We start from the raw sequence: 144,179 nt of genomic DNA, 5'->3' as shown, positions 1-144,179 counted from the left end.
TTGTTAATTGCACCTTAAAAACGAGTATTGTTTTGTTGTCGCGGTTAACTAGGTGACGGAACTTTTGAAAAATTTTGCTATATTTCGACTATACTCGTCGAGCTGAGTCGGAAAATGCATATGGTTCAAAAGTTTATATATGTATATATATATATCGGATATAACGCGGCTTGTCACGACGATAGCGTCGCCAATTTACGTCGGATCTTTACCAAACTCAATATAATTATTCTACAGATAGATACCGAAGTCAAGTTCGTAGATGAGCTTAATCGGTCAAGTAATTTAGAAATGCCAGGATTTTGAAATTTTCAAAATCATAAAAATTTATATTTCTTCACTTTCTTGCTCGAATAACTCTTGAATGGAATAACTTATTGAAATTCTGTTAATTACATCTGAAAGCTCTTTAAATAAGCTTCAATTTGAGTACCATACTATATGTTTTAAATTTCTAAGTATGCTGGTACACAAAAAAAGACTTATGATCCTAAGGTGGAAATTGAACAATAAAGCTCATCTTAGAACATGACCTTCGTATTTATCTGTAGAATAAGTACGTTAAGTTTAAAAATGATCCATAATGAGTTAGAAACGATAATTTCGTATTCAATCCAAGTAATTTTTAGATTTTTACATTCATTTTCATGAAATCTACTTCCATTTCGGCTGCCGAATGGTCTTTTTTGATTATTGGATTTAATCCAAAATATTGGATTTAATTTTCTTTTCAATAGTTTGAAGATTTAAAATCAAACTTCTTTAGTTAACATCATCAGGCTACTTTTGATTTGCACCCAGGGTGACTTTACACGGAAAAAAAAAATTTTTTTTTGACTGGAGGGTAAATTTTCTTGGCTCAAGAAAATATTAAGGAAGATTGAAAATTTCTTGAATGAAGTCAAAGTTTCTTGAGTCATTAAAATTTCTTCTTCGCTTAAAATTTTCTTGGGGCAAGTAGTTTTTTTTTTTTTTGTCTAATTTTATCATTCAGACATCAGAATAAAAATCTTGTGAGTCCAGTACACTGAGAAAAAAAATTACTTTTGAGAAAAAAGAGCATTCTTGTTACAAGAATTTGAACTGCTGAAAATTTTCAACACTTCTTCTCTTTTTCCGCTGAAAAAATCAAATTTTTTTTTTAAATCAAGTTTTTTTCATTGAAAACAAAACAATTTAAAAAAAAGTCAACAAGTATTTAATTCAAGACTTAAATTTTTTTGACAAAAATTACTTTTTTTTTTTTTAATCTATTTAATAAATTTTACTAGAATTATGGATTAAATATACTAAAAATACTTGTTGAATTTTTTTCAAATTTCTTCTGGATAAAAAGAACTAAATTTTTGAAAAAAAAAATTTTTTCAAGAAAAACCGTGATTTTCTCAACTGAAAGGAAAATGTTGAAAATTTTTAACTATAAGTCATTTAGAATGAAAATAAATTTAACATATTTTTAATAGTAAATAAAAAAAAATCAAATTTGTGATAAGTTTCAAATACAGATCAACAACTTCAAATTTTTTGACTTGGGATAAACAAAATAAAATAAAATTCAAAAACCAAATAATAACATCTTACAGCTCGAATAAAAATAATAAACAGTTTTTTCTCACACCCTTAGCACTCGTAATAACATAAAACATTCAAACATCTTTTATTATATTAGCGATTTCAACGCTACCAATGAAAGAAGCCAAACAATTTTCATAAAATAAATTCATCTGACACCAATTGAAATACCTATTTATAATAAACAACTGTAAGTAGTTATTGAAATAAAATCCTACCAGCAATAATTTAAATACAAAGCAGATCTAAGAAGAAATATTTAAAAAACATTTCTAGCAAACGCTTACAAAGTCGTAAAAGTCACCCATATTTTTACTTTTATGTATTTAAAGCGTATTTATTTTTCCAATTTTCTCATGCAATTGGTCATGCTTCATGTGGTTAGGACAGTGTTTCACTTTATGAAGGCTATTGTGCATTGTCATCACATCATCGAAACTTCTATATAGAAGTGAATAAAATAATTTTTTTATACTTGTATACATTATGTGATGTTATTCAAAATTTAATTCAAAAATTGTGAGCCCTTTGCTTGGCTTCTATAAAAAATTTTCCTGCACCAGCAAGTGAATTAAAAGTAGATATAATGTAATTTATAAAGATGCATTATATTTACATATGGGTACCGGGATCAAAACTCAGTTTATATCAATACAACTTGTATTATATGTATTGAGTCACGGAACGGAGCACATTAATCATAATAATATCATTTCATACACGAGAAAGATACAAGGTAGAGGTATTGTATGGGTATAGACATGCTATGATATGATGTATTGTGTATTATAGGTATATAAAAGTCAAGCCGTGTCGCGGGTCGCGGGCAAGTCGATAGCGGCGTCTTTGATGCTCAACTCCTCCTCTACTCCTATCCTGCGCGACAGTACCTGCTCGTAATGTATGAAGTATCTTCTTCGTTTATATATACTCTGTCGAAGGTTATTTTTATAAATAATATATCGTATTGTGTAAATATATCAAATAATGGTAATTATATGTGTGCTTTAATTTTTGAACTTCAAATTTAAGGGAAAATATTTTTTATTCTTAATTATTTTCTTGAGCGAAAAAAATTTTTTTTTTACTTATTCCAAGAAAATTAATTTTCTTGCTTTAAAAAATACGTATTTTGATTCAAGAAAATTTATTTAAGTCAAGAAAATGTTGTTTTGAGAAAATTCAGTCTCTTGCTCCAAAAAATTTTCATTAATATTTTTATAGATTAACATAAGGGCGCATCTCAATGCCTACGCCCTTTTGGCTCTGCAGAGATATCATTTGGCTCTAAGACAAAAAAATTCTAAAGCCAAAAGAGTGTATCATTTTTTTTTTTAATCATAATTAATTATTATCCTTAAAAAAAAAAGAAAAGTTATAACACTGGTAAAAATAATGAATCTTCTACTCATTTTATTAAAAGATAATATGTATTTGATTAAAGAAAAAACTAAAATATCAATTTAGCTAGGCGGCGTCTCCATTATCATTATCTTTTGCTTCTGAAAGTAAAAAATAATAAATATATATTGCTTGTAAATCTGAACTTTGAAAAAATACTTTAATCTGATATGATTTTATAATTTGTACAATTAAACATAATTCATTACACTTTATCAGTGGAGACATGATTATTGGGTTAATAGAAATGAAAATATTGTAATTGAGTCAAATAGAATGTTACTGTTTTTTTTTTTTTTTTCAACTCCATATTATTTTTTAAATAAAATGTGTTGTAAAGTCATTAATTTTACCGGTGGTATAAATTTTTTTTTAAGGCTAATAATTAATTATGATTAAAAAAAAATTATACGCCCTTTTGGATTTAAAATTTTTTTGCCTTACACAGTAAAAAATTTTTGTGTTAAATATTTAACACAAAAAACTCTAATTTTTTCTAAGCCATTATCTCAAAAACGATTTATTGTGTCAAAAAAAATGTAACCCTTTTTCTTCCACAAAATTTTTACAGCCACTGCTAATTTTCTTCCAAAAAAAAAAGCCATATTTTTTAACTCCTCTAATTTTTTTTAGTCGGGAGCAATAAAAAGTGTAGTCTATAATAGGAAAGAATAGAATAGAGTCTAGAGTAAAAAATTTACAGTACTTTGGGCAACAGACTAGCAAGTAGCAGTAAACGCCAAAAGGTTCGAGTAAAAAATCTGGTTTTTAAAATCGGGGTCGGGGAAAGAATTGTAAACTGTATTTTGGTGAAAATCCAATACATGGTATAATAGAACGTTCCCGGCCACACAGAAGTAGAGGAGGGCTATATACAGAGGTCACCAAAAAGTCCTGCCGTTAAAAATAATATATTAACTTGTACATGTGTATCAGATTAGACAAGAGTGAAACAGGCGACTCTCAAGTATCTTATGAAGATGAGGATAAAGGACTCGATAGTGTAAAATACTTTTATTTAGTATTGGGCGTTTTAGAATTTTCTAAGGGCATCTGTTTTAGTGGTGATGCTTAACAGAGCATCCCTTCAGTTTATTTTATTACTTACACGTTTACACTTGTCAATAATAATAATAATAATGACCATAAATTTTAATCACTTTTTGATAAAAAATCAAAACTCGACCACCCGATTTTTTGTTTAATTTATTGCTTTCATATTTTAGTTAATTAAATAAAAAAAAAATTTTCTCATCATTTTTTGAAGCTTAAAAAAATTATGAAGCCCGAAAAAGTCATGGTTTTTATTAAAAACTTCATTTGGCATTTATTTTTTTTTTTTTATTTCAACTTCAACATTCTGAAATTTTACTATTACTTGGAATTTTGATCTAAAAGTATGCACTTAAATTTTTTAAAACAAGGCGAAATATTTTTTTTAGATTTCCGGGACAAATTTAAACGTCGTAAAATTTTCAAATATTTCTGATGAGACAGAAAACAGAAAGCATTTGTTTTGTTAAAAAAATTTTATTTTCTACTTGTTTCGCTACAGTTTCTCCCATATGTTTGTATTTATAAATGGTTAAAATTTCAAATAAAGCTAAGTCAAAACCGAGGTTAAAATCCAGATGCTCTTAATATAGTAACTATACAATAACAGCTTAGAGTTAATGTGTTCCTTTGTAAATAAACAAAATACAAAAGGTAGCAAAATAATTTTTTTCTTAATTCTGACGAACAAATAAATTATTGTCATACAAAATAAAAATTTTTGATGCCAATTTTGACGCACAGAAAAAAAACTTTTATTACTAATTTTTTCTAGAGCGAAAAAAAATTAATAATAATTAATAAATTTTTAGCTGGAAAAAAATGTTATCTACACGGAAAGAACAAGATGACATTGGATATCATCCCAGATTATACTCAATGATATCTGTGGCGAAAAAAAATTTCAGATAGTAGCTAAAAAAATTCCAGATTATACTGAGTGATATCTGGATTATACTCATTATAATCTAGATCATACTCATTGTAATCTGGATTATACTAGCTACTATCTAAAATTTTTTTTTTTAAAATTGAATTCAAAAATATTTTACACTTCAGAAAAATGGACTTTGTTTTTCCTTCAAAAACTTGAAAATTTTTTCGCTTTTTTCTTTGTAAAAAAATTTTCACGATTTGATAAAAAAATTTTTGTCTTACTTATTAAATTGTTTTTTACGTTTAATTCGTAAAACTTTGAATATTTTGATTGAAAAAAAATTATTGAATTGATCCATCATAAGTTTGTCGACAAAAAAATAATTTTTTTTTAAATTCAAGCCTTTAAATTGTACCTTGAAGGATTCTCATCAATTTCGCCTGAACTAACCGAGTGATAGTAAAATTAGCATATCACAAGCTGTAACTAAAAAAAAAAGAAAAATAGAAAATTATAAATGTAAATGGAAGTTTGAAATATTAAGGCCGAAATAATTCAAATTTTCTATTTACGCGTAACTGCCAAAGGATTCTAAAGGAGTAGAGTGAAGGACAAAAGGATTGTACAGGAAACTATAGCACTGCTATTGAATAGAAACCGTTATATATTTGTCGAGTTAACTGCAACATAACAGTAACAGCTAGTCCGGCTATAAATAGAGAACAACAAAGTTCGGAAGTTAAAGTAATTACATCCCTGGTTCTTAATTTGCTCGTCTGACCCTTTTGCGTCAATAAGCCAATAAATCTTCTAGTCCCATTTTGCATACAAATCTGTAATTTATGTCAATGCCTAAAATACTCGAAGATTCTAACGAATAATTTATCTGCTGCTTTGGTTTTACGACAGATTAATTTATAAGACCGAATATAATACGAACGGCTGGATTATTTTTTCAACACTTGATTAGATAAAAAGTGATAAGTAGCCCGTTATTTATTATAAATCGTTCCAAGTGTCTGCATTCATTAACTCTCAAGTTGAGTGCCAGAAAATCAAAAAAAGTAACGTCATGCAGTCTAGTGGATGTGATAGTCGATATTAATTATTTTTTACGTTTAATATTCGGTGTTAAATTTGAGATTTTTTACACGATTAATCATTGTATAACAGATACTTTTGATGGCCCTTATAGTCAAGTCAAAAATTTATAGAATAGATTTAATAGAGTTATATTATATTGTATTATAAATGTATTTGTAATATCAAAAGATAAAATGAAAAAGGTGAGGGATGAATAGGGTTTTCGATGATTAGGTTTCAAGTTAATTAACAAAGACCCTTTAGTTACGTGCTATCTTAGTAAAACTTTAACTTCTATCTAGAATAAGATAAACTATTTTTAACCGGTTTTTCTGAACAAAATTTAAACGAATCGATTTAATATAAAAATTAATTTTATTTGTTAGAAAATTTTTTTCTTCAATTTTTTTAAGCCAAGAAAATTTCTTCTTACTCCAAAATAACTTCGGTCTAGACCGGAAGCTTCCTTACAATTTTCTTGGTCCAAGAAATTTTTTTTTTCTGTTCTGTTAGAATTTAAATATTGATATCACAAAATTAAATTAGTTATTTTATATCTCGGTTTGTCATTTTATTTCATTTCGCAAATTTTTGATTTAATTTCTTACATTAAAATTTCTAGTCAGATATTTCATTAATAGACTTTTTTATTGAATGAAAATAAAAAAATAATTTTTACTAATTTAAAAATAAAAGATTTTTAAAATTAAAACTAATAAAAAATATTTTTTAATTTTTTTCTCACAGATCGAAAAGAAAATTTTTTTTTTTAAGTAAAATTTATTTTGGACTGAAAAAAAAAATAATTTGGCATATAAAACTTCTTTCAGTTAAATAAGAATTGATTTTAGAATTTTTAAAAAGACAATATTAATTTTTTCTTGACCAATTAAAAAAATAATTACACGCTTGTAATTTTTCCAAAAATATAAAATGTATTATTTCTGTAAATATTCTCACGCATCATCATTTACATCACACAAAAAGCCAATAAATTACTGTAATAATACCTAAAATAAATAAATAAACTATTTGCTCCATTCAGAATCTTATAAAAATATTTACCAACTAGCAATTCATTCAAATTAAAATTTAAAGTTTCCAGTTAACAAAAATGGATTTACATAATTCAATGCACGTGTATTTATTTTTCTAGGTTTAAAAATATGTAACTAGTCTACTTAGTTTACAGCTTACAGATTAATACAATAGGAATTCCTAGTTACAGTCTTCAAACTAACTTATCCCCTTCCATTCGTTTTATCACTCGCGTTAATACTCGAGCAAATTGCTTACGACGATGTAAGTAATATTACGTCACACTAAATGTCAAACACGGTCTTGATTTATAATTGTCCATTAGTTTTTTTGATTTAGAAAAAAATGTTCACTCCGTTTAAAGTCTTGAAGTCGACGATGCTTTAAAAAAAATTAAAGACCCGCCGAAAATAATTTCAAAGTTTAACTGAACGTTTAAAATTTTTATTTCTGCAGCGCATGCTTCATAAAAAAAAACATCATAACAGTAAAAAAATAAAAGGTAAAGATGGCACGAGCCTTGACAGTGTACTCGTTATTTTATTTCTTTATTGACCGGCAGGGGTAGCGGATCCATATAATAAGAAAGGGAAAAAACCTAGCAATAAAAATTAACAAAAAGGTTATTTAAAAAAAAAAAATTAAAGAATATTTTTAACTTTAAATTTTTTCTTCCTTTCTTTTTATAAAATTTTACCTTTCTTTTTTATTATTCAGGTAGCAAGGGTTTTTCAAATAATGCGTATTTTGTACTTTAAAAAATTTTATACTTGAAAAATTTTTAGAAGATAACTTTGGTTGTAAAATTAAAAAAATTTAGTCATATCCTTAAAATAATATTAAATAATTTTCTTGAATAAATTAAATTTTAAAAGTTCAATTTTCAAGGCCACAGTTATTATAAAAATATTTTAAAGGTAAAATTTGTAGGTCAAGTAAAATATTGAGTCTAAAAGCTTTTTGTGTATAAATACGACTTAGACTACTATATATACCTCGGGGCAGAGTACAGAAAAAAATATTTAAACGTAGTTGTGACAATAAAAACCGACAAGAGAACTCTAGCGACTGCCGCTACTGCGTTGCCGTTGAAATAATAATAAAAATAAACATAAAATAATAAAATGTATTGTTTGTTGGGGATTACGGAGCAGAGCATGAGAAAAGAGACCTGACTCGGTATTTAGTCTTTGTTCAGAACCTAAACACTATATACACCCAAAACTCTCGTTTTTATAAGCATAAGTACATATTTTCTAGTCACCTTAATTGTCCACTGCTCGGGATATTTTTTCTAGATCTTAAATCCGTCAGACGTTATAAATAAATACAAAAAATGCATTGGATTTTGAGAGAATGCACCGTAGACTTCAATTTTCAGTTTTTGACTTTTGAGGTTTGTAGGAAAAAAAATAAGTCAAATTTAGTTTTAGTTTAAGCTAATAATTTTTCCATTGATTTTAAAATTTGTGACAAATACTTTCGATCAATTAGTTTGAAATTAGTGTTAAAAATTTTTTTAATTTTTGATCAAATTTTTATGTTTAATACATTAATCATTTGATATTTGTCATCTATCGTTACACACACGATTGGTGTGTAAAATGATGACGTAAAATTTTTACGGTGTGAAATAACTCAAATCTGATAAATTTTTAACACATTTTTTATTATTATTAATTTTAATTGAATCTACAAATTATTTCTCCAAGATTTTTTCAAATTTCGTGGCTTTTGGTACTTGCAAAACTATAAAAAAAAATTAATTCTAGGACTTGGTCTTAGAATAACTTTTAAATAGTATCGACACCTTCAAGACAAAGGCTTATCAATTTTTCTACGACCTTGAGTTTAAGGAAAATTCTGAGGAAAATTCAAGTCGTTAAAATTGGTGTAATTTGACCAATAAAAATCTTGACATTGACGGCAATATTTATTGACTTTTTGGTAAAATTGTATTTTTAAAGTTATTCTGATTTAAGTATAGTGAAAACTTATTTTTTCAAAAGTGTTTTTTGTTTGTTGCACAATTTCTTAAATCTTAAATTCACAAAAATTATTCACACTTTTTTAGACAAGCACTGCAGCTAATAATTTAATTTTGTTAAAAAATAATCAAACTTTTATTTTTATTTAAAAAATTTGAATTTTTTAATTCAACAGTGAATTGCTTAGTTAGAAAAATTTTTTTTGATTATTTTTAATTCTTTAAAATTATAAAAAAAATCACTACTCATCTGACAGGCGTTAAAATAATGTAACTCACGCTTAAAGTTATAATGATAATGATCTACGAAATGGAACCATCAAATAATTTGGTCCGAACAGAAATGAGTGCTTGAAAGGTGATAAAAAGATCGGCAGTAACTCTCGAGTAGGAGTTACACCTGGACATCCAGCTGTGAGGTGTTGTTAACGCATAATGAGATTACCTTGCACCCTATAGATATATATATATATATATATATATATATATATATATATATATATATATATATATATATATGCTAACCAGCGGATGAGCCAAATGAAAACCCGAGAGGATAAAAAAGGATTTAACAAGGACTGAAATCATGTTCCAATTAGTAATGGCGTTATTTAATCAATTGATTGTATCGATAACATTAAATATATGCATGGCGGTAGATTCTACGCATGTTACTATGATCATGAACCACTGGGAGATTAATATTGATGTTTATGCATGTATGAGATGGTTCAGTGGCCTGGAATCGGACCCACACGCCATAAATTCCCTCCACGCAATATTAAGCAGTTAACAACCAGTTAAAGTTGCGAAGCGCGCTATCGAGGTGACGTCACGCCGCCATCTTCTCGTCTCTTCACTCCATGTTGTTTATCGCATCGCCTCGGCTATTAATAAGTCCATCGCTTGTTATCTACTCGTATATACAGCGTACATGCTAATTTAATTTAGTGGATGTTATAAAAAAAAATAGCTCATCTCGATAATGTCAATTCGACTACTTGAATTCTCCGCTAAAAAATCGCCAGATGTCTTACTCAAGTGCGTAATTTATTTGAGCTAATGATTGCCTTATTCGCATCTGCATTATAAGATCGTTTGAAAAAATTTAGATTATCGGCCAGCTTCTGTCGCTAGACCTTGAATCTCCAATCTTTAATTAAATGTTAACTTAAACACTTCGAGTTAGTGTGTCAATAAAAAAATTGATAACCGACGTAACGTTAGGTTTTATTCATAGAAGCATGTGTGTCAGTATCAGTGTCAGCTTATTAGTCGTAAATTTGTTTTTAAATGTTATTACACGTCATAGATCTCATATAAATGACGTTTCTTTTTAGGAATTTTTAATATTGATAGTTTGCTTTAGGATTTTAGTTGATTAACAATTTTTTAGGAATTAATTCGAAACTTAAAATTTTGAAGAATTATTTCACTTTTTTTGGGATGGTCATTTTGTTTTTGAACTTCAGATATCCAAATTTCGTGTGTAGAATATGAAAAATATGACGAAGAGCATTCTTAAATTTTTGGTAAGAAATTAAAATTCTTACATTAGATTTTTTTAATAAAATTTAAAAGATTCTAGAAAATATTACATTTTTTTTTTAATGATAAATAACTTTGTTCTTGACCTTCAAATGCGATTTCTGAGTAAATTTCCTGAAAAGAATTTATTTTCTATTAAAACCAAAAAAAAAAAAAAAAAAAAAAAAAAAACGAAAAATTACAGTATATGGTGCAACATGGCGCTTCGTGATGAAAACTGGATAAATTACAGTTTCAGATTGTAAGTATTACAGATTTTACAAGAATTATATTGTAGAATGTAATATTTACATTGAAAGCTCTGAAAATTAAATTAAAAAATTAAATTTAGAAAAATGTTATTTCAAACTGTAATTTTTCTAGTTTTGATTATGACGGGACTGATTTTAAATTTTATACTGTAATTATTCCTGATTTTTTTCCGTGTGGGGGAGGGGTTAATCTACTGGAAAAAAACTCCAGATTCACTCCGAGTGATGGAAGTGGAAATTCAGTTTTTACCGTATAAATCGTGGGAGTTTTTTAACATTATAATTACATTTTATTGATGCTTACTATTTTTCCAATTACATTTTTCAATGATAATCAGCTGATAAATCTTTATTTAATAATTCCTGGTCCATCGTTGGGCTTTAACTTATTTTAGATCTCTATATAAATTAATGTTAACAATATGTATATGTATTTATTTGATATTTGTGACTTCTTAGGGAAAAGTGGGAGTTAAGCACAATGTTTTCAACAGTGCCGTTAGTACTCATTGTCAGTGATTAGTAGTGAGTATTTTTATCTCAGTAGATAAAAATCCGTGAGTAGTGAGTAACAGTACTATTTTGTTCACTCAATAGTCAGTCTTCTCGTACCTCCTATAGCGTATAAACTATAGTCAGAGATAAAGTAGCGTCGCGACGCCTTGGGGGTAACAAAACCTCGGGAACAGAAGCCACGCCCCGGTAGACTTGGCGCCCAACCGGGAGCTCGAACCGGTCAAACAGGAGGAGCTCCAGTCGAGTGCACCTACACACCAGCAGTTTCACCTTCCTCAGGTCCTACCGAGTCCTACTACCTACTGCATAAGATCCGAGTTCCTCAGTAACGTTTTGAGCCTCTTGTTAAGAGGTGCTCATTTTTTTCTGTTTTTTTTTTCCAAGTACCCCGAAAGTTTTGTCTGATTTTACGTCAAGAAAGTGAAGTGACTGTAGAGCAATTTTTGGATTTTTGATAAAAAATTTGGATTTTTTTTTAAGTAATTTGAGCACGAAGAAAATGATGGAAACTGCTAAGATGGAGCCTTTGACGCCGCCACATACTCCGCCGTCAATAAATGTTAACCCGGGACTGGGTCGATGGATGGGCTCCAGAATGGGACCAATGCACCCAGGAGCGCATCTTCCCGGATTCCACGCGGCTTTTCTCGACCACTGGGTCCGCGGAGCTGCATTGATCGCCGCCCGGGGGTCCCCCTACGGGTTGCCAGCCCACCCTTCACACCCTGGGCAGATCAACACTGGGCAACCCTTGCCTGGATCCCCGGCCTCCTTCCTCGCGAGAAGACTCCCCGGTCAGCGCCCCAAAAAGCAGTTTATTTGTAAATTTTGCAATAGACAGTTTACCAAAAGTTACAATTTGTTGATTCACGAAAGGACACACACTGACGAGAGACCCTATTCTTGTGACATTTGTGGAAAGGCTTTTCGGAGACAGGATCATCTTAGGGATCACCGGTAAGCTCAGGAAGTTTTTATCGAGTTTATTGTTGAAGAAGAAAATTTTTTTGTGGAAAGTATTTTTTTTATTTTAATTGTTTATGAAAAAGAATTTTTTTTTCACTATTTAATATTTGATTGCAATTATGAAAATTCTTATTTAAAGAAATTTTATTTTTTTACGATAAAAAAATTATTTTAAGCAGGAAAAAAAATTTTGTTTAAAATTTTTAATACAAAAAAAATTTTGTTTTTTATTTTCGATTATTTATTAGAGGAAATTTATTGTTTCTGAAAAAAACAAGTGTTAATGAAAGAAAAAATATTTTAAGAAAGCAAATAAATTTTAGTTCAATTTTTGACTAAAAATTTTTTTTTTAATTTTTATTGTTTATAAAAAATCAATTTTTTACGGAAAAATAAATAATTTTTAACAATTTAATATCTAATATATTAATAATAATAATAATAATAATAATAAATTTTTTCAATACATCTTTTTTCATTAAACGATAAATATTAACTCAATTTTTGTTAAAATTTCCTTGAGGAGTTTAATTGTTTATCAACAATCAATTTTTTAAGGAAGAAAAATTTTTTACTAAAACAAAAACAATTAGGAACTTTAAAATTTGATTTTGAGAAGAATTGAGCTCAAATTTTAAAGCAGCAGAAATTTTAATGATATTTTTGTTTTATTTATTTCAAAGATTTAAATTGATTGCATCACACTTTTTAATTGTTTATGTACCTGAAAAATCAAGGACAAATCCAATTGTTGATTTTATTAGAAAAAGTCCATCTGTACAATTATAACAATTTTTTTTTTTAAATTACAAACATGTCAGTAAACTTTTTATAAAAATTTTGAAATTGTCGATTTATTTAAAAATTTTTTTCTGTTATATGCATCAAAAATGTTTTTTTTTAAAAACAATTTACGAATTGTTTACAAAAAAAAATTTTTTTTTAATTTCTAGCTTCAAAATTTCAACAATTTTTTTTTCTAACGATTACTCAATCAATAATAAAAAAAATTTACGATAGAATTGAAAAAAAAATTTCTAGTTAAAAAAATTCAGTTTTTTTTTTTTAAACAACTTTTCACTTATACAAAAAAAGAAAAATTTCCTTTAAAAAATATTTTTTTTTGTCCATACAACATCAGCAATTATTTTCTTCATCAATAAAATTCTAAATTTAAAAAACAAACTAATAAAAAATTTTTTTAAATTCTCCAGATACATCCACAGTAAAGAAAAGCCGTTCAAATGCACAGAATGCGGAAAAGGATTCTGCCAAAGCCGAACCCTGGCAGTCCACAAGATTCTGCACCTGGAGGAGTCACCTCATAAGTGTCCAGTCTGTTCGCGGACCTTCAACCAGCGAAGTAACCTGAAAACGCACTTACTAACGCACACAGAAGTGCCCCAAGATTTGAGAGTCGATATTCAAACGAGCCAATCGATCCTGCCAATAAGAACCGAGTCCATGCTGAAGAAGCCCCCCAAACTTGGATTTAGCATCGAGGATATTATGAGGCGCTAGATAGTAGACCATCCTCGACAAAAATAGTTAATCTCTTGCGTACTTTTGTTTTATATTTTCTATTGTTGATTTTTTTTCTATCCTCTCTGTAAATATGTACCGTCTTAACTGGAAAGTATTTAAACAGTAAAGCTGAGAGTCTGGACCACCCGGTAGGGCCACTTGCGCCTTGCTATGCTCAGTACGGTTGTACTTATCCAGGAAAACCTTTTAGTTGATACGTTACCACTTAACTTATTAAGGTAGAGGTGTAGTTTAAGGTGTAAATACGATTACGATAGCTGTTTATATCGATGTTTTTATGTTTAAGGTACCTTTCTCGCGTGGGAGGTGAGAGAGTGTCTATGTGTATAAAAGGTCTTATGTTAAAACGTCTTTCTTATCGGCTAATTGAGTATTTAAAGAGTACCTTTTACTCTGTTACCAACTTTTGTTAATTTTAAGAAAAATTTTTACCATTATTCAGGAATTTTTATTCTCTCAATTTTTATTCAATTAAAAAGAAAGTCGAAAGTTGAATTATTTAAATTGAATTAAAATTTCGAGATAAAAATGTTTTATTCAATTTTTTTTTTTTTTTTTTTTTTTGACTGAATAATTTTAGTTTTTTTTTTTAAATTGAATTTGACTCTGGTATGATTCAAAAAATTATTGCGAGTTAAAGAAAAATTGAAATTTTTTACTTGAAAAATTTGTTTTGATTTTTCATTCCGAAAATAAGTAAGAAAAAATTTATTTGAATTTTTTGCCGTGTTTAAAAAATTGAATATTTATAAAAAAAAATTTTTTATTGAAAATTATCGTTAATTTTCAATAAAATTGATGTCATTTTTTGAAAATCTTTCAAATTAAAAATTTGATGAGATAATTATTTTTAACATGAAAATATTTAAATTTGACCAGAAAAATTAATTAAATTCATTAATAAAAATTTTAAACGAAACTTAAAAAAATCTAGAAAATTTTCTATTAATTGAAATTGCAAACCAATAAAAAGAAATTTAAATACAAAATTTTTCCGATCAAAATAAATCTAATTGATAATTAAAAAAAAAATGTAGAGTGTACCTTATTACAAGACATAATACCAAAAAAGTATCTGCGTAGTATAAGTGCGTATATATATATATATATATATATATATATATATATATATATATATATATATATATATATATATATATCCACTCTAATAAATATATAAAATTATAAATTATCCTAGTCGTTTAAGCGATAAAAAACTTAACTTATATTATAAAAAAAAAATAAAAAACTTACTATCTAAAAAGTAAATTGAATATTTATTGTTCGTAAATTTTTTCTATCACCTAGTTTTAAGGGAACTATATAAGTCAATAAAATAAAATAATTTATGATCTTGAATTCGTAATACGGAGCATGTTTCTGCTGAAAGATGTAATAATTTACAACTGAACCATTTACGTCTTTATTTAAGCTCTTTATTACTTTGCAAGTACTAAAGGTACTTGAGTACTCACTGAAGAAACAGAAGCACTTCTTTTTTCTTTGTATTATTTTATTTTCCAGATCTTGGGTTCGAGGGAGTCCAAATATAGTACCATTATATACCTTTAAATATTCTCTAGCCTAGTTTAGTTTTTTTTTTCTATTTTATTGCAAGCGAAAAAAATTTTATGGCTAAAAACTAGTTATACAATTTTTTTTTGGGATTTTTTTTCAGTCGCTTCAATAATAATAAAAAATGAATTTATTTTTACGTAAGTAAAAAATTAAATAAATTTTTATAAATTGGGACAATTAAATAAACGTGGGAGTTAGGTCTGGAATGTCTGAGGCATTTACCAAAAAAGTTTTCACCCTTAGACTAGACACTGAGGCTGAGGCGGTTAACTATAGCCTAAGCGACGCGGGGAATTGAGATTGGAGATTTTTATTATTTTTTTGAGGGTCAGAGGATCCTGAGGAACATATGTGTACCCTCTTATTAGGGCGTGGGCCTTATCTAGAGGGTCACCGAGCGGCCGCGACCTCGAACCGGTCCCACAGACGGGGTCGAATTCCAGGAGTTAAGATACTTGACTGATGCAGTCGTCTATTTTTTTATTTTTTTTTTCTAAGGTCAGAGGAAAGTTTCGAAACCTGCGGCGCCAAACGTTAACGCCTGCCAATTTTTATTTTAATTGTTTTTATTTTTTTGTGATTTTTTACAGGCCTTAACGAGAATGTTTTATCTTGAATTAACAAGCTATAGCTTCCAATTTAATAAAAACATTGCAGATTTTTTCGCAGATTTGGCTTTTAAAATTGAAAATTTTATTAATTATTTTAAGAAAATAAATTTGAGAAAAATTTTACTGGAAATAAAATTATATAATTTATTTATTTATTTATTTACCAAAATATTTAGACCCTGAAGCCTTAGCTCCCTAAGGGTCTTACATATAAATGAATACATAGTAATAATAATAGTAATTAAACAGTCATTTGTCATATAAATCCAATAAATAAATAAAAATAAAAAATAATAATAATTTTTGAGCTGATTTTCAAAAGGGTATCTTTTTATTTTTGATTAATTGAGACAAAAAACTAGTTATCTTCAATTCTAAATATTTTTATCGAACTTTTTTAATTTTGCTATAAAGTGCTATCGGTTATGAAGCTACAATTTGATTTTCACTTAGAAATCTTTATAATTCTCAACTTAATTAATATTTAAAAATTTAAAAAACTGCTTTTTTTAGTAGATTTTATAAAAATCTATTGCATTTGTCCTCATGACGGAATTTTCGAAAAATTTTGCTACATTCTGGCTCTGCTTATTCATTCTATGGCTAATTACGAAGGTCGAGTTTAAATTTGAGCCCACTCGGTCTATTAGTTTAGAAATTACAGCATTTTAAAATCTGGAAAATCCAAAAATTGCTTTATTTTAGCCGCTTGTTTCTCAAATAACTTTTAAACGGATTGAGATATACGATTCTGGTTAATTGCATCTTAAAGCTGACGAAATAAACTTCAATTTACATAGCCGCACACATTTCTAGATTGATAAAAGATGTTTTCTATGAAATTTTACTTTCAAAGGTTATTTTGTATTTTCATTTTGAAAATTTTTTTCATTTCTCTGTGCGAGAATTTATATTGGAAAAATTTAAAAAGAAAAATGAATAAGAAAGTAACAAATTAAGTAAGTAAGCTAATCAACAATTCTTTGTAAATTAAATCTCGGTAGACAAATGAAGTAGCATTGAAATTGATCAATTTATGTAATTGTGGGATTTGCTGTCTTTGGTCATGGTTGGCCCTCTCGTTCTTGATGAAGGTAGAATTCATAACAGAAAATTTTGAAAGTGTCAAGGCTGAGTGAATTTATTATGACTAAAAATAACCTTTTTCTTTATTTTTAAAAATAAAAATCCTCTTTAAATATTAAAACTCAAAACGTTTAGTAACTTTGAAAATTTCATTAATTCGTTAAACTAAAACCCACCAAGACGACTAGAACAGAATCAATGACCGTAATTTTTTTGGCAGACATAAAAAAATAAAGCACACAGACACCCTGTTCCCATAATACCCGGCGGATTGTTAGCCTGTGGTTAGGGCGGTACGGATTTTTTGTGACCGGCAATTAGGTAAACGTCTTTTCGACCGGGATATTCACCCGGCACACTAGATATGTATACATTTACGACCTATTATTTAGCAAACTCTACTAAGTAAAGCCAAGTCTAGTCTAGTCTGGTGAACTATTCTTTCTCACCCCCTCCCTCTTCAAAAGAAATTCGCACAAGAAATAAGAAATGAGTAATTATAATTAGCAAATAATGAAATCGGTACTTCACGCATCTCGCTTATATCAACAGCAGTTCAGCAAACGGTTACCGATCGAGCCATTTGAATACATATGTTAATCCTCGGGGAGCTTACGCCCACGCGTACTGTCACCAGAATCCGCCAGGTGCTGCCATCCTCTGGACTGGAGAAAAACTGGAGGATGTCCTCTAGCCCCGCGCTAATGGTATATATTTGAAAAAAAAAAAAAAAAAAAAAAAAAAAAAAACCGTGGGAACATTGCTGCTAAATTATAACAGAGTAATCGCAGATAATCTTTCTCGCTCTCAGCTTTGTTTTTGCGGTTTATTTATTTTTACTTTTTTTTTTTTTTTTTTTTTTTTTTTTTTTTCGCCGGTCAAGATCTTGTGGGCAAGAAGATAAGCAGCAGGAAAATAAAATAAAGTGTGCGCCCGTGCGAAAGCTAAGCTAGTGAATAGTGTTATGTACGAGTAGGCGTGACGGGTGCGGTCATCTTTTGGCCTCTGGGCTAAACTCTAAACTACTTTGACTTACTTTTGTTGCCGTTTCGCAAGAAAAATTTTTCTTTTGACACAAAGATAAAATCGGGATTTTTGAAAAAAAAAATTTTTCTGTAGAAAATTCTAAAAATTATAGTCGTAATTATTTAAAAGTTTAAATTCTCACAATAATTATAATTAATGGCAATATTTATCGTAAGGAATAAAATGTAGACAACGGGTTTATATTTTATGGCAGTCACGCGGTCTTTTATCTATCGAGACATTAATTAATTATACTGCTAATTTTAATATTACAATGTACTAAGTAATCGTTTTCCTTGATCTTTCACGCTTTTATATTTATTAAGCATGGAGACTGATTAATGTTATTTTAATTACTCATTTCATTCAATTCCAGTAGCACGAAATTTTATGGAAGAGTGAAAACAGTTTGCATATAATTGAAACAGAAATTTGAAGATTCAAACAGATAAAATTAAGAACATAAAAAAAAAGAACAAGATTATACTAGATATCATCCTATAGATTATACTAGATATCATTATAGCTAGTATAATGCAGATTATAATGAGTATAATCTAGATTATGATGAGTATAATTCAGATTATAATGAGTATAATCCAGATTATAATGAGTATAATCTGGATTTTTTTTAGCTACTATCGGAAATTTTTTTTTCACCACAGATATCACTGATTATAATCTGGGATGATATCTAGTGTCATCTTGTACTTTCTATGTAATTGATCAAAAAGAGTTTTCTCGAAAAAAAATTGTTTTATCATTTAAAAAAATTATTTTGAAAATTTAGTAATTGAGGAAAATTAATATTAATTTTTTTTTAAATTACTAATCAAGCCGAAACGATGCGACCTAAGATGTATTGAATTATGTAGACTTGCAAAAAATCAATGTTTAATCTATCAAGAAGACACTACGATCTAGCAAAAGTTGATCCACAAAACCTAAGCACAATTAACCCTCCGTTGGCCATGGTACTTAAGCTAAAAATTCCAATAGGAACAATTCCCTGCAAATTCCTCCGGCGTACGAAATTACAAGCCTCTAAAATAGAAAACAATTAGAATGCAATTGGCCATCAATCACCATTCACCAGTGGAACGAAATAATTGAGTATAATAAAAAGTGGATAGTTTAATTGGCGTTTTGTCAGATTATTCGGTTGGGCAGTATGCAGGCATACCCGAGTCTCCAGAGAAAAGAGATAATATTTTCCTCTCGGTAAACCACCAGCAATCCAATGAGTGTCTGAGTGTGTGAGAATCCCTTTCGTGACCGCGGGTCCCCACCTCGGATGAAATCCCCTGAAGGCACGCGCTCAGCCGCGGGGGATCCCCTTGGTCGTTCTCGTCCCACACCAACCTTACCACACTCAACCCAACTCTTTTTTTCTCAATCTGGACATACCAGAAAGGGCCAACGCATAAGACGATATTTCATCTCCATCTCCGTTTCTTATTCCCTCTATCTCAATTTTGCTCCCCTGCAATCACCAGGTCCTAACTGGCAAGCTGACTGCTCGCCCACTTGCCCCCGAACACGCAACAAATCCTGTGATTCGCCGAAAAATCGGATTAACCAACCACCCGGGTGCTCTTTTCCAACAAACCAGGCCTAGGGCCAAGGGTAGCTTGTAAGACGCCTTTCAATCTTCCTTGAAGCCCTGAAACCCCGTCCAAGAAAGGGGTTAGTTGGGCGCGTGGGTCCATCCTTGTTCCCACGGTTTCCGAAGCACATATCGCACAACCCCACCCTTTTTAACGACCCCCTTTGCCCCTTCTTGATGGTCCGCTCACTAGAGATACCTCTCTTTCTTCTCTTCTCGAGTCTTAAATCCAAGTAACATATATATTCATCCATCCAATACGCCTCTACTCTCGTGGATGGTCCTCCTCTGTAACCTCTGAAGTTTCTCTGCTCCCCCTCCCCTTCCTTTTCATGCCCGTGGGCCCCCGCGTTGGCGGCTAAGACCTCTGACCCCCCATTACCCGGTACCGGACTGACTTGTCTGACGCGACTCCTACGGATACATAAATATACCACGTCCCGAGTCCAACACACACATATACACACACAAATGGTAATATAAGTGCATTTTAGGCATCAACTGCACATACCAGATGAGCTCGCTCAAATCAGTATTAAGAAATGATTATACTTCCCGGCGTTATACATTGAAGGCGTGCGAACTGAGGAAAGTAGTCCGTTTCCGAGGGCAATTGGATGGGCGGATTACCGAGGTGGTTCTGTTAATCCTGGATAACCTGGGCCCTTGGGCGATCATCCTAAAGTTCCTGATGCTTTTTGCTGAATAAGGGGTGGGAATACCTCCAGGGCTTGCCCAGCTTTCCGGCGGCTTCTTCGTCAGTCGGTGGCGCCCAACCCTCGGGAGTCACCTTGGGCTGGATCAAGAGGAACCCAGCACCCGCAACTGCCACTCATTTCCGAGAGTAAATCCAGCGAGGTCACTCCTGGGAGCACCCGCGGGCAACGCTACTTCTGAAGCTGCCAAGGTATTTTTAGCTTTGAACAAGTGCCAAGTATTTGAGAAAGTCACCCGAAGGGATGTGAAACTACAGTGGAGCGTTTTGGGCATTAAATACGCATTAGGTGTTTTCAAGGGCACCTTTAAGTTTAATTGACGTTTGCTTCGAATCTTTACAGCGAAAATTGGGTCAATTTTTACTTGTTCTAGGTATTTCATTGTTTTGAATGTTTTGATGGACTTTCAACAGTCCAATTTCAAATTCACAGCTGGAATTACATTTTATATAAGGTTCTGCATTAGTTTACCGCTGGACACAAATTTAACGTCAAAATTGAGGGTCAAACTGCAAAAAACAGAGAAAAATAAAAAAATCTTTGTCACAATAGAACATTGAGGGACTATTAATAAATAATCAAACAGTTATTACCATAAGTACAAAACGAAAGCCTTAGACAAGTGACTAGATAAATTTTAATAGTCATAGAAGAACATGGAAAGCTTCCAATCGAGTTGCATTATTAGAAAATATTTGTTCCTCAGAGCTGTTAGGTTAGTTTATGGGGAACCTCGATAATATGGACAGATAAATATTAGCCGGTAAACAGGTTAGCTGGTTACTGAATAGTCAACAATAAATATATTTATACATAATACGATATTATCTAACAATGAGAGAGATAGTATCGAATATCCGACGAAAATAATGATTGATCGAGCAATTAAATTCCGTTGTCATGGGCTCTCATGCCGGGCATGGTTACCTGAGGACCGGCATCGGTGTATGAGCACCACGGGGTGTCCCGGTCGCAACAATTGCCGGTAATGAGCCGCTTTTGACCTCTAGTCCAATATATGCATACCTTTTACACGCCCCCGTCTGTGATGAGTGAATTTGCATCTTCATGGACACCAGGTCCTTCTTATTCGTCTTCTTCTTCTGGGACTAACAGCAACTCGAACTAACTTCGAAACTCAAAACTCAAAAATATCCAACGAATTCCAATCTTCTCAATTGACCTCACGATTGTTCTAGTCCGAGGTTCAAGTCTGAAACAATCAAATACTTAACCATTTTTTTTATCTAAGAGCCGTCGATACGGAATTTTAAAAAATTTTTCAAACCATGAGCAACAGACGTAAATTTTGGCGTGGGTGTATAAAGTGTACAAAGAGACACGGCCGGAATAAGAACATGTTTAACCAAACGTTTTGCATTGCAGTAATGCATGGTCTTACATTGTCCCGGCGGGCGGCGCGGACTTTGTTACAAACGCAAGCGAAAACGTTTTGACTCGATTAATCTTTATTTATAAATATATATACCCCTCGCTGGGACTGCCGATATATCAAAGGACACTCCGACGATAAAAAAGTTACTTTAACTTCAACTTCTGCTGCAAATTTAAATAAAATTTCAAGTTAACGGGGCATAAAGTTACTGCAATAATAAAAATCCACGAATATCACGTAAATACGTCTGATAGGTAAAAATTTGGAAAAATCCAAAAATGTACGACTTATTATTCTCATTTAATTATGAAATAATAACAAATAAAAATGTGAAAAAATTAATTTCAAAAAATATATGTACTAGTACTATAATACACCGGCCAAATGCGGAAATGCCCAAAATAAGCTCCTGTTAAAAGCAGAACTCAAAATTCCAATTTTTGAAAAGTTCTTCATGGAAATTAAATTTTGGCACATTCTAATGTATAGATATGTCAACATATTCTCTAAAATAAAATACATGATACTCTTGAAGTTAGTCAAAGGTCGAAACTCTCAAAAAACGGGCCACAATTCATGAATAGTTAAAATTTGGGCGCGCGCTATTCAAATTTTTAGTGTTATTAATTTTACATAAATATACCAGTTTTTTTGTTTTGATTGTAATTAAACGATACCGAGTTACACAGGCAGAAAAAAAATTAAATTTTAATCACACGCATCATTCTGAAAAATTTTATGTTCTTGATTTGAGTTGAAAAATTCTTAAACTAATAAATTTATTCTTTTCTGAGCTTAAGAAAATTTTAATTGATTTAATAATTTTTCGTCTTGATTCGAGATAATAAAAATCTTCAAAATTATTTTCTTGGTTCAAAAAAATTTATCTTTTACATCAATTAATCTATAAGTGCTAATGGATGTCTATAAATCTATAATGGCGCCCAAAAAAATTATGTTATCAACCGTATTCTTAATAAAAATGATTAATTGTTACTTTTTTTGTTTATTTTATTATTCCAGTAGTTAAAATATTATTCTCATGAGTGTAGTAGTTTTTATAAATGCTGATTAATTTTTTCCATTGATAAATTTTTAATGTGTCAACTTAAAAGTTACCATTTGTAAATTTTGAGTTTCACGCTGTATTATACCAAAAAAAAAAAAAAAAAAAAAAGTAGAAAAACAATAAAGAATATTGAAATTATCAAACAATTAGACTACTTTGTCAAAAAGCTAGACTCTAAAACACACCAAAAAACAAAGAGCAAACTGAAAAGAGGCTTAGAAATATCTTGTTGAGTGAACTATTTAAACGAGCGATTCCCATGGTATGGCATCAAAACTATTTCTCACATCCTCAGCTCTACTCGGTCCTTTCTTTCCTACAGTTGTTTTATTTTTATATTAATCTCTCGAGCGGTGACCAGCCACCCTCAAAAGTCGCATCTAATAATTGACTTCGTTGAAAGTCTCGCTCCTTGACTAATCCTCCCTCAACTCTTATTATACCGTCTCTTACACACTTTTTATTTGTTCCCTTTTAATATCACTCTCGACCATTCACCATTCAAGTTAAAACCACGTGTTACGCCATTCATGTGCTCCTCTAACAGATTGTTTCTAAGAATTTTAACCACCAACACCAACAATAACAATATTATAAGCCAAATTACACGACACTTTGTTAAGGCGTTGCGGGATTTGCCGAGTCGCGCCACCATGCGACGGCGTCCTGGACTAAACTCTGCATTAAACTCGATCCCTAATCAAAGTAATTGACTGTTTAACTCCATTGACGTTGAAAACAACGAAAAAATTCGTGTTTAATCGTCAATTTGGTAAAATAACCAACTTTTCTCGTTATCGTTACCATCCAAGTCAATCATCCAGCGCGGCGCCACTAGCATTGCTAATTAAGCCCATACGCATTACATATTACGAGGGTCGTTACAGTGAAGCACTCTTTCCATCCGAGTACAGGTTTGCGTGAATTGACGTAAGCACGCGGTTACTCTTTGTAAAAGTTACTTTCCTTCTGCTCGGTATCCAGTATCCAGGAACGGAGGATCTCACTGTAGATCTTTCTTTCCACCTTGCAGATGTTTTGCCAGCATCTTTCATACAGACTTTACCGCTTAGCTGTTAAGGTATGTTTGCACGCATACTTAACCCCAACTCTAACTCACTCACATCGAGGATCTTCTTTGTTAGTCATACACTCATACTCATCTGCAACAGCTCAAGAGATTGGATAACACTCAAGACTTTAACGCTAGCAGTAGCTAGCTTTTAAACTTGTATTATTACATAATAACTTTAAGAGATTATAAATTATCATTAAGTTATTTAGAGGCTGCTTTCCCGAGCATCGATCCTCAATTCTATTGTATTGATTCGGTAACGGCTTCTTCAGAGTAGACGGGAATTCCTCAGTGCTTGGAAATTTATTATTCTGGGACGATCCTTATCCTTGGCCCTGTTGATTAAGCTATTTTTTGTTCATCTATCGTTTATTTCTATTTTATATTGGCTGTTATTGTTTAAACTATTTATTTTAGTCACTTTTTTTCGTCGTTGAGTCATATCACCGCTCACTGCTGGGAAGACCATCAATTTTTATGATATTTAAATTTTTATGGGCAATTTTGAAGGTCATATTGCACTGATAGAAGGATTTAGTGCGGAAATTTAGTAACTAAATTTTTAGTCATTTATTTGGGAAAAAAAAATATTTTTTACCCATCAATAATTTTTGTTACAGTTTAATAAATGATTTTTTTATTCTAAATAAATTATATTAAAATTAACTAAGTCTTTAAAATGTAATTGCATTATTATCATAAGCAATTACATTAAATGTAAAGTCATAATTTTTTTTAATAACTATAAATAATTTCGAGTGTGAAAAATAATTCTTTTAATTTTTTTTTATTGAAAATAATAGTTAAAAAAATTTTTTAAATTTGACGTCGAATGAAGGAAAAGAAATTGAAAGAGAAGGAAGAAAAAGCTGAACGTAGAAGGAAATTGAAAGAAGATTTAGAAGCAAATTTAGAAGCAAAAGAGAACCGGCCTGTTCAAAAAAAGAACAAGAAATTAACATAATATATTTTAAACGTTGTGTTTTATAAATTTATATAGATTATTAAATAATATTCAAATTATATTAATTTATATGTTATGTTGTCTTGCACAAGAGAGTACAATGTGTTCAAAAGATAATAAAATTACTTTCCTATATATTTTGAAAATTATTATTTAATTTGGTATCTTTTTTTGTAATTCTACAAAGTTTTAGTTTTTCGGAGATAAAATTATCATTTTTCATACAAGCAGTAAAGTTGAAATATCGTTTGTAAGCAGTGTTCATCTATTGGTATCAGTTGTCCATATACTGGAGATTTTGTTCATCTATTGGGGGTTTGGTCTTTTTTTTTAATTTTTCTTTTTTGTTCACTACTGCGAAATTTTATCAAGGTTTATTTATTTTTTTCTAGTTAATTAGATCATTTATTTTATTACAATTTATTTATATTTATAATATAAATCTGATTAAATAGAACTAAATCTTCGGAAATCGGTGTGAAAATATCGAATAAATTTTGAATCGTAATAATCTAAGCGAAATTATTTAGACTATGGCATTAAACTAAAAATTTAAGATGGTTTTATTTATTTCGAACTTGAAACTCGGAATCTCGAGTTTATGTCTTGGGTATCGTAAAGCGCGTGACCGTATAAGAATTAGAAGTTGGAACCCCAACTATACGGCGAACAAGTCCAACAAAACTTTACCATTTCTTTTATGCATCCATTATTGTTATTATTGTTGTTGTTAGTGTATATATAAATGGAGAATGAAAAGGGATGTGAAGATAACCCATTAAGTTAACTTTTAACGAAATGTAGATGAGTAATATGGGTTCCCATATAAAGCCCGTCAGACAAGGGTGTCGCGATTCCCTGCTGTGACTTGATAGCCTCATCTAGGTCTAGACTATACCCGGTTGTTGAATTAATATGTAATTAGTCCTCAGTGGTTGGTTGTTCACCAGTACAAAAAATTACCTCAATAATTTTCGGGTGAAATTGATTCTAGCTGTAATAAATTCTCGAACATTTCAATGGTATTATAATGATAACTTGTAATGAGCGATAGCTTCTTCAGTTTAATGATACCGTTTTGCGAGTTAGCGCAGCTTTGGCTTCAATCAAGAATTTTATTGGGCGATAAAAATAATTTGAGAAAAATTTTCATGGAAATATAAATAAAGAAATTTATCACAAAAAAAAAAATTATTTCAAGAAGCAAATTGATCGTAATTAAAATTCTTGTAGTATTTGCAATTTTTTTCATTTCAATGGAATAAATTTCATCAATAGTTCTGCAAAATCCGGTGGGTGGATTTTCCACCCATATAGTCCTAAGTTTTCACTTGCAAAGTGGTAGATCAAGTAATTAAGTGCAATTCAAAAATTATATGTGATAATTCAAACACTAAACTTGTTAATTTAATGCTAAAAAAATTTATAGCTATTGTTTTTAATTGCTTTAAGAAATATCAATAAAAAAAAATGAGAAATTTTCTAATAAAAAATTAATTTGTTTAAATTTTTGAACAATTTTATTTCTTAGCTAATGAAATAAAAAATTTTCTCGTTGAAAAAAAGTTCATTTGATTTTAGAAAAAAAAATTTTTGATAAAAATAAAATAAATATTTTTTTTAAAAGAAAATTATTGTGAGAAAAATTTTTATTTGCTCAGCTAAGAATTAAAATTTTTGAAAGTTTTCAAAAAATTAATTTTTTATTAATTAAAGTAAATATTTTTTAACTTACCTTGAATAATTTTACTATGACGAAAATTCTTTCTTGCCACTTAAGAAAGTGTGAGACTTTAAAATTATTTTTCATTAAATGACAGAAAATTTTGAATGTATCTATTACTCTAAAGGAAGTTTCTCGATCTGGTTGGCAAATGACTGAATTGGATCGATTGTTAATCGGCAGACAACACTATGCGGACAGGACGGGGATAAGTTATGGCCAGAGGAATAATTACACGCCGGTCCCTCTCGCGTTGTGGTCGAGTAGCATCTCAAAGCATCAGGCAAAAGACAATTTTACGCAGCGGGACGTCCGTGGAGTTATATATACTAACAGCGAATTATTATTTTTTTGGTCCGCTGGTATGGGATTTTAAAATATTAACAACGGGTTACGGTGGCTCGAGGCACTTTTTTAAAATTGACAGACACCGCATCCGTCAACTGCTTTAACGAAATATATTTCTATTGTCAGTTTTGCAATAAATTTTGTCTTATGTTTTGATAAATGCAGCCGAGATTTATCGAATTCTTTTGATGGGAATTAAATTGTCCATTTTTTTTTTTTTTTTAATCGGTCAAATAAAGCCTTGAACAAATTGTGTAAAATGAGAAAAATGACAAACGGGAAAAATTTTTTTTTTTCATATGACGCATAATAATAGACTAAATAAATATTCATACACTAAATATATTAAATTAATTAATAATAAAAAAATTTTAACCATACCTCCTCCTCCCCTATTTTAATTGCGGTTTAAATCTCGTCATACCCCTAAAATTAATCTATTTCCAAAAAATTTCAAATCTGTCTCAGAATTAACCGTGTTACCTCGTAAACAGGTAACAAAAGCCCAGTTGTCTGCTGTCAATACTTTCAAATTAAATTACCAGCTAAGCCTTAACTAGTTATCCCGATCCTGATTATACTTCAACCGAAAAAATTAATAGAGACGCAATGACTCGTACGTCCGCTGATTAAACAGTAATTAAACCCCAGCTACTTAAACAAAAAAACTGGCAGCTGGTCAAAAAAATAGCTTACTAGCTCTCCTAAATTGATGATGATGATCATCCTCAATTTCAACTCCTCTGGTAAATCGTATCTATTGTCCCAAAGTATTAAAGACAAGGCCGACATAAATTTGAGCATCACCGTTCGAATGACACTGAAGAGGGTGAAAAATAACAGACCATCAAGCATGCCTTGAATGTCGCTTATTAACTGGCTTTTATTCTAAAAATTTTCTTACATTAGTTGGTCTTTTCAACAAAAGTCTCTCTCTTCATCACGATTCCATCCTCGATCCCGATTCTGACAATGGAAGCTAAAAGAAAGAGAGATGGACCACGCCTTGGTTTGCTTCAATAGAGCTACAAGCTACAAAGTATCAACAATAGGCATAACGCATTTAATATTCTTCGTAGACAATAGACAATAGTAACAGAAGGTCCATTAGGAGCCTGAGCTCTGGTCATCGCTGGTGATGATGATGGTGATGACCAATTCATGCCACGGTAAGGTCACTTACAATTCAACATCCAGGTTTGGAGGCTGGAGTTATGATTCACTGGATTATTCATTTGTATTTAACCGGCAGCTACCTGGAAGAATTGGACCCGGGATCAGTGCCACCAATTTAGGGATTCTGGAGCCCAGGGCCCCTTCTTCAGTTTTTTTTTAGTTCTTTTATAACAACACATGATCTCGAGAAACTGCTTCCAGAACTTAACCGACAATTAATAATTTCTGGGCCAGACGGGCAGCGGTAGCTTACTCTGCTTTTGGTAGAGACTTTAAACCTTTTTCTTATAACTCGATCCCATAGCAGTCTACAGTCGACCGTAGAACACCCGCTGATCGGCGAACGATTTTTCAACGGGGGCGGAGTTGCTTTACCGCAGTCAGAATTACGTCAAAGAATCACATCAACGTTCTATTTCAACGAGCTATTGCAGGTAATTAGTGGTTTTTGAGTATGGACGCTGATTTTATAAAATATGGTATTTTTTTATATTTTAGGATGCCTTTGATGGATCAATTTATGGTTCATTCCGTTAGAAGATTTTGGTGAAGCCAAGACGAGTAGTTGGGTTATTATAATAATGTTTTTGGGACGGTCACTGATTCTAAAGATATTGGTGACATGTTGGGGATAATGTGGCATTTTTCAGTTAATGATACTTGTAAGGATGGTGAAAAAAGGACTTAAGGTGAATGGACTGATTTTATTAGCAGTACCTATTTTTTTTTTAATTTTACCAGAATTCAAATTTGCGCGCGCCTGAGTTTAGAGTTTACATATATTTTCATGCTTATGATATATTTGACCAATCACGTTACGAATAGTTTGCTTGCATGATATATTTTCATATATTATATATTAATAAAACCATAAGGGCGTATAAAAAAATTTTTTTTGCTCCAATCAATGTAAAAATGTTGGAAATATTACTATCTATGATAAAAAACGAAAAAAAAATTTTTTTTTTGTTATACGCTGTTATGGTTTTAAGAAAAAATTTTTTTAAATCATAAGGGCGTATCCTGTTTTTTCGGTTTATTATTTTTTTTTTTTAATTTTGATCGAGTCTCAAGTTTGTTAAGATTTTTCTTTATTTTTTGTTCGTCTTTGACTTAAATAAAAATTTTTTTACATAAATTAAACTGTGGAGTGATAATTTTTATTACCCTGGGGAATTGTTTTTCTTAATCTTGCCTATAATTGATAATAAACCGAAAAAAAATTTTTTTTTCGTTTTTTTTTCATAGATAGTAATGTTTCCAACATTTTTACATTGATTGGAGCAAAAAAAAATTTTTACACGCCCTTATAGTTCGCGATTTATTTATAAAGTCAATAAAAAAATACTTTTTCACGTAAATTAAAAATTTTCAAAATCATTTTAATAGAATTAGATTTTTTATTATTTAAAAACTAAAAAATTTATTAAAAAGCTTATTTTTTTAAATTAACCCTGTGAAATTTTTGAAAAACTGAGATCTTTATTATAAAAATTCTATTACAAACTATAACTCATAAACAGTGACAATAAATCACCAAAAATAAACCAAAAAAACTAGGATATAATACTCAAACCCAAATCAAAAGTAATAAGTCACAGGCTGTAAATTTAAAAACTAAAATAAGCGATTAGTAAAAAAATAATAAACAAACGGCTATGTAAATCAGCTTAAGCAGTAATTGGCAGCAAAAAAGCTAATTACCAAAACCCGATCTAACCTGCTCGATGGAATGAGCCCATCAACGCTCAGCATGACGTCGCGACACCCAATTCCCTAGGTAACCGCTAGATTACCCAAATAATCTACAAACAAAAAACATCCTCGATAACTGGTTTACTCACTCTCTGCAGCTTCAAGTCTCAAAATAGAAAATTTTTTATTACCACTTATCGTTTTTAAAGGATTTCACATTTCAAGGATTTTCTCCGGCGAGGTAACACTTTTTGGAAACAACAAAAACACAACCCTGAAACTTAACACGGAGAAAAAAAAGTATCACTAAACAGTATCGTGATTATCATAATTCACATGCATCCGGACATCTTACACACACTCGGCCGGACGTAAACCCGGAAATCAAAAACTTGCACTCTCAAAATTAGACCGAAATTTATAACTTCCTATTTTTGAAAATAAAATTTTTAATTTTTAAAGCGGGAAATATTTTAAAAAATGAAATTCGGACTTTTTTGTTCTGAAGTCTGTCAAAAATCCAATTTTCAAAATTTTTTTTTGATCGTCGCCCACTTGGTGTATTTAAGCATACAGATTAAAACCCCGCCGGGTTTTTTTTGATTCAAATAAGCCAATCAGCTAGAAAAAATTAAAAAAAGTTCAAAGTTCTATCTCTTCATCGGTCTTTACAAAAAAAAGCTCAAAAATCAGAGCGTAAAACCAGAAGACCCCTTTAAAAAATAAATTTCACTCCGTGGAATTTTTTTTATAAATAAAATCCTTTATCCCTTAATTTAAAGTAATTAAATTTATAAAAAAGTTTTTTCTGTGAATAAAAAATACACCAAGTATTGTCTTTATCAAAATCGGTTAAAATTAGATACCGTTACACTCCTACGTCTTCAATAAAAGACAATTCATAAAAAAAAAGTTCGAAATTCCTGGTACCAAAAAAAAACCCCGAGATTAATAAATTATTTTTTACAAAAAAGGAGGAAAAATATTTCCAATTACAGTTTTTTGTGAAGGGTTGCCTTAGGGCACGCGGCAGGGGGTCTACTTAATGGCGACCCGTGCCCACCGTTCCTCATCTCTTCTTCTTCTCTCCTTGTACCTTCTATTCATCTTTTTTACATAACTCTGACACCGACAATACCTACTCGACTCTTTATTTCTCAATTTTCTCATGCATCTAAAATAAAAGTCAAAGCTTTACCTTTGGCTCACCAGAATCGGGATACTTCCTCTTATCTTTGTCTCTGTCTGTTATAATTTTCCTCCCAACTTTTATTATCTCTGGTATTATATTTAGGAGCGCATCAAGTAAAAGCAGATGTCGGTTGGGTAAAAAAGGAGGAAAAAAATAAGCAGAGGCAAAGACGAATTCAGTGCTGATACTCGATCGATGGTTTCGATCTTGAGTCCAAACTGCGGGTGATCATGTTGCGTCCAAAGATCCTGCTGCTCTTTCATTTTATTAAACATTTTAGTCTGTGTATACTCCCAGTATGTATGTCTGCAGATTCTCAGTGACTTAAGACTTTAACTTCGTAGTCGTATAGTTTAGTATTATACGCTATATTGCATTATATTGTGAAGAGAGTTGAGAGTAGTTGAATAATCCATGATATGTTTTTACTCTTTGCCACACGCGGTGGACACTCTGACACTGCGACAGATCCGAGCGTCTGCTTTACGATCCGCTTATAAGTCGCTTTAAATTACGACGACATTGCTGAATTTTTATTTATCTGCTCACTTTTCAGTTCCGTGATCCATTATTTTATGAATTATAAATTTTATTTCGTAATCTCTTTATGGCCAACATTTATTTCAATAAGAATTATCGTCAAATTTTCTTTTATTTTGACGCACCGTTTTACCCCAATGGTTCAATTTTTTAAGGAAATTTTTTCACTGAAAAGAAATTTCAAACTTTTATGTTATCAATTCAAATCTTAATTCCGTTAAAATATTTTTTCTTTTCAATTGTTTACAACAATTTTAATCAGAGGCTCCAATTTACAATCGAAGTAAACATCTTTATAACAATTTCTATCATCATTTTCTTATGAAACAAATAAAGTAGGAAAATTTCTTGAACAATTGAAATTTCAATTGTTTTCAATTATTAAATCTTAATTATTTACATGACAAAAACAAAAATCTCAATTGTCTTGAATGATCGAGATTTCAATTGTTTTTAATCATGAAAATCTCAATTGTTCTTAGTCGTTTTTAAAACAATTCAATAAACAATAAATAATAATTTTAGACAATTGTAAAAAAATTTTTTTAAACAATTGAAATTAAAATTTTTCTTAATAATTAAAATTCTAATTGTGTGGCAAAAATTGAAATTTTAATTGTGTGATATTAATTGAAGTCTCAATTGTTTTAAATAAAAAAAATTCTAATTGTTTTACAACAAATGAAACTTCAATTTTGTGACAACAATTGATATTTAAATTTCTTTCAATTTTTTTTTTAATTGTATTTAATTTTCAATTTAATTTTAATTATTTTTAATGATAAAAATTTCAATTGTTTTAAATCATAAAAATCTCAATTGTTCTTATTTTTTTTTTAAACAATTCAATAAATATTAAATGAACGTAAAATTTCGATCATCATTTTGTTATGAAAAAAATTGAGTAAAAAATTTTTTTAACAATTGAAATTTCAATTTTTTTTAACAATTAAAATTTCAATTTTTTTTCAACAATTAAAATTCTAATTGTGTGACAAAAATTGAAATTTTAATTGTGTAATATTAATTGAAATCTCAATTGTTTTGAATAATAAAAATTCTAATTGTTTTACAACAATTGAAACTTCAATTTTATGACAAAAATTGCTTTAAATTTATTTTTAATTTTCAATTTAATTTTAATAATTTTTAATGATAAAAATTTCAATTATTTTTAATTATAAAAATTTCAATTATTTTTAATAATAAAAATTTCAATTGTTTTTAATTGTAAAAATTTCAATTATTTTTAATTATAATAATCTTAATTAGATAACAAAAATAAAAATCTCAATTGTTCTTATTTTTTTTTTTTTTAAGCAATTGATATCATAAATAATAACCAAAAAATTTCGATCATAAATTTTTGAAACAATCGGTCAAAAATCTCAGTATTTACCTTCCTGCAACGAACTGTTCTTTGTAATTCTTTATACGATCAAGTCATAATAATTTCCTGGAAAGAAAAAAAATGAAAAAATGATAGAGCTACCATTTTTCCAGGGATAAAAAACTTGGAGCCCATGTCTCGCCTGGAGTACGATATTTATCACAGATATGACCCTAACTGTCGTGACATTATATGCAAGGCTCAAAGAAATTTACAACACAGAAGTCCTTTTATTAACTGACCAAGTGACTATTGGATTTAATTCGTCGGGTGCATATCTCGACTCTCCTCTCTTAGCTCTTAGGGATGAGCTACAGCGAGGCTTCCCAGTCATAACGAGGTATATAAAAGCCCGAATAAACGTACATAAAAAATAATAATCGATAATAAAAATAAAAAATAAATATCTCATGGTACGCCGTGACACACGCAGCGGGCGTCCAGCACGAAGATCTTACGACCTGACTGGTAACTCCTGCACGACAGGGCGCGATCCTTTTATATATGTGATACACACACGTGTTCACATATGTGCCCAGTAACATCGACAATACATATACATGTTTACCTATTCACAATAATGATCAATTATCAAACTGTCATTCAATGGCTGTGACGGAATGCACAACGAATCGATTGTGCTTTTATTAATTTTTTATTCGCTTTTCTTATTCATTGTCCTTTGTCTTTTTATCCTTAGGAACTACTATAGATTCTTCTCAGCACAAAGGATCTAGAATAGATGATATTGATCCTAAATTAACATCCCTTAAACTAAATAATTATTTACTTGAATTAATTTTATAAAAATATGCATGTCTTCTCCATAAAAAATTAATTTATTTAATTATTTAAAAAAGAATTTAAAAAAAAAATTTAATTAATTAAAAAAAAATTTCGTTCTATTTATTAAAATTTAGTAATAGTTACTAAATCATTTATTAAAGCCCATTTATTTTCACCAAATAAATATTTAGTAGTCTTAACAAATGATTTATTGGTACTCAATAAATTGTTTATTAATATTAAAAAAATTAATTTTTTAATTAAATTTAGCGTAAAAAAATATTCATAATTTTTTTACACTCTCTTTCTTGGTTTAGGGATTCAGGACAATTTTTTTAAGCTGAATAATTTTATAATTTAAAGAATTCAATTTTTTTTCTCTTAAATTGTACAAAATGACGTTAAAATATCTAATAGAAAAATTAAAGAGCTTTAAAAAAAAAATATTTTTTACGAAATTTTAGGGGTACCCCATTTTGCTCACCTTACCCCGTTTTGCCCCCCCCCCCTTCTCCTAAATACTTTTAAGTAAACATAAATTTTTTTTCTCGCAAATAAATGACTAAAAATTTTTTTACTAAATCAGTTTAGTACTCCGTAAATTAAATTAATATTAATGATATAAAAATTACACTGTTGAAAACTGAACGCTGAACCTATTAAAAATTTTTTTGAATAGATTAATTACAATTTTCACATAAAAAAATAATTTTAGTGACTTACAGTGTAGATTTTTCAAGCTTTTATCGATAGAAAATATCACAACTCTTGAAAAAATCTATTTTTCAACTCAATTTATTTTTTAATCTTTTTAATTGCTTTATGGAAAAATGTAGAAGGAAAATTGCAGCTCAATTTTGTTCTATTTAATTGTAATTATTTTTTTTCGGCTGGCAAATAAATCTACTTTACTCTATAAATAAAAATAGTAGTGTAATTTTTATTAAAAATTCAATAAGCATTGTGAGTCATGTACTTCTAAATTTTTCAATCTTTCCGATAAAAAAAAAAAAGTGAAAGTAATAAACATAAAGCTGGTGTGTGTGTCTTCTCATAATTCACAATATAAAATTGTTTTATTATATATTTGGAGCGTCATTAAGCAGCCAAAATGCGAGTTAAGTCTGGTTAGGTCGCCGTACAGCCTGTTTTTAAGACCGGTCATTGTACGGGCATCAAAGTGCGGTCGGGAGGTAAAGCCCTAATCTTTTTTTTCCGTTTCCAAACGCATTTTTGCGGATTGCTGAGGAAGACGCTATTACGAGTGCAGGCATTTATCTTCCGTAACGCGCCGGTTATTATAATTATTAAATATTGGGCTTTTTCACGATAACCAGTAGTTAGTACGTTAAGAAATTTTTACTACTGTGAGAAAGTTTCAGAGACTTATGTATTTTTGGACGCAATGATCATCCTCGACTACTAAGTGCTTTTTTGTGGTGCTTCCGAGTGGTCATCATTTTTTAAAAATTAAACTAACTTCATTTTTTTCTTGTTACGATCCATGTTTACGAATTACGATCAACCCCCAAATTATCAGAAAAATTGTGCTTAAATATTTTCTATCTGTGCATTGAATTTTTGAAAAATACATAAAAAAATGAACCATTAAAAAAAAAATAATAATTATCACAATTTTAACAAATTTTAAAAAATTTCAAAAAAATTTATAAACTAAGAAAAAAATTGAATATCACAATTTTTGAAAAAATTATATAATCCAAGATTCTACTGAGTATAATTCAAATTATACGGGATATTTTTTCGGATTATATCCAGTGTAATCTTTTTTTTTTTTTTATGTAATTGCATTGTTTAAAATTATTTTAGATTATTTATAGTCAAAATTTTCTTATATCAACAAACTTTAAGATTATACCAAGAAAATTAAGAATTTCACCCAACGATGCCTCAAATCTCGAGCGGACCACTAACATAATCAAAGATAGTGGGGCAGTAACACACAAGGCCTCCTGCCGTGAAATCGTCGCCTAATCATTCTTTAAACTTGCATAAACAAGTCCCGACAAGTGGTGCTCCGTCTTTTACGTCCAGAGAAATGAAAGCTAAATATCCATAATCCGTAACTTCAACTATAACTACTATAGTATACTATAAAAATACAAATATAAAAATATAAATAGCTTTGAAGATATAACATATATAAATATCAAGTAGTTTATTCACTTATTAACTCTCCTCATTCACATATTAATATCCTCATACTACATCCCAGCTACTCACTAAAATCCTCTCCAAATACTGGTCAATGCCGAGCTATAACTATGGTATCTTTCTACACATACATATTTGAAAAAATATAAAAAGGTGGAAAAAAAGGTTAAGAGAGACCGGCATCAGACGCGGCAAGGTAAATCTAAAATGCAAATATACTCAACAAATCACAATCGGTGACAGGCACATCCAGAGTTTTAAAAAGAGGAAGGAGATGATGATGCCGGTGGTAAGACCCCCTGCTAGTTATTTCGGCGCTGCTCGCGCGCGTTCATCTACTACAGATATATATGAATATTAATAATATAATATACCAGAAGAATATATTATATATTATATTATACTATACAATATCGGTGTTTTAACTTTGGCACTGGCCAAAGCCGAACAAAAATACTAACTATTCATTGATATATATATATATATATATATATATATATATATATATATATATATATATATATATATATATATATATATATATATATATATATATATATATATATATATATATATATATATATATATATATATATATATATATATATACAGCGTTGATTAAGTGAAGACTACCATGTTTCCGAGTTATTTTATACGATAAGGCCCAATTTTTGAGGCCCAAAAATTGGGACTTATCTTGGGTCCTAGTGTAAGGCCCTAAGTATAGAGTTACAAAATATTGAATGTAAACTATAATATTTGTATTGGCAATTTGTATTTGTATATGACGAGAAGCTCTCTAATTTTAAAAGAGTTTTTTTATGGGCCTTATGCTTATTCCTTATTGAAAGGCCCATTTTTTACAATCAGACTGATGGTTTTATTTATTAATCACAGGTAAATAATAGCCCTGGAAATATTGTGTGATGATGACGGTAAGAATTTTTAAAATAAATTTTTAGATTTATGTGGAATTGAAATGGGCCTAAAAATAAAAATAGGACGGGATAAAGAAATAGTCTTTGATAGTTAATGCTGATGCGTGATGGATGGGTGAGAAAGGATCTATGAAAAATGGGGCTTATTGTGTCATTTGATCACTTCGGGGTGTTCAAGCAGTTCATTGTGGTGAATCAGAGATGTTTATGAAATATGAATGGGAATGAAAATGTAAATGGGTCTTAATGGATTAGTGAGGGGCATTGACAGTGAAAAATTTGATAAAATCAATTTTTTGGTGATTTGGGTTGAATGGGCCGGAAGATTAGAGGTTTGAGAGGAATCGGTAGTTGGAAGTTTGTGGAAAATGGGTTTGGTTAAGCTTATGGGAAATGGACCTTATGGTGGAAACAAGGACCTGATGGGACTTGTTTTGGTTTTCGAAATTCATAGAATATAATTTATCAGTGCTGTTGCTGATACAAATTCTAATTTATTTTTAGTAATGCGCCTTATAGGTTCACAATAATTTTTTCTATTTAATGAAGATGGGCCTTGTGTCAAAAAACGGGTCTTATGTTTTATTGGGTCGCACAATAAATGGGACTAATGACAAAAATTTCCATGTTTAAAGATGTATAAAAAAAGGGCCTTGTGTAAGAAATGGGCCTTAAATAAAAACTTTTACAAGTAAATGTGAAAAATGGGCCTCACACGTTTCAAAAGCAAGAGAACTCAATAATTCACATTAAATCAAATTAATTACTATTTAAACATATCGTCCTTCCGAGCTGTCATAACTCGAAATATAAGGCCCATTTATTGGGACTTACATTATTTTTCGTAACAAAAAAAATATTTTTTTTTTTTAATCATTCTGTTGAAAAAAAACTCAACTGCTTCATGCAAACACACACAACAAAAAATGTCCCTGTCTACACGAGCCTGCATTATTTATGTTTCGGGCCCAAAATAATAGCACCGAGAAAGATTATATATATATATATATATATATATATATATATATATATATATATATATATATATATATATATATATATATACATAGTGACGGCGGCAAGCACCAGGATCGTGATGTTGGTGGTGCTGAAAGTATCACATTTATATTTGGTTATTTAATATCACATACATGTGAATACACATATACCACATATATGCATGTATAAATATCAATATAAATATAAATATGTATAGTTAAGTCTGGATGGCGCCGTAGGTGGAGTCAGTTGAGATGGCACTTTATCTAGTCGTCGTGTTCGTCCTGATCGGGGAAAAACGGTGGGGCCTTATGTTGCGAGAATCCATACATACCATCAGGTTGCGGATGAATTATTCGGGGTCCAAATGAAAACCGCGGGTGCTCACAGAGACCACTCCCGGAACAACTTTAACTGTGGAAATTAATAATCGAAACCGATGATACCTGTTTAAGAATATCCCGTAGTACGCTCTACGCGGTAAATCCTCTTTGATTTTATTTTTTTTATAAACAATTATTATTTTTCAGCCTTTACAAATAATCGATAACGCTGCTGGATAAATATATTTTTATCTTGTCAAATACTTGAGTAATTGATCAATTTGTTTTTTAAATTATTATTATTATTTTTAATTTTCTAATTTGTATTTTCCCTGCGTTATATTCACACTGCAATTATTTTTAACAGATCTGACATTTAAAAAAAAATTTATTTCGCTTCCTATTTCAAACAATTGCACACCTCATAGCGCGAAGCGCGTGAGGTTGTGCGTTATATCCGACTCGTCAAGGCTAAGCAATTTTGTGATCTTCAAATGATTCTATCACAACCATATTGCACTTATACAATAATGTAAGTAGATGTACACCGAGAAAACACTTAAATTAAACCATCTTATACTTTCTAAAATCATTTAATGTTGCTATTTTGAAAAAAAAAATGATTCGAAAAAAATTTTACGTGGACGTCCTGATGTCACCCTTATTGTGGATGTACCAACGATTTACTCCCGAATAAATTGATATTTCGAGACCGAGCTTTTTTTATTAGTTTAAGAATTTAATGAACTGGTAGCGTATTTCATATCAGTAGCCTAGTTTACGTATTTTTTTTTTAAATTGAATTTTTATTAAAATTCACTACAATATACACGAATAAAAACGAACTTTTCTTATTTCTCTCACGTGAAATCTATGGCGCCACTTGATCAAGCTTGATTTTTTTAGACTGCGTGCGCACATGACAAGATAAACGGGCGGCAATATTAAAAAAAAAATAATAAAAAATACTGTGTGATTACCGTGACTTGTGAACTATAAATAAATAAAAATTTTGATTTATTAAATTATGACTTTTGTTAAATTGCACTGTACTTTTTTAACCATTGACGTTTTTAAAGATATCAGCTCATCGCGATGTTATACTCATCAAGAGCTTTTATTTGAGTATCCACATGCATTTTGATATATTTTTCATATATACATATATATAATTCATATAAATATATGAAAAATTGATGTGGGTACTCAAATGAAAGGTCTTGATGGGTGTAATGTCGGGATGAGCTTATATCTTTAAAAACATCAATATTTAAGAAAGTACAAGGCATTTTAACAAATATCTTGTGAATTAATTACACAATTATTTTTTTTCGATTTTATAAATTTTTTAAAATTTAACTGAACATTTTATTAGAAATAAATTTACCTAACTGTTAAAGTTTAATTGGATAAATCAATCCGAAGAGTGTCCCTGTCGGGGTTCTAAAGGATTGGTTTAGCGGGATGAAGGAGTTTTTTAATGGATTAAAACCCTCTGCTCAGTTTATGTATTATGTATCTTGAGATATTTATTCAGGTTTTTATCTGTTTAGCCGGGGCAGTCAGCAGCGTGAAGAAATGTGTTGTTGAGGCGTGTAAAGGGAATAAGCGATTGTAAATGCTTGCACACGGTGAGGCGCAAGATGCGTCAAACAAAATAAAAACGAGTGGTCAGAAAGAGCAACAACAGTCCGATGAGGTGGTTAGTAGCGATCTAATTATCTACGCGGCAGGAACCAAGGCCTCCCCCTGGGAACTGCCAGGAACCAGATCATATTGACCGAGTGCCGGGCCCACATACCGAGAAAGACAAATAGTTACAATAAACATCCTTTAAACAAGTGAGATCTCCAGATATAACCCAATTATTAACAATCGTACCTCAAAATAACCCCATTTATTCCAAGTCAACGAGCAGTCTTCTGGGTAACCCTTCTGTAGCTTTGTATTTTGATACAGGTATCAATTTAAAGGTTACTTGTTTGAGGATAATTATTTAGCGGGCAAACATTTAAAATATCATGAAATTTTGTAATTTAAAAAAAATGAATCAAAAGCACAAATTGGATTAATTATAATACTGCGCACTTGTCATTTTTGGGCCTTACCAAAATTTTGAGCCTTGTGTAGGTAGACATATTTATCACATATGTTTTTAAGTTTTTAATTTCAATAAAAAGAATACTACATTGAATGAACTACTGGCCCTTTTTTGGGCCTTAAATATTTAATTAGTCGTAAAATTTATTTTTTCTGATAAGACAATCACTGTAATTTGAGAATGAATCACTGTGGCATTTCTGGGCCTTACCGAAATTTTTGGGCCTTACCTAATAAGAAATCGATGATTATGACAGCAAGCCAATAAAAATTACCGATAAAGCCAGGGGGAGCCTTGAAGGGTCCGCTTAGTCCCCACCAAGCGGCTCGCTTAGTTCCCATACAGTTTCGAGACGGTGCTCGGGCCCAACAATGCCGGTAAGGGTGGTGGGGGCAGGAACCGTCCCGGGGATGCCTGGGTGACGGTCAGCGAGCGCGAGGTGACCTCTGACCCTTCTAACGTCTCTCGTAGCTCGACGTGGGTCGGCACTCGTCGCACCCGTTATCCCCGTTCGTTACGGTACGATACACGTTGCCGCGGCGTGGGCGAAGTCACAGGAGGGACTGTAGTGTGCAAGTTGGGCCCGCGGGCAATCCTGGGACCGTGAGAACACCACCTATAATATTATTTAGTCTGGCTATGCTCACTCACACAAAGCTTTGCTACGTTAACAGAGATAAACATACTCTCCTTGAGTACGTCTCTCTCTCTCTCTCTACTCTCAGCTTTTTTTCATGCTTACAACAACCACCACAATAACAATAACAACAGCAACAACTGATCCCCACTCAAGCTGGCCCCGAGATGAGCACCACTATTCTGGGCCCATGGGCGCAATACACGGTCTTACTCGTAAGCATTAATTGCCGTCGTAAATTGTTGCGGCTTTTGCTGTATGTACTCATCCACGGTCCCTTTAACCCAAGAAGGGGCCTTACGGGCCCACACTTAACAATAGAAGACCGGTCATTGCCAGCAATCCTCATCAGTTTGATCTGTAACATTTTCTATTAATTTTAGTTCATTTATACATTTTCAGAGTTATTTAAGGCCTTATTATTTTATATTATTTTGGGCCTTATATGACCTACAATACATATTATCAACATCAAGAAAGCTTATGCCCCAAAGTATCATAATTTCTATTGATACTAAATGTGTCAAATGAGACCTAAATTTGGGCCTTGCATGTCTTTTTTATGGGCCTTATCAGATTTTTTTGTTTTCCTCATAACAAATATTAATACATTTAAAAACGAAAAATCAGCTAGACTGTCCTTAACTCCAGATTTTGGGCCTTGTTGTGAATGTACAAGGCTCTATAGTGGGCCTTGTGCATATAAATATCTTATTGCATAAAATACAATTTTTTCTTTGTCAGTCCTAAATATCTGAGTCATTTATTAGTTCTGAAATATTTTACACTTGTTGATCTGACTATTTTATATTTAGGGCCTTATTATCTCTACAGTGGGTCTTATAAGTGCTGTAATAAAAGTTATCAGAACTCAGATATTTCAATACTCAAAATATCATAAATCATTCTCAATACTAGAGAATGGGCCTTATTCCAAATTTTGTCATTTTTCTACCCCAAAAATTCGTAAAACTTCCAAAAATCAAAAAATGACACCAATCCTAATGACACCAATAATGGGCCTCAATAAACATTAACCCGGACAGTTTTCTAGCAATCTATTTATAACCCTTAGCCCCACGAGGCCCGATTACATAACTCCCAATGTCAGGCAGTTAATTGACGTCGACATTAGATTAGTAGAGCCATAAATCCACATGGAATAAAATACTGATGGACTGGTGGGCCTGATCTTGGCATGTGGGCCCGTTGCATTGTTTAAGTGGACGTCGCTCGCGTGATAGAACCGCACGCTTATGGAATATGCCTCTCGGGTCTCAACTGAGCCTCCCCCGCATTCACCAATACTCATTCTCTCTCAGCACAAGCACAAGCATAAACATAATAACAGTAACAGCAACCAGAGATATTATATGAAACGCGTGTTGCCAGGCTGTGAATCCAAGTAAGGCCCATACCAGCTGTCGGGGTCCCGTGGCCGTCTCCCTCTCTCTCGCTCTTACAGTCTCCCTCTCTCTCATCGAGTCCCAGTTGTAAAACAGCTCACGCTCAACTATTCAACTCGTACATTAAAATCTTCTATTCGAGTTTTTAGTTCTCTCGAAACGCCCGGCAGATGGCTCCACCAGCAGTGCCCAGCAGCGAGGTGCTCGTGCAGTTGTCAGGGCGCTTTCGCACCGCGAGCACCTACAATATTTCTGTCCATTTCTGTACAACTAAATTCATTGTTGCTCTCCGTCAGTTTGCTAAAATGCTGCCGTTTATCTTAGAGGTCACGTGATTTATATTTTATTGCTCTGTGAATTTTTAACTGTGATCAATCTTCGTCGCTTTAAAACTTTCATAGTGAAGTGTCTTGTTACCTTCAAACAATTGATCCATCATTATTGTTCAAATTGGTGACAAATTGGTGACAAAGTTGGGACTTATGAGACACAAACTCGTGAGAATGCAGCAAAACAAGGAAGCGCAGAATCCGGGGACTGATTTGCGCGAGGCCGAATCCTCTACTGAAGGACTAGAGTCGGGTTTACCGAATTTTTCGCTTCAAAATGTCACGCTGTCCTTGCAGAGTGCTTTATTAGCAACCTTGCAAAGAGCAGCTTTGTTTCCTCCAGGTGCTGTTGCAGCAGCGCTAAATCTCCAAGCTTTTGAGACATACTTGACGCTCCACAGACTCCAGGTTACTTCGGCAACTGTTCCAAGCTATTCATCCGCACAATCGCGTCTTCCACAGCCATCATCATCAGCTATGTCGACTTCAACATCAACATCGTCAACATCAACATCTACTTCGACATCTACATCAGGAAAAGTTGAGCTGGAAGCTCTTCAATCGACAAATCTTGACGATGATGAAGTGTCCCACCTGGACTTCGTAGCTGACCCCGATGACCTCGCTCTGTTGGAGGAGGACGAGGTTTTCCGGGAAAATTTGGACTCTTCCATGAACCAGGACATCTTGCTGCAGCGAATCGCTGAAACTTCTCAATCGATACCGAAAGTTCCACAGTCTCCGAATTCCGCAATCTCTTCCTCGGTCGCTGCTACTTCTACGAGTGACTCCAATATACCCAGAAGTTGTCGCTCCTCCAGACCCAAAAAACAGTTTATTTGTAAATTTTGCAGTAGGCAGTTTACGAAAAGTTATAATTTGTTGATTCACGAAAGGACTCATACTGATGAAAGACCCTACTCCTGTGATATTTGTGGAAAGGCTTTCCGACGGCAAGATCACCTCAGAGACCACAGGTAACTTTAAATTTTTATATTGTGTTCTCTCTCTCTCTCTCTCTCTCTCTCTCTCTCTATATATATATATATATATATATATATATATATATATATATATATATATATATATATATATATATATTTTTTTTTTCAAAAAAATTTTTGTAAAAGCAAAAAAATCCATCCATTAAATTTCCTCTTTAAATAATTAATTTTTTTGATTAAAAATTTTTTTCTATCAATTAAAATTAATATTTTTCCAGTCCCTTCAAAATTAAAAAAAAAATGATCTAATTTAAGAAAAAAATTGACATTTTTTTTATTTTTAAAATGTCAAAAAAAAAACAAATTTTCAATATTTTTAACATAAAAAAATTTTTTTCTCACAATTAATTCACAAAAAACCTCAGTCAAAATAATTGAATGCCTTAACATTGACAAATGTCGAAATTAAGGCATTCAATGGTGTAGCTAACAATTGATAAAACAAAAAAAAAAAACTTTCTATAAGAAATTAAAAAAAAAAAAAAATCCTTGGAGGCAGTAATTGAAAAGGCTGGTTCTTAAGAATAAAAACAATGAGTCGGGTTTTTACGAGCCGTATCGAATCGACTCGTTAGCTAAAGTTTCTATTTCCTGCATTCTTAATGTCATTAGCCCAAGCCCATTCACCATGCATTATAATAATAACAATAATAATAATAAAAGTTATTTTGTTGCAGGTATATTCACAGCAAAGAGAAGCCTTTCAAGTGCGCAGAATGCGGAAAAGGATTCTGCCAAAGCCGTACCCTTGCGGTGCACAAGATTCTCCACATGGAGGAGTCGCCCCACAAGTGCCCGGTCTGCGCGCGCAGTTTCAATCAGCGCAGCAACTTGAAGACGCACTTATTGACCCATACGGACATAAAACCGTATCACTGCGCCTCCTGCGGAAAAGTTTTCCGAAGAAACTGCGACCTCCGCAGGCACTCGCTGACCCACAATTTAGGCCTCGGGCCCAGCTCCGTCCTACAGGAGACTTCCTAGTGATGTGTCATTGTCACTAATATTGCTTGTTGATATAGTAAGACTTACTGTGATCTCTGCGTCGACGATCCTCAAAATTGATCACACGCTCATATAATCCTTGTATATTTAGTTACGATTTATCATTATGTATAATACTTAAATAAATTTATTATTATTATTATTATTTTATTGCTTTAACACGATTGTTTGCTTATCAATTTGTGTATTAAAATTTATTAACGGTGGATGTTTATTTAACGTCATCGCTTCTCGGAACAATAGCGATAATTAAGGGGCCTTCTAACTTATTAATTGGGCCCGGGTATCATGACTACACCGGTTCCACCCGTGTGACTGAACAAGTACCAGATAAAGGTAGGAAAAAAAAACATAGCTGGAGATCGAGATGAAGAAAAAGATGGCTCGTGTTTCAAAGCTAAACCACCGCCAGGTGCAACTCAGGGACATCAACTCGATTTCGCTCGTCTAGAGTTACGGGACCCTGGGCCTGCTCCACGTGGCCCGAACATTATATTTTTTTATTCAACATCTATTGTCTTTGTTGGATTTTAATGTTTTGATTTTTTTTTAATTTTGGGCCTTAGGTCCCGAATTTTCATTTTAGGTGTTACGTCCCAAAAATTTTGGTGTGTCTAAATTCACAGATTCGGTAAAATTGAAATTGTTGGGTCTTAAGGCCCATTTGTACTTTTACTGGGCCATAATTTTTATTTTCGAGCCATAAAAATGACATCACACCCAACTAGAGGTCACAATTAAAATTTAAAATTTTGATAATGCAAGTCATAAGTTTAGATTTTACTCTCTAGAATATTAGGGTCCGCCTATCATATTAAAGTCCCAATTTTAATTCTAGTATCTATTAAGTACATATATTTGAATTTGATCGTAAAATTTAAATGTTAGCTTATTTTTTAAGAGCTTAAGATTTTGCATAACTAAGATCCTATATAAAATTTAATACGTATCATGTTTGGGCCTTAAAGCCCAATTGTACTCCAATACCTTGTAGTACAAATTGTTCCACTCTCTAAAGACGAATACCACAATTTAAATATGACGTTAAAAAATTGATTTTGGGACTTAAGGCCCAAATTTTAATAAGTCCCAAATTTTATGATACGAAAAATCTACATATTTTATTTAAAAAAAAAACGAGAATCCACAAAACGATTTTGAGCCTTAAGTCCTAATTTCAGCAATAAGTCCCAAAACAAACTTTCAAAAATTATCATAAAAAACACCTAAATTACCTAGATTGCGTCATCACGCTTCCGCAGTTACAAGCCCGTCGTTATCAGAAATCTCCTCAAAAACGTAAATCAATAATTATCGTGTAAAAAACCACAAGGCTAATTTTTAAATAAAACAAGTAAATTCTGTTGATTGAAGAGCTGTAGAATGGGCCTTATGCCCATTTAAAGAAGGTGTGGACGCGTTAACATTATAGAAAACATTCTTCGGATTAGCACGGCAAAAAATAATGGGATGAGCGACCTGGGTGGGGGAACGGGCCCACTCTCGTACTGCTAGTCTGAAACCCTGCCGTAGCGGGGGAACTCTTTTCGTCTCTTTGTTGAGTTTATATTTAAATACTCTTACTCTCTCGCGGTTGTAAGACGACAACGAGGACCACACGCACGCGCCGCCCACAGATACGGTATCACTCGCTACAACGACGTGATCTGCATGCGCATGTCCTCCTTCATCACTATTTTGTTTTATTTTTTTCGATCCTAGTCAGGACGCTCTTGCCTTACTGTCGGGTCCAGATTTTTTTTTCTTTTTTTTTTTTTTTTTTTTTACATAAAAATCCGGTATTTTTCCTCAGACTTTTTCGACTATTCTGATAAATTATTCGCGGGAAAGTGTTTTGCTTTTTTTCTGGTTAGACAAACGCCTCAAGTAAGAAACAACATCGTGGAATGGAAATAAAGCAGCTGAAACAAGGCAACTGCTTGAGAGCGTGGGCGCGTTACGTTTTTTTGCCAACATCGCTGGATCGATTTGGGAGAAATATTTTCACTGGATTCTTGGAAATTATTTTTGGTGATAAGTATTTTATTTTTTTTATTCCCGGTCTTGCTGGTCAAAAAAAAAAAAAAATGAAGCTCGAGCATTGGAGATAAATTTTTTTTTATCTCTGCAATGTGGTATAAGGACGATATACGAGTTAACGCTTAGCAGTATATAGCATACAGTATATTGGGCCTTATTGCGGATCGGCGCTTTGGTACACGATACACGAGTGAGCGTGTTCGGGACACAAATAGAAAGAAGAAGGAAGAAGGCAGAAGGGCGGCCGGCGTTTACACGCCCGAGTAGAGAGTCACATGTAAGATGTAAGATGTAAGAGAGTGTGAGGTCTCACGCGGGCCCGATATGTAACGTCTCCATACTGAGCAAACGAAGTTGTACTTGCCGATATACGATCGGGGATGTTCTCACGTTCATGTTCTGCTAGCTCGTGGGGAGCAGGCCCACCCGCAACATCCACCGGTTCTGTTTTCTCTGAGGTACACTTCAGGCCCAGCGACAAACTTTAATTTATATGAGCTTTAATTTACAGATGTCATTGAATTCCTGTTTTAGTGTTTCGGACTTTCTTGACTCGATTTATTTAGATACTTTGATTGAAAAGTGAATTGGGCCTTAAGGCCCTGTTTGTCAATGTTAAAATTAGATAGTAATGATCAAAGTAAAATTAATTTATGTATTATTTAAGGACTAAAATTTATTGGGGCCCAAATAATGGGCCCTAAGTCCTAAAATTGGGGACCTAATGCCTATTTTTAAAGCCTGAACTATGATGTATTTTAAAAAATCTGAAATTGTTATTAATATATCACTGGGCCTTAAACCGAGGACCCAAGCCTCAAAATTTGGGCCTTAAGTATTTATTTTAAAATCTGTATTTAGGCCCAAAATTTAGACCCTGAGTCCCAGATTCGAAGTTAGTCTTGAAAAAATCAATTCGACAATTGATTCTAACAATAAACTTTAAAGAAAATTTCTGTATTCTTAATTTAGCTCAATTTCAAACTTAATCAAAGTTCTAGACCACAGCTAGTTAATAGTAATCCTAGTGGGTCCAATTTAGAGGCATGCGTAGGTGCTGGAGTATAGACAGGATGGAAAGCTACGGATAAAATAAGTATAAATACATATATGAAATACTAATACAATATCCATAGTCTACGAAATACAAAATACGAACAGGCGGACAGAATGACGGACGGCATAAGGCCCCGAAGGCATATTCTCGAATGCGCCGGTTCGAGTCCCGGTGACTTCTGCGATACAGTCTCAACACTTGGTGTCTTCCTGTGGTTCGCGCCTACGCACTTTATCTCCTGTGTATTAAATACACAAAGCATAAGGCAAAAGGCACAAGGCCCACCCTTCGGGACTTGACTCTTTTGAGGCCCGATCTTCGGCCAACTCACTTCGCTACGGTTCGCGGTGATGCTTTAAAAAATCATTGTCTTTGTATCTGTCCTTCCTCTATCTTGCTCTAGTGTATTGTACCACGTGCGAGATTTTATTTATTGAGCCCTCAGCGTCAGGCTCGAGGCGGTCGCGGGCCCACAGGCCGCAGAACGGGGCATAAGACCCACGACAACACATCCATTACTGTTTTCACTACATACTATATGTATATGCTATTGCGAGGAGACTCTCTCGCTGTTAAGATGAACAAGGGGATCAAAAGACCTGGAAATAAACCAATACCTTACAACCTGTGGTTATGTCGGCTTTTGTATGTAACTATTTTATTTTTTTTTGTCTTTACTTTCAGGATGATTTGCGTATTTATAAATTTATTTTTACTGTAATTGCAACAGATTTTTTTCAAATTAAATCAGGTTATAAAAATTAGAAAAATTACAGTTTAAATTAACATTTTTCTAAAGAACAATTTGGAATTTCTAGTTTTAAAATAGTTTCTATTATTACGAACATTAACAATTAAAATTACTGCCTCAAGTTTAAAAATACATCACATAAATAAGGTAAAATAAAACTAAGCTAATTCGGTAATTATTTAATTATTTTTAAGTTCAATAAATTATTTAATTACATTTTAAAGTATTATAAACGAATTTATTGTCTAAGTAAATTTTATTATTGAAAAGTACTCACAAAAGTAGACCCACAAGTACAGCAATTGATTTCTTGACCATATTACCGTCAAAAACAATGACAAAAAGTAAAACATTTTTAATTGTAATTTTTTTGACCATCGTTGTGACTGTTATGATTAATCGAGCTGTGGCTAATTGTAAAAAAAGTGGAGCATTCGTAAGTATTTTCATTTTTTTCTCTTACATGTGACCTAATTTTCCAATTACAAATATAATTACATATTAGCAATATTAGCTTACATAACACATTTTTATAAAATCATTAAATAATAGGAAATTTTAGAAAACTTTTTCAAAATTATTTCAAAATTCTTAGTTAGAAATTTTTAAAAGAAAAAAATCTTTAAAAAAAATTTTTTCCTCAAAGAAAATTTTAACAAAATTGAAAAAAAATTTTTTTAAATTAAAAAAAAAATTATTAAAAATTAAAAAAAAAATTTTTTCATAAAATTTTAAGATCATTAAACAATATAAATTAAGTAGAATAATACTTTGAATAATTAATTATTAACATAAACGTCAAATATTTTCAAACGTCAAAAAAAATTATTTTTATTTAATTTCATACCTTTTTTAATTATAATTTTTTCAGATTGATATATTTCAACAAAATATAAAATTTATACTTATTTTTCTATTTACAGTGTACAGAACATCAAGATTGCTGCTTCAAAACTTGTATTTTTATCGGCTATGGTATGCACTCCGTTTGTATAAATAGGTACTAGCAAAATTATTCTTAATCTAAGTTTACCTCATCATGAAACAAAACTTAAAAAAAAATTTTTTGGTGAGCTAAAAAAAATTTTTTTTGATCAAGAAAATAATTATCGTTTTAGTTAATGACTTTCATGAAAATTTTTTTGATTTAAGTAAATCTTAGATTGAATTTACTGTAACATTTATATAGTAAATAATTGAATTAAATTTCTATGACTGTATAATTATGTAAAAAAAAAAAAAATAAATAAATTGTTGTCATAAATAAATATATGAATGTATACATATAATGTTTGAAATATAAACAAAAGCCACAGGTATTACTGTGGTGTGTCGAAAGCCGTATCTTGCTAAAAATACCAATTAAATACGTCTATCCAAAGCCGCAGTGTGAAAAAACATGACATTTGTGGTAACAATGAATCATCCTCTCTTAGTGCAGAATTAAGAAAAAATAAAAAAAAAAAAAAAGTAATTTTATGCCTGATTCTTATTCTCTTGGTCAGTAAAATCGACATCACACGGACAAGCTCAAGGATGTGGTGTGTTATGCGTTGAATATATATAAGTATTTACAGGCGCACCCGGGATTATTCTTACCTGCCTCTCAAGGAACTCTCCTTTCGATAACTCTTATCTCAACTTAATACTTAGAGGCGTGGAGAAGAGCAGGTACCGGAGCCTCAATAATGTCAAGATAACGATACTCCGATAATTTACTGGATTAAACATGAGCACATCGTATTAAAGGAATTTTTTTTCTTTTTAATTAGTAAACAATTATTAAACAGAATATTAAAGATTAGAAAGTTCAAAAAAATTACTAAGCGTTTTATTTTTAAATGCCAATTAAAATTTTCCTTATTGTCAAAGTGATCACACAATTTAAAATTATTGAAAATTTTAATTTGGTAATTGGAATTTGCACAGCAAAAATTTTTTTGTCATTGCATAAAGTAGAAAAATAAAATTGAGTTAAAAAAATTAAATAGAATTAAGAAAAAAATTTTTGAACCAAGAAAATAATATTAAAGAGTTTTACTGTCTTGAATCAAAACGAAAAATTTATTAATTAAATAAAATTTAATTAAACCAAGAAAAATTTGTTAGTTTCAAAATTTTTTTACTCAAATCAAGAAAATAAAATTCTTCAAAATTGTTTCCTTCAAATAAATTTTTTTTCCGTGCAAGTTTGTATAAAAAGAGTCACCAACACAAATTTTTGAGTTTAATCTAACCAAAATTTTTTACTATGTGCATTTAGGACTAATTTTTCTTCGTGTAATTACGCAGAACTACGACGAACATCACAAAATGCATTAAAACTCATTTTTGAATCATAACGCTTGCATCTACTGAAACAGCAATCCATGTCCATGTAACACTAGAAAAAACACAGAAATATTTTGTAAACATTTTTTATATAAAGTGTTTCAGCGAATACATACATCCTGACCGGGAGACCGACAAATATCCGCCCTCAACTCGCGTTCGGTAATCTCGTAGGACCTAAGGATAGAAGGTAAGGTTTCTTTGTTGTCAGAGTCACAAACAAAACGACGTTTTTTCTGTCCAGAAATACATCTTGAAGAACAGCAGTCACTGTTGTTGAAACACTGCACGGAAAAAAGAACAGTTGAAAAATTGTGTTTTTATCTAGGATTTATTATAGTTTCAAATAACAATGAGTCGCTTCTACTCTGAAACTGTAAAAATTACATTAAAATTTTGATATAGCAATTATTACAGTTTTACACAGATCATTTTGTAGTCTTGTCTAGTAAACAAGTTTTCAATCTTTAAATCTTTTTTTAAAAACTACTGTTTCAAACTGTAATTTTTCGAATGTATTTTTTAAATTTTACACTCTATACGACGATCATTGCAATTACAAAATAGAAGATTTAAAATTTTATATATTAATATTTCTTTTATATTCAATGAGAGATGTTACTTACACTCTAACATTAAAAGTATCAGCTCTCAATTTTAAAATCGTATGAAGCATAAATTATTTAAATTTCTTCAATTATTGTTGTAAAGATATTGATATTACGAATATATTGAGTGAATGTACGAGTATAGAAAAATATAGTTGCTAGTCAAGAACATGAATAAATACAACTTTTAAAATTAATACAGATGAACATAAGTGTTTATTGTCTTAAAACTAAAAAAGATGGTACAAATTTAATTATTGTCACAAAAATAAGAAATGCTTGATGAGCTTTCGTTTTCTGATTCTCCACAGTTCGAACTCTGTATTTGTGAAGCTTGTGTAGATGTATGAGAAGATGAAGGAAAGCTTGATGTACTTGATGTAGCTTGATTGCGAATAAAACCATGCGGATTTTGATTCTGAAAAAAAAAAATTCTAATGATTACTGAAGTAATTTTTTTGCCATGAGCATATTAAGTAATTTAATTTTACTCATAGTAATTAATATGTGACAAATAATTTGTAGGAAAATTCCAATTATCAAGAGACTAAATTCAACATGGTCACGTAAAATATTAATATTTAACAGATTTTAATTATTGTACGAATATGTTAATATTATAATTATTTTAGACAGCACATGCAAAAATCGTGTTTAAAATACTTCATATACTTGATTTTGGTAATGAAAATAATTATCATTTTCATTATTTGCATATAGCGTGTTAAATGCGTTTAAATAATAGGATTCTGGAGGAGCTGTAGAATTACTATTATGTATTTCTTGATTCATGTTTGTGTCCCTTGAAGAAGAACCAATAATTCCCAAGCATCGATGTTTTGAAGCAGAAATTGAAAAAAAAAGAAAAAAACAAATCACAACATACGTTCAACATAACCACAATTTAATATAATTTCATAATTAAACTTGCAAAATAATCATAATAATTATAAATAATAGATTAGATGCTATGAAAATTTGATGGCAACATGCATTTATATAAATAAGATATTTATGTACTTACATTAATTGTCACTAGCACAGATGTAGATAACCTATAACAGAATGTCCTCACTCTGTAACCACTGAGATTGAACTATCCACAATAGCATTACTAAATAACTGAGCGTTACCGGAAAACGTGTTTGAACCTGCTTGCGACCGTCGCTAAAGACACACATTTGCCGGGAAAACGTAGCGCCATATTATGACAATACTTTATAAACTGTAAAACTTATTAGCTAAAATTTAAAAGTTCCTCACTCAAACTGTAATTTTTCTATACTTTAAAAATTACAGTATGAGCTGTAATATTTTCCAGAATATTTAGCATTGTCGGAAATTAATAGCTCTTAGTGTAATTTTTATTATTTGATGTAAGAATGAGTTCATTTTCATAAAACAAAAATGAATCACCAATAAATTGTAATTCTTACAGTTTCTTCGACTAACTATAACTTCTCAACTTCGAAAAATCAAAAAAATAAAAGTAACTGAAATTTCGAAGTTCTATTTCGTACAAAATGCATTAGAAAGTGTAAAGTTTAGTATTTTTCATTGTACTTATTTTATTAGAAAAAATATCTCAATTATTACTGTTTAAACTGTAATATTTCTAGATTTTTACCCGTAGCGTCTTTTTTTACAGTAGGAAATGTAATTTTTCAACTGTACTTTTTTCCGTGTGCAGAAAAGATTTATTATAAAAAAATTGACACTCACTGGCTTGCCGACTGTAAGACAATAATCGGGATATAATTTCCGCGTTGCTAGCATGTACTCGGGACTGATTTGATACTCACATACGTTGTAACAATTATTTGAACAGCATTCCATTTTGTGCAGACACTAGTAAAAATAAGAAGCCAAGAGTTATATGATCACAGCAGTTAAAACCGACTCTAAATAATAATTAATTAAAAAAAAAAAAAAAAAAATTTTGATTACTGTACAAAAATACATTTTTTAAATTTTATTTATTTAATTTGAATAAGTTAACAATTTTGGGTGCACCGCCCTTAACCCTGCAGTGAAAATTTGAAAATGAAGATAAGTTGGGTCTTGTTAATAATTTTTCGTCAGAATATCTTCTTTTTGATTGCACACTGAATAAAAAAATTAACTTGACTCAAGAGCCAAAATTTTGAACCAAAAATACCATTTTGAAGAAAATTATTTTCTTGAAACAAGAAAAATTTTTTAGACCAAGAATAATTATTTGACTCAAAAATTTATTCCTTGACTGGAGAAAATCATTTCCTTCAAAATGGTATTCTTGCACAGTAAGAAAAAAAATCTTGAGTCAAGCGTAATCAAAAAAATCTTAAGGAAGACTGAAAATTTCTTGAATGAAGTTAAAATCTTTTGAACGAAGTCAAATTTTTTTAAGCCAAAAAAATGTTTTCTTGCTCCAAAATAACTTCAGTCTTCCTTATAATTTTCATGGTTCAAGAAATTTTTTTTTTCTGTGTGGTTAAAGATTTTGGTTCTTGAGTCAAATTAATTTTTTTATCAGTGTATTTTATTACTCTTACCTTCGCGCCAATTGGTAAGCATAAAGTTGCGTTGTCACCGTTTATTCCTGGTTCAATCAATTCAACCTTATCTTCCGCACAAATTCCTCCAAAATATTTAGAATTTAACCTATGAATGCACTTCTTGGAACAACAAGTCTCATCAAAGTAACACTTCAATAAAAATATCAGTAATTTTCAATTTCTATCATTATTGAAATTTTTCTAAAGCAATAAGCACACATACCTGTTGACCTCCTCGATTGCAAGCAGCCCTAATGACTTCTGCTTTTATATTCACAAAAAAAATAATATTTAGAACTATAGAATAATTAATTAACTGCATAATAAATTTATTTGTTCTCGTTAAGAATTCTTTATAATATATTTGTCAATACGTTTAGTTTCTTCGATTTTTTTCAGGGTCTGTACGCAGGTGAATCGTATTAAAACTTAAAAAGAAATTGACTTCAATCGTTAAAAGATATTATTATCACATTATTAAATTGTTATTTCAGTTTTGAACAATGGAGTGAATGCTTTCAACGTTAATTTATAGATTAGATAAATAATTAGAAAAAAATATATTTTTTAGACTTGTTTCATTTCTGACATGACAATTATTTATTATTACCAGGCGTTAAACTTAAAGAAAAATTAAATTTTTTTAAACAACTGTGATTAGGGGAAAAAATTTATTTTACTGACTAAAGATCATTATCATTGTCGAAAACTTCGGATGGTAACAAAACAGTTATCGACGGTGGATAAAAAGTCGGTTGTCAAGACGATGAAAACCAAAATATCAAAATTAGGATAACGGTTGACTAATTACAGTTACCACCGGGAATTATAACAGTTACTATCTGTTTACAAACAGTAAAAAACTATTTATCCAATTAAATTGAGGGTGTGCTTGAAGACTTCAAAACTTATTAGTTATTAAAAATTAATAACTGACAAATTATTAATTTGAAGTAAATATTTTAAATTCCATAGGAGTCATTGCCTTGAATTTTTAGTAATCAATATCCGAAAGTTATAAATTTCAGTCTGTAATTAAAGTTTCGTTGGAATTTTTTTTTGATCATTTACCATTACACCACTAAATAAAGTTAATTGTTATTTTTAAGGTTCAATAAACGTATTATCACAATTTTTATTGTAAATTTGTTGAAATTAGTCAATACAAATAATGGTGTCATAATTTAGTCATAATTTTGTTATTAATTACAATTAACAATCTACTGTAGTGTTCAAGCAACGATGACTGCTGTTGATATAAATGCAATTTCGTAAGACTACATTGAAATCTGTCTGTAAATGTCACAAAAAATAAGAGTTATATTTTTTGGAATAACAATAAAAGAAGCTATGTCAAAGAATTTTCCACGTCAAGTTATAAACAATAAATAAATTCCATCCCCGTGGATAGCAAAAGTGAATAAACGTAAATTTTTTGGATAAATATGCACACGTGGTGAATAAATTTGAATTTTCATTGCAATCATTATCATTAATTCACCCATTTCACACACAGGGATGCATGTGTGTAGATATATTCTATTCATTAGACAACTTTTCACGTTATTACTTAATTTATTAAAAAAAAAAAAAAAAAAAAAAAAAAAAAAGTATCAATAAAACGAATAAATATAAGTCAAATGAATTCCTTAATCGTTTATACATATTAGGATGTCGACAGGTCAATTTGGTGTCTGATGAGGAGATCTTAAAGTGTATACATTACGATGGTTAAATTTTCCGGTTATAGAGTGGGGGTAAGGCCCATGTTGTGCTGTCGTGACGGCTTACGTTTGCCAGGCAACCAATATGGTAATAATGTGACATGGTTGTCGGTCGCGCGTCGTCGGTTCTCACCGGGAGGGCCCGACGATCTCACGGTGGGACTTACGCCGCGAGTTTGAATTTAACTTTACATATATAGTTATGTGTATGGCGTGTGGGCCCCCTGTGAAGCGGCAACGGGGCCTTATTTTCTCCCCGGCACGCGGCACACCCCATTAACTTAACTTAAACTTTAAATATTATTATAATTATGAGCTGAAGCCTTTTCAACAGTACACCGAAATTATTTAACGAGGCTTTGTCCCCTCCGTGGGACACGGGCCCATTTAAATCCAACAAAGACGACGACAGACCCTATCCTGGAGACTGGGATCTGAGAAAAATGGCCAGTCACCGATCACTGATACGAGGAATGCCGGCTACTCCTACGCGAGGAATTAAATTTTTTATATGGAAAATTATTAAGGATTTTTATAAATATAAATGGGCCTTATAGACCCCTTGAGGTCCGTCGGAGGAATCCTGCAGCCCAGGAACGAGGAACGCAAGTTGTCAAGCAGAGACATGAATATATTTTATTTTGCTGGTCATCGCCGTCCAACTTTTCGATATTTCTATGTTCTGTCATTCCTTACTTGTAAAATGAGGCCCATCATCTAGTGTGACTTCAAAGGACCCGATTTAAAAAGAGAGATATGTTTATGTTTTTTTTTGGTTTGTTTCATTAGAGGTTTTATTTTTTTTATAATTTTTATGAACTATTGAGGTTTAGTTTTGGAATTTTACACAGAAACATTTAGGCCTTATGATTGCAAACGAAATTTAAACGGAGAAATTTTATTCCATTATTATTTTAGTGTAATGAGGAGAAATAGAAAAATTTCAATAAGTCCCAATTTTTAGTACTGCCCAAATAAGGCCCCAATTTTTTTTTAATCATCATATCAAATTTTTCAAGATTACAAAGTTTGCCATAACAATTAGCGGTCTTATCAATAATTTTTGCTTAAAACGGCCCTATTAAGTCCCAAAGTACAAGTAAGGCCCAAAATCAAATCAGTCAAATTTTATCTTCAAATTTATTTTTTTAATCAAAAAATTATGTTGAATGTCAATAAGGCCCAATTTAAAAAAAGACCCAAATCTTGATGGAGAAATTTTTATGTATTTTTCTACTGAAAGTTAAGAGAGAATTTTAGTTTGAAAATTTATTAATCCTGAACAAATATTTACCACCAAAGATTTAGGCCTTATCGTGACACTTAGAGCGCTTCAAAAAGAAGATAAAATATTAAGTAACTCGATTCACTGAAAGGCCCAAAAATAAGACATTGTTTATAAAGACGTAAGACCCCTTCCGCCCATAGATGCTGAGATGAATCGCGGTGCGTGAAACGTGTGTCGAAGAACTTGACAAGTTTAATAACGGGGGGAGTCCCAACTTCAAGTTTAACGGGCCCGTTTATTCTCGACTATGGGCCCGCATTCCCGTACAAGATGTCGCGCCGATAAACCGTCCTAAGAGTTATCTTTTCCCCTCTTCACTATAAAACTCACACTCTTACTTCTTACTTCAATCTTCCATATTCAGTACCAGTGGGTCTGGTGCTCCCCTCCGCCTGTGGGCCCGCAATTCATTTAAACAGTCCTCGAGGTGGTCGCACGACAAATTACTCTCCCTGATTCTTCTACACACTCACACAAATACATAACACACACTATTTTATATTCAAATGCCCGTACCATGAAAAAGAGACAGTATGTAGGTCCCAAAAACTTAACTGGGCCCGAGATGGGACTATCTCCATTCAGATCTTCCTGGTCAACACAAGTGAGCAAGCAGACAAGAAAACGACCAGCATCTTTCCTTCTTTTGGTGACATTTTTTTCTCCACTCTCCTTGCTTCTTTGGGACTTTTTGGGCCCACTCTTTTTTTTTATTTCTCCCACACTTTTATCTTCATTTTAATGTCTCTTTATTGAAAAAATCTATAAATAATATATAAACATAGAAGCGAGTAACTGTTTTGGGCCTTAAATTGGGCCCTCTGGCTCTGAGACCTACAGCGGGGATTTATCTGGTATTGTTTGGTGTTTATAATATTTATGTACGTTCTGTGGAGCCACAATTAAAAAAACAAAAATTTTCATGGAGAGATGTTTATCGTTAGTGGAGTTGAAGGTGCTTTTTGAGCCTGATACGTATCGAGGGATCACGAATTGACGGAGGAATTTTTTTTTCGCACCCCTAGGGACACATTCTTTTATTTTATTGTTATTTTTCGTCTTGTAAATACTATTCGTAGTATTTATAATGTGTGAGCTGTAGAGTCCCAGAAGGCAACGGATTTTAGGGCCTTAACTGGGACTTACGGATCGACGGGAGACAGACAGCTTCCGGAAGCGTCGAGATAAATCGATCAAGATTACACGTTCTTGCAACATTTCTTTCTCTCGATGGAATATGTATATAGAGATATTTCTTTTATAATGCCCATTTTTAGAAATGGTCATCATGGTTTCGACTAATTGAGCCAAGTCCCAATTGGCTCACTGTACTATATCTTTATTTTATCAACTTACCAACACCTTTCTCAGGTCAAACAAATTGGCCACCCACTTACACTCAGGCCCCAAAACCATCAGGCCCAATTTTTAGGACATGTCATAAATATTTATTTTCCGTCGCATAAGCGACTGGCTGCTTACACAACACTCTTAAAATATTTTTATGTCGGTATAAATTTTCAAAAATGGTCTATCATTTTTAGATAAGGCCCTGTTTCCGGAACTTATAAAATTTACTTTTTATACTCAAATAAAATCTAGTCTTAATTTCATCATACTCGTGCCTTTCTTTAAAAAGTTCTCACAGAAGTTGATTTTTTTTATTTAATAAGGCCCAAATTTTCTGGGCCTCACAAACGTATTTCTGTTTCGAAAAATTATTTATAATTTCGTGAAATTATCGTAAAACACAAAAACTGAAATAAGTCCCAATAAAAACCAAAACGATATAAGGCCCAAAAATTGGGCCTTATATAGAAATGTTCTAAATTTGATTTTTATACTTAAAACATCACAACTTTACTGTGATTTACCAATAAGGCCCAAAAAAGGGGCCTTGAAAAATTCTTTCTCCTTTTTCCAATAAAATCCATATCAAAATACATAGAGCTTATTTTCTCGAAGCTTAAGCGATTAAAAAAAAAGAGGTCGCCCACGCACGCGTAGGATAATTGCACTTGGTCTTCCTTCGTGTTCACGTACTCGCATAATCTGCATGCGAGGGACGGTCCCATGAAGTCTTCTCATTCTCCTCAGCATCAGAATGAGCATCCTCAGCCTCAGCCCCAGCCTGGGCCTCAGAAGAAGGAGGATGCAAAGTCAGTGGTAGAGGTCACAGGTCAGCCGTACTCGATGGAGCAGACGCGACGCCCACCAAGCGACACCCACGCGAAAAATCATCGGTCCTCTTCTGGGGCCTTATTGCCCTCATCTTCTCTCCCTCTTGCCTCCTCCTTTACCGACATCCCCTCCCTGTTTCAGAACCAAAGTACTGATCTTCAGACTCTGCAAAAGGTCTCTTGCCTGCCGCACCCTTTCACGGCTCCGCGAGATCCTCTTCTAGGTCGGAAGATTATTAATAATGGCTCTAGGGCGTACGTGTGGGCATGCTGCATATACGCTTCTTCTTCTTCTTCTTCTTCTTCTTCTTCTTCTTCTTCTTCTTCTTCTTCTTCTTCTTCTTCTTCTTCTTCTTCTTCTTCTTCTTCTTCTTCTTCTTCTTCTTCTTCTTCTTCTTCTTCTTCTTCTTCTTCTTCTTCTTCTTCTTCTTCTTCTTCGTCTTCTTCTTCGGATCTTCTTTTTCTTGCATTATTCCCATCCGGGAAAAGTGTAGTTCTTACATGTATATTGTTAAATTCTCTCGATGTTTTATTCCCCTGCTGCTCTGAAGAATTTAAAGATGACCTTTGATGATCTACCGTAACCATATTTCCCTAAAATATTTATTTTTTTTTATTCTATCAATACAAAAGTCTATACTTGAGGTATTTTTATAAGCTGAGAAGAAAGAAGGTCAGTTGTAATTTTAAAATCAGTTATATTTAAAATTAGTGCTTTTTATTAGACTTAATTTAAAAATTTTTTAACTTTAAGGAGTTAGGTAAATTTTGAAGGCCCAAAATAAGCATATTTTTATTAATTTTTTTCAAATGTACTAAAAAAAATTCGTGAACCATTAACATAATTTTGAAAAATTCAATTATCTTGAATTTAGTGAAAATTTTTTATCAAAAAAAAAATTTATTGTTCTAATTTTTTATAAGAGAAGAAAATATTTTATTTTACAAGAGCGACAATTATCTGTATCATTAAAAATTTGATTGCTTGGGACAGTTTTCAAAAAAATAAAATGAGAATTACAATTTCTTTTAAATCATAATATTACTACCGAAATTAAGAACAAATATTTAATACGCATACATTTTTTCATAATTTTGAAGCAATAGTTTACTTTAACAAAGTTTGTTATTTGTAACTTAAAAATAAGAACTTGAAGGTTGTAAATTAAACCTTGAAACAATTCAAACAAACGTACGTGTATAAGTAGCTATGGTGTTGAATATTTATCATAAATATGGTCTTATATGACAAATAAATCGTTTATTTTCACTGAAAAATTAATAATTTATTTCAGTGAAATAGTAATATTATTTGTAGCATCTGTGACTCAGCGGTAGGAAGAAAATTTATTTGTTATAAGTCGTCACAAATTATTTAGATAAACTTACAACTAACTTGATTTATTTGACACTTGTTAGCTCATCTTAAAATAGTCAAGAAAAATTTTTATAAAATTTTTTTGAAACTATTTTAAGATTTTTAGATTATTTTAAGACTCTATAATAATTTTCTAGAGCTGTCATATTTTTTTATTTTAATTTTTAAGTCAAATTTTAAATTTTTTTAAAAAGGAGAATTTTTTGAATTCTTTGAAAAATTTATATTAAAATAAAACTACAAAATAAATTTCTTAACTTCGGTAAAAATTCCATATATAAAATTATTTTAATATTTATAAAATTTTATTGAAATAAAAAATTTACAACAAAATTGAAAATTTTTGATGAAGGGTTAAAAAATATTGAAACAAATAAAATAAATAAAATAAAAAGAAAAATTATGAAACTGTAAAAAAAAAATATATTATTTTTTTTCTAGTGTCCTTGATGGAGCTAAAAAAGGGGAGGTGTGACAATGATGTCTCTCGAGTAGTTATCTATGATCTACTTCGCGAAATCTTCGGACATTAAAACACCAAAAACAGAATATCCTAGTGATATAGAGAGGCTCAATGTCACAAGATGATTGTTAGATCTTTTAATACAAGCAAAAGTTAAAAAAGTAACATAAGCCCGATCTTGTTCTCTTAGAAGAAGAAAGAAGAGAATTAAGTTTCTAATTCTGTGGATTGCTGAAGAGGCTAGTCCGGGAACCGAGTTTTTAATTTTTTATTTTATTTGTTGAATAGCGTGATATAGATGAAGAACGAGGCAGTAGGAGCCGTTGATGTTAAGAGGATTATCCGCCGGTTAGATAGTGATCTAGTGTTGTTGAGTGACCTGGCACCTGGAACCCAACAGATAAAGGTATCACGACTATCAACTATATTGTAGATACCCAGATTCACTTATACTTATACCAATACTTAAACAATATATCTGAGGTGCTAGGATTACCAGGTTTTCTCGACAACTGACAAATTACATCAGTTTATTGATTCTTCAAGTTATTCGGCTCGTAAATTCTCACCGTGTTTGATAAAATAACTCAACAGAACACCAGTAACTTTCAAAACTATGAAAAATTATGTTCAACAGCAACCTCTGATAAGACCTATTATTTTTCATTGACTGAAAAATAAATTAATTTCATTCAAAAAAAAAAAATATTTTATATAAAGTTAAATTTTCTTGAACCAAGCAAAATTTTTCAGTTCAAAAATTTTTACGCTTAAATAAAGAATACACGGAAAAAAAAAGTGACTTTAAGATCTTATCAGGTGATATAAAAATTTTATACAGAAAAAAAGGAAAATATTTTTCTTCCTAATTATTTTTTTAAGCGAAAAAAAAGATTTTTTTTTTGACTTATTCCAACAAAATTAATTTTCTTGCTTTAACAAATAGGTATTTTAATCCAAGAAAATTTATTTAAGGCAAGAAAAGTTTCTTGTTTTGAGAAAATTCAGCCACTAGCTCCAAAGAATTAAGAATTTTTTTTTTTTTTTTTTTCAGGAACTTTATATTTTTCCAATTTACATACATATTACACTTCTTTGCTGAAAAAAAAAATTCAGGTATGCATTATTTTCTTTATTAATAATATTTATTTGTTTTTAGCCAATTATTGTCATTGAAAATTCAAAAACATCATAAAAACGAGAAGAGAATAATAATAATAAAGAATTATCGGGAAAAAGTTGAATTAAAAGATGAATAAAAGACAAGAAATTAAATTTCGCGCTTCTGATCCGGCGCTTTAAACGATTTAAGCGCTACGAATGTGACATACTGTAGCACTTTGAACGTTGATTAGAGGAAGGAGTGAGTAACGATAATGTACATATGGTATAACTTTCAGATGTCAACCACCATTTTACAGATTTGAGTTGTTTGTTGCCAAGTTAGCGATTCAAAGTTTTATTAATTACAATCGAACGTGAAGGATTTAGGTAGTCATTTTTAATACGGTTCTTCCTCTGAAAATTATGAACCTGTTAAAAAAATAATAGCACCGATTAATAATACCAGTAGATAATTATCGTGTTTACAAAGATTCGAACATTCAATTGACAGCGCTCGTTTTTCGGGATATTTTGTGCTCTAATTTGTTTGTGATTAAATTTGTTGCAAATTATGCTCGGAATTTTTCACAAATCATCTTCGATCACATATTTATCTATTTTTATTAACTGTAAATAGTATAAATAAATTTTCTGATGAATAAACTTAAAAAAAACCTTTTTTTTTGTAAATTTTCATGAAATTTTTTTTGTCTAATAACGTTGTAATAAAATCTCACGAATGCTTACAACATTCAATAATGTCTTAGACTAAGAAATGGCTGTATTAATTCGAAGAATTGAAAAAAAAAATTAATAATATCTGTTTAGTATTTAAAAAAAAAAAAAAGAAACTTTTGATTTTATCGACTTGAAATAAATGAAAAAATAATTTTTATTGTTTATTACCTTTTTATTATACACCGGGACGATTATATATCTTTAGCATGAAATAAAACTAACATTATCAATAAATAAAATTCTACTTAATATGAGTTATAATTCATAAAAGCAAAAAAATAAAAATATATAATATAACCGTATAAAATTTAATGACATTTTAATACACTCGGAATATCCGTTTAAATTGAGACATTAAATATCGCATAGAATCACAGTCAATAGAATAAAAGACATATTGACCGAAAGATATAATATGTGTACATATACGTATTCATATACGGGAGTCGTAAGCTTTTGAGACACATAAATGACAATAGTAAGGTATAATCGAGATGCGCGTTTCAAGTCTATGGACTGAGTCTTTACTATTCATCCCACTAAATGGTGTTATATCTGGTATATATATATTATATAGGAATATATTTGTATTGTTGGGAAGAAATAAAAAAGACAGACGATGAAGTGACAAAAAATAATAAAAGAAGACGGAAAGATGACGTGTGAACTCTTGAAAAGGATTACAATCGTAAGCTGGGACTAACAGCCAGTCTGACGTCATAATCCATGAAACTCTTTTTATTTTATTCTCAGAGAATAATTATTACTTGTGATTAATTGGTAAAATAAAATTAAATAAATTAAAATTTTGAAAATCAAAAAGTCCATAAGTAATTAAGAAATTACCTTTTATGTTGTGAAATATTGAAATTTTTTAAAATATAAGCTCATCCCGATGTTACACTCATCTAGACCTTTCATTTGAGTACCCACATCAATTTTTCATATATTTATATGAATTATATATATGTATATATGAAAAATATATCAAAATGCATGTGGATACTCAAATAAAAGCTCTTGATGAGTATAACATCGCGATGAGCTGATATCTTTAAAAACGTCAATGGTTAAAAAAGTACAGTGCAATTTAACAAAAGTCATAATTTAATAAATCAAAATTTTTATTTATTTATAGTTCACAAGTCACGGTAATCACACAGTATTTTTTATTATTTTTTTAATATTGCCGCCCGTTTATCTTGTCATGTGCGCACGCAGTCTAAAAAATCAAGCTTGATCAAGTGGCGCCATAGATTTCACGTGAAAGAAATAAGAAAAGTTCGTTTTTATTCGTGTATATTGTAGTGAATTTTAATAAAAATTCAATTTAAAAAAAAAATACGTAAACTAGGCTACTGATATGAAATACGCTACCAGTTCATTAAATTCTTAAACTAATAAAAAAAGCTCGGTCTCGAAATATCAATTTATTCGGGAGTAAATCGTTGGTACATCCACAATAAGGGTGACATCAGAACGTCCACGTAAAATTTTTTTCGAATCATTTTTTTTTTCAAAATAGCAACATTAAATGATTTTAGAAAGTATAAGATGGTTTAATTTAAGTGTTTTCTCGGTGTACATCTACTTACATTATTGTATAAGTGCAATATGGTTGTGATAGAATCATTTGAAGATCACAAAATTGCTTAGCCTTGACGAGTCGGATATAACGCACAACCTCACGCGCTTCGCGCTATGAGGTATGCAATTGTTTGAAATAGGAAGCGAAATAAATTTTTAAATTGTAAAGCACTCTCTTATGCAATTGAAAGAAACATTAAGTGATTGAAAGAATTCACGGAAGACTTTGAATTTAATTGTGACTTTTAATAGGATAAGTTTGTAGAAAAATTCTAGTCGTGTATGGTATAGTATTCGGAAATGGGCCTGATGATGAATGACTAGAATCGGTATATCGATCAATTAGTATATGTAGCGTGTGGGAACGGTCTCCATCACGAGTTTTGGGGGCCCGTTCATCCGAAAAACGTCTACGGCTTACAGATCGGCATCAGATTCCCATCAGATCTCAACTCTCTACTCTCCGCAAACCTGTAATCCTCGATGGAATCCTTGCTCGGATCTGTGGGCCCCCTCACCGTTAACGGATTTACTTTTTTGACTGACTAAATGTAGACATTTAGTGATGCTGCTGATACGACGATGCTCATCATCACAAAAAATAGTTCTTAAGGGGGTGGTCACTTCTTTTAGTCTGCTCCTTATTTCTATAGAGAGACAGTTCCCATCGTGTCAACCGGAGGTCTGATCTCTTCGGCATCACTTCATCTGTCTTGTTTTTTACTTATTTTTACACCGAATTATAATTTACATGGATCTCCGATCCAAACGTTGTACTTCCTCCTTTATTATTATTATTATTTCCTCATAATTAATTCTATTGCTTACTCCAATTTAATAAAAGCATTTTTAAATTTACTGTAGTCTTGTTTTAATTAAAAATTTAATTAGACAAAAGATTTAATTTAAAAACAATTTTACTAGAAATTATAAAATAATTTTTTAAGTAAATAGTTTCTGCAAACAGCCAATAGGTGGCGAGAAGTAGTCCAAAATTGTCACTTGCTAAGCGGTAGATCGAGTAATTTAAAAGTCTTATTAAATAATTTTTTTGCCAAGAAATTTATGTCGAAACATTGAATAAATCAAGATACTAAGAAATATAAATTATTTAAACAAATACGAACAAATTAAATAAAATTGTAACTCACCTGTAAAAACAAATGATCAATAAAGAGATTTTTAAATTGAAATTATTAAATAATTTGAATCTTATAACACAGTAAAAATTTTGTGTTAAAAATATATTACTTATTATTTATTAAATATTACTTAATAATAATTCCAGAACATATTTTTAATTAAATTAAAAAAATTAGCTCACAAATAGCACTATTTAGATACTTTAAAAACCCCGACATCAAACATATAATTTAGCGAGCTCTAGCGCTCTTATAATTTTATTCTCAAGAATAAAAATAAAAGTATAAAATATATGAGAAGAACGTGAGTGAGAATTTGAACAGGCAGGTCGTGTGTCGTGTCGCCGGGATGCAGCTTTTTGATGGCTATAATGTCACACAGCGGGGTGGTCCTCTGTCAATCTCACTGATAAGTTATTCCTTAAATAATTAACAAGTTTACAAATAAATAAATAAATAAATGAAACAATCATTTTTAAATAATTATATTTTTTGTACATTATATTGTCGTACAGACAGCCATAGTTGTAAGTCCAATTTTTCTACAATGTCGAGAGCATCATTCTGAGTTAAAAGCACACTATAAATTTACTATAAACTTACAATATAAATTTTTTTTATAATTAAAAAATGAAATGCTTATTTGTGCATCAGATGTGTTTATTTATGTATTTTATCGATGTTTATGGACTTTTACTGTCCTACAAGTTCAGTATAAATAAATGTCTACAAAAGTATCGATTGTAATTCAGAGCTATGAGACGAGCAATCAATAATTTTAGTCAATACAATACCGAAAAGTACTTCCCTGTATGCTAGTACATTTACCGGAACAGCACTCCCTATCACGCGCACACTGTAATAATAGTTATTATCAAAATTTGAGATTGTTAATGAAACATAAATGCATCGATCTTTTTTTATCTTACCAATTTTTTAACGGAAAGACAGATTTTTGATCGAACATCTTCATTTACAATAGGTTTATCAGACCTTGGTAAGGTGGAAACATGACAAAAACGATATGTACTTCGATCTAATATACGACAAGTATTGGAACAGCAATCTCCGTCTCTAAAACACTGAAAGAATTATTTTGCTGGAATTATTTTTTAATTTTCAGACAGCAGTTATCGTCTTTAAAAAATATAATTAATATTTTTATCAAAAACGCGAAATTAAATATATTTTAAAAATCTTTTCATTGAAATTTGTATATAATATTCTGTATAGTTACCCTTCTATTCGTCTCCACACAAGGGGCATCCATTACATGACTAGAGAGGTTTTGTAATAAAAGTAATTTTATAATCACAATTTGATAAATCATTTTTTAAATTTTTTTTTTCAAGAACAATATACGATCTCACGACATTAGAACATTAACTGACGGATATTTAAAGCTTCTTAGGGAAATATAATTTTATATTATTTCCTTTTAAAGATAAGCACAGTGATATAACAAAATATTTTATGAGCGGTTATTTATACTTGTTTTTAATAGTTTAAAAACAATTATATGTGTATTATTAGAAAAACTGACGCTTGTTTTTAAGTACTGAAAACACTTCCGAATTACTTTTTTTATTATCCGAGTTTATTAATATTGAAAAAAAAATCATACGGCAAACTTAAAAATGTTTAACTAAAAATCGATTAAATAGTAATAAATAATTTTTTGTGATTTTTTTAGTTTTGGGCCCTATAAAAAAATTTGGGCCTCATTACAAAATTGGGACTTAGTTATTATAAAAATTTATTTGCAAGTATTGTAATATTGGATGCAATTAAATTATAATTTAAAAATTGGGCCTGACTGCGTTGGGCCTTACAAGCCGTTAATTCCGTAAGATTTAATTCAATAAATTTTGATAACTTCTAAATTCAATAAATGAGGCCCAAAATAAAAGTATCTCCTCTTTCAATAATTATAGGCCTTATCGTTTTATTTTTGGGACTTAGAAATTCTTAATCATAACTATGAATAGTTTAATAGTTTAATAGAATATTTTGAAGAAAAAAAAATGATTACCAAAAAGTGTTAAGCATTATTGAATTTTTGGGCCTCAAAATAAACTAATGTTTTGTGGTGATGATAGGCGTTACAATTGTAACTATAACTAAAGTTTACTGAAATAAATAACTGTGAGAGCTTGGCCTTATGGTGTCTTTGGGGGTCATTGTAAAATTAAGGCCTTACAAACGAAAATATACGTGAAGTTTAATTAAGTACATTTGAATAATTCTTTCACCATATGTCCAATTATCGGTGACAAAAGATGAAAGGCTTGGGCCTTATTGGGGCCCGATGAATAAACTTCTCGGCTGGCGTTACAACAAATGCTGGGAATAACTTCTAAGACACTTACTTGAGTAGAGCTAGTGTGAGTCTTATTGTGGGACTTATAAGGCCCAGACTGAGGCCCAGGCTTATACCCTTCTTGCTTTTCAGTCCCCTTTATATTGACGTTGTCGACGGCATAATACCGGCCGGTGTCTCTTTATGATTAGCATTGTGTTGTTGGTGAGGCCCAACGACTCAGCACGAGGCCGGTTCTTATGCCAGACAAGGCCCATGACAACACAAGCTATGCCAAGCACGCGTCTGCTTGTCTCCTCTACTCGTACCAAGTACTCGCCGTTGTCATTGCGTGCGTGCCTTTATTTGTAATGCATTATTAACAACCATAAGTCCCATAAGGCCCCGTATTCACTCATGAGTTCAATCTTTCGTTCATCTTTCAACGCAAGTCTTTATCCTGCCCGACGTACCTCGCTTCAATGGATTACTTTTTTCCTTTTTTTTCTTTTTTTTTATTAAGACAATTTATATTTTTTTTTTCTTATACTTATAAATATATTTAAAAGTTTAAAGGAACGTTTTATAGTAGTCAATTGTCGCGATTGTGCACCTAACAATGATTTAACTTGACCCGAGCTCTAGTGGGTGGGCCTGATTCTTATCTTTTTTTAATTTACGGAGACTGAATTTTACAAGAACAAGCTAGGAGTTTTTTATTTTATTAATCTGATTTATAAGATTTTAGAGATCTTAGTCTCTAATAAGGCCCAAAATAAAATTTTACATAAGGCCCGATTTTTGACAAAGTCTTAAAGCTTACAGTAATGTGCCGAATACAAAATTTTATTACAGTCGAGTCCCAAATTTACTCAAAACCAGACCCAAAACATCGTTAGGCCCAAAAATAAGGCCCAAAATTACAATAAGACCCAAAAATGGAAAAATTAATTTTTTGGTCATTTCCAATTGAAAGTTGTTTATAGTTACTGTAAAAACATGAGTGCATGAAGGCACAGTAAGGCCCAAAATAAATATAAGGCCCAAAACATAAAAAATAAATTTCCACGGTAACACGTAATTAAAATGAACTAAAATTCACTCTGAAAACCCTAACTCTACAACAAGGCCCAAAATTACCATAAGGCCCAATTTTATAACGAGGCCCAATTTTTATTTTTCAAGTATATCGTTTACTAGCCTCTACAATTCGAGACGCCGGGTGAATATAGAGTCTTTGTTTAGATTAAAAAAAAAAACTTTTTTTTTAATCCTGAGCCCACTTCTGTCGCGTTATTGTGTACGTATATCAGGCCCTGGAGATGTGAGAAGTGGGAAAGAAATGAGAATAAGAAGAGACCCCCTGGTGACATGAGACACACGGTAGCTCCTTTAAGTGTTCCCGCTTTTGAGACCACCGTGATATTTACTCGAAGATTTATTTTTTAAAAATTTTATTTTTTTTCCAAATTCTACATTACTCTACGACGAATGAGACAATAACGGTAACGAACCAGAAACTGACTAAAAAATTTTCTACTAAAACCCGCTGGTCTTTTGTCTTTTATCACTTGCGCACTTTACTAGAATTTGCGTTCTTTGTGTTTAGACAAAATCATAAAAGCTAGCATCAAGGGTGGAACGATCTATTGAAAATTTAAGTGATAAATTAACGTTACTCTTGATATTAATAGTGAATTTAATACAAAAACTTGAATGTTAATTTTCAGAGATTTTAATGTAATATTTACATTTTAAAATGTAATTCTTAAAAAATCTGTAATAATTACAATCTTAAACTGCAATTTTTTATATAAAGCGCCACATTAAATTATATAATGTAATTTTTCTTTTTTCCGTCAAATTATCGATTAGAATAAAACAACAATAAACTGAAAAATATTTCTACCGATTGTACACAGAAAAAAAATTAAGTTTAATCAAGAGAGAAATTTTTGAACCAAAAAAAATAATTTTAAAGAGTTTCATTGTGTTGGATCAAAGCGAAAAATTTACTTAAATCAAGAAAAATGTCTTAGTTTAATTTACTTAATTCAAATAAATTTTTTTTTCTGTGTATGTAAAGTAAAAAATAAAATAATTGATTTTAATAAAACACAATAACAGAAACTTTTGACTGCTATAGTAAAACATTAAAAAAAAAAAATACATAAAAATTTCAAGAAAAAATTCCATCAATTCCCGAAACGCCCTAATATATTTCTAGCCGGTTGATTCTTTGTGGCTAGACACAGTAGGATTTAAATGGGTGTATCTATCCTATTCCTATTCATTTAAATATATTTTTTCATGCCCAATGGTTTTGTAATTTAGTAGTAAATTCAGTAAAGAAGTGTGTATTCACCGAGCACTTTACTTATACCTACCGGTGTTATTTTTAAAGCCTATTGTCATAAAAGTCCGGGCCAGGTTGACCCGTGTCAGGCGCCAACTTGCGTGAATGTATCATTGGCTCTCGAGAGAGCTAAAAAAATAAATAAAATAAAGTAGAATAGAATACAAGCAAGTATCATCAGTGTTTAGTTCCCTCTTATATCTTCCATAATGTATATCGTGGTCAGGAGTGTCCATTGGAATTGGTATGGGTAGATGATCGCTTGGGACTTAACTCGTGTCGTATCCCATTGGGTCGGTAAGGCCCCACTGCAAAGGGGACCTAAAGGACTCACTGAGCTTTTGTCGAAAATAAAAAAACCTCAAAGCCGTCTTTATTGCAGACTCGAGAATCCTCAGGTGTTGATTCAACTCAGCCTTTTTTACTATTATTGTTGTTATTACACACTGTAATGCACTTCCAATGCTTGACTGCTCGCTTTATGTCAATGACAAATTCGGGATTTATTTAATATAATGCCAGTTTAAGGTGGTCTTGTCAATTACATTGTAATGCTACAGCAAGGACTGGAGGAGAAAAAAAAATTATCAAAACTATTTTGTAATCGATAAATTCCTGAAGATTAACACTCAAAATATAATTGCCAATTCGACAGTGATTTTAAAGATTGCAATTTTTTTTTTTTTTACAAAAAAAAATTTGCAATTACGGCTGTCACTCAGATCTGCCCGCTATTAAAAACCCTCTTCTCTTTTTAATTGCTAAATTGCCAGCAATTTTAAAGGAATTGAGGATTCATAGTCAAGGCTTTCGATTGTAAAAATTTTTATTCGTTGCTTCTATATGATATCTATAGTGCAATACGAACGCAAATAAATGTAGAAAAATATGAATTTTATTTATTTTTCAGAAAGAAAAATTTCTTGACTAAAGAAAATTTTCCAGTGCCTGAAGAAAGACCGAAACTGTATTGGCCGAAGTAAAAATTATTTTTTCATTTATTTCAAGTCGGTAAAATCAAAAGTTTCTTTTTTTTTTAAATACTAAACAAATATTATTAATTTTTTTTTCAATTCTTCGAATTAATACAGCCATTTCTTAGTCTAAGACATTATTGAATGTTGTAAGCATTCGTGAGATTTTATTACAACGTTATTAGACAAAAAAAATTTCATGAAAATTTACAAAAAAAAAGATTTTTTTTAAGTTTATTCATCAGAAAATTCATTTATACTATTTCCAGTTAATAAAAATAGATAAATATGTGATCGAAGATGATTTGTGAAAAATTCCGAGCATAATTTGCAACAAATTTAATCACAAACAAATTAGAGCACAAAATATCCCGAAAAACGAGCGCTGTCAATTGACTGTTCGAATCTTTGTAAACACGATAATTATCTACTGGTATTATTAATCGGTGCTATTATTTTTTTAACAGGTTCATAATTTTCAGAGGAAGAACCGTATTAAAAATGACTACCTAAATCCTTCACGTTTGATTGTAATTAATAAAACTTTGAATCGCTAACTTGGCAACAAACAACTCAAATCTGTAAAATGGTGGTTGACATCTGAAAGTTATACCATATGTACATTATCGTTACTCACTCCTTCCTCTAATCAACGTTCAAAGTGCTACAGTATGTCACATTCGTAGCGCTTAAATCGTTTAAAGCGCCGGATCAGAAGCGCGAAATTTAATTTCTTGTCTTTTATTCATCTTTTAATTCAACTTTTTCCCGATAATTCTTTATTATTATTATTCTCTTCTCGTTTTTATGATGTTTTTGAATTTTCAATGACAATAATTGGCTAAAAACAAATAAATATTATTAATAAAGAAAATAATGCATACCTGAATTTTTTTTTCAGCAAAGAAGTGTAATATGTATGTAAATTGGAAAAATATAAAGTGCTTGTCAATAAAAAAATTTAAAAACTTAAATGAGAGCTCGAGGCATGCAATTTAGGATTTATTTTTTTATTTTTATTTATTATGTACATCAATCAATGAAAATGAAGAATAATATATTTAGCCTTGTTAAGTATTGATCTGTCATCTTTTTAAATAAAAATGATAATGTATTATTATTGTTATTGTTATTGTATACAACAAAAGAATTGATAGAATTAGAAATAATGTGATGAATTGTAAACTGGATTTACGCAGCATGATCCGAGTAATTTTATAAAATTTACCATACCAACGAAAAATAATAAGAATAAAAATAAATACAAGATATCTGTCGAGCAATCCTTTATTCCCTCAATCCCAGGAAATAGTCAATAATTATATAGATGAGAGACGATCGGCCTGAACAGACCAAAGACCTATAAGAGAACTAACCAGAGAGCTAGGCCAAAAGAACAGTAATAGCCGCTCGATAAATCTCCGAAAAAAAAGCCACGGGAGATCACTATACTAATACATATAGACAATACTTTTAAATAGTTATTATTATTAAATTTATTTATAAAAATGAAAGTACTTAATTCAACGGCGGGCGTTTTTAGTTTAAAAGAGGATTTTTTTGTTATTTTATAGAGTGTAATCGGATAAGGTGGTCATTTTCGAAATTTTTATGTTTTTCGTTTTTTCGCTTATCGGCCTTCCATAGTGACCTCCAGCTCCAGCTCCAGCTCCAGCTCCAGCTCCAGCTCCAGCTCCAGCTCCGGCAATACGGGACGCCGTGACTTCCTGGGTGAACTTTACGACAATGTAATCGGAGACACGAGAAGTTGCCGGTTTTGCATCACGCTCTAACTCGTTCGCGAATAACAAGCTGGCTTGTATTTTATAACCATCCTTAACACGTATATTTATAGATTTTTTGTTGCTTTATACTGCATTGAAGTCTACATTGTCTCGAGATATGTGTACATTCGGGCTGGGAGGCAAGTATAAACTTGATAAATTTTATGTGGATTTGATATTTAAATTTTTATTGCTGATAAATCACTTGGGTTTTATATCAATTTTCATTTGTCATTATTATGGAAATTTGTCTATCTCAATAATTTATTATTTATGCTAATTTTGTTACGTTTTTTATAAACTAATATCATTTTCTTTGTCGTGACAAAAATTAAAACATTCAATTTTATTAAAATACACGATAAAATTTTTTGCATAAATTTCAATAAAAATGTGAAGAAATTTTTAAATCCACCACAAAATAATTTTCATTTAAAAAATTATGATTTCCAATTGTGCTATCCATTAATAAATTTTATTTTTAGGAAATTAATTTCTATTTTATTTTCGTGGTAAAAAATTAACAAAAATCCTCTAGATAAATTATATTTTATAAAAGCTTCAGTAATGATACTTAATTACTCAATCTACCGCTCTGCAAGTGAAAACTCTAAGCGATTTGTCGCCACCTATCGTTTGCCAATATAACTATGTTTATTAATTAAATCAAAAAAAATTTTTTGGCGGGAATTAAATCAATTGAAAATTTTATTGTTAATTAAATATTGAATTATTTTATAAAAATATTTTTTAGGTAAAATTAGTCCATTTAAAAATTCTAAAATAATTCATTATAAATATAAATGAAGGAGTTAAAAAAAATGAATAAATCATAAAATGAACATCCTAATTTTCAAATTATCAAAATGTGAATTTTTCATTTTTAATTTATTAAAATTCTATATATTTACCGTTTTTAATAATAAATAAAAAATAATTATAATTCATTATAAGAAATTTAAAATTATAATAACTTGACAAAAGTATAACCTTAAAAGAAATAAATGCTCGTGGGAATTCAAAAAAAGGAGTATATAAGTAGCATCAGAAGCAGAATAAGAAGCAGAAGCAGCAGGTTTCTATGAAGTCTAATTATTAGGTGACCCAACGAAACAAAAACACGCCCGTTAAACACGGCGTTATTTTAAAATGATATAGCTTTAGGTAAAGTCATAACCCCGTGATGGCTCTGATGCCCGAGTGATTACGGACCGTTTCACAAAATTTTAATTGGATGCTGTAGCTCAGTATATATATTATATATAAGTCCCAAAAATAAATTCCGTTGTTACGGCGGCTGTAAAATTGTAACTCTAAAAAATATATTATTTTGACGTCGTTTCTCAGAGTAGAGCATCTGTACAAAATTATCGTAGACGGAGTAGGGGAGAAGGCCCCTTAACCCTCTCCCTTCCCCTTCTCTCCGCCCCATCAGGCTCCGCGGACTTTATGACAGACCGACTAAATGTTTAAGACTCTTACCAAAAAAAAATAATAACAATAATAATAGTAATAATAAAAGGCACGAGCTGACGAGAAGGTGAGATCGATGACTTACCTCGAGACGTCAATTACATCTGTCAGGTGGGACTTGTTTTGGGCCTTACCAATAAAAATAATTTTATCATTTTTTTTCGTATAATTTTTCACTGTTTTATTTCTCATAAATACTTTTGCCTTTTTTTTTTTTTTTTTTTTTTTTTTTCAAGCCTATGAATCCATGGAAGTAGACACGGCCTGATTTTTTCGTAAGGCCCAAAAAGGCCTACCATATAATTGTTACATTATTAAATAGCATTTAGCCGGCATATGAGAGCGTCATCCGAGAAACAAAGTATCGTTTTCTAAATACAGTATCGTTGGCATTTTTTTGGGCCCACCTTAATTGCCGGGTCCCTTAGGTTATAAATATATATGGATATATAGATATATGGATCCCGAAATTGAGTTAAATATCTAGGAAAAGCAACATTTAATAGACATCTAGACAAAAACTAAGTTATCGGAGGATCAGATCGAATATATATATATTTTTAGGGCACTGAGGTGAGAGGCGTTGAGCGTTACTAACTCTTGATGAATATTACAAGCGTCAGGTGACACATTCAATATGGCTGATTCTTTACATTTTAGGCCTTATAAAAAGGAATAATAACAAAGATAAATATTTTTGAACAGTTATCTTTTTTATTATACTATTTTTTTAATTGGGCCTTATGTGAATTTTGGGACTTATAATAGTTTTTGTAGAGAGAGCTTTTGAAATCTCGATATACGAAATTAAATTTTGGTAACTTTTGGGCATTACTAATGGGGTCTTATATCAAATATGGGCCTTATTTTTTCCTTTATAGTATTTTCAGATACATAAAAATAAAATATAATGCAAAAAATTTTTTCAGCTCGATGATTAACTCGGATCAAATTTTTAATTCAATTTGGGCCTTATTTTCATTTTTGGGCCTTATTTCGATTTTTGGGTCTTATTTTTCTCTTTTTGTCTAAAAGTTAGAATTTCACCTCAGAAAATTTTTAACTTAACACAACACTAAGGCCCCATTCTATTTATCCAAATTGGATTATTCAAAAAAAATATTTAACAAATATAAGTAAATACACGAAAGATAGAAAGATAGAAAGAAGCAGAACTCTTAAAAACACATAAATTAGAGGCAAACGGCCGACGCTCGCATCGTTAAATTATGGATCGCTGACGTGGCGCTCTGGGGCCCACTCGGGTTTTATACGCATACACAAATATAAATATATAAAACATATCTATCCCCTCTATGCTCTACACATTATACACTATTCAAATACACTCACCGTCTTTTAATCCATTGTCAACGCATTTTATCATTTATTAATCCTCAAACAAATTAAATTAAATAAAACTAAATATTTATCTTTGAAAAAAATATTTTATCTATCAACACCAATACCAATACTAATATTTATAGAACTTGACAATTACTCAGCAATTAGCCACTATCAAAATTTTATCGAGCCAATAAACGCAACGACCACATAACAAACCACAACAAAATATATTTTTTATCTAAAATTTAAAGTGTAATAAATTTGTTATTAATTTAATGGGCGATTATTTTTTTATCGGTGATTAACAAAATAATTATAACAAATAAACCATTAAATAAATTTAATCTACCAGAAATTTATTGCCGACTGATAAGAAACAAAAATAACTGTCTACTTTTCACACGTCTTTACAGCTCCTCGATTACTTTTATATAAGAAACCCATGAATGCAGATGCACTACAAGGTATAACATCAACCGCAGCACCTACTGTACCGTATTATCTCTAACTTAAAATAATCTTAAAGACACTGAATTTTATTGCCAAGAGTTTGCGTCCACGGTGGTCTGATATCATCCTTTTTCAATTTATAAATTTATATACATATACATATACCTATATGTGTAGACATACAAATCAATAAATATTTTATATTATTAAAATTCTCTAGTTATCAAGGTCGCAACCTCCTGCAGCGAATTATAACTCGCGGATTAATAAAAATTTTTATTTATTCCTGGTTAAATGAATAAAACATTTTTAGGTCGTGTTATTACTTAATCAAAGTATTCACTTTAAATTCTTTCAATCAGATGAAGTCAATATAATTACATTATATTGTAAGAAAAAAAATAAGGCCCAAAAATTTTGATAAGGCCCAAAATCTATAATTTTTTAAATGCTTTATATATATATATATATATATATATATATATATATATATATATATATATATATATATATATATATATATATATATATAAAATATCAACATAATTACAAAAATAATGAACAAAAAATTTATAGGGCCCAAAAGGCCCTGACTAAATCATTTTGAGGTGCCACACAAAGAATCGACATAATAAAGAGGAAACATGAAATGAAAAATTTCTGATAAGACCCAAAAAATTTTATAAGGCCCAAATTTATTTTCGAGATCCTAAATTTCATTTTTCTTGTAAATTAAATTTAAGATTAACTACAAAAAGTTATTTTATAAGGTTTAAAATTTATTTCATAAGGCCCAAAATTTCAATTTTTTTTAGTTACCAAATTTAAAGCCATTAAAAACCTCAAAGTATGATTGAAAAATAATTTTTTAACATCAAAAAATTTAAATTCCGTTTAACCGTTCAATTTCAAGCATTTCAAAACCATAGACCAATAATTTAAAAAAATAAGTCCCAAAATTTTGACTATACGGCCTCGAGGAATAGACTATTTTCATCCGTAAAATTTGCCTGGCAAAAAATCCTCCCCACCCAAATCGGGACTAATAAACCTTGAAAAAAAAAAAAAAATTAGCAAGACATTTTTAAAAGAATAACTGAAGTGAAAAAAGAAATACGAAAATGTGAAAGCAAAAAAAATCCGCACAGCTGGGCTCGATCTCTCCTTTTCTTCGTTCGTGTTATATGTCCAGCTCGTTGCTTACTACGTTGGATATTGTTAGCTGGTGTGGTTGAGTCTCGTTGGTCGCGACCACACGCGTCGACAAGTAGATAAACTGATTGAATTATGGGCCTGGGCCTTTCTCTTCTTAACTATTTACATTTAATGTCCTGTGTCGCCCTCTCAGCCTTGTTACTTGTCCTCGTGCCGCACTAGTGTCTAAAAAGGGGTTGCCTGAGCGGGGCATTTCCAAATCAGGGATAGATTGTCAACTTGAACCTCTAATTCGAATAATTTCAGATTGACCTTACTTAACTTGACCAATCGTGAATCTAAAATCGTCAATATCACACAAAGCGAATTCTAAAGCAGACTCGAGTGATTGATTTATGGTTGAAGGAAAATGGCGATTCCTATATTCCCTAGGCGTCTGTAAATTTAGCATCAGCATCCGGCATGCATCACACCTCGAAAAATAAATAACCCGTGTTTACTAGCGTTGTTGATGTTAGTTTATACGATGCATAAAAAGATGAATCAATAGAGTAAATAAAATTTACCATATATACACATAATATTATGAGGATGTATAAATTATCGATTTAAGTGTTGCTTCTCATCGGCCATCGGCATACGAAAAGAGGTTACTACTCTTGGTTAACAAAATAGGCCTTTGTTTGTCCTCATTGACTGCATCAACAATTCTGGATCCCATGGAATCCAAGATCTTGATGTTGTACTACGATCATAATCATGATGATGCTGCTGATGATGAGGATGATGATGAAGAAGCCACTGATTAATGAACCAACAAGTCTGTCTTTAAATTTTCCATCATAAACCAGTGAGATACCCCAGGATATTTATTATCATACACATAATCGAATATGAATCGCCAATCGATGATGCCATTCGTATTTAAACTGTGTGAGTGGACACCCCGCGAAGAACTTGAAAGTCTGACACGTCCTATAACAAATGACTGTTTTATGTCGAGGAGAAAATGAAGGGAACATGACTTGGAGGATTTTTCGGTGTACTCCTGTCTTCTCTTTGTGTCTCTGCCTGAATTCATATGAAGAGTTCCAACTGGCTGCAGTGTGTAACGCACCAACCAACCAACCAACCAACGTAATAAAATACCATTTGGAAGAAATATGTTCAGAACTATTATTCCCATCAGCTGCTGCTTAATACCAATACCAGCAAAGGTGTTTGCCTGTCAGGGTCAGAAATGGTGTTCAGGCAAAACCAGCTGTTGAGATAACAGGACATGGTTACGCCAATAGTCTTTAGTCAGAGATTGCTTCGGGAAAGAATTTGATTGATGGAAAAGCTGATTCTGGTTTATCAAAGATCCAGAAGCAGAAGCACTTGGCATATGACGAGGGTGACAAGCCGGTACGACAAGAGACTGACACCTGTCGTCAGTTGTAGCCGCCTCCTTGACACCTGGTTTGTCTACATCGTGTAGGTGTTGTACAACAAAAACAGCATCCAGCCAGTAAACAGCATCACACCCACATTCTCCGATGACATGACACGATCACAAGACTGATAAATAGCTTGGTACAGCCTCTAATCCACCTACGGAATAATCTCACTCGTTAACTGGCATCATTTGTTGAACATCCGATTTGGTAAGACACCATTTTAGTCGAGGTTCGTAAACGATTTGACTCCTCTGTTGAAGCAAATCATGATCGGTGATCTTCTAGCTAACCAAGTCCAGGATATCGACATTGACATCGACATCGACATTGTTATTAACAATTCCAATCGCCGCTCATTCTCGTCGAATCTAAACGATAAGAGAGTGTACTGGGAATAAAGATCGATAAAATAGCGGACGTGTGTGACTAAATCTTGTCATCATCAATCATTGTCCAGAGGTTTTGACTTGAGTGATCGTGATGCGAATCGCTTATACCTGATCGAATCTTGTGATAACTGATGCCCCCCACTACTAGCCCACTGTCGGTGGCTACTAATCAATTCGCTTGTGGAATTTTATTTCCAAGGTCAGGAAAGACACTGCAGCCAAAGGGATGGATTCACAAATTGAAAAAAAAAAAATCGTTGGCAATCTAACGGATCTCGAGCAATTGGTTCGGGGCAATTTAAACTAGCCCCAGGTTACAGACTCATGAGTTTCTCGCGAAAGAAGTAAGCCTACGACCCCTGACCAATTGACTTCCGTGTATTAACATTACCGGGATACCCGGGGGAGGGCTTAGACAACTCCCATTATTTTCACACACGTTTCACTGGTAAGCATCCCACTTAAGTAGCTAGTTATTTTCAATAGCTTCCGAAATGATATTTCATCGGTGAATCCTTCGGCACGCAAACACGCGATCTTTCCACGGTTATATGCCGGTCACTGAAACACCGGAAGCTAAAATATATAGATATATATGGAAAAAAGAACAGTCTGCCACGGAATATACGAAAATATTTGGTACGGCCTTGACCAACGCCTCGAGCTAACTGCTCTTCACGCTATTCACTGGAAAAATGTCTGCCGGTTCTTTCACCAAAAAGGGTTAGGCCATTCCCATCCTGAAATAGACTTCCAGGCAAGCAATATTCTCAAGAAGATGCCACCAGCAATTTTAGATCGCAATGGCATATCCTGAGGATTGATAGTAGCTGATGTTGGATTGCACGGAGAAACACACTAATCAGATTTGCATAAGTGTATAATGTTAACTGCTCAGTAGCCGATCACGTAAGTGTGCCACGGCCGAGCCTGTTTTAAGACTCACGGCAAAGGTCGTAAGTGCAGGGTTAAACTTAATAGACTCTGTGACCTTTCGGCTTAGATTTTTATCGCCGGAAGGTGGAAAAATTGTTGGTTGGTTGTTGTCATTTAGCGAAATAACCCTCCGCTAATTTACATTAACTTGGTTAATGTGGAAGTGATGGAAGTGGTGGACATACTAAATGAAAATAAATAACCATTTTGACGTCTTAAAATTTAAAAAATGGTCAGCATCAGTGGCCGACTCGGTGGAGCCTTAAATGTCATCGGCGATGGTCCAACAAATAAATAATTGTTATTATCAAAGTGCTGGTGGCTTCAAACTCAATGGTGAGTCAGAAAATAAGAAATGGATATGGATATACGGATAAATGAGAAAGAAAAGGTATTACCGTGTTGATGTTGGTGGTGTTATGTGTTGGTCGGTAGAAAAGGCGGTTGCCGTATCGTAATTTATAGATTTAAGCAAATCACCGTAAACACAAGGCCTGCTCATGAGAATTAAATAAAGATACTATGTTGCGTTTTAGGGATTCGGAATAAGATAAAGGTTATTATTGCCTAAGAAACAACTTGGTTGGTTTTAAATTGCTCTAGAGGAATAGAAGTATATTTCGGAATATTGTATTATGCTAATACGGTGAACGGGAGGACCGCGAAATTGCAGAAGGCGTAACTATTCTTTGAGTGGGGAATAATCGCCGGTTATCCCTTTAATTAATCCTTTTGAGTGCCACCGGTTCTGGTCATCTTCTTGGAACTAGTTCAGACAAAGACAAAGCCAAAGATAAGTCATAAGTGAGCTTGGATAAAGAAAGGAAATTTTTTATTACTTAGTTTAAATGATTTTGACTTTTACGAATTCCAAATTTTATCGAATTAGCATATACACTGTGATGAGTATTTTTGATCGAAACGTTTATGCTTTTTATCCTTTTTTCAATAAAATTGTTCCAATAAATTAGTAAAAGTTTAGTTTGAGCATTTCCGCTAAAATTTCAAATTTTGGCGGGAAGTGCTCAACTAAATCTTCTGTTAAAAATTCTATGAAAATCAAATAAATCGTCTCACCCCAAAATATCTTAAAAAATGCCCAAACACATCTCCTTCCAAAAGCGGAACTCAAAATTCAAATTTTAAAAGGTTCTTCATGAAAATTGAATTTTGGCACACCCTAATGATTATATACTGTCAAAAATCAATTCTGTTTTTTTTTTTTTTTCAGGACTAGGTGTTGGGTTACCCACAACTACAAGCCTATGATGTCATAATTATTGGAGAGTTATAATACAACAAACTAATAGAAAAGAGAAAAATAACCAACGCCCACGCTTGGAGAACAGAAATGATCTAGAAGTGGATGATGGGAACCATAGCGCCTCCGTATTCACATATTGTGCCAACAATTAGGTGAAAGGCGCTCCTCGACCTTCTGCATCACCATCAGCATCAGCATCAGCATCAGCAGCCATCCACTATTTATAACTATATAGTGTTATAAAACGGGCTTCCAGTTATAAAGTTATACTGCAATCTGCAATGCGTTTCTCGGAGAGGGACAGCGATACCTAGTCGGAGATAGATAAAACAGCTGCATCATTTAATACCGATGCTCATTCTCATTTCTCTGCATGTTTATACGTTTGATCTGCACAGATACACACACACACACACACATACACACACATTAACACACACATGGTTAATATAAGCAAGTGAGGCGCGGGTGAGACCAGTCGAGCAAAACACACCTCGTGTTCGCCTCAAGCCACCAGACTAATCTACTGGCTTTGATCATCATCCACCGATCATCAGTAGTAACCTTTAGGACACCTTTTAAATCCCACCTTTTTCTTGTTTCGTAGGCTTACACTCAACCAGTTGAACATTTTTCATTCTTGTTACTGTAAATACTCACGCGATCTCGGTCTTTTTATTCCATCACTGCCAGTGAGGACTCAGGACTTCTGATGAATCCTCAGGTTGATCGAAATTATTTATTGACCCACTATCGAGTATTTAGTATTGCGTCTGATGCGTCAATCGGTTAAATATGTTACGCTAGACGAATATTTACTGGCTCGGTTAAATTAGGTAGTTAGTATTCAAGATGTAGTCAAGCGTGAACTGATCAACTCCTTCTTATTCCGGCACGGCGGCATTAGTATGTTGGATAGTGGATGCTAGATGCTAGATCCTAGATGCTAGTGAAAGCCAGTGGCAGTATTTACTATTAGCGGCTACGCTAACGATTCCCGGGTACTTTTTTACCTGCTATTAAGTTGTATCTAGTAAGTGGTATCTAGATGTAGATATGTGTACTTATGCATGGATCCTTGTTTATATTTGTGTCGATGTCGATGTCGATGTGAGGTGAGTATTAGTAACATCTTGCATATCTCTCATTTGAAGTTCAACAAATGCCCGAGGAGGTGAGAGTCCATGGGAAGCTCTCAGGTTGGACTTTAGCTGCACGAGTTTCTAGTTTCTATTTCGTTTATTAATATTTTTATTATCCTTTATGGATTACATAATTACGGGGTATTATGGACAAGTTGAGTGAAGTCGTTTTTGTTCGAGTAGCTAAGTGAGAATTGAAATTCTCTTCTTTGTAATGCTATTGCGTAGGATTTTACGATGCAAGAGCAAGAAAGTACATTGAAGACTTGGAAAGCTACCGGATGTTTATCTATCCGTATCGAGGTTTTCCACAAGCTAAGGGGGCATCCATTAATTACGTGAGCTATTTTTCAATCAGTTTAGACTCCTCCCTCCCTTAGGTGAGATTTAATGAGATTTGTCTGGACTTTAAATTAAAATTATTTTTATTATTCGGGAAAATAATAAACCATTCAAGTATACTATAGTTAATTTATTTAAATTAAATAAAATTCAAAGCAAAAAAAAACATGAACTAAATGATTTTAATTGGCGCTAAGAATTCAAATTTCGCGCATTCGCGCTCGCTTTAATTCTAACCAATAAGGAATCAGTAAGCACTATTTTGAGATTTTTAATAGAAACTAGCTTTAGTTCAATCATAAATTTTAGATTAAAGATGAAATTTATTTTAGCGGGAAAAATAAACATTCAAAATAATTTTTTTTTAAAGTCTGTAATATTTTATATTTTTTGAAGTTGATTTCTCTAGGAAAATTTATTTAAGCAAAGAAAATCTTTTTTTTTTTGAGAAAATTTAACTTCTTGCTCCAAAAAATTAAATATCTCGATAGAAGTAAATTTTCATTAATATTTTTATTGATTAACATGTCAAATGGGAAGCTCAAATAATATTAAATCTATAATAATAAAATTTAATGATAAAAAATGTGATAAATTCAAAATTAGTTAAAAATTTTTCAAATAATAAAATACTTAAAAAATAATATTATTTTTTAACTTACCGTCGGCTTAAAATAAACTTTAACTAACTTAAAATTGGTAAATAAATTAAAAAAAAAATATTTAAAAATTTTTCGATAAATTTATTGACAAAAAACCGAGCTTGCGGTTTAAATTAAGTATACATTTATAATTAATTAATTTTTTTATTTAAAATAAAACAAAAGCACCATTGCACGTCTTATTGATTTAAATGTATACATTGTTATAAATTATGTATATTTATAATAATATATATAAGACACGCAAGAATAATAATAATAATATTAATTAATAATTAATAATTAATAATAAAAATAATTATCACTCCTAGTACTAGGTACAATAGGGTGGTGGGTATAATACTTAGGCTTGTGGACAAAATTAAAAATAATAATTAATCAATAAAACTGGCAACGTTGCCTTGACTATCTATTTTGATATTTATAATTATAATAATAATAATAAAATAATATAATAATATTAAAAACACAATAAAGCTATTTACAAAGCGCGACTGCAGTCTCTTTTTGTTTAAAATAATTTTATAAATTTTATTTTTTATTTATAAATAAAATCATAATGCTGGCCCGAGGTGATAGTAAAGTTTAGGTATAATTGAAAAAAAAAAAAAAAATTAGGCTGAATTGCTATCCCTCGATAACTCGAGTTGCGACAACACTAATTATTTATAAACACATATAATATATGTAGTACGTATATTATCTAGGTAAATTTATCTTGCTAATGTTTAATATTGAAAAAAAAATATTAAATAGAAGACGTCTGACCTCGAATGACTTTTTCTACTTGCCAAATAAATGAATAGTAATACACCAAGCGGGTGATTTATTTTAAGTGGGCATATATAATTTTAAAATGAAAAACGAATTTAAATTCAAAAGGTAGGGTGCTGAAGGCTAATTGGAAGTGAGAGACGACAATGACCGAGTTCCCGCAAATTAAAATGCAATTAATCATTAGTGGCACTCGGAACGATCGATTACGAGTCGATGGATAAATGGACAGTATGTGAAATTGAATTGACAACGGGCTTGCTGTTTACCCGGTGGAAACTTAATCTATAGCACAGGTTACGTTCACTGATGTTATATATTACTTTGGGACCACCATGTTTACGTGACCACCCAAGGTCGCCTATTTTTGTATCATAGAACTTAGAAATGTCATCCGTCGTTTTTACAGTTACTGTTTTTAAGGCCCAAATAATTAATGGCCTTTTATATTTTAATTAATTGTTATTCGGCGACTCAGCTAAAATTTTAAACGTAGGCCCCAAAAATTTTATAGGGCCCAAATTTTTGGGCCTTATATATACAAAGTTATAGAATATGTTTATACGGGCCAATAAGTTTCATTAAAAAAAATTAATTTCACAAAAAATATTCTTAAAACATTTGGGCCCTATAATAAAATATGGGCCTCATGTAAAAATTGATTGCTAATTAATCTCCAATAAATAATTACTCATACTAGTAAATACGAAATTTGACCATAAGTCTCAAAAAAAAAATACCACAGGGCCCATAAAAATTGGGCCTTATTTGTACAGTCGGTTTAAAAATAATTTTTGAAAAACATTAAATCGTAATTAATATAAAAATTTGACACAAGCTTATGTTAACAATAAAAATTTGCGTGTTCGGTGCAATTAGAAAAAGATAAAATAAAACTATATGACCCAAAAAGTAGAAAACATTTTGGGCCTTATGTATAAATAAATAAGATATTTACAAAATAAAATAATTTGAATCCTTATCAATTGGTGAAGTATGTTGGAAGTTGAGGCCCAGTGATGAGGCCGAGAAGCTCGATGAGGGCCTTGTGTGTCGCCTGAGGCTTGGGCGTGGTCGACAGTAGCCGTTCATTGCTGCTACACTTTGGTAGCCTGTCCGGTGTACGGTCAGTTATTACGCATCCAATTTAAGACATCTGCCTGGAGGAGCCCGATAATATGAGGCCCCGTGTACTGGGCCCTTTTTTTCTCGTCGTCGTGATAATTGTTGTTATTGTTGTTGTTAATTTATGTCGTCCTTTTTAATATTATGGAATTGAGACCGGAATTAGGAGGAGGAAACCACTGATTTGGTTACTTCAGACCCAAATACCTGGGCCCAATTTTAAGTCCCAGTATTTACGACTACAATTACTGATATTTTTTGGCTATAAATTGTGATACTTAACCAGGTTAATGGCTAATAAAATCCAATATTTGGGCCTGATGCCTAACAATTAAGGCGGGAGGCCCAATTTTAATGTCTTGATACCCACTAATTAATTTGTATGTAATTTTAATTTTAATACCCGATTCAGAATATAAGACCCAAGTGGTCCCATAAGGCCCATTGTATTTTTTTAACGTAAAATCAAATTTTTTATCAAGATTTTAAATTAACGTATCCCAAAATTAAATTTTGGACATTAGACCCAATTTCAAAGGATAAGGCCCAATTTTCAAAATAAGGCCCAAAATAAAAATGGCTAAAAATAACCAAAAATAGTGATACAGGGTGTAAAAAAAAGATCAAGTGAAGTAAATGTAATCCAGTCTTCTTAGTCATCCTATCTTGTTGTCACATATCGTCTATGTCTGGCATCTCTTCTCGGGTTTCGCACTAGGTTGGGTATGATAGGGGTCAAGGATTGGATTGCAAATACAATAATCTACAAATAGTTATAAAAATAAAAAAAAAAAAAAAAGGTTCTAGAGGATCTTGGATCTGGATGGCGTCTAGTACCTAGAGTAGCCATTCGAATAGCCATTTGCGTAGCCGTTGGAGCCCTTGTAAGAAACGGAATGTATGCTCCTGGAACAGATTCACCGAAATAGAAAGGATGAGGATCTACTTTCGTCTCTATAATTTTTGAATAGAAGTCAGGAAAATAGTTTTTTCATAAAAGGATTGTCTTATTCGCTGCCGTGTGTTCTCTCTAGCATTATAATCCAGACTATATATGTTAAGCATGCATGTATATTTGATATTTTTTTTTTTTTTTTTTTTTATTCATTTTGGTGTTAGCAGCTGATTCTTAGTTATAAATAAAAAAGGAGCCATTGATTTAGTTCTTTTTGTTGTTTAATGTACTCTCAGTATGAGGAGAGTGTAGCATGCTGAGTTGACAGACAACAAACGGTCACGTTTCCTTAGAAGGTTTTCACTTTTACTTTGTCCTCCTTTTGTGTAGCGCGGGACGGGTTCAAAGCGGGCTTTTCGTTGGGTTTTTTTCTTAAAAACGTTTTTTAGTTACAGTTAGATTTATATTATTGTCTCTTTATAATATAATGGATTTTCCGTCTGACCAAAAACAATCTGGGAGTTTCAGTGAACGATTTTTTACTTCAGGAGGCGGCTTTGGAACAAGGAATTCTAAATTTTTTTTTTTTTTTTCCGGTGCAAGTGTTTTAATTTTTTTTTTTTGTTGTTGTTTGTCTATTATGTCTATTGTTTGTTTATCGTGTAATAAGGTGCAGGGGGTTTCAGAGCTCCCGCTCACCGCCACCCACATCTACAACAGAACAGAAAACAAGACCACCGCCGTTACAAATACAAGGTCTATTAGTTTAAGCCGCCTTAATAATTACAACCCCTCTGAACCCGATTGCGTTTATATTCTTATCAATTAATAAGATACCAGCGTAAGATGGACTTTTTTTTAATTTTTTAACCATTTTACCTTGGTACTACCCATCAATTCATTAGATGATTTATTTACTCACTAAATTATTTTAAAACTCATGCTTTAATCATTCCACAAGGCTATTTTTGACCATTGTCTTTGTTCTGGAGTAATAATAATTTACAATTATAATTGACGACATTGAGAAAAAAATTTTATGTTTCAAATTATTACTATTCTGTATTTTACTTGAATCGACAATTTAATTAAATCATTTTTCAATTCATTTAAATTAAAACTTTAAAAACCAAGAAAATTAATTAAATCAAAATTTAACTAAATTAAGTTTTTTTTTAAGAAAAAAAATTTTTTTTTGTAAAAGCAAATTAATGATATATTTTCTTAATTTCAGTAAAAAAAATTCTTTCACTTGCAAAGCAGTAGATCGAGTAATTAAGTACCATTCAAAAGTTATATTCAATAATATGGACACTTAATACTTGAAACTTTAAACATGTTTGATACTAAAGATTTATAAATTTTATTGTTAATTACTTTAAATAATATTAATTAAAGTGTTAGTCTCTTTATAAATTTAGACATCTAATTTTCAAACTGAAACAGTAAAATGCCAAATAAATAATTTTTTATTAAAGTAATATCAAGAATAATATTTTTGTTACTTGATAAATGTATTCTAACATAAATTAATTAAATGTTAGCAATTCTAATTACTAAATTAAAATTTAAAATATCCTTGCAAAAAATTACTTATACCATAAAACAATTCCCTGGTAATTAACGAAAAGTATTTTTTTTTCTCAGTGTAAGCACTTTTTATTTTCGAATCACTATAGAGCCACAAAGTAACATCCGTCGGAAGAAATATCACTTAGTCACCAATCCGACGGTGAAAAAAAAAAAAAAACAAAGACAATGGTCACCAATCACAAAAGTATCATCAGCAGACAAATAAAATTGTATTGAGCGAGAAGCGCTATCATATCACAGAGTAAAAGTAAATATATATATATATATATATATATATATATATATATATATATATATATATATATATATATATATATATTTGATAAAGAAGAAAAGATACCTGTGCTGTTTAAGGTTGTCCTGCCTCTTGAAGGACTTTCCGCAGACCTCGCAGGTGAAGGTCACGTCGTCCTTATGACTACGCTCGTGTATCATGAGGTTGTAGGGCTTAGTGAATCGCCGCTGGCAGTACTTGCAGACGAACTCGACGGTGCACTTGGCGCGCATCTTCTGCCGGCGGCCGAACTCCCTGCCGTGCCCCTCTGTCTCCATCGGCATTATCGCGAACATCCTTATAAATTCCCACCGCTCCCTCGGTTCTATAGACTCAATATACTCAGACTCTGGTGGCTCTCCTTCTCGTCTCGGCACAAATCGCGCCTCTCTCTCTCTCTCTCTCTCTCTCTCTCTCTCTGTTGCTCTCTGGATGAGTATGTAGTCTGTGTATGTAAGCGTGTATGTAGTCTTATTCACGCGAATATCCCTCTCTCCTTACGGCTGATATATCTCTAGTATGGTTGTCCTCTTCTCCCGTTAAGTAAACACCGTGTATGCCTCTCAGTTGTTGTAACAACCAAAGTGACTCCTTCTTATTCCCCGGCTGACTGTTAGCGACGTTTATTTTTAATCGTCTTGTCTTACACCTTGTTGTCCGAGTGATCTCACTCAGTGTTGTATACTCTACAGTAAGATTAAACAACTTCAAGGATCCAGTACAACCGAGACAACAATTGCTGCTACCTGGGAACATAACACAACACGTCAAGGATCAAGATCAATTGATCCAGACACATAACCTCAATTATCCGTGACACCGGTTTTATGTTCGAGATCCTTGTCAAATTGATATATTCATTTGTAAATACAAATACAAATACAAATACAAATACAAATAATAATAATAATAATAAGACCAACTTGTTATTTATGGTTTTAAGAATTATTCGGTTGGTAGCCAACACCGATTTTCGCGCGATTAGATTGCCGAAATTCCGAAACTAGATATGCGTACGATCGGTCACCAATAAAGCCATTTGGTCAACAAATTCCAACCGCAGGAGATAAGCCCGCCGTGCTCGGTAGAGACCGAACGAATAACACCTTCCTATCAGATGGGAAGCTGGAATTTTGACTGGTGACATTTTCATCGGTTGGTTCATGCGTGAAGACAAAGCTACTGCCGATTTTACACCAACCATTTATCACTGAATTCGGATAAAAAACTAACTCCTCTTCGACCACTACACCACTGTCATTTACATTTCGGAGGACCTTTTGCCATTAACATCAAGAGATTGAGTGTAAGTCTTAGTGGAAGATTTGTCAGAATAACGAACCATGCAACCAACAAATGAATTAAATATCTATCGACATTTACAATGATAATGGAGCATGAACCATCAAGTTATTACCAAGCATTACATCAAGTAAATCTTGATAGCGATACAAGCTCCAAGGAGTCGTAAGTGAATACAAATGAAGCAAAGGTCTTAAGTGTTGGAACATGAGTTTTGTAAGAAACAGAGACATATGAACACAAACGATCACTGGGCGTCGTCCATTGGATAATCTAAAGCACGGACTCTAATTGGACAGCTGGTGTTACGCAGGCGCCACCGGATTGTGACTACTGCGGTCTACATAGACTTGGAGGTAAACCGTAACCGTGATACTCATTCGTACGTTGGTGTGTTATTCACCAACGGAGTGCGTGCATAAACGTGAAATACGTATAAGAAGGGAGAGATGAAAGCAAAGCAAAGAGCGTGAGGAACTCGCGTAGCCAACCAAACAACGGCTACTGTGCACCGCCCTAACGCTAAAACCGTGCTACCGGTTTTAGGCTGCTGACTGCTACCGTACCAAGACCAACCGCTGTAGCCGCGGGGACCACACCCTCCCCACCCCAGGACACGCGAGCTGATTATGATACTCGAAGGGCCCAATCGTGATACTGGTCCCAGCAAACTTCCATTTGGATACACATCAAGCGATGGTGCTTTGTTGGATGATGGATTCCCGAATGAGAAAATCAAGTTTGACTAATCAACCGACCGGGACGGTTGAGAATTATTATCACTTTATAGTTTGTCACTGAGAAATTAGCGGTGTTTACGGAATTATTGAACTTTTGAATTGCGGAATGAAATGAAATAATTAATAAAAAGGACACTTACCTTGGTAGAATGAATTAGTCCAAGTGGTGAAGCAGTGTTGGTGTATCCAGGTTGGTTTGATGGTGACTGATGATCACAGTTGAGGTGTTAAATCCAGTGGATAACGTGAGTGGTGAAAAGAGTGTTCTCAGAGACAACACAGGCTGATGTGTTAGTGAGTACAGGTAGGTAGATAGGCAGTAGTAGGTAGTAGGTAGGTCTGGACCGTTTGGTTGCGCGGAGTAGACTGAACGAACCTTCGACCAGGTCTGTCGAGTCCGGTTGCTTTAGCTTCTCTGGCTGCTGCTGCTTATGCTGCTGGGTTCCACACAGCACGCTGAGTAGGCACAGCGTCGGTACTTGGTAGCCCGAATATAGTAGACACCCGAAGACAGTAGACCGTTCCCGCGGTGTGTAGTAACGCGCAGCACCAACAGAGACTCACCGGGCTTGATGGGGCTTCCTCTACGTCCTCGTTCCAAAGTCAGTGGTGGTACATGCCAGCCAGTAGTGTGTACAATAAACAAGATAAAGGAAGGAAGAGCACCGTGAGAAGAGGTGAGAGGGAAGAGACAACAGCTAACTACAAAGAAACTGAGAGAGAGACCTTCAGGGAAGGAGGGACCAAGGGGTACCTCCCTACCGAACTCGGGCGACTCCTCATACCTTTCTCTCCTCTGTTTCCCAGCGCTCTTTTTATTATAGACTACTTTCTCGCTCGGGCAGTTTGCCGCCCTCACCATTGCCACCAAAAAGAGACGGTAAATGATCCCGGGTCCGCCAGTCCCTGTCAGTCGCGGTGGCGGTGGTGGCCCCACGCTAGTAGTTGTAGGCAGTAGTGGTGATGGTGATGGTGATGCTGATGGTGTGTGAACCTGAGGAAGTAGTAGCGCTTTTTTATCCCAACTGTATACGGGTCCTCGAATAGCAGCTTGGTTACTCACAAATCCATCCGGATACTTGACTTCTTGATATAGCTGCTTCCATAAGCATAAGCATAAGCATAAGCACAAGCATAAGCATAAGCGGGGACTTATTCACATTCTTATTCTGCAAAACACTCAGAATAAGGACCCCCCCCCCCCACCCACCCGATCATGTGTCTAAGCCCTTAGGTACCGCCCCCTGTCGTGCGAATCTCAGGCCTAACATCCCTCACTCACCCACTGGTACTCTATCCTTCTCCTGGATATTTCTCTGGTCAGATTATACCTCTGCCGTGTGTATACTAGGAGATCTTTGTGGTGTGCAGTCAAAAGGATCAAGAGAATTTACCCCCCGTGGGGGCGGTAGCATCTCGGCGCCTTATTTACATGCTGAGGTAGCTCAGCAAGCACTTGAACGTCTCTGAAAATATTTTGGAAATATTTAAAAAAACCTTTTAAGATTTTTGTTCTTTTGGTGTCGCCGAACCACCGATAGGTGGATCGACTCTATTGTCCTGTAGGCAACGGATAACCGCTGGATGACCAACCAAGATCAACCAAGTCAACGACTGGTTTTGACGGTTGGCCAGCTTTAATAGTGTCATTTTGGTAAATCTTGAGCAGTTACAGCCAGTAATGTTGATTACTGTGATTGATGCTTCTCACGAATTACTTTGATGTAGGAGTCTGCCTGCTAAAAAATCCAGCAAAAAACAGTATATAGATGTATAGGCATAGATATAGATATAGATATTGGTTGTAAGCCAGTGGATTATTACAAGGCAAGAGGAAAAGAGAAAGGCGAAGAAGATAGCGTAGAAGAAGTGCGGGGGCTGGTATACAGCAATGACTGTGTTGCCGCAAGGGTTCCCAGGGCACGTGGGAAATGCACAGTAGTCCCAACAGAGGCCCCACCACTCTTCTGGTCATCGTGGACAGCATCAACAACCCGTTGTTCCCGTGTACCCATGTATCCCCTCTCTATCTTTCGATATCCAGCCCCGCGTCATCCAGGTGAAACACCAAAAGAAGGGGAGAGGTTAGCCACGCCTCCAGATCAGGTAGCGCTCTTGGTGATTGGTCCGCTGGGGTATTCACGATTGCCTCCTACCTGAACGCTAGAAGGAGTACGTACTCTGCTATTGAGCGTTTTGCGTCTCGATCGGAATCCCGATACGTGGTAGTGGACAGGATCCAGGATCACGTGGACCAGATCCCAGCGATGATGATATTCGAAGGTTCCTGGAGTAGAAAAGTAGCATAATTCTGGTACGCTTCATCTTGATCATGATGATGATGATGATGATGATTCCTTATTGGAAATGTGTCCAATGATGATGATGATGATGAAGGTTTTTAGAATAAGCGAACCGTTGGTTACCCTGCCGTTGAATTGGTACCCCCTTTGCCGGTCCCAGGTCGCTGGTCGATGGGCAGTATCTTGACTCTGGACTGAACGACGTGACCACGACGTTTCGTGTAATGAAGCTTGTCTGGATGTATGTAGATGGAGAGAACTCATATCGCCTGAGGCGGCTTCTGCCTTCTGCGGGACTGTTGGGACTAAATCCTTAGGCTTGGGACTGAATTTTCGTCACGGCCTCCCTCAATCCTTCACTCGGCGCACTCGCCTGTGTTATTCAGATCTTCAATTCTTTCTCATCTCTTATTCTTCATCTTATGGCTATAGTCTTAGCAGGAACCTCCCGCGATTTATTTCTCGGGTGTGGGATAAAAATGCGGTTTCCCTACTCGCGATCCCCGATCCCGGCATCAACGTACACCTAAGGATGTGATACCGGTAAGGCTAAGGCGCATCGTGAAATAAGACTCTTAGGTCTCTCAATCTGGCCAATTTATTCCGCGTGAGAAACTTTGATCTCGCGGTCGTCATTCGTCGCCGGTGGTTATTGGTCCTGATGCCTATATACCCTGATGTGGCTCTATACCCGTCCTCGTTAACGTCCTTAAATTATTCCTTGGTACTATATTATTATTATAATAACAATAACAGTAATGATGGTACTTATTATTATATTGTATATTTATAGATTAGTTTGATGTTTGATGGGATGACTAAAAATTATATTATTGATTTACTTTGGCGCCCAACACTTAGGTGTCATCAAGTTTACGACAAAAGCGCCGCCATAAAAAAAGTGTTAAACAAACGGGGCTATATATTATATCTTTTGGATGAGTTTAATGTTAACTACAATAAGATGTTATTGTGGATAAAGAAACACAGATAAATTGGTTTTTTGAAGTGACGAATTAACACACATGAACATTTACGCCCACATTTTTAATTTTAACAATAAACATAATACGGTGTGACACATTCACTAACTATTTTTTAGGTTTTTTAACCGCATGAGCACAAAGGATCCAAAATACCAGAGTATTAATACATATGTGTGAGTATGTGTGTGTTTATATAAATAAAAGGTGAAAATGACAATAAAACAGATAATTTTGTTATGATGGGCTATAGAGCATATAGACTACGGTGATCAGAGGTGCCGCCATGTTTGCTGGACGGCGATAATACAAGGTGTCCCAGGAAACGGAAACTCACGGAAACAAAGCTGTCAGTAAATAGAGAATGTATGTGTGATGGCAAATAGTGAGTGAGCGCCTATCAATGACAAATATTGTCACATACTGTAAAAAAAAAAAAAAAAAAAAAAACCTTTTTCGGTTCTTTTTCGTCGCCCTCACAAATATCTTTTTTTATGGAGCCTTATTCTGGTTTTAAGTGTCAGTCTTTGCCAAAAAATACTCTTTTATAGCGCATTCCAGGCGTAATTTATTTACTCAGTAATGCGTATATTTATAATCCTTGGATGTTTTAGGAATATCGTTAAACTGGAGAATTCGATAGAGAATAGAGGAAAAAATTGGTTTTTAGAAAAGCATGACTCGGGAGATTTAAGACTTAGATACTCTTGAATGAAAATTGATGAATGAGAAATGAAAAGAGTCGAGCTAAAGTCTTGAAGGCGATAGATTTTTTGTCTTTTTATGGGATTCTTTGGAAATTTTTTTAAAAATGATCCTTTACTCAGAAAATGACCATTATGGAGAAGAATTATATCTCTCTAGATCTAAATCAATAAAATTTTTTAATTTTTTAGTATACTTTAAGGATAAAGTAGTTAAAGTTTTAATAGTTTTTTTTTTTTTATAAAATATTCTATTTTTTAATAAATAGATAAAAATTTTTAGCTTCATTTTGTCGATAAATAAAATGCTAATTTTTTGCGCAAATTAAAAAAAAAATAAATTTTATAAAATAAGCCCGCTCTAAAAATAATAATCCTGTAGCCAGTAATTAAGTTTTCTTTATTACTACAGTAGCCTTACAACAGCTTTAATAATTTTTCTTAAAAAGTGTTAACCTACCCAACACACAACACACAACACACAATCTCAGGTACTGCTGCAACAGAAGGGTACAAAGGTGTTTGGGTTTTAAAAAGTACAAACAAAGAAGTGTTATGTCATGCACTCAAGGGATTAACAAACGGAAAATCTTTTTCAATGTTTTCTTTTTTTTTTTCGTCAAAAATTGCATGAGATGAAAATTTTAAAACAAGAAAATTGATAAAATAAACAAATAAAATATTTAAAAAAGAAAAAAAAGCTTACTTTGTGAAAAACTAAATTTAAAAAGTGACTTTTTAAGAACTTGAGTTTATTAAAGTTTTTTTAAAAAAATTAATTCAGCTTTTTTTTGAAAAAATTAAAAATTTTTTTTTTACACTTCATTATTATTATTTTTTATCTGTGTCGATTTTAAGGAGCTCTCAGTATCGTGAAAAATTTTTGTTTCATCCATATGAAGTAAAAAAAAAATGACAAAAAAATTTTTTTTTCAAATTTAAAAATTTTAAACACAATTTTAAAAATTTCACAAAATTTAGAAAAAAAATCAAACTTTCATGTGAAGAAAAGAAAAGAAAAATTTTAAATGTCAGTTATTGAGAAATTTTCAATTTTTTCAAAAATCCTCAAAAAAACTGCATAATTTTTTTTTTTTTAAAAACTAGATAAAAAATTAACATTTTCAAATTTTTTTTAATTTAGAAAGAATTATAAAAATTTCGATAGCTTTTTTGCCTTTAAAAATTGGAAAAAATTTTGTCTTTTATATTTTTGAAAAAAAATTTTTTTTCTTTTTTTAAATGAAAAATGAAAAATTAAAAAAAAAATAATTAAATAATTACCAAAAATAAATTTACAGAGAAAAATTTTGAAATACATTTTTAACTAAGTTAAAAAAAAATTTTTTTTTTTAATTTGAAAAAATTACAAGAGACACGTGAAATAAATAAAAAAATGAAAAAAAATTCAGGACACTCGAAAGGGCTACGTAGAAAATAAAAAAAAAAAATCTATCAATTGTTTCGATTTTTGTGTCGAAAAAAAGAAAAACAAATAAATTAGTAAAATAAAAGGTTGATTAGATCAAGCATGGACATGGTTATAGATATGAGGTAAAAAAGGTATATGAATAGATAAGAGTGTCTGAAGACTGCCTATAAAGCTTTGGCTCTAAGGATCCGAGAAGACGAACTGAGGGAAGAAAGAACCGCTTATGGTGGTCGCAATAAAGTTAGTGTCTCGAGAAAGATCTCTTATATGTTGCGGGCGGAGCATATAAAATGTACTGATGTATATATCCACCATCCGGCATACATATATTTATAAATATATACAATATACATATATGCAAGATCTAAAGGTGCGGCTTAACAATTTGACCCCGGCAATTATGTTAAACTCCTAATTTTCTTGCGACGACTCTGCTGGTGATGAAAAAAAATAAAAATTTATGGATAAATTTATTCATTATTTAAAAGTCTGTGTGTTATTTAGTGGGTCTAAATTTTGCAATTTAAAATGTTATTATTAACATACTTAAAATTACGATTAAAATGTACATTTTTAATTGGTATCGTAAAGAAATAAAAATAGTTTGTGAATAGTCAAATTATAATAACTTTTAAAAATAGCAGCCAATTATAGATGATGTTTTTAGTTACCGAGGAGATAAATTAAAATGATGGATTGAAATAAAGGATGATGATTGTGGTGAAAAGATGAGTTTAAATGGTAAAGTTGTACAAGGCATGATGGCATACCAGGAGGAAGAACGAGAATAATGATATTCCTGGGTCTAGAAGAGTAAGGGATTTAAACTAAGCGACTCTTCGTCTAAGATCCTCTTTCATATTGTTATTATCGTATATAGTGTCTTTTTAATATACAGACGCAAACATTCGAGAATTTATGTTGACATGAATATAAAGAGAAGTACTTGTGTAATGTGTGTTTGTGTATTCTTTGATGTCGCCGCAGTGCAAAAAGTTATCATTGTCGTTATCGGGAATTTTTACCAGCTGGGGTTACAACAGAGTATTGATTTTCCTTTTTTTTTTTCATACATCATTTTTTTGACGGACAGCTAAGAATTACAGAAAAAATTAGAAATTTTTTTATTTTAAATTAAATTAGAATTCAAATTTGCGCGCGCAAGCGCGCGCCTGAATTTAGAGTTTGCATATATTTTCATGCTTATGATATATTTGACCAATCACGTTACGAATAGTTTGCTTGCATGATATATTTTCATATTTTTCATTTAAATTATAAGAGTGGATTTTTTTTAATTAATTTTAAACTCATTACGATTTATTTTTAAATTAAATCAAGTATTCTTCGTAAAAATTTATGACATTAAAATTAGCTGTCACTTGACCATACTTTAATTTTTTTAAACAAATAAATTTTTTAAAAATTGCATTTTTAATTTTTTTTCAGTTTCTACATTTCAATTTTTTTTTTCCTAATTTTTTTGCAATAATTTATTTGTCACCTAAATTATTTAAAATATGCTAAATTATCGAAAAAAACATTAAAAAAATTTTTTTTTCCTGTCGTTATCATTGAGACAAATGAAACAATGAACAATTGAATATAGTTCTAAAATCTTATGTAAGATGAGTGGAATAGTGACGAAAAATAAAAGCGTAGACTGTTGGGCATCGGCTAATAGTTTTAAAGATATTACTATGTATTAAGTGGTACGTTGTGTCTGAATGAACCGTGAAATGATCTGATGAATGAGGGGCTTTTGACGCGTTTCCTGACTCCTTTTTCCTCGCCAGCGGCCAACTTTAGTTTCTACATCAATGAGTATAATCTTCCATCCACCATCCACCGAGTTTTTACCTCAAAGGGCCCTGGATCATTGCCCTAAAAACAACAGATCTTTTTGTTTCGCAATCGACAAGCTACCGTTTATTTACTCAAGAAAATTTTAGTCACGGTGATTCTTAATTTTCTCAAATGGTTTATTTTATTTTAGTGAAACACAAACCGGTCATTTTTCGGGGATGGAGATACTATTTTTTCTAAGGAATAATTTTTTTTAGCGGTCAATAAATCTGCGGTAATAGATCGAAAAAATAAAATAAAAATCTAAAAAAGTCTACAATTTTACTTTTGACTAAAATTTTTTCCGTCCAGTTTTTGTTGTATTTTTATAATATAAAACTTCAGATTTTAAGTTTAATAGAAAATGAAATGTGCAGAAATGCAAAAAAAAAATTTTATCCGCCTTTATGGCTCCTGAGACCTACCTCGGATGCCATAAGGGCGTATAATAAAAATTCTATTTTTTTTCTAAGTCCAAAAAAATTTTTGGTTTGAAAAAAATTTTTTTTTGCATTTCTACACATTTCATAAAAAAATACGTCAATTTCTAAAAAAAAAAATTTTTTATACGCCGTTATGGCTCCCGGGGTCCACCTCGGATGCCATAAGAGCGTATAAAAATTTTTTTTTCGGGAATCAACGTATTTTTGTATGAAAAGTGAAGAAATGCAAAAAAAAATTTCTCAAAAATAAAAATTTTTTTTTGGGCTTAGAAAAAAAAATAGAAGTTTTATTATACGTTCTTATGATGGTTCCTGGTTGCCATAAGGGCTTATAATTTTTATACCGTCCATTTCTAGATCGTCAGGCCAAAATAAATAAAAAAACTCGAATTTTTTTAGTGTAAAAAAATGAATTTTTTTTTTAGCCCAGTCTATTTAATATTCATCATACATGAATTACATATGACATAATTCTACCCGATTTTTGTCGGCTGAAGAAAAAGGATGAATAAATGATTTATTAAGCAAAAATAGTAGATCAATATTTTCTTATCTGAGAGATAAACATAAATGTCGATTGAATTTTATTACAATTGAGCAATAAAAAAAAAAAAATTATAAAATAAGATTGAGAAATGAGTAATTGTAGTGTACATACACATTTATTTATTTTTAAGCCAATAATATTGTGCGTCAAGTTAATAACTTCTACCCGTATAATCGCTTATATGTTTCAAGGATAAGTCATTGCGATAATAATCCAACAATGGCGTTTTATTATCGTCATAATAACAACGTTAAATATTCATCACTGTTGTTATTGTTATTGTTGTTAAATACACACATTTTCAACAACAACCTGTTTAGAGGATTTTAATTGGTTCATTAAATTAGCGACTAATTAAAGGCTGCAGTGTTTTTATTACACCTGTTGCGAAACGTTGAATTGAGCAGCACGTTCGGGTTAAATTATATAGGAAGAGACACTAAAGTTATGTAACAAAGAAAACTTTAAACCGGCGGCGGTTTTTTTTTTTTATCGATAGTTTGATGAATTGGACGTGGTATTGTGTCAAAATAATTGGGTAATTGTAAAGCTGTAACCAGAGTTTAATTTAACGAGTTTGGTGATGGTGACAATAACACGCCTATGTTTATCCTACGTTTGAGTTATGCCGAAATTTATTTTCTTTGTCTTTTTTAAGAGATGCCGCAGTTGAACTAACTTATCGTAGTTTGATTTGTGTGTTTGTGAGGAAGTGTTTTTTTTTTTATTTTTTTTTTTTTTTTTTTTTTATGTCACGTAATGCTTTGAGCAAACTTTGGATTAGTTTAAAACGTAGGGGCAAATTTTAATTTATTTTTTTCTCGTAAATTTTTGATTTTATCGCTCAGATAATCTTCAATTTGTTAAACAATATTTACGCTCAAATTCTTGAAACGTTTTATGACGCAAAATTTTTTCTCGTGGACAGAACAGATGATAAAATTCTAGATAAAGTGAGGTATTGTTTAAATACATTAAGACAAACGGAAATACCTGGTTTATGTGTTGGAAAAAAATTTTAAATTGCCAGGAAATTACGCGGGAAAATAATGACGGAATTTTTTGAAATTTCGGTGTCTAATTTTTTGAGAAAAAAAATTCAGAATTTTTTTTTTTGCTTTCAAATTTTATAACTCAAACTAAAAATAGCAAAAAAAAAATTGAGATAAGGAAAAACCTGTTTTACTTGCTTGGTAAAATTTATTCTGTATTTATCAAAACAATCTTATTTTTGTTCACATAAATTTACAGTAGGTCAATTTAATTACGAATAATAAGTCTGGAATTGTGAATAATTTATTGTTATTAATTCAGTAGATCCGAAGGTATAATTATAGTCCATTAAGTCATTGTGATGTCAAATGTAAGACATAAGTCTCAACACACTTATTATTAAGCGTCAGTGCAATATTTTGAGTCATGTATATGATTATAAATCTAATTGCGTTTCTAGTAATATGTAGCAGAACATGTATTGTAAGAAATGAAAAATTATTTTAAATAGCTTATTTTTAGAACGTCTGTCTTTAATATCTTCGGTTAAGAAAAACAAAGTGATAATTAATTTCAAATTTCATTATTCTCAATAGAATTTTGATTTTACAGTTAAAATATAATAATTATTTGTCTTTTCATTCAATAAATTATCGAACAAAAAATTACACTAAAAATTATTTTAAATAGGTTATTTTTAGAGCTTTTGCATTTATAATTAAAATAATTTTTATCAATAATTAAAAATCCGGAAAAAAATTTTCAAGTTCTGAAAAAATTTATTTCTCATGTTAAATAAATTTATTTTATCCAAAAATTAAATTTACTCAAGGTAGTTATCGTAGATAAGTAATCCATAATTTTTTAAGGAAACCAAAAAAATCATTTTAAAAAATTTGATAATTTTAAATCAAGTAGAAAAGTTTCTTTTAAAAAAATTTTTTTTCAGTAGAAGTATTTTTTTTTTTTTTAATTTTATTTTATCCATATAACAAAACACGTTTAAAAATTAACTATCATTCACTCTTAAATAAATTTGAGTCAATTTGTAAATTTTTTTAAGATTTTTACTAAATTTTTTAAATTCAAGATTTTTTATTTGATTCTTAAATTAATTATAAAAAAAAATTTTTTTTTGAAGCATTTTTATCGATATGACTTACTTTAAATATTAATATTATAAAATAAATTTTTTCATATTAAAAAGACAAAAAATTAAGCTATTGCGAAAGAAGAAATTTTGAAGTAAAAAATTAATTAAAAAAAAAAAATTTTAGAAATTTTTCTTGGTTCAAAATTTCTTCTTTCGTGAAAAATTTTCTGCCTGTGAAATTAGAGCGTGGCATATAATTTTTATCTATAAAACTTCTTTTAATTGAAAAAAAAAAATTTAATTTAAAAAATAAGCTTAATGGAAAATTGGTCGAAAAATTAATTAATTTAAAAAATGTCAGTTGGATTTGTCGATTAGTCATGAGATGAAAAGCAAAGTCAAAGTGAGAGTTAGAGCTAACCAGTAACCAGTAACCAGTGAGTAATAAAAACCCACAAGCTGACTATGAAATTAACCAAAATAAACACATATAACGATGAATAATAATAATGAACTCGAAAAAAAAAAAAAAAAAAAAGTAAACGAAATAATAAAAAGAAAGAGAAATAATAAAAACTAAACAGAAATTTCAATAAAGCTGTCAAATTATTTTATAAAAAATAAATAAAATAATCCGTGATGTTTTAATTATATAAAAAAAAGGCTTGAATAAGAAAGACGATGAAATAAATAAGTATTTTTAAAAAATGATTTAAAATACAACTAATGGCTTCCTGTATGTTATTTTAGTGAGATGATAATCATACATTTACATATTGGGATCCGTGTGAGATTTTAGAGGCCTCGTTTCCCTCGCCCACGGATTTAACTTTAATAAAATAAAATATAAATATATATAAAATCATTTGTGCCCTATTGAGTGAGTAAAACAAGTAAAACACTATCCTCATTTATGTGTTGAGTTAAATCCGGACCTCCGCGTGTGCATCGCGTAATATGTTCAACGGACAACGACCACTTTTCAGGTTGTCCAGTGGTAGTTCTGATAAAGTAGCCACTATCATCCCACCCGTTTGCATCCTCATAAAAACACTGTACTCCTTACCCTTTTTTTTCCTTTTATCATTCTTTAACACTTTACTTTAACATCTAGTAGTTTTACCTAGCATCCATGCAACTATGCAAGTGTCATAAAATTATTATCAAATTATTTACCATTAATATTTATATTTATAATTATGTAAATTTTTTTTTAATTCATCAAATTAAATTATTTTTAATTTTACAAACAAGAATTTATTTCTTTCATAAATTTCGTAAATTTTTTCTAAACAGAGTTGAAAACTTATTTGAAGATATTTTTTAAGAAATTAATAAATTTAAAATTGCTCAAGTCCAAACGAAATTTTTAGTTTAAAGAAAAAATTTTTTTTAGCACGTTTCAAGCAAAACTACGTTGATTCCCGAAAAAAAAAATTTTATACGCTCTTATGGCATTTGAAACGCGATATATGCAATAAAAATAAAATCAGAATTTTTTAAAAATTATTTGAATCATTTTTTGATACAAAAAGTATTTTTAACTCACTTACAAATTATCACAGTGAAAAAAGTGTGACGGGTTTTTATAAAAAATTGAACGCTTTAACAAGAAAAATTTTAAGTAATTTTTTAATAAATTACTACTTCAATTGAATTTGTGATAAATTTTCAGATTTTTTCATTTTTTAACGAATCTATCAGACCGATTGCATAATTTTGCTCTAAATTGTCTTCTTTTAAGTATTTTTAAAATTCTAAAAGAAATTTAAATATACTATAACGGTATTTTTTTTCAAAATACTTTGTTTTAGACACTTTTTATTGGTATAAAAGTTTTAAATATTGATTTAATTGTCAAACTTTGTGTTTCTTCTCCAAAAAATTTAAGAATTTTTCGTCTCGATTCAAGACAAACTCTTCAAAATTATTTTTTTGGATCAAGAATTTTTCTCTTGATTTAAGCTAATTTTTTTGCAGTGTATGTCAAATTAATAAATTAATTAAATTTACGTTGTATTGACATTTAAAAAAATTCACATTTTGCTGCTATTTCTCATTTTCTTAAACATGTTAAAAAATGGTGTCTATGATTTTTTTTAAATTTCTTATTAGGTCAATCGTATCGAATACGAATTTTTGAAAATTTTGTAATTTTTTCATTTAAAAACCCATAAATAGCATGATCAATCAAAATTTTTAGAAAAATTTTGTAATTTTAAAAAATTTTGTAATTTTTTTAAATTTAACATCGAAAGATAATGTTTATTTTTGGACTAAAAGCTTTAAATAAATTTCCTTTCAATAATAATTAAATTAATATTTTTCTCTTTTAATAATATATTAAATTATTTATCCAGACCATTTATTAATATTCAAATTAAAATTTATTTTAAGAGAATATTAAAAATTTTTTTTACTTTTTATGAAAACTAATAAATTGATCATAAAAATTTTCATTTAGAGTGACAGTGAAAAAATAAAAAAATGATAATAAATTTTGAGTAAAAATTAAAAAATATAAAATTTCAGAAGCTATTGTGGTCGGTCACCTAAGAAAAAGATTTATCGAACCGTAAAAAAAATTTTTTATGTGAAAAGAATTATTATCGAGTTGAGAATATAATGAAAACTCAATAATTTTGATATTGAGCTGAAAAACTATTTCGAAATTTTCTCACAAAGCGGCAATGCATCAAAGCTCATTTGAATATCAATAAAATCTGTTTTTTTAATATATAATATATATTTATAACTGACTGACTATTATGAATACTCAATAAAATATAAGTATTGCCTGAAAATTGAAACTTCCGGTGATTGAAGACAAAAAAAAATTGGGAGTTAAAAATACGTCACGAAATTCAAATTACGTCGGTGAAGTATACTGTATTTATACATAAATACGAGAATTTTATATATTAGATATAAAATAACGCAATATTGAGGTATTTTCATATTTAAATGTTTTTCTGAGAAACGCTGACAAAGAAACTTTAGTGGTTGAACGGAAAGAATTTTACCAAATAATACGAAAGTGGAATTTTCAATGGAAGATAATATTACTGTTTTATTTCTGAAGAGCAGAAGCTTTTAAATAATGAATTTAATATTTTAGTGTCGACCCTTTCGAGATTTATGTAATGGTGAACAAAAATGTCAATGTACTTTAATATCTTCGGTTAAAAGAAAAACAAAGTGATAATTCATTTTAAATTCTCAAATTTCATTTTTTTCAATAGAATTTTGATTTTACTATCAAAATATAATAATTATTTGTCTTTTCATTTAATAAATTATCGAACAAAAAATTATCAATAATTAAAATTCCGGAAAAAAATTATCAAGTTCTGAAAAAATTTATTTCTTATGTTAAATATATTTCTTTCATCCAAAAATTAATTTGTAAAATTTTGAGATTTTCACCTTCAATGTTTCTCAATAATATGTACAATAAAAAATTCATTAACTACTTCAAGAAAATTAACTCGATTAAAAAAAAATTTTTTTGGAACCAAAAAAATTATTTTGAAGAATTTAAATTTCTTGAATTAAGTAGAAAAGTTTCTAAGTTAAAAAAAAATTTTTTTTTTTTATTTTAATAAATGAGACTCAATTTTAAAATCTTTTCTAATTAATTCAAAATTCTTACAAAATTTTCTGTTTAATTTTTTATTTTTAATAAATTGCTTACTGTTTAAAAATTTTTTTTATAAAATATTCTTTGCAGGATTCTTGTGTGTGAACAAAAAACGTTAATGAGTCATCTAGCGGTGATTTTGAAAACTCAAGATACAAATTATAAATGCTTAAAAAAAAAATTAAAAAAAGAAATTAACAAACAAAGAAATTAAAATTTTTCATTCCTATTAAATTTTCTTTAATTAAAAAAAAAAAATTTAAGTTTACTTTTTTGTTCAAGATATTTTTAAAAAATTATTACCTATCGGCTATATAGAAAGTTATCGATTTACAGTTACTGACCGAGTGAGTTTCTATACTGTTTAATGATAAGTAAGAAAATGAAATGTTGATAAATATCCAATGATAAAAAATATAAAAAATACAAAAAGCTTTTAATTATTTAATAATTACCAAAAAATGAATCAGCGGGTTGTAATAAATAAAAAAAAGCCAAAAATTCTATGTATATTTATATTTATTATCATTAATATTATATTTTATATTATATCATACATATATTCATATTTATATATTTATATTTATCTCGATATTTATATATATTTATATAGTAATAATATTTATAAGACTTAGAGCTATCGTACGGTTTTTTTTTTTCACATAGACATCAACCTCCCACTCTACTCCACAATTAAATTTGTTTATAGGTATACATTTGAATATTTAATTGATACCTAATTTTTAAGCACTCATCATTATAAATTTCCACAAGCGCGTAAAAATCATCAGCATTCATTAAAGAAATAAACACAAAATGGTTTTTACCGTGACAAAAACAAGAATAGAGAGAGAGAGAGAGAGAGAGAGAGAGAGAGAGAGAGAGAGAGAGAGAGAGAGAGAGAGAGAGAGAGAGAGAGAGAGAGAGAGAGAGAGAGAGAGAGAGAGAGAGAGAGAGAGAGAGAGAGAGAGAGAGAGAGAGAGAGAGAGAGAGAGAGAGAGAGAGAGAGAGAGAGAGAGAGAGAGAGAGAGAGAGAGAGAGAGAGAGAGAGAGAGAGAGAGAGAGAGAGAGAGAGAGAGAGAGAGAGAGAGAGAGAGAGAGAGAGAGAGAGAGAGAGAGAGAGAGAGAGAGAGAGAGAGAGAGAGAGAGAGAGAGAGAGAGAGAGAGAGAGAGAGAGAGAGAGAGAGAGAGAGAGAGAGAGAGAGAGAGAGAGAGAGAGAGAGAGAGAGAGAGAGAGAGAGAGAGAGAGAGAGAGAGAGAGAGAGAGAGAGAGAGAGAGAGAGAGAGAGAGAGAGAGAGAGAGAGAGAGAGAGAGAGAGAGAGAGAGAGAGAGAGAGAGAGAGAGAGAGAGAGAGAGAGAGAGAGAGAGAGAGAGAGAGAGAGAGAGAGAGAGAGAGAGAGAGAGAGAGAGAGAGAGAGAGAGAGAGAGAGAGAGAGAGAGAGAGAGAGAGAGAGAGAGAGAGAGAGAGAGAGAGAGAGAGAGAGAGAGAGAGAGAGAGAGAGAGAGAGAGAGAGAGAGAGAGAGAGAGAGAGAGAGAGAGAGAGAGAGAGAGAGAGAGAGAGAGAGAGAGAGAGAGAGAGAGAGAGAGAGAGAGAGAGAGAGAGAGAGAGAGAGAGAGAGAGAGAGAGAGAGAGAGAGAGAGAGAGAGAGAGAGAGAGAGAGAGAGAGAGAGAGAAATATTAATCAATAATTAACATTAAAGCATCTTTATAAATTTACTTTGACTATATACAAACATATTATATATAACTGATAAATTCAAAATAATAAAATTTCGACTAAACTATCCGGAAGTCTTTGATTAATTAAACAAAATAAATGGCATTTAGTAATCCATTAAAAAATGTTATTAAATAAATAAATAAACATAAAATTTTTAATAATAATAATAACAATAATTATAATAGTAATAATAATTATAATGATAATAATAAGAAAAATAACAATTATTATTATTATTATTATTATTATTATTATTATTATTATTATTATTATTATTAAAATTATTATTATTTATATTATAATAACAGTAATTAATTTTGTCTGAGCTTAGCAAAGTCTATTTCAGCATACCTAAATCCATCCTGAACTGGAGTAGGCGAAACCGGTGGACCGTTTGATTCCGGAAGATCCAAACTGGCGTAATGGAGCAAAGAAGCACCTGGCTGTAACTTCTCGTATCCTTCAGAATCAAGAGGACTCGGAGTCGGTGTAGGAGTGGCAGTTGGCGTTAGTGTCGGTGTCGTATCATCTGGATTTTTAGGCGACGTTGCTTTCAAAGACGAAGACGATGAACTAGTAATGAGTACCGAAGTCTTCGACGAGGCATTGCAAGGCGTAGGACTTGCATTTGGTGAATTGCTTATTTTAACTTTAGAAACCGTTAACTCAGAGAGTTTTTTAGCAACTGGACTCTGGGGCAGTTCTGTTGACTTGTCGCGATTAACAGGACTGGGTGGTTTGTCCTCGCGTTCGCGCTTAAGGCTTTTTGTTTCTGATTTATCGGTCAAGTCTTTTATCGAAGAAGTTCCGAAGGATGAAACAGTTTGAGGAGAGGATCGATTTTTACTGACCGACAATTCAGTCAATCGTTTTGACAACGGACTCAATGGTTCCGTTTTTGCAGGATTCAATTGAATTGGACTTCCAGGACGCTCTTTGTTCTCGGAATCCGCTGAGGTGGCGCTAGTGGCGCTACTACTGCTATTAGTGGGTATGCTAGTGGTGGTGGTGGCGGTGGGGGGAACGGTTCCAGGAGTCATGAGCGCGTAGTCGCCGTCAGGCGAACACTCAGATGACGTAGTCATGCTCTTGGTTTTGTCGTCCTCGTTGTTGTCGTCGTTGTCGTTGCCGGACGAACGGCCAAAAGGCTTCACGGGAGACTGAGGACTGTTCAGAGAAAATGGGAATATCGTCGCAGATGACGTAGGTGTCGCATCATCCGTCGACGCTGGAGTGCTGGCGCAACTTTCGGAAGTCGAGCTTCCATTGAGCGGCAAAAAACTCGGCGCCTGAGCTGGTTTGTTCGACATTATTGCGATTGGTTGGGATCTTTGGGATTTCTCTTTGCGGTGGTTGCTCGGTCTTGAACGTCGCCGCGTTCTTAATCCAGAGCCCATTGTCATGTTGATATAATTCTGCTCCATGGTTGGCCGCGCTTTGAAATTCATTTCTACGTAGCCTTCTGGTGGCTTACGCGGCTGAGGAAAATCTACTGGCGCTGTTCTCATTACACCTGATAATTTTATTTTATTTTATTTTATTGAAAACTATTCAATCGTCTATTTTCAGAAGGACACATTATTAAATTTTTTTCACTTTGAATTTAAAAATTTTTTACAATAAAAAATCTAAGGAAGAAAAAGTGCCCTTTTAAAAATAGACAATTCAATAAAATTTAATAATAATAATTTACCTGGTGGTCCATTCATTTGCATATAATCCTCTTGCATGGGCGAGGAAACCTGTTGATTTTGCTTAGGGCTAATATTCCGCGGTAATAACTCTTCCAGGGATTCTTCCATACGTACAAATGGTCCTACAGCCTCAACGACTGGCTTTAAAGTCTTTATTATTGGCTTATGCATCATTGTTATTGTCGATGTATGCATTGTATTATGATTATGATTGGCAGTTGTATTGTTGTTGTTGTTGTTGTTATTATAATTATTATTGTTATTGTTATTGTTATTAAGGTTACTATAATTATTATTATTACGATTTATCTGAAATTAAAATAATATATTTATTAGATAAAATATTTTTTTTTTAAATTAATTAATTCAAAACTGCACACCTCGAATAGTCATATATGGGACATTCCATTTAATAATTTATTATTAAAAGTCTATATTTTACTAATTTGTAAAGAAAATTTTTCTTAATCAATAAGAAAAAGGATTTTTCACACCTGAAATGGATTTTTTCCTAATTTAAAAATTTTCTTCAATAAAAATTTTGTAATTTTTGAAAATTTTAAGTCGAAAAATAATGTTTATTTTTTGACAAAAAACATTAAATAAATTTCCTTTCAACAATAATTAAATTTATATTTTTCTCTTTTAATAGTATATTGAATTATTTATCTAGACCATTTATTAATGTTGAAATTTATTTTAAAAGAATCTTTAAAATTTTTTTTTTCATTTTTATAAAAACTAATAAATTGATCATAAAAATTATTATTAGTTTATTACACTCTTTCTTTTCTTTTATTTTGATATATATGTCTTAAAATTCAAAATTTTATAGTATGTTAAATTGTTGTGTATTTCCGACTGGCATCTGAACTTTAAATAAATCAAATATAAAAATATTCAAAGTGTGCAAAATGAATAACTAAAAATAGAAAAGCAAAAATTTACCTTGCTGATACCGCTCATATCAACATAAGGAGCATTAACCGACGGATGAGGTTGTCCTGGCGACATGTCCATGTACGAGCTGTTATCAGTGGCAGTGGAATAAGAATGCGAATGAGAGTGCGAATGTGAGCACGAAGATGGTGTTGAGGATAGGGTCGTAGGCGGTACATTCCTTGAAAAGTCCATTTCCATGAGATCCTCCATCCTGTCCAAATTAACAGAGCACCCCGAAACATGGCCCCAAGAGCTTGAGAGCAATGGAGCGGAATTAGACTTAGAGTTCGCAGTACCGTCAGTGGTAGGCAGACGTGCGTGAATATTTGCCGCCAGACGACCCAGTTCCGGACGCTTGGAGCGACTTCCGACACTGAAGGCACGTACGCGATTAGCTTCTTGGACCGCGATGTCGATGCGGTTTTTACGGTGGCGATTCGCTGGATCGGGTCTGGAACCGACCGAGTAGGCACGCGTTGGTCTCGTCGGATCCTCCTCAGAGGGAGTTAGATAACTGGCAACTTTGTCCAGCGGGTACTCGCTGAAGCGCAGATCAGTACTAGGCGTTCCAGAAGTTACTGAGCAGCTGCTTCCGTGCTGGGACATCATATCGTCGTGGTATGAGTGTCCATTTTGGTTCGCGGGGTCCATGTCGACGTACTCGTCGTCGCCAACCGGAGCCATCGGAACGTAGCCGTCAGGCAACGTCGCTTCTTCGATCAACGAGGAAGCTCGCGAGTGAGAGTGACTATGGACTGCCGTTCCTGGACTCATCGGCAAATACGTTCCGGAATTGGGACAGTAGATCCCGGAATTGGGACCGTTCCCGGCCATGTTGTTCTGAACGACTCCTGGACCAGGTCCCAAAGTTCCACGACCGGGACTGGATCCGCAGGGGCTGTGCATCTCCACGTAGGAACTCTGCTGGGATGACGAGTGGGACTTGAAGTTAGGCGAGTACTTTTGCTGCAAGTGGGAACTCGTTGACCAATGAGCGTAGTCGTCCATGTTCTCCTCGAGGATCACCGGCTCGTCGGGGGTCAAAGAGTGCCCGTACCGACCCGCAATCACGCTCTCGTCCATGATGTCCGTCTGGTCGTCCATTGACAGAGAGGATCCAGCGGAATCCGTCGAACACGCGTTTGACGCCGGGCTTATCGGCATTGATGACACTGGTGGAGAGTACGATAGACCCCGAGTGTACATTGAGTGAGGACGAGTCGGGTGAGGCGTCAGGTGGCTCGTTCGCGGGTGAGGTAGTAGAGGTGTTGGTAGTCCTTCGCTGGTGGTCCGTGCTCGCGATGGAAGACTGTCACAACGGTCGCGACCCGTACCTGTAATCAATTTTTTGGTCAGTCAGTTGGATTGGCATTTTTTTTCGGGATGGAAAAAAAAATTTTAGTTTTTTTTTTTTTTTCCAGTTTTTGAAGATAGTTTTTATTTAAGCATCCCAATTTAGCGATGCGAAGTTTATGGAGATTTACTGACAATTGATGATTTTTTTTAAATATAATTTTTGGATACTGAAATTGAGACATCTGATTATTTTTTTTAATAAATTAGAGTTAGAAAAATTTATTAAAAAAATTCGATTTTTTACAAGTGGGGTCAAACCTATTTTTAGCCATAAAAAATAGATGAATTGATGAATCATCATAATTTTTTTTACAGCCGATTTATGGTGGTGACATCGAAAATACCAAAAAATTAATATTTCAATTAAAAAATCATCTTTGAAAGTTGGAAAAAATTTTATCTTCTTTTGATATATATTTTTTTGAAAAGTACATAAAAAAAAAAAAAAAACGAACAATTTAAAACAAAAAAAAAAATTGAATATCACAATTTTCTAAAAAATTAATTAATTTTTTTGGACAATTTGTTAAAATTGTAATAATTAATTTTTTTTTAATTGTTTATTTTTTAATGTATTTTTCAAAAAAAATTATGTCAATAAAATCAATTAGAAATTTCGTGAAAAAAATGAAAATTAAAATGTTTGACCCCACTTGTAAATATTTACCAATTATTTTCACATGATAAATTTCTCCAGGAATAATACAGGAATCACCTTGAACTAAAAAATAAGTAATAATTATAATTATTGAAAGAACATCAATTGTTTGTAAAAATAAACTTTACCACCACTAATTCTAATGCATGTTAATTAAGATAAATCGATATTTACAGTTAAATATAAATACTTGATACATTGAAAAATGATAAGCGTGTTAAAATGTGCAGAACATAGGAGGAAAATGTAAGGATAGGAAGGGAGGAGAAGTGAGTTGTTAAATAAAATACATACAGCGTAATACGGGTCTTTTGGATGCTTGCGTTTGATTGATAACAGCGGCTAAGGGCAGCGACAGGGTTCTCTGATGGGATTTTGTCGTAGAGTTTGTGTTGATTGTTGTTGATGATGTACAAGTAGTTGTTGATGTTGGAGATGATATTGGTGATGCAACATCTGTGATTATGGGTTGGGATTTATTGGTACAGATCGACTGGGTCGCTAATGAATGACGTCTTTTGGTAGCTGAACCACCGATCGTATAAGTTCCAAGGCTTCTAGTTCCTGCACCAACTGCAAACCCATTTCGCCCAATATTTTTTTTTTTTTTTTTTATTTACAAGCCCCTAGTCTTAATCCATTAGTCCTACAGCCTGACCCTAATAATCGCCATTTTAGCCATGCTCTGGTAACATGTATTTAAGCTCAGCAAACCCATAAGCATTTTTTTTTTTTTTTTACAATGATCAATGAAGATTCATAATTTTTTTTTTTTTATTGCCAGTATTTTCAAGTTTTTATCATCCAAGGGTTTTGATTTTTTTTTTTTTGGTACATAATATTTGAAAAAAAATTTAGAGTGATAATAGCCACTGTGAAATTTAAAAAAAAAAATTTTTTTTTTGTTAAATCAAAATTTATATATTCAAAAATATGTATGAAAATTCCGAATATTTTCCGAGTTATAGTCATTTTTATGACAGCTATCGTTGCACGTAAAGAATTTTGAAAATTTTGATTTTTAAGATTTTTTAGGGTTGTTTGAATCCAAAAAAAAAAAACGAAAAAATTTTTAATATGTCACCATTTTTTTAAAATCCAAATTTTCAAAATCCCTTTTTTTTAAATTTTTATATTAAAGATATTTATTGACATATTTAAATTTATACATCAGTTCTTGCAATTGCATGATTGTAATTTAATGTCTAATAATACGCTTACAATTCCTCGCGAGTTTTGCTTAATTGTATCAAATATTGTTTGTTATTATAAATTTATATGATTTTTACATATTTAAGTTGTTTTATTTTCTTAGGTAAAAAAATTTTATTAAAAAACTTAAATAAATATAATTCAAAATCCCCTAGGTGATCCACAAAAATGCTAATAACTTTGTAACAACATGATATTTTTTAATAAAAATTTAGGAGAATAATCTTTAATGTATTCTTTATAAAACAAAAAAAAATCCGATCCCCAAATTCCGTTATTATCTTAGTCAAAAAAATTCCCAAAAATCAGTATTGAGGTCTTTAAAACCAAACTGTTTAATTATTTAATTGAGCAAGAGGCTTAAACTAAGTTACTTATAAAAAATTAAATTTAAATCATAAGTATTTTTATTGTTATTGTATTATTGTATCCACTATTGCAAAAATTATTTTGTATACCTCGCCATTATTAAATAAATAAAAAAAAAGAAATCACCTATTTTTTGGATCGTTACAGTGGCTATCCCCCTCAAAGATTTAAAATTTTCAAAAAAATATTTGGAATAAAAATTGTGGATGATAAAAAAAATTAAAAAATACCAAAAATAAAAATGATGAGGAGTAAACAACTACTACTGTGATAGAAAACAGACCCGTAAGTAAATTTGCAGACGTGTGAATCAGTGATTGACTACAACTGATTGATGTAGTAGCAGTAGCTGATTCAGAATTCAGCTCTCTATTATCCAGTACATGTCCATTAAGTACCGATGGATCCTCATGATCTGTTTGCTCTTCTGTAAAGTCCCACGACCCACGTATGTTACTATTCTAACACTCTACTCTAACATTTACCGTCTATTTTTTTATTTAACGTACAACTAGCCCTCTTTGATAAATGAATATATATAAATGAATAAATGAATAAGTAAAATTACTAAGAAATATTCTTACCCAGAGGTGAAAAACCGTGTAGCTTAGAAGTGGGACGTCGAACACCTAGAACACTTATCGGCTTGCTCGCTTCATTCGCCGAAAAACTTCGCATTCGTGTCTTTGCTGACAGAGACGCTGAATCCTCTTTGTCGCGATTGCTCGCGTTGCTGCTCATCGCGTTTAATATTGCTGTGTGCATATTTAGAGCAATATTTGCGTCTTCGACTTTCATCCAGTACTCCCCTTCACCGGTCACTGCTGAACGCCCGACTTCCATATAAAAATAACGCTCCATGCTCCCGCATCTTCGAACAGTTGTCAGCTGAAAATTTTTATTTTTTATTAGTATTTTTTTATTGTTTTTAATTAATAAATTAGATAGATATTGCCTTTTTTTGTACATTTACAATTGCAATAAAGGTTACATATATTTACCACATATAAAATTATCATTATTTTTTTCACGTGTTTTTTTAACAGCTAGCTTTTAATTATTTGTTTAGTATGGATCCTCTTATTATAAAAAATTAATTACAAAAATTTTCTTTAATTTTAATATGTGAAAATTTTTTAATAAATTTTTTTCATAATAATTTAATTGTTATAAAATTCTAAAAAAATTTCTATTGTCTGTCACCTTCAGTGTTATAATCTAAGAGGATCCATACTAAATGGTAAATTTTAAAAACAATATTAAAAATAAAATTCTAATTATTGACTTGCTTGGATTGGTAAAATATATATTTTAAGAGTAGAATTTTTACTGAAAAATTTTTATAAAAAAATTTTTTTTTAGAAATCGGCGTATTTTTGTCCGAAATGTGCAAAAAAAAATTTTGTGGCTCCTGGGATCCACCTCGGATGCTATAAGGGCGTATAATAAAAATTTTATTTTTTTTTCTAAGTCCAACAAAATTTTTAGTTTGAAGAAAATTTTTTTTTTTTGCATTTCTGCACATTTCATAAAAAAATACGTCGGTTTCCAAAAAAAAAATACTTTACTGTTTAAAACTATAAAAATTAACCGGAATCCGGGTGAATTTTACTGTTTACTTTTTTCCTTGTACCTGTTAAAAAAAAAAAAAAAAAAAAAAAAAAAAAAACTGTTTTGGCTTTTAATTCTGATATTCAAACAATCTGTTATTAAAAAATGTACTATAGAAATTTCCTGTAATTTTCACAACATCTAGACCGTGAACGTCTGTATGCGGCATTATCGATAGAATCACCGTCTACGCGCAGAAAAAAATAAAAACAAATTTTTTAGTATTATATCAAAACTATTTTCTCATATTTATGTGAAAAGTTTTCATAATTACGGAAAGTATTAATATATGTGAGATAATAAATACAATAGCCTTGATAATAAAGTTATTTATATTTAAATATTCATAATCCATATTTAATCAAGATATTATTAATAAATAGCTTGAAAAATAACAAATAATTTAAATATTTAATTATCAAAAAGAAAATAAATACCGATGCATAAAAAAAATTAAATTATTTATAAATAAAATAGTTAATTGTTTTTGCGTATTAGAAATAAAGATTTAGTTCGTAAAACTATTGCATCATATTGCGTCATATCGGTTAACTACGTAGACATAAAAAAAATTTGTGTATTTCAGAAAATGCTTTTACACTAATGGTAGATTTTATTTACTAGAAATAAATCTGTGAGCTTATGATTATGTTTCTCACCAAAATGTTTAATAAATTATTTTATTTTACTTTTTTTTTTTTTTTTAACATTTAAGAATAAAAAGTCTTTTATAAAAAGTGAACTCATAAATGTAATTTCTGAAAAATAAATAAAAAAATTTCTTGGACGCTAGAGCCTTTAAAAATATATTTTAATAATGATTAATAATTAAATAAATAAAGTTATTGTTAAAAGTAAAAAAAAAAAAAATTCTATCTACTCCATAATTTTAAGCGATGTCATTACAAATAGCTTTGACTATAAAATTTTCAAAAATGTTTCTAATTAAGCAACTAACTATTAACAGTCTGGTCAAATTTCTTATTTCAGACTCATAAAGAACGATACCAATATTAATCTATCGTTCTTATAAAAAATAAAATTTATAAACAAATAATTAAAATATAATTACTAAAAATTCAAGGCAGTCGGATTTTTTGTCCCCAGCTTTTATTAAACTCAGCGAATGATCAGTCAAACAAAGTCGATAGGATCCATTTATGTTCATCCGTTCAGCAAGACCTTTCTTTTGCAAAGTAACTTCCCACACGTGTTCTATAAATTTATAAAAACATTAATGAATTGTCAATTTAAAAATAAACTAAATAAATGGAAATATTTACCGAATGTAGGACGTGGTAATTCACCATCAGGAACATCACCGGAAAGGAGCAGCATTGCGGTGAGCCAATCATCGACATCTTTATCACTGTCGAGTATCAGGGAAAAGCACCCGTCCTTAGTGTAGAGTGCAATTACATGCTTGTGTTTGGTGTCATTACGCCGATTTATATTGTAGCAACTTTTCATGGTAATTGTACGCTTTGGCTGCTGCTTGTTGTCGAACTTTTTCTTGTTATCGTAGTACTCGAGACATGCCGGGTGCCCTGGAGAGTCCCCACGCAATACGAAGTACTTTTTCTTCAGAGGTTTTAACCCTGATATCAAGGAACCACTTTTACGGAGATGTCCACAGCGTACTATGGGCCCCGTAGATGTTGACTGGCCCCGACTAGAAGACATCGCCGTCGTTGTGAATAAAATCGTCTTTATTTTGATTAGTTGGGTTCTACTTGGTAGCGATGATTTATTCTTGTTGGATTGTTCACATAATTGGAGATTTTTTCAGGCAAATCTGGAACAGATAATTTTTTTATTGAATATTTTTTTGGAGTTATATCTTAAAAATTTTAATGAATTATTAATTTTCTAAATTAAATATTAAATCGGTTTAAATATACAAAAAAAAAATATTTTTTATAAATATTTTCTAATAAAAATTAATATTATGATTTTTTAATTTTAAATAAATAAATGAAATATTCACAAAAAAAATACGCTACTTTTTAAAATTTTACTATTTAAATTTCGTCAACAAAAAAATTGTTTAAAATTTTTATAAATTATTTCAATTAAAAAAAAAATTCTATTACTCAAGTTAAGAAATAGTTAACTAAAAAAAAAATAATTTTTAACTCGAATAAAAAATTCAATTAATCAAAACACGAGTCTAACTAGAAATTATAAATAGCTCCAATCAATTTTCAATAAATATAATTTTGTAGATAACAAAAAAAACCCAAAAAAACAGAGCTATTAAAATAACATCAACAGAATTAACTTTAAACTAATGATTAATCAACAAAATAAACAATTAACGTCAATTGCCGAAAAAACGTTGTTCGAAAATAAAACCTCAAGTTCATCCACTACAATCTTGTTAAAAAAAATTCCAACGCACACATACACAAATTCAATTGTTGCACCTAAAAAACAAAACAATTTAAAAATATGAGTTTAACAATAAAAAAAAAAAGGTAATAAACGCGGGCTAAAAAACAAGTTATTTTGTTTAATTAAATTATCATTAACCGTTTCAATATAGTCATGATAAACAAAACATACACCTACACTCAGGAAGGCGAATGAGTAAGCCTAAACACATATCCTCATATTAACAAAACAAAAAAATAAAAATAAATAATCGATTACATACAAAACATGTGATTTAGGTTGAATATACTATACTATTTCCAATCGACTTGTTCCCATTTACTCAGAGGTTAGGGAACGCCTTTTTGGGTTCTCCTACCACCTTTTTACACATATATCCACATCCGCACATATTTATGTATACATATACACACTATATCAGTGAATTAGTGTGTGTACATCGTATTCTTTAGCCGCGCAACCCTCAACACGCACCTTGGAATTTTATTTCCCATCTACTATCACTAGATAGGCCATCAACCCTATCATACAGTGGATCCAAGGGAAAATACACATTTATTGGTTTTAGAATCTTTGTCAACACACCATACCAATAAATCTCACCAACACGATCATTAAAATCTATCAAAATAAAAAAAGAAAATTAAATTCAACTCTTTAATCATCAATTTTAATGACACTGAAGTTAGCAGACGTCTGAAAATTTTTAATTTTTTTAATTAATTCAATTACAACTAAGATATTTCTAAAAAATTACACTTATAGTTTTTCAAGTTTTTTACAGGTGAAATTTTTTTTTATTTTTTCAATAAAAAATTTCTAAAAATTTTCAAATGTCGGCTAACTTCATTTTCATCAATTTTTATAACACTGAAGTTGACAGATTTTAAAAATTTTTTTGGAATTTTATAGTAATTAAATTAATAAAAAAAAAAATTTAATAGAAAAGTTTCACATGTAAAAATTAATTAAAATTTTTAAAATTTGGTAAAAAAATTATTTAAATTAACAGCTGACCGCTAACTTCATTATCATCAATTTTTGGATTTTTAAATTCCTGTAAGAAATTAAATGAAAATTTCTATCAAAATTTTAACCTTTAAATTTTAAATTTAAAAAAAAAAATTTTTTTCCGCATTGAAAAAATTTTAATTTGAAAAAAAAAAAAATGTATACTACCTCACATAAATTGGCTATGTATGTGGCAATGAAACGTTGTAAGTATAATTATAATAAAAATAGTAATTATAATTGTTATTATTTTATTTTTTATTGCTTATTGCAATGTTTATTTAGCAGTATTGACCTAGAGGGCTCAAGGTCCACAATTAAAAAAAAATAAACTCCAGATGTTTTAGAAAAAAATAAATAAAAATAATAATAATAATGATGATGATAACAGGAAAATAATAAAATGCCTTATAAACAGCCTCGTACAGCATCAACACCTGGTAATAATTATAAAACAATATAATTAGTTAGGTAAATGATTGGATAAACAAAATAAGTATGTGTTGTTTTGGTAAACGCAATAACAAGTGAACGTATGTATTTAGATTATTGTCTACTTACTTGTACATATTTGATTGCTGTCGTTACTGCCACCACGACGCAGCGTCACTTCTGTTTTTAATCCCTTGATGTAGACACTTGACACTTTATTTTACTCAAATACTCGAACGTCACTATTATTGTAAGAACTGTCAATATGTATAGGCTGTTGTTTTATAAGTTTTTCTTTGGATTTACCTTTTTTTTTGGTGTTATTGTTGTTGTAATCACCGATTTATAATGACACGTTTACGTCGCACGCGGGATTCTACCATTAAGTATACTCGTGTCCATCTTGAAAAGGTCATGTGTGTGTATCGTGAGCTCCGCAGTTGTAAACAACCTTTGCGCAGGCGCGTAATTACTACGTATATCTCACGTTTCACAAATATTTGTGGGGGTAAGTTTATGTGTGTTCGTATTACACTTGTGTGCGCTGTTATTTTGTCATACAAGATGGAACTAGTTTGCGCGCCATCTGGACACAAAATAAAACCGCGGGAAATTATGATTCTGAAATTGGCGGTCAGCTGTCATTTTAAAAATTTTTTTAAAAAAATTAATTACAATAAAAAAATGCTTTTAAAAATTTTCACTTGTAATTTTTATTAATTTTCACTTTTGAAACTTTTTAATAAAATTTTTTTTTTTTATAATTTCAGTGCTACAAAATTAAAAAAAAATTTTTTAATATTTGTCAACTTCAGTGTTATTTCATACTTGACAATTTTTAGATTTTTCTTGAAAAATAAATATGATACTTAAACTAGCTGACAAATATCAATTTTCCTTTTATTTTATAAGGAATCAATTTCAATAAAAAAAATTTCTATTAATTATTTTTTTTTCTTTTCATTTTCACATCTGGAATTTTTTTATTTAATTTTTTTCATAATAATTTTATTGCTACAAAATTCTAGAAAAATTTCTAACCACTGTCAACTTCAGTGTTATAAAATAAACTAGGTTAATTCGTTATACATCTAAGCTATTTTTTATTTATTTATTAATTTAATTATTTATATTATTAATTTAATTATTTATTTACAAAATTTAATTAGAGAATAAATAAATAAAAATATATAACAAAATTTCAACCTTTAAATACACAATTTTTTGAAAACAAAACAATTAAAAAAAAATAGATATTTAACATTAAATTTAAACAAATAAAATTATTTACCATCAATTAATAACTTTAATAATAATCAACCAAGAATCATGAATTTATTAATCCATTATTTTTCTTAACTTATACCTGAAAACATTAAAAATTAATTATTAAATTTGCCTGAAAAGAGTAAGAATTATAAAGCATCCAATTAAATTGAATAATTATAAACTTTTCAAGTTTTTTACGTGTAGAAAAATTTGTGGCCCTGAAAAGGGCCATTGGTTTTGTAATATTTGGTGATAGCTTTGTCAATAGTTTAAAAATTATATTTACATATACTTAAGATTAAATTTACTAATAATGAATTCTCCAACTTGGCTTGAATTTTTTAGCAGATGTCGACAGATCATTTAAATCTGAACTCTCTTTTCGTTTGCGACTTTTTCCACTGACTGTGTCAGTAGTTTCAAGAGAAGAATTTTTTACACATGTTACAGATTTATCTGATCTTGGCACTGACTTTATAGATAAATTTTTATCATTATAATTAATATTATTATCACTGGAATTATTATTGCTATCACTCTCATTTTCGAGGTTCCTTTTTCTAGCAATATATTCCTTAAAACTAATTTTTGGCCGTTGAGCTGGTTTTTGATCTCCAGACTTTTCATTTTTTTTCGACGTAGGAGAAACAGAATTTGTCACAAAAGCGCTCGTGACACGAGTTTGAATCCGTGAAGAACACATGTCCAAGCAACTTTTGAACTCTTTATCCATTTTCCACAAAAGTCTATCATTGACCTTGGAATTCAAGCACTGGAGCCAAGATTGTCCATCGACGGTGTTCTGGATCTTGAATTGGGAGCACTTATGCGTGAGATGAAGACAATAAACAGCAATGTCTTTAGGTGTAAACCTCAAACACATCGAAGTTAATTGAAGACAGTGCGTTGCTATCTTGTCAGCAAGGCGCGTAAATTCCTTGCTCACCTTCAACTTCTGGCAGAACTCGAACACATAATTATGCGGATTTCCAATTTCCGTCTCGAACCCCAGAGTCGTTAGTAAAATTAATTCGTCGGTAATTAATTCACTAACTTTTGCTTAAAGTCTTCCGAATGAACGTCAACCTTCTTCAGATTTTTCTCCAAGCACAGGTGCATGGTTTTGACCACCATCTCGGAGCTCACAGGTGTCTCCTTGAGTTTTGCAGCCAGGAACAAAACGGCACACGCAACCGAACGCTTATTAAACTTCGATTGCGGGTGGTATGCATAAAATCTATGCATGAATACAGTCGCTGTATTAATGCACGATTGAGACACTTTCAGCCGCTGGCCCATGTCACTTATCAAGAACGCAGCTTGCCGTTTATAATCTAGTTCTTGACTAGCACTGATACCCTCTTTGGCACTTGGTAATCTACTCAACTTTTCTTGGGTGTACTATTTACTCGCCATCGTAACAAGAGTTCACTTTAACTTCAAACTTTGAAAAAAATATTAAATTTACTGAATTGCACTGAATTGCACGTGGTTTCAGGAACTCAAGTAGCTCACTTGAAGGCACAAGATAAAATGTAGTGATTTTCCTTCTACTCGAAGGTTAAAGTCCCAGGTATGAACCTACTCTAAACCTTCGAGTACTACTCTCTAAAGTTGAATTGGTGGATATCTACTATTTTTGTTGTTCAAAGTATACCGCGGTATACTTTGGACATCCAAAATAGTGAATTTTGACTACCAAATAGTAGAAATCCACTAATTCAACTTAAGAAAGTAGTGGGGGAAGAGAAGTAATTAATTGTGCAGTTTAATTTGCTGTACTATGGGAATGATGAACCTGTAATTTTAACCCCCAGGTAGTCATTTTCTCCAATCAGAAATTGCAACGTCATCAGAGAGGGAAAATTTTTCTTTAAAAATTTTTTTTTAATTTTAATTACGGGTTTTTCTGCAAGATATTACTTAGTTGATTTCAAATATCAGTTAAATATTAATTGATAAGATTTTTATTTAACATTTATGGTGTTATATTAAATTTTATATTTTAATAAAAAATTTTCAAAATTTACTTGAATTATTTTCTTTTACAATTTAACAATAATTTATTCTTTTCAAAAATATTATTTTACTAAATAAAGAAATAAAAAGTAAGTTTTTTTTTTTTGTGATTGAATTACATGCGTAGAAAAAATGCGACTCGACTAAATAACACTTTAGTTAGTTAAAAAGCAAAAAATCTTATGATTATTGACTTGATAAAAAAATAATATTTTTAAAAAAGTAAAAAAAGTATCTTTTGGAAAAATTACTAACATTTTTTCCTATAAATTAACGAATAAATCGGGAATAATAATAAGTAGTCCAAGACTAAAAAATTTGCTTGGAGAAGCTGACTAAATGTGAGCATACGTTCGTAATAAATGTATTTTTTTAATTAGTGTAAATTTATTCTAAAAAAATGAACATTAGAGAATCATTAGCGATAATTTTTATGGAAATTAAATGTTTATTTAATTATTTATTAACAATATTATCGAGGCATCTAGGGTATCGAGCGGCTAGGCGTCTCTAAAAACACTAAATAAAACTTATTAGTCGATGATATTTTTGACAAGTAAATTATTAGAAATAATTATTGAATATTCCATTATAAAATTAAGGATATTTTATAAAAAAATTTATCGGATAGATAACTTATAAAAAATAAATAAACTTTAGACCTAACACTGTTGAATAAAATCCGGGGACAAAAATTGGGTGAAAAGTGAGCGCGCCTCTCTTCATGGTCCGCGCTACTGGTCGAAACTCGTGGCTTGAAATTTCAGCGCTATCGCTGTCGTAACGAACGTTTAGTGAAACTGAAAGTATAATTTACTTTACAAAAAACTCTACAATGACTGACACCGAAGTCGCTGCTGTTCCATCTCTAGTTGAGCAGAAAATTATCGCCAAGGTCAATAATCCTAAAAAAGTGAAGGAAGTCCAGGCCAAAAAACCAGCCACTAAACCAACTCACCTCAGTGCCGGTGACATGGTGATTGCTGCTTTAAAATCTCTTGCTGAACGTCACGGTTCTTCGCTCCAGGCCATCAAGAAGTACATCGCCGTCATCTACAAGGTCGACGTTGAAAAGCAGGCCCTTTACATCAAGAAGTTCCTCAAGGCCGCCGTCGAAAAAGGAACTTTAGTGCAAACCAAAGGAAAAGGAGCTTCTGGATCATTCAAGCTTGGAGTCGCCAAAGCTGCTGCCAAGCCAAAGTCCAAGGTTTCTTCTGCTGACAAGAAGAAAGCTGCGCCGAAAGAAGCTGCTGCCAAGAAGCCAACCGCTAAGAAAACCGGTGAGGTTAAAACTTTTGTCAAGAAAGCCACTGGACCCAAAAAAGCCGCTGCCAAGAAACCAGCTTCTCAGAAGAAGGCCAAAGCTCCAGCTAAACCTAAAGCTGCTGCTGAACCCAAAGCTAAGAAGCCAGCTGCTCCTAAAGCCAAGAAAGCTGCCAAGGGCCCAACTGCTAAGCCTAAAGCACCCAAACCTAAAAAGGTCGCGGCTCCTAAAACTGCCAAAGCTCCTGCAAGAAAAACTACTGCTAAAAATTAAATTCTCTATTAACAATTTTTAAACACTTAACTTAATCAGAACGGCCCTTTTCAGGGCCAATAAATTTTTTAATACGTAAAATTCTTTTTAAGTATTTTTAAATCAGTTTAAAAAAAAATTATTAATGGAAAAATTTTAATTTTCATTAATGAATTATAATTGTTTAAAAAAAACATCAAGTTCTAACAATAATCCTTACAAATTTTAATATTGAGTATTTTTGACCTATGCGGGGCTTATAAAAATAATTTTAAATACTTAAATTATTTAAAAAAAGAAATATGTACACGTTAAGTATTGAGTTTTTTTTTTTCAAGTATACATTTTTACAAAATACGTCTCTTCTAGAAAGTCATTCAATTTTCAGTAAATGAATATCTCATTCCTATTATTTGGACCTTTAATTGTATTTCATTATCTGTCTACTGAATAATGACTAGCTTAAAGTAATACTTTTTGAGAGAAAAATTTTCAACAAAAAGACAAAGAAAGTACAATAAGATTAGAGGACAAAGGAGCAGATGTTGAAATTATTTGACCTGAGTCCTAACCTTCCTAATCGTTTTCGAACAAAATAAATACAACAAATACCTAACCTACTATAAAAGATAAAATGTTGAAATTTATGATGCCATTGATTACGGAGATATTTTATATTTTCTATGAAAAGTCACAAGGAACTTCCATTTTTTTCAAGCCTGTATTTGACTCGGCCACACCGTTTGCGCAGTTATCCGGCGCATAAGTAACCGCGATTTTTTGAATGCTAGATTTTAGCCATTTTAGTTAAACAGTAAGCATAAATAAATTTTAATGCTAAGGATCTCTTGCGGTGTTGTTAATTGTTGCGGTGTAATTCAAAGTGCTATATTTTTATCAGCCAATTAAATGTTAATAATTATTTTTCTAAATTTTTCTAAAATTTCCTCAAAAATGTTTGAAAATTAATTTTAAGACGTATAACAAAAATATTTCTACATTTTATTTTTTTATGGACATTTTTACACTAGGAGAATATTTGGATGTCCTTAAATTAACTGTCGAAAAAAAAAAAATGGTAGTTATTAGTATTAATTAGTAAAAAATTTATTCAATAAAAATATGATTACAATATTATAATTTTTTATAAATTAATTCAAATGTAAACTGGCCAAAAAACGGTACTGCTACTCTAAATAATATGAAAAGAAATATACAATAAAATTTCAGATTTTAAATATACAATTTTTAGAAAAAAAAAAAACAATTATTAAAAAAGATATTTAACAATTAAGTTGGTCAAATAAAATTATCAGTACATAAACCAAGAATCGTGAATTTAATAACCGAATATTTTTCCCAAATTATACTTGAAAATATTAGTAATTTATTATTAAATTCGGCTGAAAAAAGTAGGAATTAAAAAACCTCCAATAAAATTCAATTATAAACTTTTCAAATTTTTTACGTGTAGAAAAATTTATGGCCCTGAAAAGGGCCGTTGGTTTAATGATACACTCAAGGATGAGAAATTTACTTGGAGCTGGTGTATTTAGTTACAGCTTTAGTCCCCTCACTGACAGCGTGCTTGGCCAATTCACCGGGCAACAGCAGACGAACAGCTGTTTGAATTTCCCGGGAAGTAATGGTGGATTTCTTGTTGTAATGAGCCAGCCTTGAAGCTTCAGCGGCGATACGTTCGAAGATATCGTTGACGAAGCTGTTCATGATGCTCATGGCCTTGGAAGACACACCAGTGTCAGGGTGGACCTGTTTTAACACCTTGTAGATGTAAATTCCGTAGGACTGCTTCCTCGCCTTCTTTCTTCCTTTCTTATCGCCCTTGACGATGTTTTTCTGGGCTTTTCCAGATTTTTTCATGTCTTTTCCAATAGCTTTAGGAGGCATGATGAAAATTTGGTAATTGAGGCAATTTACGGAAAATTAAAGCTTAATCAATAATTAGATTTTTTTTTGAGTCCGGCCAATTTCCAGGGGTCCTATGAATTTTCCGATGAACCCAGCGGACTAATCAAATTATCAAGAACGAGTGGTGGGGGTACGTGTGATTTTATTGGTCTACTGCGCTTATTACAAATCATAATAACAATAGTAATAGTCAGATATCCAGCAATCTAATCACAGTGCAGAACGTTACTTCCCCCATTACCATGAATCGTCTGCTTGCATTAGCTCGGAAGGTCCTATCAAAAATTGATATCCTTCGTTTTTTTTCGGGCTGCAGTATAATTTCCAGACTGCGCGTCAGTCAGTATATTTGTGACTCGTTTTCTATTCCTCCTAAAACTCAATCATGTCCGGTCGTGGTAAAGGTGGTAAAGTAAAGGGAAAGTCAGACTCGTTCCAGCCGCGCCGGGCTCCAGTTCCCGATGGGTCGTATCCATCGTATGTTGCGTAAAGGAAACTACGCAGAACGTGTTGATGCTGGTGTTCCAGTCTACCTCGCCGCTGTTATAGAATACCTGGCCGCTGAAGTCTTGGAGTTGGCTGGTAACGCCGCTCGTGACAACAAAAAGACTAGAATCATCCCACGTCATCTTCAGTTGGCCATCCGTAACGACGAAGAGTTGAACAAACTTCTTTCTGGAGTTACCATCGCTCAAGGTGTCTTACCCAATATCCAGGCTGTTTTTTTGCCCAAAAAGACTGAAAAAAGCAACTCTTAAATGTAATTATTCAATTCAATTCGAATGGCCCTTTTCAGGGCCACCAAATTTTTCAATACGTAAAATACTTTTTAATTTTATTTTCATTATTGCCATGATTTAATTATAATTTATTTTATTTACTTAGCATTAAACGTTAAATAATTTCAAGTGTTCACACATTTATTATTCAAATTTAATTGAAATGAAACAGTGTGTTACTAAATATATCATTATGTGTTATGAAAAATATTCAAGTTATTTGACTGACAATATTGAAAGATTTCTTAATTATGAATTCGCTTTTCATATTATTTAAACTTAGAATCTGTAAAATATCCTCAAATTTTATCCAAAATTTTTAATAATCAATTCATAACAAATTTTGATTGATTTAAACAAAAAAATAAAATTTTATACAAAGCTTTTATTACTTAAAACAAAATGAATTAGAATTTCATATAATTTCGACATCAGTAAATTAATTTTTTTTTTTTTTTTTTTTTTTTTCCATTTCAATTTATTCATTTATTTATTTCAATTCAATTCATTGAATAATGTTCTTTTTTCGATTTATTGAAATTTATTATAGTTATATTTTTAGTAATCGATTGTGAAAATTACAGAATATAACCTTATTGTCTTTACTATCAAGTATAGTATTTACCAGTTTTATTGTTGGTAAGCATAAAACCAGCCGCAACTGTGGATGTGCAATGGTATAAATTCAGTTTTAGAACTTAAAATATTTAAATAAGAATCATTAAATGAAATACAATTACTAAAATATAAACAGAATAATTTTCTTAGTATGAAAAATTTAGTGGCCCTGAAAAGGGCCGTTTTGTTTTGGATTGTTGGGGAAAGACGGGACAAAAAAATTAACCTCCAAAACCGTAAAGAGTACGGCCTTGACGTTTCAGTGCGTAGACAACATCCATGGCGGTGACAGTCTTACGCTTGGCGTGCTCGGTGTAGGTAACGGCGTCACGGATTACGTTCTCAAGAAAGACCTTGAGGACACCACGAGTCTCTTCGTAAATCAATCCAGAGATACGTTTGACTCCACCACGACGAGCCAGACGACGGATAGCTGGCTTGGTGATACCTTGGATGTTATCACGAAGAACTTTACGATGACGCTTAGCACCCCCTTTACCCAATCCTTTACCTCCCTTACCGCGACCAGTCATGTTGAAGAGTTGAAGATTAGAACGAAGCGTACTGGGTGAGGACACTAACGAGAATGCGCTTAGATTGTTAAAGTGGGGATATTTATACACTTTTTTGGATTTACTCCTTCCACTGAAGTTGATTCAGCGAAAGACGAGGACTTTTTACCCCTACTCTTAGAAATCCACCAATAGAAACAACTGAGAGAATTTCTCCCCTAAAAACGGTGCAGATGTTGTGAGCTCAACGAGGAAACTCAGCCGCAACAATGACAGTTACTTCAGCGCCACCTTTCGGAGCAGTGGTCTTTTTTCAGGGAGTGGTTTTTTTTTCTTTTTTTTTTTTTTCCAAATTTTTGCCATGCTAATCAAAATATAAACAAATATAAAACTAAAAGAACGTAACATTAAAATGAATAACTTAGAAACAATTTGAAGGGTTCCAAAACGAAACGGGAAAAATTAAAATAATAAGAAACAAAATATGTTCTATTTTATTTTTTGTACTACGATGAAATGATAAATAAAATGTATTTGATAAGCTCTTACGAAGAGCGGGAACAAAAAGCAAATGTAACACTATGTCATAAACGAATGATAAATAGAGTTAATTTCTAAAAGTAAAAAAAATCTATATCAAAACATTGAAAATAAATCAAGATAAAAACTAGATACTAAAAAAACTAAACTAAACTGCGTATATTGTTAAACAAATAGGAACAGATGAATTAAAAATTGTAGCACCTCAGGTAAAAATCAAAAGATAAATAGATTTTTAAATTAAAAAATTCACCTGGCGGATTAGGAAGATAACCAATATTTTTAATTAGATTATTTAAAGGCCGGCTGAGCGCAACTCTGCAAGGAAAAAAAATAATTTAGAAATTAATTAAGGATACGTTGGATTGTCATACCGAAGGGGATATGTCAAAAAAATGATTGTAAACACACCCATGTACCGCATAACCTAACTATTCGTAGTTACACCCTACAGCTACAACAACAAGTGATTACAATAAATAAATTTACACTGAAGTATATACAATTAAGTTAGATAATTATTTAATTTAAATAATGGAACTACCGGATACGTTGAAAAATAATTTACGTATAATAAAAACATCAGTAAGTGATGAACTATTTGATAAATTGTTGTCGGATTGCAATAACATGTTGATGAATGTCATTATTGACAATTCAAAAGATAAAATGAGTAAGTTAATTATTTATTTATTTATTATGACACTATTATTTATTACTGTAATTAATTTAATTGTAGGAAAAAATAATTAATATTATTTTTTTATTACAGAATTGTCCTGGAGTAGTGACACAAAACCAGAACTATGTAAAGCTATTTACTCCGATTACATTAGTATTATCAAAGAAGCTGCGAGAAATAACTACGATCCCGAAAATTTGTCAGATTATTTGCAAACAACTGGAATATTCAACCATACACAGATACAAAAATTGTGCCAGATTTATTATAAACAAATAAAAACTCCCATGGTACTGCATTTGAGTAGTATTGGAGACAGTCATCAGTGTATTGTTGATATTAATTGGCGATTAGACTGTTGTTTGAAGGTAATATTGTTGTACTGAACTCATCAGACTTTTAATAATTTTTATTAATTAAATTAAAATTAAAAACGTATCAAAAAAAGTGAAAATCAATAATTTATAATATTAATATTTTTTTACAGACAAGCAACAATAATTACATGAATAATTGCATTTATCACATTAAATTAACGACCAAAAGAGGCGGCACAATAAATGATGTTGACTTTACATGTACAATTGAAGGGTTACATGAGTTAGTTTACAAAATAAAAGACATTGTAAGGCACATGGAGAAATTAGTGCAACGTAATTGTGGAGATAAGGCCTTAAAATAATGTCACTAAGAATTAACAATAATTTGATAATTTTTTATTATCTTGTAATTTTTACTGTATATTTTGTAATTTGTTATATACTTTAATATAAGTCATTTTGAATGATATCTTCTTTGTTTTATACTCATGTGAATATTAAATTTTATGCTGAAAAGATATCGCGTTCCAGATGATGACTTACAGATATTAATTTTATAAATTTAATTAAAAAGTTTCACATGTGAAAATTAATAAAAATTACAATTTAAAATTTTTATTGTAATTAATTTGTTTAAAAAATGAAAAGTAATGCAATTATCTAAAATAGTATAATTATCAATAAAAATTAAATTAGCCGTCTTCTAAAAATTTTTATACTTAATTTTATTGAAAAAATTGTTACAAAAAAATTAAAACAAATAAATTATAGCAAAAAAAATTATTAAAAAAATGGACTTGTAGAAATTTTAATAAATTAAAAATGCAATTTTTTAAAAATAATTTTTTTGTTAAAGAAAATGAAAAAATTATCAAGTGACAGCTGACTTTAATGTCGTGTAGTAGAAAAGTCGAAAACTAGAGGTTAAAAAAAATTATCAAGTTGCGCCAAATAATTTTTTTGGCAACACCAAAAATTATTAACTTCTTTATCAACTAGAGGTCCTCGTTTTCCTGGAGCGCCTCTACCAACACTAAAACATATTGTTTATCCGCCATTTTGTATATCGCTCTGGTTCACCGTATATAGTACTGAGTTTATTAGTGTCCATAATAAATTTCTCATAATCGAAAAAACACAAAATATTTGACTCATATTACCTCTTGATCATTACAAAATCGTTAGTTTTTACATAAATATGAACAACTATTTACATTGACAACCTTGAGTGATTGTATTTAATAATTGAAACAATAATAACAGAGCTACAATAATTATTACAATAATGTTTAGCATTAAAAAATTTTTAACGCGCATGACGTAGAGCTGAGCGATGAAAAAAAAAATTTTCAAGCGGTGACTCCATAAATATAATACACATACGTCTATTATTATTTTAATTGTGATTGAGGTGCTTAACAAGTAGTTTTCGAGTGTTATCACTTATTTAGCCTCTTTTATTACTTTTATTATTATTATTTTTCTCTACAATGTTATCATAACAGCACTGCACCTCTTCAACGTGATAATAGTGGCTATTATTATTGGATTTGTACATAAACAATTGAAAAATTTTAAAACATTGTTATTGTTTTAAATTTAACTACGAAAATGTGTCATTAATTTAACCATTATTAATCATGAGAAGAATTGTTGAATTTTAAACAAATTTTTTAGTAATAAACATTTATGTGAGTACACTATAATTAATTTATAAGTTATAATTTAATTAATTAATTTTGTGGTTTTTATTTATAGAATGTCCGGACAAAGTGGAGGCGGTGACGGCGGCGGCGGTGGAAGAATTCGCTTAGCAAATTTAAATGATCAGTTGACGTGTAAATTGTGTAATGGGTATTTTATCGATGCTACAACAATTATTGAATGCTTACACTCGTGTATGTATTTTAAATTTACTTATTTTGTGTTTTGGAGTAGTTATTCAATTTACACGGAATTTGTGGTTATGATTTATGTTTCTTTTTTTTTTCTAGTTTGCCGCAGCTGTATTGTCAAGTATTTGGAGAGTAATAAATACTGTCCAATATGTGAGGTCCAAGTACACAAAAGTAAACCGTTACTTAACATAAGACCTGATCATACATTACAGGATATTGTTTACAAGTTGGTGCCCGGATGTTATCAAAGTAAATATTTTTTATTTTTTTACTTTTAAAAATTATTTAGTTTGTTGGAAAAAATACAGGGTTAAAATATTTTATTATTACAAAGCTTTTTAACCAGTAAGGATGTAGTTATCGTCGCATCTACGGAATTTAAAAAATTTTTATTTTAAAGATTTTTTTAGCCGGGTTAAAAAAAAAACAGTAAGAATTGTGAAAAAATTTTCAATCAGTCGCCATTTTTTTTCAAAATGAAAATTTTAAAAATTGTTTTGATTTATAATTCAAAAACTTACAGAAATCAATTACTGTATCATTGAATAATTATAACATATGCATATTACTCATAATAAATTTAAAAAATAAAAATTAAAAAATCTATTAAAATTGTACCAAAACGTTTAATCTATAATTTAATTTCTAAATTATTAAATTTTAATAAATAATTTTAAAAAAAATTTTTTTTATGATTTTTTCAGAAACAGAACAGAAACAAAAAAAAATAGAAATAATTTTAAATCAAATAAAAACTTATTACTCAAGCTTTAAATAATTTTTCTCAACTCAATATTTGCTAACAATTTTTTTTCCTTCTAGATGAAATGCGATGTCGCAGAGAATTTTACGAAAAACACCCAGATGCTCAGCTATCAACAATGTCACCAGAGGCACGGGGTGAGCCAATAGAATCTCACATCTACTCGCCGGACGAAGTGTTGACTCTCTCCCTAGAGTATTACAACCCTAATTACACCGACACCGCAGGCGTTGGAGTAGTGATACCTCTGAACGAAACAAAAGAATTAACAGCAGCGTCAATATCGTCAAGCGCGGAGTCAGGAACTGATATCGGGTCGAACGAAACCTTGCCCCGGCGGTACCTGCGCTGTCCCGCAGCAGTAACAGTGTTTCATCTGCAAAAACTAATCCGCGCAAAAAACGGGCTCAGCGACGTGCATCGCGTGGACATAATGTACAAAGAGGAGTCGCTATGCAGTAATTACACGCTGATGGACGTGATGTATATCTACCACTGGAGACGAAAAGTCCCCCTACATTTGAGCTACCGCATATTCGAGTCATCGCCCAAGCGTCTGAAGCTCTCCGACGACAATGTTGAGTACCGCGAGTCGCTTTCCAAATCCGGAATTGACTTTGTTCCCACATCGACGTCTGCGACGTCCACATCTTCAACTTCGTCGTCTGGCGCGTCAACCTCACCGACGAGCAAAGATTCTATCAAGAGTGAGAACAAAAAGGACGAATGGAAAGAAGTACAGCTAAAAATTTCCGAAACTGGGGAGACCAGTGTCACTGTGATCACCAATTCGGATTTGAAAAAATTGTCTAAATCAGGATCTGCTACTTATTCGCGTGATTCTCAGAATAAAAATTCAGTCAAGGCGGAACCGGCTGTCGACACGAATTCTAAAATCAAAAAAGAGGACAAGCCCTTGGAAGAGTCCAACAGCAAACCCAACAACAATGAAGCGTCTGTTAAGCCAGAGAAAGACAAGAATAAAAATGACAAAAGCGAAACAGCTCCTACCACTGCTGGTGGCTCTAAAATAGATGCGCTGAGTGTTAAATTACAATTCCAGCCAAAAGTAGGCCAGGTTAACAACACATACTCCAAAAGGACGCCAAAAGACAAGGCTAAAGTTACGATTACTGAAAACAAATTGCTGAAAAAATCAGACGCACGATTGTTAACCGATGGTCAAAAAGCAAAAGCTGGTGAGAAAAATCGTGGAGCTGCGAGTTCAAGCACCCCTACGATGACCAATACAAAGCCTCTGACGTTTACTCTGGTGTCGTTTCCTCCCCAGAAAAATACTGAAGACAAAGAACCTCCTGCGAACAAACGCAAGAATGATGTTAATTATAATCAAAGATCTGGATTAACAATAACGACAACAACTTGCACTTCTTCATTTTCTTCTATTTGTACTGTGGCGAGTGGAAAAAATTCACGGCAAAATTCGTCAAATGAAGCTAACGCTGAAGCTAGTACGCACGCTCAGAAAAGTTCACATCCTCTTTTTCCGTACACTGTTCAAGATTTAGTTTCAAACGCTAAGAAGTCGGGTACGAAACCAAACGAATCGCCGCTGCACACTCCCACTGTCACTTATTCAATAACAACAGCCTCTACGACCACATCATCATCATCGGCGAGCTCTGGAAGTGGAGGTAAGACTCCAATTTACACGAGTCCATGCAATAACAAAAGCAACGATGTAAATAGTAATTCAAGTAAATTAAATAGTAATAGTAGTAGTAATAGTATTAATAATATAAATCAAAGTGGAGGAAGCACGATAGTTGTGCCACCGTGCCCCGATGCGATACCAATAGCGCTGATGAAGCCGACGGTTCGTAAGACAGAGATACTTACCAAAGGAACAAATCTCAATGAGATATGCGCTAAAATCGGTGGTAATGCTGCTGCTTCGGTAACAAACACGTCGTCTGCTTCTACGGGAGCTACTCCGTCGTCGTCGTCGTCATCTTCATCGCCGTCAGGCTCGAAAATAAATGATATTTGTGCTAAAATCGGTGAAAATACCAAGGAGAAAAATAGCAGACTAGAAACAAAATCACGTCCTGAGATTCCGGATTTGCTGAAGATTACCAAGAAATCAATGTCATCCACTAATACTAATGATATCAACACAAATGCGCTGATAAAGCACATTGCTAATATACCTAACATACCGATTTACACACCAAGTTTGTCGGTATCTGAACTGAGGAACAATTCAGGCAGTGGTAGTACGACCTACTCGAGAGATTATTTAAAAATGTCACTGTCTACGCCGAGTATCACTGTAACTACGACAACATCCACGTCGCCTAGTACTAATCCGACGCCCGCAACGTCGTCTATCACCATAACACCAGCTTCGTCTATGGTTATCACCGCAACTTCTACTCAGCAACAAAACGCGAGTTTTCAGCGCAAGAGAGCTACGTCGAAGAACAATACTGGAAACAGTAACAGTGGCAGTGGAACCAGTTCGATGAGTAACTACAAAACACTCCGTGAACCACCCAAGTCTTGGAATCCTTCATTGTCCAAGAACAATTACGTTGCTGCGAAGAATCAAGCTGCTAAGGAAATGCAGAACCAAACGCAGGCGATTAATGCTGGCTCGGAACAAAGTGACGGGAAGTCAATAGCCTCCAAGCCAGCTAAGATATTCAAAATGCGAAACGTACCTAGATTTTTGGGCAACCCCGCGTCTGGAGTTAAGCCGATGTACAATATCGAGTCTAAAGACAAAGATTCATCGTCTTCTTTGTCAGCAACTGGAAACACAAAGGTCAATTCCAGCGGATTGAGTATGACTAAAATAGATCCTAAGACTCTGTCACCGATAACGATAACATCTCGTGCTAATACTAATTCTCCGATAATAACACCGCCGCCTTATTCACCAAATACATCGAGTAGTTACCAAAACACCCCGTTTTCACGCGGTGGCGCTAGTGGCAGTACCGGTGGTAGTAATACCAGCGGTATTAATACTCCTTTGTCACCACGTAATTCTCCAGTTAATTTATTGTCAACTAGTCCATTTATACCTTCACAGACACCAAATACAAATCCACGATTAATTTACACTCATTTTCATCCCCCAGTGCAACCACCACCGCAATATTCAAACGCTGACTTGGTTAGGTTCTCTACAAATCCATTGATAAGGACTAATTTGAGCTGCTTGCCAGCAGCGCCACCCAACGCTGCGTTCCACAGCAGCTTACCGCCAGCTATTAGCAAGTTCTTTCAACGGACAACTAGTTACATACCGCACACCACCACTGTGACTTATTCTCAGCAAGGATTAACGAGTCAGTCGGTGGCTATTCAGAGAATAATGCCTAATATGAATAACTTCACCACTGCTTCTTCATCTTCGTTGACATCAACCTCGAGCAAGACATCAAAAACTACTGCTGTTGCTAACTCACAGAGCTTCAACTCGGCTAAGACTGAGTCCAACAGAGAAATCGGTCATTTAATAAAAACCACTGAAAATAGTGCGTTCAATCTTTCTACTGCGGTTTCTACTGTTTCAACAGTTACCACTACTTCTATCAGCAGTTTAAGCACCAGCTCGAGTAGTAATTATGCCTCGGATTTGTCGAAGAACTCGCCGACAAAAGGATCAGAGGTTAAGAGCACTCAGAGTGGGAGTAAAAATGTGCCTTGTGACAGTAGCAGTAAAGGTAAAACTGATGGTAAAGAAGAACTGAAGAAAGACGATAAAGACCAAGACAAAGATCAGGACAAGGAGAAAGATGAAAGAAAGGAGGATAATGTACAGCTGGATAAAGGTAATAAAGACAAAGATCAGGATAAAACTGAAGAAATTAAGGAAGAAAATAAACCTGAGGATGAAAAAGCTGAAGAAGAAATAAACAAAGCGAAGAAAAAGGTTAAGGATGAGAAGAAACCGATCAAGAGGCTTAAAAAAGATGAAGAGGAGGAGAAAAAAAATGATAATGACTCCAAAGAAGAAGTCAAGGAAGAGTTGAAGGTCAATGGAAGTTCTACGTCAACTTCTAGCGGCTCTGCTGCTGCTGAGTCTGCTGAGAAAAGTGAAGAACTAACGGCTAAAGAGAGCAATTCCGTTAAGGATGATACTGCGGCTCCTGTCGCGAGTAATGATCAGGAGGAGACGAATGAAGCTGGTGATAAGGAAAAAAAAAACACAGAGTTAGATGAATCAAATAACAAAAATAAAGAAGTTAAAGTTAATAAATCTACTCTTAATAGCGAGTGATAAAGGACATTTTAATTTTATTTAATTACTTAGAATTTTTATTAACATAATGGAGGAAACACAAGATTATATATAAATATATAAATATATATATATATTAGTTTACATAACTATTATTTTTAAATTGTCTAATGAGTAAATTGAAAATCCGGCGCGTGTGCAATTATTTGATGTACGCGTGCATTTTTTAAATAATTAATGGATTTATCATTGATCAAGTAGACGGTATGATATAATTGGTAATTAATAATGAATTATCCTCTGGTGTAAAGGCTTGTAAATTAATGTAAATATTACACGCAAGGATGACAGATAATTTTTACACGTCGTAGAATAGTTTATATTATACTTTGGGGGGCTTTTTACGATTTTATTTTTTTAATTAGATTTTCTTGCTATTGATTAATTTGTAATTTTTTATTTTTTGTTTGCTGGATAAATGCTTGGGAGTTGATAGTGTTGTATACACACTTATATTAGTTTATTGATTACAATTATTGTATGACAAGTAAAATTACAAGTAATTAGTGATTATGATTGCGTTGATACGTACTCATTAGCAACAGATGTACACATTTATTAATGAATTTTATTATAATTTATATTTAATATAAATAATTGAACATATTAACATAATTATCTTTTTTTTAATCACACATTTACACTTGATTATATCAAATGCAATGTAAATTATGTCCGAATTTAAATGATATGTAATAATGATTAACTGTGTGTGATTTCATAATAAAATATTATACAAATTTAAATATCAATTTTTTTTTATTTGTCTATTTACCTTTTTTTTTATGGATGTTTTAGTTTGATTAATTATTGAATTACAATTTTATAAAATATATAAAAAATTGACGATTTATTTAAATTAAAAAAAAATTTTTTTTTAATTGATTCTCTGCTTCAAATTCAATATATCTAGTTTAGTTAGAAGAGTATTAAAAAGAGAAAATAGTGTAAATATTTTTTCAGAATTGAAGTTTTATTTACAAGTACTTATTGGATAAAAAAAATTTTTTATTTGAAAAATAACTTATAATAAATTGTCTTCAGAACGAATATATTCCCCAATATCCGACTGGTGATAGCACACAATAGAAATAGGATCTGCGTTGGGAATCTCATTGCTACTTTTAGAAGTCACACCAAAACCCTTAAAAAGAAAGAAAAATTATTATAAATTTTTGTATTTAAAAAATATTATTGTCGCAAAACATTTATGTTTTAAATAAATAAAAATATTCACCAAAGGTACATCATTCATGGAATATATTACAACTCCTTGATGATGAGGAGTGTTTTCAGTTATTTTTCCTAAGCCACCTTTTGTTATGTTATGGCCGTAGAGGAACTGTTGCTCCGCTGCTGGTTTCAACCAGATTTTGTGCTGCAAAAATTTATCAAAGTTAGTCAGCTGATAAAATAAAAATTTTAAGTACGTAGCTGAAATTAGCAAAGTTCTATCAATTTTTAGATTTTTATAAAAAATATTTTTTTTTAAATTACATTAATAATTTTTTGACACATTTACAAGTGAAATTTTTCAGAAAAAAAATTTTTTGTCATCATTACGGCACATTTTGCAGCAATTTCAAAGTAATAAATAATTCATAATTAATTAGAAAAAACTTTCTAAATAAAAGTTGTGAGAAATTAAATTTTTCTAAAAATTATTTATTTTTTGTAGAAAACTGAATTTTCTAAAATATTTAACTGAAAAATTTTTTTATACTACCAATATTTTCACTGTAATATCAAAAACTTTTTCAAATGATTCAAGAATCATTTTTTTATATTTTTATTTGTCAAAAAAATCTAAAAATTATCAGATAGCTAATTTTAGTATTATTTTTTGGAAAAAAAAATAATTACCTGGGCATAAGGAGCTAAATAATTCAATGCGGTAATATGGAGCATAAATTTTCCTGATTTCGTGAATTTACCAATGCAAGTTCCAAAACTCACAAGGTTATCTGGAGCAACAGTCGCAGCGAGTGCTAATATTTTTTCAGAGACATAATAAACGCGGCCTTTTTTTTCTCTAAAGCAATAAATTCCATCTGGCCGGTCAACTAAAATTTTAACATTGTCTCCAATACTGTTAACAAATAAAAAAAATAAGTTAGTAATGTAAATTAATTATTATAATGATTGTAATGTTAGAGTAATTAAAATATTTACTATTTTGCTAGTTTTTCAAAAACTAATTTTGTTCTATCTTCAGTTAATCGCCTCATTATTAATTAAAATTTTTTTTATATCTTACTTAACAATATTATTAAAAAATAATTTTTGAGTGGAAACACAGTCACGTGTGAACATTAAAATAAATATAAATGAGGAAACATAACCTAAAATAACAATACAGATGGCGCGTTGAGTTTTAAATTTGAGCGGGAAAAATTTGAAATTTGAACGAATTTTAAATTGATAAATTATAAATAAAATATTAAAATTAATTATATAAGACAAAACTAACTAAAAAAATCTGGTAATTATTTATAAGTAGGGTCCACGATTTTACAAAAAAATTTATTAAATTTTCTAAAAAAAAAAAAAATTACAATTTTTCAAGATTTTAATATAAATTTAATAACTATAATCATTAAATTGTACATTTAATTTAAAAAAAATAAAGATAAATTACTTCAAACTTCTAAATTATCTTCAAGCACTTTAATCTGCCCAATCATATCCTTGAGAGTGATATCCATTTTCTTCAAATTACTCTTAATAACTTCTTCCTGTTTTTCCCCCAAAATCAATTGTGCCTTCTTAACAGCACTGCTATTATTAATTCTACTCTTATCAATCGACTCATTTTTCATCATCTGACTATCAGCTTTGCTCTTCAACCTCTCGAATTTCCCTTTGAATTCATCAACTTGCCCATTAAGTTCCTTCAATTTCATCGCTTCGGACCTCTCAGCAGTCGTCAATTCCTTGTGATTAATCCGCCTCAAAACTTCTCTAGACCTTCTGGTCAGTTCCTCCTGATGCTCCTTAATATCTTCATACCTCTCCGCGAGATGCTGAGCCTTGGAGTGCAATTCAGCTTTAATAAGCATCAAATCATTCAACTCGTTGATCTGATGAATTTTCAAGGCCTTCAAAGCGCGTACTTTCTTGCTAATTTCATTCCTAACACGGTCATGCTTAACAAAATAATTACTGCGCAGGACATTGGTCGCCTGGTCCAGCAGCTCAAAGCATTCTTTTCCATTCAAAGAAGAACTTACATTCAATTTAGTAATAGGCTGCGAAATCGAATCATGCTTCAACAAATTTCTTACATGATTTTCAAACGATTCCCGAGTGATAACTTTGTTAAAATTAATAACCGGTTCGTCGCTGTCAATCGCCGAGGGGCAGTCAAAATCTAAAACAGAAAAATTAACGACAACTCCATTGTACAGCAGAGCGACAACAATAGGCGATGGCTGTTGCAGCAATCCAAATCCTTGAACTGGAGTCGCTTCATTGTCTCCAGTGTGCTTCGTCCGCGTGCAAATTAAATATTGCGATGTCGATGGTTTAATTGAAGTTGGCAAATACAAATCAATTTTGTCTTCAGAACAATTCAGGTAATCCATCAACTGTGATACAGCCGGCAATGTGATCATATGAACACCCGCATTGTGTGTGCAGAAATACCGGCCCTTGTTGCCCCGGTCTCGATGCAAGTTTATCAAGCAACTGTATTTTTTATCACTGTCATTATACAGCAATCCCAACTGCATTTCAATTGTCTCAAAGACAAACAAACCGTCATCAGGCGTATGAAGACTGTAATTAGAACCGTACTCTGACCAACTTTTTCTGCCAAGCTTACTTTGTTCCTGATCTTCCGTTGAAATGATCACTTGGCTGTTGACGGTGTAAGTATTGTTGGATATTAAATTATTGTTCGTTGTACTGGAAGTATCACGCAACAAAATCGCGTGGTGAATTAGACCAGAAGATGTCGCGATTGCAACCACCGGCGGGGTTGTTTGCAGGCAAGTTATCGAGCAGGAATCAACACCGTAGTTGTCATATGACGAAGGGTAGATCGACAACGCACCTTGGACCAATGGTTTATTATTTGAATTCGACAAAGTGTCTCCGTGGATCAAAAGCACTGATCCATCGCCTCTGAGAACCAAAATCGGCCACTCGATGTCACTCCAGTGAGCGGTTTCTTTATCAAAATTCCTTCTCTGTTTGTCAATTGAAATCGACGAGGTTGAAAAGTCAAAGTCGATCGCAGTTTCACCCAGCGACTCAATTATCGCGACTCCGTTCGAGCCAGATGCTAATGGAGTGGGTCCGACTTTCCAGTTTTTAACTAACTTTGGTTTTTGACCCAGCGGGCACTCGAACAGTTGGAAGGAATTATCTGAAGTTAGAACAAGCAAATGTGAGTCATTTGGCGAACCTGGGTGCCAGCGCACGCGGTTTACTTTTGATGATGACAAGTGAGACGTTAAGTGGCTCAGGTTGTGATTCAGGCATGAAATTGACTTCTTTCCGCCTTGAAATAAATTGTTCTTGCCCCACCGGCGAGGCAGCTCCAGCACGACGATTCCTAAGCTGCCCCACAGTACTAATTGTGAGGACACTTCGTTTATTGATATTGATGTTACCTCGAAAATTGGCGGGTCTGTTAGCTGGAAAACTTGATACGCTGATGAGTGGTTGAAGTTGTCGTCGATTATCACTGCGTATAAGCAGCATTTGTCGGCATTCCAAATGTACATTACATTCTCGCGGATCTCGATGATATTGTGTGTCTCCTTGATACTTTTCGGTAAATCATTTTTTAGGGATTTAAATAATTCATGCTCGTTTAATTTTAGTCGATCTGTGCAAGATGCCATTGTTGTTATTAATTGGTGAGTGTTGTTGTTTATTTGAGTACTTGCAGGTATAACCTTACTTTGGAAAAATCTGAAAAAATTTATGTTAGTATGGATTTTTACTAAAAAAAAAGTAAATTACAATATACTTACTATTCATACGCTGATCTTTTTGAGTTAAAAAAAAATTTTTAAATTACTTGATAAAATTCAAAATTTTTGTATGAATAATGCTATAGAAATACTGTACTTGAACTTTACATAGAACACATAACAAATCAGCGGGAATCTGACAATTTTTATGATCTGAAGTTAACTGCTTAGAAAAAAAATTTTATCTGTTTTTTTAAACTTGAAAAAAATTTTAAAGCAAAAGAAAAAATTTCTAAAATTTTTTCGAATATAAAAAAAATAATTTTTTTTTTTTAATCAGTAAAAATTAGTTTTAAGAAAAAAACTTAAAAAATTTTTAAAGTTCAAAATTATTTAAAAAAAAAATTTTTTTTTAATTTCAGATAAAAAAATTTACTAATAAAAAATCATGAAAATAAATTTACCAGATATTTAATAATTTTTAGAATTTTCTTAACAAATAAATTATGTCAAAGAAAATCAGAAAAAAAAATTGACATTTAGAAAATAAAAGATAAAAAATGCAATTTTTTAGGAATAATTTTTTCGGAGCAAATTTTTTTATTAAAAAAAAAAAAAAAAAAAAAAAAAATTGCTAAGAAAAAAAAATCATGCGCAAGTAAGTAATAAGTACAGAATTAACATTCTAAATTTAGAACTGTTAATAAATTAAAATTTAATGATAGTTAAAAAAAAAAATCTAAATAATTTTACAAAAAAAATTTTAAAGATTAAGAAGTAAAATTTTTGATGTTATTATTTTTATTAAAATAGTGAAATTATTTATAAATTTTTGAAAAATTGTCAGATGCGCAAATTCCATGCGCAAATAAACTATTTACCTCTCGCACCATAGGTAGCGTTCCAGACCCATGAAAACAACGCTTATGTTTATACACATTATTAGAAACTACTCCGAAGAGTTATTGCTATATATATCAGATATATATATATCAGAGAGCAAAACATACATACGAAAAATGGCTGGCGTAAGCGACTGGTTTAGCATTGGAAGTACAGTGGCATGTAAAACTTGTTATAAAAAAGATATTGAAGGTGAAGTTTTGGCATTCGATCCACAAACTAAAATGCTAATACTGAGTATCCTTTTTTGAAAAAACAATACTTTTAAGTGTAATGTTTAACCACCAACAACTCTAACAATTAACCGTGTGTACACCAATGTCTGATTGTGTATGTAATGTATAATTGCATGTGTCAGAATGTAAATTTGAAATATTTGACTTAAACAGCAATTAATTGTTAGAATTGTTTTATTATAAATATTTAAATTTGTTATTATATTTTTTAGTTATTAATTAATTAATTGTAAGTTGTAGTTTATAAGTCACAGAATTTAAATTCCTTAGCTTGTTACTCAGAATGCCCATCATCTTCTGGGAGACCATCTGTGCATGATGTAAATATAGTTAATTTATCATTGGTATCAGATGTGCAAGTCAAAAGAGAAGTTAGTCCGACAACAACAGAGCCACCACAAAGTCTTAATTTACAGAGGCTAAACACACGTGTACGTAATCAAGTTGAAGAAAAAAAACGGATGGTAAAAGCTCTGCAGGCCGGAGTTTCACCAGAGGGACAGAAACTTTTTATAGCTATTGCTAAAACAATACAGGAAATAACGTGGTCTGGTCAAGATATTGTTGTATGGGATAATGTTACCATTAGACCACCTTACAAAGTTGATAATGTCCATGGTAATACCGAGTCTAAACCTTATTTACATGTTAGAAAAGTTGTAAGTAGCTTTCTTTGTTTTGTTTTTTTTTTTTATTTTTAGTTGGAGCCATTTTTTTATAATACTAAAATCAGCAGACTTTTCACTAGTTTTTTGGGTAATTATTTACAAGTGGGATCTACTATTTTAATTTTAATTTCTTTTTTTTGAATTGTCCATTTTTTTTTTATTCAATTTTCATTTTTTTTTTTAATTTTGATATATTTTTTTTTTTGAAAAATACATAAAAAAGGACAATTAAAAAAAAAAAAAAAGTGGACTAACACAATTTAAAAAAATTTTACAAATTTATAAATTTTTAAAAAATTGTGATATTTAACTTTTTTTTATTGTTCGTTTTTTTTTCTATTTACTTTTCAAAAAAAAAAAAATATATATATATATATATATATATATATATATATATATATATCAAAAAATGATAAAATAGAAATTTTATCCAAAAACATCAGAGCCAAAGTTTTTTCCAACTTTTAAAGGCAAAAAAACTATCGAAGTATTAATTTTTTTATATTTTCGATATCACCGTCATAAATCCGCCCTAAAAACAAGTAGAATAAAAAAAATGTTTATTTTTCACCTAGATATGGCCAAAAATACGTTTGACTCAACTTGTAAATAATTACCGTTTTTTATTTTATTCAACAAGTTAGTTTTCAAAAAATATTTTTAAAAATTGCTTTGGTTTCTTTTTATTTTTACTTGTAGAACTTGGAAGAAAAAATTTTTGTAATATTTTTTTTGTCAATTAAACTAAAAATTACTAGATATCTATTTAGTTTTTTTTTTTTCATGCTGCGAAGTTTACTTAAACAGAATTATTTCTTTTGTTAAATCGGTGCAAATATTTTATTTAAAAACATTTTTTAAATTGTAATTAAAATTTTTTTTTACTGTATTATTAAGTTGAAAAATTTAACTAAAGTAATTTTTGTAATATTTAAAAATTAATAAGTTATTAGTGAAATTAGTCAAATTCTTTTCGAAATTTTGATTGAGTAAATAATTTTTTTGCTTAAAATTTATTCAATTATAAAAATAGTTCTGAAATGCTTCAACTAAAAGTTACAATTAAAAGCTATAAAATAAAAAAATTAAAGGTTTATTTTAATTTTACAGGTAGAGAAGCATATGAAAGATACAGCAGCTGCCGAAATTCAACAACAATCACAGCAACAGCAAATACAAAAAAATAATAGTAATACTACGCTGCAGCAGTAGTTTAAATTATCACACATACACACAAACAATAATAGAACTTGATTGGTTGAATTTTATGTAAAAAATAACAAATTAAAAAAATTAATAACAAAAATAAAAACGAAATTATAAATTAAATAAAAAAAAACGTGTGTATGTGTTTTCGCAACACGCACACCAAATAAACGTGAATTTTTTTTTTTTTTTTTTTTTTTTTTTTTTTAATGCTAAGGTCAGTAACATCGGCAAGATCTTACGTTAATTTAAAAATTAATATAAAATTGCAATGTAATTAAATATATAATTATAGCTACGTTATTTGTATACAAAAACAACGATTAATGTTTTTATTTTCATTTTTTTTAAGTGAATGCGCGAAAAGTTGAAAAATTAATTACCAAACATCATTTAAAAAAATAAATAAATAGTGTTTTAAAAAAATAATTCATTTCGTTTCGTTAATAAATATTTTTTTTTTTTTTTTTAGGAATGTAGGCTATTCAATTGTTTGTTTTTATTTTTATTTATAAAAATAGCTGCTGCCAAGGTATTTGGTTTCGAGCCTAAATGAACAAATAATTGAAACAAGAATCTTTGTATATGTGTAAACAAAATAAAAATAAACCGCGTGTAAAAAGTATCAAGTTCGGTAATTTTCGTATTGTCAATTTTGTAATTACTTTTTAGTTTGATTTTTTTAATATTATTATGATGTTTATCATTTTTTTAGTATATATTTCTGAGTGTGTCGATTTTAACTTTAAAACAACATATTAAGGGACTTTCATTAATTTTATAGCTACAAATTACTTAGTAATTTTTTTTATTTATAAAATTTTTTACTTTTTGTTTTAGTTTTTTAAAAATTTTTTTTTGAATTTCCCGCGCATTCTCTTGAAACAAGCCACTAGCGCCTCCTTCCGTTTTATTCACTACATAAAATCAGAGAAGGGGTAGTTTTCATCCGTAATAATTTCTAACCAGTACAATTTTGTTTGTAAATAAATATAATATGTGATATTTATAACTATAAATTTATCAAATAATTAATATAATTAATCAAGTGGTAAATAACGTACTGTAATTATTGTTATATTTTTATCATGATTTAAAATATAACTTTATACCAGCGGCAAGTTTCTGAAGTCTAACCTCAATGACAAAAGCGGTAAATTTTTGGTTAATAATTTATTTACTAGTTTATTGTGATTAATGTTACTAATTTAATTATTATCCTATTGCAGGACGTATTAATTGTCTTTCTTCATTTTTTTTAAATGTCTCAAGAAAATCAAATTTCATTTTTATTATTCTTAAAGTAAGTAAATTAGTTGTCATTGTGATTATTTTAATTTCATTTTCCCAATATTCTTATTCGGATA

At 31.2% G+C, this 144,179-nt stretch overlaps 13 protein-coding genes, 2 long non-coding RNA genes and 1 pseudogene across 25 annotated transcripts; 7 read left to right on the top strand and 9 right to left on the bottom strand.

Annotated features, from left to right (window-relative positions):
- The first annotated feature begins 8,283 nt into the window (after positions 1-8,283).
- Positions 8,284-14,933, top strand: Odd (odd skipped). 2 transcript variants are annotated; one of them, XM_074251254.1, is made up of 3 exons: positions 8,284-8,420; positions 11,807-12,283; positions 13,507-14,933. In XM_074251254.1, exons 2-3 carry the CDS (start codon positions 11,826-11,828, stop codon positions 13,811-13,813), a joined length of 765 nt encoding a protein of 254 aa, XP_074107355.1. In that variant the 5' UTR covers positions 8,284-8,420; positions 11,807-11,825; the 3' UTR covers positions 13,814-14,933. The 2 variants fall into 2 exon arrangements, with proteins under 2 accessions (XP_074107355.1, XP_074107352.1); XM_074251251.1 differs by lacking the exon at positions 8,284-8,420 and having other exon boundaries at positions 11,278-12,283.
- A 27,620-nt stretch (positions 14,934-42,553) lies between these two features.
- On the top strand, positions 42,554-44,876 carry LOC141532763 (uncharacterized). Its single transcript, XM_074251250.1, has 2 exons — positions 42,554-43,699; positions 44,404-44,876. The coding sequence occupies exons 1-2, from the start codon at positions 42,876-42,878 to the stop codon at positions 44,708-44,710; spliced, it is 1,131 nt and encodes a 376-aa protein (XP_074107351.1). The 5' UTR covers positions 42,554-42,875; the 3' UTR covers positions 44,711-44,876.
- Positions 44,877-51,727: 6,851 nt separating this feature from the next.
- Positions 51,728-52,669, bottom strand: LOC141532919 (uncharacterized). The gene is made up of 3 exons (XR_012480149.1): positions 52,543-52,669; positions 52,191-52,320; positions 51,728-51,936 (listed from the first exon to the last, which is right to left on the bottom strand). It is a non-coding gene; the product is annotated as an uncharacterized LOC141532919 (long non-coding RNA).
- Positions 52,670-66,227: 13,558 nt separating this feature from the next.
- Positions 66,228-67,056, bottom strand: LOC141532886 (uncharacterized). The gene is made up of 3 exons (XR_012480148.1): positions 66,897-67,056; positions 66,589-66,741; positions 66,228-66,515 (listed from the first exon to the last, which is right to left on the bottom strand). It is a non-coding gene; the product is annotated as an uncharacterized LOC141532886 (long non-coding RNA).
- A 16,675-nt stretch (positions 67,057-83,731) lies between these two features.
- Drm (odd-skipped family member drumstick) lies at positions 83,732-91,517 on the bottom strand. Of its 2 annotated transcripts, XM_074251327.1 has the most exons (4): positions 91,160-91,517; positions 90,515-91,076; positions 88,399-89,078; positions 83,732-86,476 (listed from the first exon to the last, which is right to left on the bottom strand). In XM_074251327.1, exons 3-4 carry the CDS (start codon positions 88,626-88,628, stop codon positions 86,401-86,403), a joined length of 306 nt encoding a protein of 101 aa, XP_074107428.1. In that variant the 5' UTR covers positions 88,629-89,078; positions 90,515-91,076; positions 91,160-91,517; the 3' UTR covers positions 83,732-86,400. The 2 variants fall into 2 exon arrangements, with proteins under 2 accessions (XP_074107428.1, XP_074107429.1); XM_074251328.1 differs by having other exon boundaries at positions 83,732-87,176; positions 90,515-91,517.
- A 109-nt stretch (positions 91,518-91,626) lies between these two features.
- Positions 91,627-94,461, bottom strand: LOC141532786 (uncharacterized). 2 transcript variants are annotated; one of them, XR_012480132.1, is made up of 3 exons: positions 92,791-94,461; positions 92,199-92,661; positions 91,627-92,113 (listed from the first exon to the last, which is right to left on the bottom strand). XR_012480132.1 is itself a non-coding variant. In XM_074251285.1 (2 exons), exons 1-2 carry the CDS (start codon positions 92,939-92,941, stop codon positions 92,477-92,479), a joined length of 336 nt encoding a protein of 111 aa, XP_074107386.1. In that variant the 5' UTR covers positions 92,942-94,461; the 3' UTR covers positions 91,627-92,476. The 2 variants fall into 2 exon arrangements, 1 of the variants encoding a protein (XP_074107386.1); XM_074251285.1 differs by having other exon boundaries at positions 91,627-92,661.
- An 11,520-nt stretch (positions 94,462-105,981) lies between these two features.
- Positions 105,982-118,145, bottom strand: Chico (insulin receptor substrate 1 chico). Of its 7 annotated transcripts, XM_074251482.1 has the most exons (11): positions 117,889-118,145; positions 117,496-117,764; positions 116,791-116,937; positions 115,206-115,717; positions 114,995-115,137; positions 112,896-113,199; positions 112,595-112,738; positions 111,025-111,303; positions 108,723-110,050; positions 107,774-108,083; positions 105,982-107,593 (listed from the first exon to the last, which is right to left on the bottom strand). In XM_074251482.1, the coding sequence occupies exons 4-11, from the start codon at positions 115,603-115,605 to the stop codon at positions 106,392-106,394; spliced, it is 4,110 nt and encodes a 1,369-aa protein (XP_074107583.1). In that variant the 5' UTR covers positions 115,606-115,717; positions 116,791-116,937; positions 117,496-117,764; positions 117,889-118,145; the 3' UTR covers positions 105,982-106,391. The 7 variants fall into 7 exon arrangements, with proteins under 7 accessions (XP_074107583.1, XP_074107584.1, XP_074107582.1 ...); XM_074251483.1 differs by lacking the exon at positions 116,791-116,937; XM_074251481.1 differs by lacking the exons at positions 116,791-116,937; positions 117,496-117,764.
- A 3,670-nt stretch (positions 118,146-121,815) lies between these two features.
- LOC141532899 (histone H1-like) lies at positions 121,816-122,648 on the top strand. The gene has a single exon (XM_074251498.1). It carries the CDS (start codon positions 121,883-121,885, stop codon positions 122,582-122,584), a length of 702 nt encoding a protein of 233 aa, XP_074107599.1. The 5' UTR covers positions 121,816-121,882; the 3' UTR covers positions 122,585-122,648.
- A 1,398-nt stretch (positions 122,649-124,046) lies between these two features.
- On the bottom strand, positions 124,047-124,721 carry LOC141532903 (histone H2B-like). The gene has a single exon (XM_074251502.1). The coding sequence runs from the start codon at positions 124,469-124,471 to the stop codon at positions 124,097-124,099; it is 375 nt and encodes a 124-aa protein (XP_074107603.1). The 5' UTR covers positions 124,472-124,721; the 3' UTR covers positions 124,047-124,096.
- A 141-nt stretch (positions 124,722-124,862) lies between these two features.
- Positions 124,863-125,298, top strand: LOC141532902 (histone H2A-like; annotated as a pseudogene).
- Positions 125,299-126,057: 759 nt separating this feature from the next.
- LOC141532905 (histone H4) lies at positions 126,058-126,485 on the bottom strand. The gene has a single exon (XM_074251504.1). It carries the CDS (start codon positions 126,420-126,422, stop codon positions 126,111-126,113), a length of 312 nt encoding a protein of 103 aa, XP_074107605.1. The 5' UTR covers positions 126,423-126,485; the 3' UTR covers positions 126,058-126,110.
- Positions 126,486-126,746: 261 nt separating this feature from the next.
- LOC141532900 (COMM domain-containing protein 3) lies at positions 126,747-128,412 on the top strand. Of its 2 annotated transcripts, XM_074251500.1 has the most exons (4): positions 126,747-127,150; positions 127,232-127,614; positions 127,714-127,991; positions 128,111-128,412. In XM_074251500.1, the coding sequence occupies exons 2-4, from the start codon at positions 127,476-127,478 to the stop codon at positions 128,303-128,305; spliced, it is 612 nt and encodes a 203-aa protein (XP_074107601.1). In that variant the 5' UTR covers positions 126,747-127,150; positions 127,232-127,475; the 3' UTR covers positions 128,306-128,412. The 2 variants fall into 2 exon arrangements, with proteins under 2 accessions (XP_074107601.1, XP_074107600.1); XM_074251499.1 differs by having other exon boundaries at positions 126,747-127,614.
- A 597-nt stretch (positions 128,413-129,009) lies between these two features.
- Positions 129,010-135,623, top strand: LOC141532888 (uncharacterized). Its single transcript, XM_074251479.1, has 4 exons — positions 129,010-129,634; positions 129,702-129,841; positions 129,938-130,090; positions 130,664-135,623. Exons 2-4 carry the CDS (start codon positions 129,703-129,705, stop codon positions 134,854-134,856), a joined length of 4,485 nt encoding a protein of 1,494 aa, XP_074107580.1. The 5' UTR covers positions 129,010-129,634; position 129,702; the 3' UTR covers positions 134,857-135,623.
- A 206-nt stretch (positions 135,624-135,829) lies between these two features.
- LOC141532901 (60S ribosome subunit biogenesis protein NIP7 homolog) lies at positions 135,830-137,209 on the bottom strand. Its single transcript, XM_074251501.1, has 4 exons — positions 137,050-137,209; positions 136,741-136,966; positions 136,115-136,255; positions 135,830-136,021 (listed from the first exon to the last, which is right to left on the bottom strand). The coding sequence occupies exons 1-4, from the start codon at positions 137,103-137,105 to the stop codon at positions 135,902-135,904; spliced, it is 543 nt and encodes a 180-aa protein (XP_074107602.1). The 5' UTR covers positions 137,106-137,209; the 3' UTR covers positions 135,830-135,901.
- A 184-nt stretch (positions 137,210-137,393) lies between these two features.
- Positions 137,394-139,996, bottom strand: Mbo (nuclear pore complex protein Nup88). Its single transcript, XM_074251490.1, has 2 exons — positions 139,860-139,996; positions 137,394-139,797 (listed from the first exon to the last, which is right to left on the bottom strand). Exon 2 carries the CDS (start codon positions 139,725-139,727, stop codon positions 137,517-137,519), a length of 2,211 nt encoding a protein of 736 aa, XP_074107591.1. The 5' UTR covers positions 139,728-139,797; positions 139,860-139,996; the 3' UTR covers positions 137,394-137,516.
- A 783-nt stretch (positions 139,997-140,779) lies between these two features.
- LOC141532898 (protein LSM12) lies at positions 140,780-142,989 on the top strand. The gene is made up of 3 exons (XM_074251496.1): positions 140,780-140,939; positions 141,221-141,597; positions 142,717-142,989. The coding sequence occupies exons 1-3, from the start codon at positions 140,819-140,821 to the stop codon at positions 142,816-142,818; spliced, it is 600 nt and encodes a 199-aa protein (XP_074107597.1). The 5' UTR covers positions 140,780-140,818; the 3' UTR covers positions 142,819-142,989.
- Positions 142,990-144,179: the final 1,190 nt, after the last annotated feature.

The sequence above is a fragment of the Cotesia typhae genome, unplaced genomic scaffold, assembly GCF_013202065.1.
Source record: "Cotesia typhae breed Kobodo isofemale line unplaced genomic scaffold, CoteBio_Ctyphae contig_69, whole genome shotgun sequence".
Lineage (NCBI taxonomy): Eukaryota > Metazoa > Arthropoda > Insecta > Hymenoptera > Braconidae > Cotesia > Cotesia typhae.
The sequence above is the reverse complement of the archived record's forward strand: the minus strand, read 5'-3'. Positions and strand labels throughout refer to the sequence as shown.

Bases quoted from the DNA above. Each gene is read 5' to 3' on its own strand.
- LOC141532899 (XM_074251498.1), top strand. From the start codon at position 121,883: ATGACTGACACCGAAGTCGCTGCTGTTCCATCTCTAGTTGAGCAGAAA.
- Odd (XM_074251254.1), top strand. From the start codon at position 11,826: ATGATGGAAACTGCTAAGATGGAGCCTTTGACGCCGCCACATACTCCG. The intron at 12,284-13,506 runs GTAAGCTCAGGA...TAAATTCTCCAG, and splicing joins GATCATCTTAGGGATCACCG to ATACATCCACAGTAAAGAAA.
- LOC141532900 (XM_074251500.1), top strand. From the start codon at position 127,476: ATGGAACTACCGGATACGTTGAAAAATAATTTACGTATAATAAAAACA. The intron at 127,615-127,713 runs GTAAGTTAATTA...TTTTTATTACAG, and splicing joins CAATTCAAAAGATAAAATGA to AATTGTCCTGGAGTAGTGAC. The intron at 127,992-128,110 runs GTAATATTGTTG...ATTTTTTTACAG, and splicing joins GATTAGACTGTTGTTTGAAG to ACAAGCAACAATAATTACAT.
- Drm (XM_074251327.1), bottom strand. From the start codon at position 88,628: ATGTTCGCGATAATGCCGATGGAGACAGAGGGGCACGGCAGGGAGTTC. The intron at 86,477-88,398 runs GTATCTTTTCTT...AATCTGTTCCAG, and splicing joins GACAACCTTAAACAGCACAG to GAGCATACATTCCGTTTCTT.
- Mbo (XM_074251490.1), bottom strand. From the start codon at position 139,727: ATGGCATCTTGCACAGATCGACTAAAATTAAACGAGCATGAATTATTT.
- LOC141532898 (XM_074251496.1), top strand. From the start codon at position 140,819: ATGGCTGGCGTAAGCGACTGGTTTAGCATTGGAAGTACAGTGGCATGT. The intron at 140,940-141,220 runs GTATCCTTTTTT...CTTGTTACTCAG, and splicing joins AACTAAAATGCTAATACTGA to AATGCCCATCATCTTCTGGG. The intron at 141,598-142,716 runs GTAAGTAGCTTT...TTAATTTTACAG, and splicing joins ATTTACATGTTAGAAAAGTT to GTAGAGAAGCATATGAAAGA.
- Chico (XM_074251482.1), bottom strand. From the start codon at position 115,605: ATGTCTTCTAGTCGGGGCCAGTCAACATCTACGGGGCCCATAGTACGC. The intron at 115,138-115,205 runs GTAAATATTTCC...ATAAATTTATAG, and splicing joins ATTACCACGTCCTACATTCG to AACACGTGTGGGAAGTTACT. The intron at 111,304-112,594 runs GTCTGTTTTCTA...ATGGGTTTGCAG, and splicing joins GTCTGCAAATTTACTTACGG to TTGGTGCAGGAACTAGAAGC.
- LOC141532786 (XM_074251285.1), bottom strand. From the start codon at position 92,941: ATGAGTTCTCTCCATCTACATACATCCAGACAAGCTTCATTACACGAA. The intron at 92,662-92,790 runs GTTCGCTTATTC...TTTCTACTCCAG, and splicing joins CAACGGCAGGGTAACCAACG to GAACCTTCGAATATCATCAT.
- LOC141532903 (XM_074251502.1), bottom strand. From the start codon at position 124,471: ATGCCTCCTAAAGCTATTGGAAAAGACATGAAAAAATCTGGAAAAGCC.
- LOC141532905 (XM_074251504.1), bottom strand. From the start codon at position 126,422: ATGACTGGTCGCGGTAAGGGAGGTAAAGGATTGGGTAAAGGGGGTGCT.
- LOC141532901 (XM_074251501.1), bottom strand. From the start codon at position 137,105: ATGAGGCGATTAACTGAAGATAGAACAAAATTAGTTTTTGAAAAACTA. The intron at 136,967-137,049 runs GTAAATATTTTA...ATTTGTTAACAG, and splicing joins TTTGAAAAACTAGCAAAATA to TATTGGAGACAATGTTAAAA. The intron at 136,022-136,114 runs GTGAATATTTTT...TTTCTTTTTAAG, and splicing joins CCATGAATGATGTACCTTTG to GGTTTTGGTGTGACTTCTAA.
- LOC141532763 (XM_074251250.1), top strand. From the start codon at position 42,876: ATGAGACACAAACTCGTGAGAATGCAGCAAAACAAGGAAGCGCAGAAT. The intron at 43,700-44,403 runs GTAACTTTAAAT...ATTTTGTTGCAG, and splicing joins GATCACCTCAGAGACCACAG to GTATATTCACAGCAAAGAGA.
- LOC141532888 (XM_074251479.1), top strand. From the start codon at position 129,703: ATGTCCGGACAAAGTGGAGGCGGTGACGGCGGCGGCGGTGGAAGAATT. The intron at 129,842-129,937 runs GTATGTATTTTA...TTTTTTTTCTAG, and splicing joins TATTGAATGCTTACACTCGT to TTTGCCGCAGCTGTATTGTC. The intron at 130,091-130,663 runs GTAAATATTTTT...TTTTCCTTCTAG, and splicing joins GGTGCCCGGATGTTATCAAA to ATGAAATGCGATGTCGCAGA.